A 111091-nucleotide genomic window follows, 5' to 3' on the forward strand; every position below is an offset into this window, starting at 1 on the left:
ACCCATTTATCCCAACTCATCCGGTCCCGTTGGCAGCAGGTGTCATGGAGGAAGGGGAGGGGATCAATTTGGCGGGAGGGGCAAATCAGTTTCACACCAGTGTCAAAGCACAGCATGAACATCCAATGGTGTCCGCGGACTGCAAATCCCGCTGGAGGCCTGCATGAACCTGATTTACATCCCACTATCAGGATGCAAAGTAAAAACTGACCAGAATCGTTCCCCCCACGCCTGATTTACTGTGATGCCAGCGGGAAAACACATTGGCCTAGAACACGGCACAACAAGCGAGACGTGCAGAAGTCAGGACTCACCTTTAGGGCCTTGTTCAGGTTGCAGACATCCGAGGAGATGATGCTGGAGCCCTACAGCTACTGGACTGGGCCCTGGAGGAACACATGCATCACATGCTGGGTGGATTTTCATGGACACAAAGCAACTCACGGAAAGTGGGAGGGCTCTGTTGATGCTTCAGAACATCACTGTCTTGGCTGTGGGCTGCTATGGATGCTCATCAAGGTTGTGGGGGGAGAAAGAAAGGTCTACCTGCAAGTGGAAGAGGAAAATGTACCTGTGAGGGAGGGGAGGGGTTAGGTTGGGAGGGAGGGAGGTGCTCAGGGGGGGCGGAGGGAGGGAGATGCCCAGGGGGCGGAGGGAGGCAGGGTGGAGGAGGGAGTAAGTGGGGAGGATGCTCAGGTGAATGTGCAAGGAAGGGTTCTGTGGAGTCAATGACTGCCTCCTGGGAGTGAACTCAGCGTGGGCCTGGTAGGAGGGAACGGTAAGTGTGAGAGGGGTCAGAGGGAGCCAGTAAGGTGGGAAGGTGAGGGTGCATAGGTAGCGGTAGAAAGGTGGCAAGGGTGGTTGGTAGAGACTCGGAGCCAGACACGGACTCTGGGAGTGGGAAGGTGGTGGCCAGGGAGGTCAATGTGGATGGGGGTGGGATTCTCAGAAAGGCAGGGAAAGCGCATGTTCACCTGGACATCCTGGAAAGACAAGGGTTCGGGCTGTAGGTGACAGTGGAGGTGGAAGGTGATGCCAGGGGTGTCGACAGAGATGGAGGAAAGGTCATGGATGATTGGGGGAGGGGAAGAATGGGGGACCTGATCCAAAACTTCACTACGACAATGGGTGTCGAAATTGGAAGTGAGTGGAGCCTTGTTAGACAGGCACGGATACTGCACGTGACTGCGATCAGTGAGTGGGCACAGATGCACGTCAGCTCAGATGAACAACTGAAAGAGAACCACCTGTTATCAGAATTTCTTAACTTTTCTAGGCCTACCACTACTTCTAGGTGCTGCCCTGACAGCAGGGGTGGAGACGGCCTGTGCTATGTTCTCCCTGTTGTCTCTGATGACTTCGGCGTGCATCCACTGGAGAACCAAGACCTTGAAGGCCCCAGCTTGCTTTGGCTGTCCTCCTGTGGGCCAGATGCTCCCTCTGTAGTGACAGGAGATGAGGTTGAGGGGGTCACAGGCAAAGAGGACTCAGAGGGAGTGAACAGTCTTAGATACCTTAGCAGATGACCCAGAGGTGTCCAGCTGCTGCTCCTCTTCACTTTGGGTGCCCAAGGGCCTTGGTCTGACTCCTGAGGGGAAGGAGCACCTGGAGGGACATTGAGGTGCCCCATTTACTTCTCGCGTTGCCACCGCAGGAACATACCCATGGCTAACATGATTGAGTGCAGGTCTGCGTGCATCTCCGTGTTCTGCTGGACCAGAATCTTCATGGCATCTGCCATCCTTCCCAGGAAGACATCAATATGTGCACATGGGCACCACTTCATCAGCGAGCAAGCACTCCGCCGACTCACATGCCACTCTGTTGAGGGCTTCCAACAGCTCTGTCTGATGTTCTCCTGCCTTCTGCTGAATCTCCATGATGAGTTGGAAGGCTGAATCCAGAGGCTCGTCGTCTGACTTGGACCTCACAGGTGCCTCTACCTCAGCAGTCCTCCGAGTACCAGGGAGCTTGCATAAAACTGCCTCCTCCAGCTGCGGGCACATGTCCACTCAGTAACCACCAGGTTGTGGACCCGAGCCTGCTCGAGATCTAGGTCCCATCGCGCTGGTGGAGAGTGTGGTTAAATGCTGACAGATCTTCCAGGCTGCTTATTTCCAGCTCTTCAATGGAGGAGGTGTCCTCTTTGCTGGGGGCAAGGACCTGGTTGGAGCTGAGGGACTGGCTGGCCAAGGGCTGTCACTTGGCAGAGCTTCTGTGAACCAAAGTAGAGATAATTAGGGCATGGCAGCAGAGTCAAAAACAGGAGAGAGCACTCACAGTTGCCTTGAGAGAGGGATGATGTGGTGCAGGTTCTCACCGTTGCCGCAGGCACGGCTCACATCCTCACCAGTCAGAGCGATGGCACACCCCTCAGAGTGAGGGACCTAATGTGGGCCACACCACCCCTAGTCTGGGACCTCTCCCTGCTGTTGTGAGCCAGTTTCTCCTGCATGAAAACAAATGGAGAGTGTGTGAGCAGGATACATGACACTGTGTGGAATGTTTGTGTGGTGAGCGGAGCCATGGATGGGATGAGGATGCAAGCTCCAGAGTATATGAGCCTGATGGAGGTGTGAGGGTGTGTGTGAGAGTTAGTGGCGTTCACTGTGGATGTGTGATGGGTTTGGGAGTGAGAGAGTTGAGAGTGATGAAGTGATTGACTTATCCTGGTGGAATGGATGAGATCATTCATTCTCTTCCTACACTGGATGGCTGACCTCCTCTGTGCTCTGATGGCACTGACTGCTGCTGCCACCGCCTCCCAGGCCAGATTGGTGACTCTGATGGACCTCCTGCAGCCAGAGCAGGATTGGAGGACATTGCAGCAGCCTTCCACTGCGTCCAGCAGGCGACCCGGAGAGGCATCACTAAGTGTGGGGGCTGCCATCTTCTTTGCTTTCGGAGCCATCTGTCGCCTGAAACAGTCCTGGTCTGTAGACGTGAAGTAGGCTGTGCTCAGCTGCGCTTTAAATATGGCGCTCAGAGTGAGGAAGTGCTGTGGTCACGGCGTAGTGGGAAAATCTGAGCCCATCCACCAGTGATCTGGAGTGTTTCCCGTGAATGCATTATTGAGATGGGACGTGCCGGAAAGGAGAACGACGTGACGCAAAAACACACCATTGCAGCCGGCAGGTAAAACAACTTTTTCACATCCTCTACTACACAGTGCAAATCTGGGACGATTTTGCCCTCTGTTTCTTGTTATTTACCTGATCCTCTAACCACATTTATATATCGCCCCCAACACCATGAGCTCCAAATGCTCACACCAAGTTCTTCCTTCTTATTTTGCCTCTTGATTTTTTTATTTTTGAGATGCTTTTTGTGCCTTCTACTGTGAAGGCATATACAAAATACTTGTTCAAAGTCTCTGCCATTTCCTTGTTACCCATTATTAATTCCCCAGTCTCATCCTTTAATGGAACCAGTGATTACTTTGGCTCTTATCCTTTTTATACACTTGTAGAAGCTTTTACTTAAATTTTTCCCCTTTTTAAGGATTATCTTTTGCCAGTTTCTAAAAACTTCCCAATCCTCTGGCCTACCATTAATCTTCACAGTGTACGCCTTTCCTTTCAATTTGATGCCATCCTTAACTTCCTTCATTAACCATGGATGTTGCATCCCTCTCAGAGTCTTTCTTTCTCGATGGAATATATTTTTGTTGAGTTATGAAATACCTCCTTAAAATGTCTGCCACTACTTCTCTACCATCTTACCTTTTAACCTATTTTCCCAGTCCACTTCAGCTAACACTTGCAATTGTTACAGTTCCTTGTACTTCCCCATTCCCAACAAGTTTGGGCACATGGACCCTGATGTTAATGGGAGCTAGCGAACAGCTGAAAATGGTCAAGGAGCCTGAGAAGGGAAGGCCTACCAATCTTAGCTGGTGGGAGGGAGCAGGAGGCTGCAGTCAGGAACCCTTGGCAATTGGACTGTTCCCAATCAAAAAGAATAGCAGGGTGGTGATTATGTCACCAATCAGGAAGGGAAAGTCAGTGAACAGGATGATTGGGTGGTGTGGGGGGTGGTGGTGCAGCAGCAGAAACCTGCTGCTCTTTCCTAGGTTCAGGAATTTAAAAAGGTATGGGTGGAAATGGCTGAGAAAGTGAGCAGCAGGAGCGTGTTACTGCAACTAGGGTACAGTGCCCCAAGAGGTTCAAGAAATTCAAGCAAGATAGATAAGTGGCATAACATATTCAGGTGCTAAGTCCCACTCTCTGTGCTGGATTTTCCCTGTGGCTCTGAACCTCACCATTAGGCTCAAATGGGGGTTAGAAGCCTGCACTGAGTGGGAAACAGTAAGTCATTGTGCTTTTCCCCAGAGCAGCCAACTAGCAGACAGGGTGGGTAGGTGGGTGAGGGGGCTCACCCTCCAATCAAGGGTGGTGGGTGAGCAAGCTGGAGGCCAATTACTCTCCAGGCTTGAAAGCACCAACAGGATGCAACGGAAGATAAGTGAGGGAGAAGGTATTTCAAAATGGTAAATGGCCCTGGCCAGTGGTGCTATTTTTATGTCCAATTGCCTGCCCTCCTGGTCGGACCTAAACGTCAGTTCCTTTGCTCGCCTGGAAACCCACCTGTGCTAAACCCAGAAGTGGCCAGTCAGGTTCCTGACCCAATGCCACTTTTCTGAGGTTCTCAGTATTCCCCTGGACAACACTGCTGAGACCAACACCTTGCAGCTACACTCATTCCCCTCTCAACGCATTGCCTTGCATGCCCATCTGAGCAGCTAAACATTATGCATACCTCACACCCATGTCTCACTTGTCCATCCATCCTCTCCACACAATTCATTTCTCACACTCACAGCTCTATTTTCAACCTTTACAGAGGAAAACATAGAACTCCAGAGAGTCTCTTCATAAATAAGATCCCAAAATCCCAGAATGATCCTAGTCATTCTTCTCAAACTCCAATGCACAAAACATCCTTTGGGTGCCAGAGACATCACACAACATACCAACAAACTGTAAAGGATTAGGATAGCTCAGTTGAACAAAAACTTGTATTTATATAGTGAGTTTAGCACAGCAAAATGTTCCAAGGCGCTGAATGAGATGCTTGAGATGCAGTGGTTGATCTTACTGATAACTTTTGAATGAATACAGTCAATTGGCATACTGACATCCTTTGCCACCATATTTTTCCAAGTACCAGTATCATGGAAACTTACAGCACAGAACATGACCATTCAGCCTGCTGGCTCTTTAAAAGGGCACTTGTGCTTAGATCCACCTGAACCCCTGTTTTTTATTTGTCTATAATCCTGTAAGTTCTTTATCCTCAAGTGCCTACCCAACTCCCTTTTAAAATTATTTATGGAATCAGTTTCCATAGCCTTTTTGAGCCTCTCAAGATCACAACAACATTCAAAATGAAGAAAGTTCTCATTGCTTCTCTAGCCTATTGTCAATGATTTTATCAATGATTTTAAATATATGCCTTCTGATTATTGATCCACTTGCCAGAGGAATAGGTTTTCTCCATCTACCCTATCGAAACCTTATCATTGTGAAAACCTCTATGAGGCCACCTCTTAACCTTCTCTACTCCAAGAAGAACAATCCTAACTTTTCCAACCTCTCCTCATAACTTAAGTCCCTCATCCCTGGTAAGATCCTGGCAAACCATCTCTATACCACTTCTAAGGTGTTTACATCTTTCCTAAAGTGTGGTGCCCATAATTATTCACAATAATCTAACTGAAGTTCTAATATGGTCTGTATTTTTGTATTCTATGCTTCTTTTTACCAATCCAAATAACCAATATGGCTTTTAGCCATATGCTTATCAACTTGCTCTGTACCTTTAAGGATGTGTGAAGATAGACACTCAGGTCCTTCTGCTCATGTACACTTTTCAAAGCCACACCACTTATAGTATACTGCCTTTCTATATAAAGCCTACTCCACACTTCTCTACATTGAACTTCATCTATTATGCTTCTATATTTCTGCTCATTTAATCAGCCCATCAAGATCATCCTGAATTCTACAACTCTTCCCCATCTACCATACTGCCAAGTTTGCAAACTATAATAATTCTCCCTAAACAGAGTCCAGACTGTTTATAAAAATTAGAGAGAGAAGTGGATCCAACCTAATCCTTAGAGAATACCAATGCAAACCACCTCCCAGTCCAAAAACTACCAATCCACCACTCCCCTCTGCATCTTGTCACTGAGCTAATAGCATATTGATACCACTACTTTCTAATTAATCAATGGGGCTTCCATCTTCTTAACAAATCTGTATAGCACTTTGTTGAATGCCTTCCAAAGGTCGATAATATACATCTACTCCACCACCTGGATCAACCTTCACTGTTACCTTAAGGAACTCAAACAACTTGCCTTTAACAAATCCATGCTGGCTGTTCTTGATAAACCCATGCTTTTCCAGATGAAAGTTTATTTGTCCCTGTTGATGTTAATACTTGCACCAAATCTTGCACTGTGACGCACAATAAAATCATAGATTAAGATATATTAATAATTCACTTTGTTCATGCTGATAGTGGCTCTATTTTAAATTAAAATAAAACAATGGTTTTACGAATAACATTTATTTTTAAAATTGGGGTAAGTCTAGTAACAAAATGTTTTATTCCTCAGTGGGTTGAAACTGATTTGCCGATGAAAGTCACACCTTTATATCTTGCATTACACCAAGAGAACGGCACCTTAGTTTTAACACAAACTGGTATTGCTCATAACTTACAATTAAATATTCACTCTATGTTTCAAGACATACAAATGTCCTTAGACTTTTCCAGAAAAAAAACACTATATGCAAATTATATTCTGCTAACTACATTGATTAAAAAAAAAATTTTTAAGATGGCAAAAACAGTTAGGTGGCAACTCACACTGATGCAACATGTGGTTAACAAAATAGGACACAAGTTCAACTGAGTCTCCTCCTTCCTATGTCACCAAGCTCTTAATTTCATTTGTGATGCAACAGGATGCACTGGAGTAGAAATCAGGTGCTTCATGAATAGGTGTACAAATATTTCCTGGGCTGTTTATGTCTGCCACTAACATAAACTTCAAAGCAGATGATTTTCTTCTGGAGTTTAGCTGCTGCAAGGTCCGAGGGGGCAAATAGGGAGGAAAATAGAGTTTACGATCCTTGGAGGGGGAAGAAAAACATGTTTTCTGTAACTATTGAACAGCAATAGAGTATTTGATGCCAATTATTTAATGTACTTTTCCATAAACTTCTTGTGGAATTCTGAGCGAAGTGTATCATTCACAAATCTTTTATCCCTCTTTGATTCATCTATTCCTTTAGCACAGTTCTTGAACACCACATCATCATCCCACCTAAAAGAGAAACAAAATTAAATGATGGCACTAATATCCTAGGTACAAAAACATCTGAATTTTTTTTTGTCATTCGTCACCCTTGTAATTTTCATGGGATGATGTGAGCAAAGTTTAAACTTATGCCCTCCCAAATCGGCACATCCTAGTCCCAGTCAGGAGCACAATTTACTAGATTGTTCCATGTTCAGTTATGCAATGCTGTTAGTATCATTAGACAGATCTCATAATGACTGTTTTAAGAAAGACTTATTACTTCCCAGCCTTAATAGCATGCATTGTCTTTCAAGCATAGAAGTAGGAAAATCAGGCTCAAAACTTGAACTAACTACGCACGACCCAACATGGTGCCTCCATATACAGGACATCAGTATGCCTAAATCTTTAAGACTGCTTAAAGTGCTACTGCAGCAAAACACTAACATTCTTCAGTATCAGGACAGGAACATAAAATCTACATAACCAGCTTCCAGCAGCTTCAAAGGCATCCTCTGAGCTACATGTACACTGCAGGGGCAGGAAGGAATCTAACTTTCCCTGAGGGTTCTTCCCCACCAGAAAATAAGACTACATATATTTACGATGCTATTTCATACTTGTTAGCAAGGTATAAATTTAAATTTTGCCCTGAAATTAAAAAAATTGTTGTGTAGGTTACAACTCTCTGATAGTTGAGAGGAATGCCAGAACTAGCAAATTTACCTTTGATGGAAGGAGATTCACGAACGTACGAATTAGAAGGAGTAGGCCACTTGGACCTTCGAGCCTGTGCCGCTATTCAATAAGGTCATGGCTGATCTGATCGTAACCTCAATTCCACATTCCAGCCTATCCCCAATAACCTTTCACCCCCTTGCTTATCAAGAATCTACCTACCTCTGCTTTAAAAATATTCAAAGACTCTGTTTCCGCTGCCTTTTGAGGAAGAGTGCTCTAAAGACTCTCAACCTTCGGAGAAAAAAATTTCTCATCTCTGTCCTAAATGGGCGACCCCTTATTTTTAAACAGTGGCCCTGAGTACTAGATACGCCCACAAGAGGAAACATCCTCTGCACATTCACCCACAGGATCTTATATGTTTCAATCAAGTTGCCTCTTACTCTTCTAAACTCCTGCAGATACAAGCCTAGCCTGTCCAACCTTTCCTCATAAGGCAACCCACCCAATCCAGGTATTAGTCTAGCAAACCTTCTCTGAACTGCTTCCAACGCATTTACATCCTTCCTTAAGTAAGGGGACCTATACTGTATACAGTACTCCAGATGTGGTCTCACCAATGCCCTGTACAACTGAAGCATAACCTCCCTACTTTTATATTCAATTCCCCTCGCAATAAATGATAATCTATTAACTTTACTAATTACTTGCTGTACCTGCATTCTAACCTTTTGCAATTCATGTACTAGGAACTCTAAATGCTTCTGCATCTCAGAGCTCTGCAATCTCTCACCATTTAGATAATGTTTCTTTTTTATTTTTCCTGCCAAAATGGACAATTTCACATTTTCCCACATTACACTCCATTTGCCAGGCCTTTGCCCACTCACTTAACCTATCGATATCCTTGTGACCTCTTCACATCTCACTAACCTACCTATCTTAGTGTCATCAGCAAATTTAGCAACCATACCTTTGGTTACTTCATCAAGTCATTTATATAAATCCTAAAAAGTTGAGGCCCCAACACTAATCTCTGTAACATACTACTCATTACATCTTGCCAACCAGAAAGGCCCATCTATGCTATTTTCCAATCAAATGGAATCACCCCTGAATCGAGGGGATTTCGGAAAATTAAAACCAACACATTAACTATCTCACTAGCCACTTCTTTTATGAACCTAGGATGGAGTCCATCAGGACCCAGGGACTTATCAGTCCGCAGCTCCAACAATTTTCTCAGTACCACATCCCTGGTGATTGTAATTTTCCAGAGTTCCTCCCTCCCTTCCATTTCCTGATTTACAACCATTTCTGGGGTGTGACCTGCATCCTCTATAGTGAAGACCGATGCAAAATAACAGTTCAATTCATCTGCCATTCCCTTATTAATTCCCCATACTTACTTTCTATAGGATCTTCTATAGAACACTCACTTTGTTAACTCTTCTCTTTAAAATATTGACAGAAACTCTTACTATCTGTCTTTATATTTCTAGCTAGCTTTCTCTTGTACTCTAAATTTTCCTTCCTTATCAATTTTTTGGTCATTCTTTGCTGTTTTTGCTCACACAAATCCATAGGTTCAGAGAGTTCTAACATCCTAGTCAAATAAATTCTAATTCCTAGTGGGGGTAAATGGCAAAACGAAAGCCTGAATGTTTCGTGCTGTTTGCAATGGGGAAATAAAAATTAAGGGAGCAGCCCTGAATTAAGTATCGAGTACAAAGCAGATTAGGAGAGACTGTGTGACTGTATAGCTATGCATGGCGCACAATGCTAAAAAAAACACTGTCACATGGTGATTTTCCCATCTGAGACTCAGTGTTTAAACAAATACCTTCGTCGCAAAACACTTTACAGCCAATGAAGTATTTTTGAAGTGTATTGTAAGGAAATGCAGCAAAGTTTTGCATAGCAAACTCCCACAAACAGCAATGAGATGAATGACCAATTAAACTGATTTAGTCATGTTGGTTGAGGAATAAATGTTAGCCAGGGCACCGGGTGATCCCCATGCTCTGCAAGGAATAGTGGTACAAGATCTTTCAGGTCCAGCTGAGAGGGCACATGGAGTCTCAGTTTAATGTCTCACCTGACAGATGGTGCCTCAGGCAGTTTAGCACTTCCTCAATACTGAATCTGTCAGCTTCAATTGTGTATTGAAGCCTCGAGAGCTTGAACCTATGACCTTGAAATTCAGGCAAGAGTGCTATCATTGAGCCAATGAACACAAATTAATTTGCCATACCCTTTAGTTTTATTCTAAGTGTAGAAAGGCTCACTTCTTCAATGTCATTTTCATACAGGGAAATCTATAATGAAGACTGATGACATTCATCTCATCCATCTAGATGAAATAAGGTACATCTCCAGACTACACTACATTCAACACGGGTGAGAAAGTGGATTTGAGGCAGATAATCCATGAGCCATGTTCATAATGAATGGCAGAGCAGACTCAAGGGACATATGGTCTACTCCTGCTCCTATTTCTTACATTCTTCAAGTTGCCCAGCATTCAAGACATTTTATTCCACAAGATTTTAGTTTTGTGCAAACAATTTATTCACTGGAAATTATGCTCAAGTTGCTTAAGAACCCATTTTGATGATTTACCATATTTTATTACAGCAGGGAAACAAAAAAAGATATGCCATTGACAATATTATAAAATGTAGCTACTGATTACTGCATAGAACATCTTCAGTATTAGGACAGTGGGTATTACAAATGTATTTCCAACTCCATCCCTACAGAAAAAGTCACCATACTGGCTACTCAAACAGTCATGTGTATTCTTCTGTTAATAGAATATTCTAAATGGTTGTCTTTCACTTTACCTTCGTTTCACTTTGAAGTTTGACTGTCCGATGAGGTTCAAGAGAGGATTGCCACTCAGAATATTTTCCATTCTAATTCTTTCTTCTTCAGCTTTCTGTTCACGCTCCTATGGAAGTTATAAATTCAATTATGTACAACATGCCAGCTGTAAACTTGTGATTCCTGAATATGTTTATTTTCTAACAGGTCTGATATGAGGTTTTGGCAAAAGCACTTTTCCCCCCAAATTTGAGGAATGTTACAAGTCAGACTTTATTAAGGCCTCTCAAATTCCCAAAAACATATTATAGAAGTTTTCCAGTTCACAATAGTTAAGATTCATACCAGTTGTCCTCGATGGCTCTCATTTCTGCTGTCACTCCTATGCTAAATTTACAATACTGCCAGGAAAGCAGAGGAACATAGGAACAAGAGTAGGTCATTTAGCTCTTCAAGTCTGTTTTTCCATTCAAGGGAATTGTGACTGATCTGCTGCCTACCTCCATAAACTGCTTTTCCCCATACCCCTTAATACCTTGGCCAACAAAAATCTATTAATCTCAATTTTAAAATTAACTGATCTAGTATCAATTGTTATACGTGGAAGAGAATTCCAAATTTCAACACCCTTTGCGTGAAGAAGTATTTCCTCACTTCACTTGTGAAAAGTCTGCCTCTAATTTTTTGTCTATGTCCCCAATCCTAGACTCCCTAACTGGCAGCAATTATTATTTTTTTAAAAAAATTCATTCATGGGGTGTGGGCTTCGCTGGCTCAGCCAGCATTTATTGCCCATCTCTAGTTGCCCTTGAGAAGGTGGTGGTGAGCTGCCTTCTTGAATCGCTGCAGTCCACGTGGTGTGGGTACACCTACAGTGCTGTTAGGGAGGGAGTTCCAGGATTTCGACCCAGTGACAGTGAAGGAACGGTGACATATTTCCAAATCAGGATGGTGAGTGACCTGGAGCAGAAATTCTCGGTGGAGGTGTTCCCATCTATCTGCTGCCCTTGTCCTTCTAGATGGTAATGGTCGTGGGTTTGGAAGGTGCTGTCAAAGAAGCCTTGGTGAATTCCTGCAGTGCATCTTGTAGATGGTAAACACTGCTGCTACTGTGCGTCAGTGGTGGAGGGAGTGGATGTGGTGCCAAGCAAGCGGACTGCTTTGCCCTGTATGATGTCAAGCTTCTTGAGTGTTGTGGGAGCTGCACTCATCCAGGCAAGTGGGGAGTATTCCATCACACTCCTGACTTGTGCCTTATTGATGGTGGACAGGCTTTGGGGAGTCAAGAGGTGGGTCTCCCGAGCAAATTACAGGAACTTCATTTTTAAAAACTCCATACAAAATGTAATTGGTGCTTCGACTTATACACAATTTTTTTTTTAAATACAGCAGCCTATTTTCACTATAATTCAAATCTACAGAATATAACCATTTTCTCCACATGGCCAATAATTCTTTTGGCACAAGGGAAAGAGTGGGAAATTTATGTAAGATATAATTTTTCAAAAATGCAATTAGAAAAGTTAGAATCAAAGTTGATTTCTGTATTTCTTTTAACTGCAGCTACCTGAAAACATCCCATTCTCAAGTCAATCGTGTCTTAGAAAAACAAGAAAGAACAACTTACTTTCCTGATAAAAGATTCTTAGTTTTTTTTAAAATAGCCAATCATTTTTAAACTTTAGGTTTATAGACAGCTAGCTGGTTAACTATGAAACAGACTTGATATATTGAGATATGAAACTTGGGAAGATCAAAGACATTGCTTTTAACCTCTATCACAACCTCTGTACCCTTGCCACTAATTGCATCCCCTTCATGACTTGGGCTGAACCACAATGTTCACAACTATAGCATCCTATTCGACATTGCAAGCTCCTGTCTCTATATACACTCTATCACAAAGTCCAACTAATTCCATTTCGATAGCATTGCTCATCTCTTCATTCTTGATTCAGTTGTTGCTGAAACCCTCATCCATGACCAGGGACTAGGAACTGTGGAGAAGCAGTGTGTTGCGTGACCGAGTACATAAATCACTAAAAGCCAATGCACAGATGCAAAAGGTAATCAGAAAGGCTAATGGAATGTAGGCTTTCATCTCAAGGGGGCTGAAATACAAAGGGGTGGATGTTATTCTTCAATTATACAGAAACTTAGTCATACGCCATCTGAAGCACTGCATCTCAGCAAGAATATATTAGCCTTGGAGGGGGACACAAGTGCAGATTCACCAGCATGATATCAAGTGTTAAAGCATTAAATTGTGAAGGCAGGTTGCATAAACGTAGTTTGCATTCCAATGAGTTAAGATGGTTGAGGGGTGATCTAATTGAGATGCTTAAAACAATGGTGACTCAACAGACTTGATACAGAGAAGGGAGGGAGGATCCACAACCAAGGACGTAATCTTAAAATTACAGCTACAAATTTTGAGACTGAAATCAGGAAGCACTACCGCCCCCCGCGACCACCCCCCCCCCCAAGCCAACAAAGGGTAGTATAAATCTATAACTTGCTCTCCCGAAGGGTCTGGATGCTGGGTCAATTTAAAATTTCAAGACTGAGATCAATAGATTTTTGCTAGCTAAGAGTATCAATGGATATAGGTCAAAGGCTGGTAAATGGAGTTGAGATACTGATCAGTCTTGATGCTTTAAGAGCAGAACGAAGTTGAGGAGCTGAATAGCTGACTCCCATTCCCATGAGAGCATAAATAGGCTATTTACCCATTCAAGCCTGTTCACCATTCAATGAGATCATGGCTGATCAGTAACCTAAGTTCATATGCCTGTCTTTGCCCCATATCTTTTAAGCCTTTGGATAACAAAAATCTCAGACTTAAAATTAACAACTGGCCTAACATATGCGCTGAATATGGAAGAGAGTCCAAGCTTCTACCATTCTGTGCACGTATAAGTTTTCCAAGCTTCATTCCAGGAAAATCTGGCTCTAATTTTAACCCACGTCCCCCTATCCTAGACTCCCCAACCAACAAAATTAGTTAAAAGCAAAATACTACAGATGCTGGAAATCTGAAACAAAAACAAAAATAGCTGGAAAAACTCAGCAGGTCTGACAGCATCTGTGGAGAGGAATACAGTTAACGTTTCGAGTCCGTATGACTCTTCATTAGAACTGAGGAAATATAGCCTGTACATCTACCTCAGGAGTTTCCCTCACTATCTCAAAAACATTGATAAATCACTCCTACAACTTCTAAATTCCAGATTGTGTAATCTCTCCTCGAAATTTTCCCCTTGGAGTCCAGGCATCATTCTAGCAAATCTTCAATGCACTTCCTCCTTAAGGCGTGGAGCTCAGAACTGCACACAGTGCTCCAGGTGCTATCTAATTTAAGTTTAGTATAGCTGCAGCATAATATCTACCCCCTTGTATTATGGGCCAAATATTCTGGTCTCCGGCTTGCAGTCTGGATTTATGACTGAAGATGCGCATTGGGACCCTGTAGAAGTCCTGCTGTGCGGACCTACATGGGAATTTCCCAGGAAGTTCAAACTTCCGATAGGCAACACCCCTGCTCCGAGGACCCTCTGCAAATATCTCCAACTATGAACCAGAGTCGAGAGTTTGGACAGTCCCACTGGGATTTACCTGGGTAGTTACCCAGGAAATGTTAGACAGATTAAAACATGGTCTGACATCTGAGTAACTCAATAACTGACCCCCAATCACCCCTTCTAACCCCCCAACTACCCACGACTCGACTAGCCTGACTAACACCCTGACCCACTCCCCACCTCCTAAATCGCCGACTGCCTGGCTAACCTCACCCCCACCAACCGCCCGGCTAACCACACCCCACCGACCACCCGGCTAACTTCACCCCACTAACCAACTCCAGCAGCCAGCTGGCTAATCCCATCCCTTCCCCCTCCCTCACCAACCAACCAGCTAACATCCGTCTGGCCCCTACCCTGCACCAACCACCCAGCTAACCCCACTGCAAACCAACCACCCAACCCATCCATCCACCCTATCCCTTCGCCCAACCCAACCAGCCATTCACTCACTCATCCATTCGTTCATCCATTCAGTAAAGTTCAGATTAGGCATTTAAATTTACCATATGGTAGCCGTAAAAAGGGTGCATGTCCCGTCTTTCCCCTACTCTACTCTGTTCCAATGGAGCTCCCCGAATGATGCTGTGCTCCGCATTTCTTCAACAGCCGGGCTTGGGACGTCCCAGAAGAAATGTGTAGCAGTGTCAAGTCGGGGGAATTTTTGAGCGTAGTGGCAATCCGATTGTTGCTGTTGCTTGGAAGATCCGAGCCCCAAGTCTTCTAGATATAAAGCTCTATCAACCTTTTAAAATATTTTCTGTACCTGCCTGTGACATTTAATGATCCATGTGCATGGACTCCCAAATCTCTTTGGACCTAAACTGTTTCTTGCTTTTCATCATTTGGGAGGTACACTGATCGATCCTTTTTAGGTCCAAACTGGATGATCTGAAATCTATTTGCCACTGTTTTGCCCATTCACTTAATCTTTCAATCTCTTTACAATTTTATGCTTCCATCTATACTACTTATCTTTGTGTCATTGGTAAGCTTGGATATGTGGCTCTCTATCCTGTCTTCTAAGTCGTTAATAAATATGGTGAATAGTTGAGGCCTCAAACAGATGTGGGACACAACTAGTCAATCGATTAGAGTACCTACTGGTAACCTATGGGGCTACTTGGAGCAGCCATCCCCACTCTGTCTCCTGCCCTTAAGCCAATTTCCTAACCATGTCAATAATTTATCTTCAATCCTATGAGCTTCAACTTGAGCTAACAGACTCCTGCATTATTATCCAATCTAAAGAAATAGTTCCTTAATCAAGAGAACTTTGCAAAATTATAGTTAGGGCATCTCCAATGTTCTCAACTATTTCCTTTAAAATCTGAGGATGGGTACCATCTGGTCTGAGGGGGGTGTGTCATTTTTAATGCCATTATTTTCTTCATTACAGTTATTTACTGTTACATTAATATTAATGAGGCCTTAACCCTTATTTAAGGTGTTTGTTTGGAATGTCCTGCATGGTAACTTCTTCCTCTATTGTAAATTCTGATGCCAGGTCTGATTCAACATGTCGTCATTTCCTTATTATCACTGACTGCCCATATTGATCCTGCCCACCCTCTTTTCCACAATATATCTAATTTGTGTGTTATATCCCTTGTAAGCTTCTATCCTCTTCCTCTATTATAAATATTGGCATTAAGTAATTATTCAATGTCAGCCATCTCCTTATTTTCATTTATATTATCAGTTATCAGTTCTGAGGGGGCCCTGGCCACCCTTTTTTCCCCCTAATATATTTGTAAAAGAAATTACAATTTTCCTTTTATACTTTCTTTTTGTAGTTCTTAATCTGTTTTGTCATCTTTTGTTGTTTATTTCTAATACTCCTGCAGATTATCACTGGCAGATAATTGGGCAAATCTGTTAATGAATAAAATGACAGATTATCAGTGGCTGGTGTTTAAAAAATCAAATTTAACATGATGCGGAACCGTTTATATTCCTAAGGAGCAAGAGCTCTCCTTGCTTTTTTTGATTTTTTTGTATGCATTTTCTTTTATTTTTTGTGGTGTTCTTTTGTCACCCATTGCTGGTTTTTTTTGGCAAGGCGAGCTCTTTCTCCTTAGGAGTATAAACTGGTCCCGCATCATGTTAAATTTAACTTTTAAACACCTGCCACTGATGATGTCATTTTATTCATTAACATATTTGCTCAACTTTATCTACCACTAATAATCAGTCATCTTGCCAGATAACAGATTCGCCCAGTTTATTGTAGGCTGTCTGTCTCAACCCATTGAGGTCAGCCTTACCTTAATCTAGTACCTTAGAAGCCCTGTTCCTTTGTCACGTCCAGATTCAACTATTATAATGCTCTGATCAGCCTCCTAGTCTCTATCCTCAAAAAACTCAGCTCATCCTAAATGCAGTTCTCTGCTAACAAAACAATCCTGTCCTTGCTAGATTACAATGGTTCCTTGCCCTAAAACTTTAAATTCTCATCCTTTCCTAAATTACTTAATAGCCTGCCCCTCCCTATCTCTAACATCCTCCAGTGCAACACCCTCGTTCAGCCTTTGCTCTTCAACCCCCCAATTTTGACCTCTTCAGCAGACACCTCCATAGTACCCTCCAATCTGCCACCACAATGTTAAAGGCTTCCACAGCTGCCTAAGCCCCATGTCATTGAATTCATTCTCTAAACACTGCCATCGCTCTACCTTTCTCTCCCTTTTTAAGGCCCTCCCTAAAACTCAATGACTACTTTTTATTATGAAGTGGCATGGGATATTTTCTATGTTAAGGGTACTACATAAATAGAAGTTTTGTTATTGATAATATGGTTAAATACTCCACAAATTAAAGAAAATCAACAAAACTTTAGAAAACAAAACAAAACTTGTATTTATATAGCGCTTTTCATGACCACCAGATGTCTCAAACCACTTTACAGCCAATTAAGTATTTTCAGCGAGTGGTCGCTGTTGTAATATAGGAAACACAACAGCCAATTTGTGCTCAAACTTCTACAAACAGCAATGTTATAATGACCAAATAATCTGTTTTTGTGGTGATATTCGAGGGGTAAATATTGGCTAGCGCACCAGGAATAACTCCCCTACTGTTCTTCTAAATAGTGAAATTGAAACCTTTTACATCCAACCGAACAGGTAGATGGGGCAAAAACAGAAAATGCTGGAAAAACTCAGCAGGTCTAACAGCATCTGTGGAGGGAAAGACAGAGTTAACGTTTCGAGTCTGTTTGACTCTTCTTCAGAGGTAGATGGGGCCTTGGTTTAACGTCCCATCTGAGAGACAGCATCTCTGACAGCGCAGTGCTCCCTCAGTAATGTACTGGAGTGTTGGCCTTCATTGTGGTGCTCAAGCCCTGGAGTGGGACTTGAACCTGGAACCTTGTGATTTACAGCGAGCGTGCCACCGACTGACGCTAAAAATATCACACTGGCAGTAATACAAGGAACAGAGTATTTTAACTCTAGAAGGAAGAGAGTTTGAGCCCAAGTGCAGCAGGTACACAAATATTTCTTTAAACAATTCTTATCTGAGTCACTAGAGGGACTGCAACTCATTATTGAGTCAGGTTATGACTTCTGCTGGTCAATCATAAAACAGCATGATTGGTAGCAGCAACAACAGAGAATACTGCAGTCTACACACTACAGACTACTTAGTTGAAAAATATAGAGGCCAGCAGTCCTTCAGAGAAAAAGTAATTTAAGAAATTAAATGGCACTTTCAATTATTTTATTACAGATGCTAACGCACAACTCCAGCATTAGGTATGAAGATTGGCCACATTCCTGGGCAAGCAAATGTATACAATTGCTAATTTTTTATCATTTAAAATTAAACAGTCATCTGTTCAATTGCATTGGTGCACATCAGCCAGCTAGCTCCCACTCTTTGCAATTCTTTCCCAAACCATTCCACCCATCTACCTCCACCCCGTCCTTGAAATCTACATCTATGTCCGTGGCTTTAGTCACTCTTCATAATCATCTCCATTGGTTCAACTGTTTTTTCACCATGCTTTTTGAGCACCTTGAGACATTTGTTTACATTAAAAGGTGCTATATAAATACACATTGTGGCACTGTTCAAAAACAACAACAAAAAAATGCCAGCAGTACTAGCAGGCCCTGTACCAAGTAGCTAGTTTGCCCTTAACCATTTAAATTAAGTGCCCTCATTCTGCAAGTTCCAACAATTCATAGTTGGCCTCTGAACTGTAGAAGAATACAATGCAGGAACGCATCTCCTGGCCAGTTAAGAAATTAAAACAATAAGTGCCTGTGGAGAAAACCACAACTCAGCCTGCTCCATCCTCATGACTAAAGGATGAAATGCAGTAGCAGGAAGCAATACCGGCAACCAAAGCAGAAAAGGATGTATAAAAATGTGTTGGGAATAAGAGACCTGAAAAGAACATTCATGTTTTCCAAGATAAATGTTACTGAAGTAGTACAGTAAATTGATTTAATCCATGTCCCTGAAATCTGCCAACAACAGAACAACTGTTCATGATCTTAAGTCTCTGCGCATCATATATTTAAAAAATCCTATTGGCCTAGGTTTAAAACTCCTAAGACATGTCTGACTAAACTCCTAAATGCCGTTTATATATTCACTGCAACCAAGTGCATGTCAAACAGCCAACTCCTTTTTGAAAAGGCAGTTCCAAATCACAAGACAGGAAATACTATGTAAAAAGCCACAGTTTACCAAATATAGGCTACAACATACAAATACAAGTTCTGAAATCAAGCATTTACTAAACACCAAGATCAACCAGGCAGTACTGAATTATAAACATTTCCAAATTTTATAAACTCTTATTTCACGGCTACAGTAATCATGATTTTCAGCAGGGTAAATATTCACTTTACTTCCTCAGAACTTATACAAGTTTAGCCAGTCCCACCCAAAAGATTAAAGGATATAAAAGCAATTAAACTTTCCTCCCCTCAGGTCCTCTATCAGAGGAGTAGAATCCTCAATGGTCACAATCAGTGTCATTCTCAAGTTAAAAATAACCTCCCTCCAGAGTGAGCATTATTTGTGATTGGAGAGGACAGTGTGCAGTCTAGCAAACAGGGTGAGCATTGATGGGTCTGATCCTTTTCATATGTTTGTATAACCAATTGTATCAGTCTTCCTTCTTCCCCCCACCCCCCAAACAACTACGAGTACCTAACAAATGGACAAAACTGTAATTCCTCTGAATGTATCTCAAGTTATTTTTTCAGCCAACATAATAATTGAGCCACTGATGACTGAATTTATTCAATGTGTCTATCACTTATGTGTACAAACTCATGCCAAACTTCCCTTTTCACTTCCTAATTCCAGCATATGTATAAATCAAGCAACTAGGACGACACATATTGTTTACAGTAAAGAAACGTACTGGACATACAGGGGCACTGATTAGAATAGTCTGCATTGTCACTGTTTAAGATATTTCCAAACTCTGCATGGTATATGTTCTACAGGTCAGGTCACCAAATTTTGGAAAGGAAGAGGGCACAGATGAGCAAAATATCAGTAATATATTATGAGGAAATGTTAGAGTTTGGGCTTGTGAAGAAATTTCAAAATGGTCTGAATAAAGTCTTCAAATTTGCAATTGTTCATGATGGCAAAGATTTCAAGAGTCAAAGGACAAGTTAAAAATTAAGATAGAAGGGAAAGCAGGTCTTTTTTTTTAAGCAGGCTAACAAAGTAACTTGCCAAAGAAAGTCTTTGAAGTAGGTGGTTTAAAGAGGACTAACAAAAAAGGATGACTCAATGGGTCAAAAATTCCTTTTCCTACACTTGAAAATTCTTACGTTCATAAAATACAGGCATTAATTAAAAAAAGTGCCCAAACTGCAGCCTCTGACCCTGAACAACCTGGCACACTAAAAGGTTACATTTATTTGTTGGTTTGTTCCATTTGAATTTTTTTCCAGCAGTACTGTCTCATTGATGAATAAATGCAAAATAAGAGCACTAAAATCACCAGCAATTTCATGCATGTACAAATTAATGAGAACATTGTTTTAAATTTTATGGTACAAATAGACTTGGCCAATGAAGGCTAAAAGCTTGGACAACCTACAAGATAAGTAATCCGTGAAACAAAATAGGCCAGATTTTGCGATGCCAGTAAAGGTTGTACACTCAGCATTCACCTCTAACTGGATGTCGGACAGGCCATGCAACGTCTGGAGTGTGCACTCTGTAGAGTGCAAAATTGTGGTGGGTCAACCAACTCTACTCCCAAGGGTTCGTTACTTCAAACGGCACATATGGAACCAGTGTAGATTTGGCTCAATTGACCACTAATTACAAATTAAATACACTTTAAAATTTTACACCTGTATTTTCTGCATACAGAGTGTCCTTTAAATTTGCAAATGCTTAATGAGGAGGCCCACGCAGGGATTGGAGAGCTGTCGGCCAGCTCTCTAAGGTGAGACTTCCTCCCAAGTGAGGGGCAGAAGTCCCGCCTGCAGCTGCTTAACGCTAATTTGAGCGTGAAATGGCTGTGGGGCACTCTGAGTTGGCAGGGCTATGTTTCCCGTTACTCTTCAGATGGCAGGAAACGAGACGCCGCCATCTGAAAAATTCAGGCTAGCGAAATCAAGGCTGCACCACAGGAAAATTTTATCATGTAAACTCCTGTCCACTAAGATTCTTAATTACTATCAGACTAAATTTATGCAACTTGTACTGGATTTCAACCTAAGAATCTACCACTTGAAACTGAAGATTTTTTGCGCTCTTCTTGTACTGGGATTTCTTGAACATCTGTGAAATGTACTGAATTCAACAGGTTAAATCAAGTATTAGCTAGTACGGCTACATTAAAACAAAACTTTGACTTTAGGATGAGCACAATATTAACTTTTTTAAAAAAATCTGAGGAAAAATAAATAATGAAAATACTTTTAATTTGAAACACAACTATGAACGAGTTAATAAAAAAGTTCTGTCCACGGCAACAAATCTTTGGATAGAAGGGAAAATGTTACTAAAATTGTTTTGGCCTAAAAAGAAACTGTGGTGATGCACAAAAACAGTACATGTTACGACTGATAGTCACAATACAAATAAGAAACATTCTAAACTCTCAAGGGTCGGTTCAGTTAAACTGGGAAACAACCCACAAACTGAAACAGGGTCATAACATACAGATTTGAAACAACATAGTGGAGGATCTTTAGCAGCTCTTTCGCATGAGAAATTTCATGGGAAGTATTCATTTGGATTGTTTCCAGTTATTTTTCCACATCATTTTCCATTTTAAAACACACTCCAAAGAAACTGCTCTGGTACTCTATCTAGCCAAAATTTATACATGCACTAGTATGTCAGTAAATTTCAATAGCTCAATACATTTTTCCCCAAATACTCTGCACCAACATAGTATAAAATCCATGGTCAACTTGAGGTCAACATGTCTTCTTGCAACAAAGGTGAGGAATGCAGACTTGAACAGATATGGCGGACAACTGGTTTAGCCATTCAGCACCAGATCTGATTGGACCACTCTCACGAAAACACGCTTGCCAAACAATGATTTTTAATCCACCAGCTAGAAAACCGAACTAAGACTAAATGTGTGACTTGAGTTCACAAAGATGGCTACCCAATGTGCATCACTGTACACTCCAAAATGCAACCCACTGAGATGGAGCTGGAGCTGAGGATAATGGCCTCAGAAGAATATGAGTGAGCCACATTTCCATTAACAAAGCATCAAGGCAATCACCTGGGTTATTCAACAGGGGGTTGCCAGAATGAACTCATCAAGCTACAATGGGAACACACTAAACCCAATCACTTGAACAGCAGAGCCCTAAGCTGAGGGGATTCCTAGACATGAACTGATTAAGTTACAAAGGGGAACACCCTAGTCACGAACATGTTTGAATAACTGGGGGATGGTCATATGACAGATCCACGCTTTGCCTGTATAAATTTATGCTTTCTCTGCAGTAGGACAATAAGCTGATTTGCTAAACAGAAGACCCGAGTGAGACACTCTGTCCTCCCTCTCTCCCCAACCCACCTCCCAAGCTTCAAACCTTGTTTGCTGACCGTGACCATCTAGGGGTGCCCCTGCTGCAGACAGAGGCTTCTTAGAAGAATTCAACCCAGCATTACTGTCTCCAGAACTGTAAAATCAGCTGCATACATCTTTAAATCAGAAGCATTGGGACCACCAAAGGAAAGTTGCAAGACCACAGAATTTAGCCTGAAACCAACCAAGTCACCAAACTACAGACTTTGGCACGAATGTTACTTTCCACTTATCAGCCGAAGCCCGAATATTGTCCAGGTCTTGTTGCATGCAGGCACAGACCACTTTATTATCTGAGGATTTGCAAATGGAAAAGAACACTGCGCAATAATCAATGAGCATCGTCACTCATGATCTAACAGAATCACAGAATGTCACAGTGCAGAAGAGGCCCTTCGGCCCATCGAGTCTGCACCGACACATGAGAAATACCTGGCCTTCCTACTTAATCCCATTTACCAGCACTTGACCCATAGTCTTGAATATTATGACGCACCAAGTGCTCATCCAGGTGCTTTTTAAAGGATGTGAGGAAACCCGCCTCCACCACCCTCCCAGGCAGCGCATTCCAAACTGTCACCATTCTCTGGGTAAAAAGGTTTTTCATCACATCCCCCCTAAACTTCTTGCCCCTCACCTTGGACTTGTGTCCCCTTGTGACTGACCCTTCAACTAAGGGGAACAGCTGCTCCCTATCCACCTTGTCCATGCCCCTCATAATCTTGTACACCTCGATCAGGTCGCCCCTCAGTCTTCTCTGCTCCAACGAAAACAACCCAAGTCTATCCAACCAACGATAGAGGGAAAGGCATTGATGAAGCAGCTGAGGTCAGTTGGGTCTAGAATACTGCTCTGAGGAACTCCTGCTGCAATGTTCTGGGCTGAGATGATTGGCCTCCAACAACTGCAGCTATATTCCTTTGTGCTTGGGATGACTCCAACCAGTGAAGTTTGCCTCCACTCCTCAATCCTCATTGACTTCACTTTATGCTAGGACTCCTTGGTGCCATACTTAAATCAAATACTGCCTCAATGTCAATAGCCGTCACTCTCACCTCAGCTCTGGAACTTGGCTCATTCGTCCATGTTTGGATCAAGGCTGTGATGAGGTCTGGTGGTGAATGGTTCTGTTGGAACCCAAACCGGGCATCAGTGTGCAGGTTATTGGCAAGTGCCGTGTGATAGCTCTGTCATCAACATCCTTCCATCAGTTTGCCGGTGATTGAGAGTAGGTTGCTGGGATGGTAATTGCCCAGATTGGATTTATCTTGTTTTTTGTGGACAGAACAAACCTGGGCAATTTTCTACATTCTCAGGTAGATACCAGTCTTGTTGCTGTACTGGAACAGCTTGGCTAGAGGCCTGACTAGTTCTGAAGTACAACATTACAGCTGGGCTGTGGTCAGGGCCTACAGACTTTGCTGTATCCAGTGTGCTCAGCCATTTCTTGATAACACATGGATCAAGTCAATTGCTGAAGACTGGCACCTGTGATACTGGGGTCCTCAGTGGATGGATCACCCACTTGGTACTTCTGGCTGGAGAAAACAGCAAGTGCTTTGGCCTCGTCTTTTGCACACATGCATTGGGTTCCACCATCGTTGAGGATGGGAAAGTTCAAGGAGTTCCTTCTTCCGGTCAGTTGTTTAATTGTCAACCATTACTCACAACTGGATGTGACAGGACTACAGAGCTTTGATCGGATCAGTTGGCTATGGAATCGCTTAGTTCTGTGTGTAGCATGCTGTTTCTGCTATTTAGCATACATGCAGTCCTGTGTTCTAGTTTTACCAGATTGCTGCCTTATTTTCATGTAAACCTGGTGCTACTCCTGGCCTGTTACTCTAGTAACCTCTGAAAATTAAGGGAATTATTTGTTCAAGTGCCAGTTCTACAGGAAATTAGAATGAACTCAATTCAATTAAACAAACTTAAACTTCACTGACCTTTCGCCTTTGCTGCAATAATTTGGCACAAGTGCAAAAAAAAAGCCCAGCTGATATCAGCCCATTGTACTGATGAATCAGAACTAGAAAAGTAGCTGAAGACCAACAATAATTTGTTTTTGGGGGGCAGAGGGGGGGTCTGAACTGCCCTCTTTGATTCATTGGCTTTTAATTTCTTGGGTCTCACTTACTTTGATATTACACTGGAATTCACACTGCTTTCAAATGGGAATTTCTGCTCAAACTGACTGCAGAGTTCATTTACAAATGTCAGAACATTAAAACCAGCCTAAAACAAGTACAAATGCTTTGTTGCCAAAAACGTTAATAGCAGCTTCTGCCATTGACTCAAACTCGCAACCTCTCGTCTCTTTTGCTCCTCTCCCTCCTAAATTAATAGGCAGAACGGGGTATGCTCATTAGGTTGCCCATTTCAGCTGCTTTGTCCTTCTGAACATGTGCACAGTTGATGAAGGCTTTCAGATACACCAAAACTGATAATATTTTGCTAAGCATAGTGCAGGTCTCAGTAAGAATTCTTTTTTCCTAAAAAGTACAAAGAAATTTGCCATAAAACTCAAGAAATTTGTTATACTGATGCCAGATGACTACATTTTTTGGTTTAAATCTACACCAGCACATTACGGCATTAAGCGCATTGTACTTATCAATGGCTGGAGCTATGTAAATGAGCAGCAGAGATCAGTGGAGATGGTAGCCCAGAATTTTGCACAAAGCTGGTGTAAATCAATTACCCACAAATTTCCTTGGGGTGGGGTGGTGGAAAACAGCGCAATGCTGCTCTTATACTGTAGTCATATCTAAAAACTTCTATACATTCTGGATGATTAATTTCATTTGTGGGACCACACAGAACCTTTGATGAAGGCAGCCTGAAACTTTACCACTGCAACTTATTTTATTACAGCTCCCTCTGGTGGAAATAATAAAGTTTAATACAGTATTTAATAGTGCAAATCTTTGGCGTTTGCATGGTGTACCAACCTCTGACAAATTGTGAAGTGTTAACCACAACTGTGCATATTTCTAACCTTTTATGATGTACACTATGTACATCATAAAACCAAATTTACCTACAACTGAAACATTAAATCACTGCCCGTTCAGCAGGATGTTAAAGAAGCTATAACAAAAACCAGGGATCTTCTGGTATCTGAGCCAACAATCAAAAACAAATTAACTGGTCATTTATATCATAACTACTGGTGAGCTGTTGCTGGGACAGAATAGCTGCCACATTTTCCTCTACCACCTCATGAAAGATAAAATGCAAATTCACCACAATAATACCAGGGCATAAGAGGCTGAATTATATGGATAGGGTACATAAACTGGACATCTATTCCTTTGTGTTCAGAAGGTGAAGTGATCATATTTCAGCCTTTAAAAGGATTTGATATAGTAGGGAAAGAGAAACTATTTTCTCTACGAGGATAATTAACAACAAAGGGGCATAACCTTAAAATTGAATTTAGCAGTGAAATCAGAAAACACTATTGCTACACACAAAAATAGCAGAAATCTGTAAACCATTTCCTCAAAAGGCTGTGGATGGTAGGTCAATTGAGATTTCCAAGACTGTGATAGATTTTTATTACTAGTTGTTTGGTAGTACAGAACTTGAGTAATACTGATAAAAGAGACATGTCTAAGCTTTTCATCTTGCACTCACCAGGACACTCGCAAGAATATCAGTATAAGGGGGAAAATAACAATTTATACTGTATGTGAAGAGAGTGCTGAATCCCAATCCGAATCCCAACATTTACTAGTTCCTCATCTTTTAAAAAAAATCTGCCTTTCCATTCTTCCTGCCAAAGTGGATACTTTCACATATCCCCACATGATAGTCCATCTGCCACCTTCAATCACTTAGCCAGCCTATTTCCCATAGCAGCCTCTGTCATCCTCCTCACCACTTACTTTTTAACTTAGCTTTGTATTGTCAGAAAACTTGGATACATCGCTCTCACTTGCCTCATCCAAGTTATTGATATAGATTGTAAGTAGTTGAGGCCGAAGCAGTGATACTTGTGGCACGCCACTAGTTCTACTCTGCCAACCTGAAGATGACCAAATCGAAAATCAGAACACGCTCAATGGGCTGAATGGCCTACTCCTGTTCCTATAATCATTATGCAATCATTTTGCTTCAAAAAAACAAGTAAATAAATGTGCGAAATGCTGCAAAACTACGTAAATGTTTCTTAAGAGTTTACTAAAGTGTTATATTAAAAAAAATCTGGGAGCAAAAGGTTCAGCAAAGAACAAGAGTATTGCTGTAGTAAACATATGCAGCATAGCAAAGCTAGAAGGGTGAAGGGAAATTCTGTAGAGGTTCTCCCACTTTACAGATTATCACAACATCAATCACGTATGTTAACATTCCTGTGAATAAAACTTAGACATCACTGATAACTTCCTTTGCTTCACTGACAACACAGCAGCCCAATTTCCAAAGTTTAAGTTAACCACTCAAGCATAATTTGCATAGAAGACTTGCAATAAATTCTTAGTACACAATACTGATAGTCTCTGGCATTTACCACTACATTAGTACACTCAAAAACAAAATCTTAGGTTTTGAAAGTAGCAAATTATTCACAAACCCTTCATGATAACCATGAATTAATAGCATAACGGCCTGGATTTTGAGGTGGTAATAACGGCAAAGCTGTCAACATTTATGGTCATTTACTTCACTGAAATTGAAGTCTACAGATGTGCAGGATAACATGAAAATCTGGAAGTTGCTGTCAGAGATTATATGCTTCTCCAGAGGATGCTCTGTTGAGACACCCACACCCCCCAGACTGCAAAGGGATTCATGAAAACAACCACTTTTACAAAGCCTTGGAAAAATCTACACCTTCTTGTGCCTGGGTTTTTATTGGTATTCTAACTTCATAATTACTACTAAAATGCCCTCGCTGGCCCTGAAAAGATTTTATATTTGTGGAGTGTCATCCTTTTTAAACAGAAATATCTCTATCTTTCTTTGAAACAAATGTTTATTTTAGTTTTTATCTTAGTCTAATCAATCATTTAGTTTCCTATTTGAAAATTTAAATTGAAGTGCATATTAAGTTATTTTTACTTCCTGGTTTGCTTAGTGGTAATACTTCAATGTGATTGAACCTGCTTGCTGACATCATTGCTGCTGCACACCAAGACATTCCCTCGACTTGGTGCCAGATTTAAACTGTTGTCAGGAAAGGAGAAAATCATGTCACAGAGATCGCTAGATCTTTGTGGGCGGCTTTCTTCGAAGTCAGTGGCCAATGACCTTACTTCACTGCTGACTGCAAAATCTGGCTCAACGTTGAGTATATTAAATCATTTCTGTATTGGTTTTACACAATTAAGTATTTTGAGAAGCCAAGGTTGGAGATCAAGAGTTCTGCAATCTAATGAAAAGTTAGCTGGAGCCTGATCATGCTATGCAAGATCTTTATTTAATCTTTTCCAGATGTTATACAGTGTACTGTTCATTGTTCAGATCCTCCATGAGTTAATGAAGGAGTACTGATGAAACGAACCAAATAAATGAACAACAGGAAATGCCTCTTTGAATCTAGGAGGCATAGAGAAACCCTGTTTTAGCGGTTCCCCTAAAATGTTATCAAAGGACGCTGATATGTTTCTATAGGATTCTTAATAGGAAATGCTGTACGTGGAAAGTATCCATTTTATACCCTAAATAGTTAATGGCCTTAATTTTCAGCTCGGCAGGTGGGCGCTATTGGCAGGCCCGGAAGCAGTTGGGAAACCGACTGCCGACTGTGATTTCGCACTGGCTGGCCAATTAACAGCCAGCCAGCATGAAATGCACACTGAAAAGCTCAGCACTGCTGGGGTGGAGGTGGGAAGAGGGCGGGTGATGATGTTTCCGCGGGCGAGTGCTGAGAGAAAGTTCCCCGAAGGCCGAGAGCTGTCTCAGGGAGCTGCAGGTCTGAAAACCATGGAATAAAGTTTTGAAAATCAGGAAAAAAAGTCCAAGCATCACAATCGGGCACCTGAACATATAGATGATAAAAATGCCATCCACAGATTTTTCTTTTCTTTTATTTAATAACGGAAACCTCATCCCGCCATTGGGTGAGGTTTGATAAAAAATGCAAAGTCCACCTGGCCGATTCGCCTGTCCTCCAACTGTAAGGTTGGACGGGCCATGAAAAATTGGAGACAATTGTGCCATTAATGGGCTTAACTGCCCTCTTAATTGTCGGCGGGCGCGCTTCTGACATTTGTGTGCTCCCCCCGAGCAAAATATCACGTGGGATGATGTCGGGATGCTCGCCTGACATCTTCGCGCACAATTTTACAGCCGATCGGGTTGGGCACACACCTGCCTGCGGGACGTTAAATTCTGCCCTACGTTATAAAAACGATAAAGTTGTATTCAGCTGATCCCATTGATTTTTTAGTGACAGAAATACAAACTTGTTTAAAAGATTTACAAACATAAATCTAACCTATCTAGTACATTAGGTTAAATTTACTGAATTAACATCAGGTACAGATTCCTATAGGGTCATATATATTCTTGTAAAATAAAGCAAGCTGTGTGAACATGAGTAGATTTCACAAATATAAGCTTTAATTCAACCTATAGCTAGCTGGTATAATGTTATAGAAGGAAAACAGAAAATGCTGGGAAAACTCAGCAGGTCTGACAGCATCTTTGGAAAGAAAAACAGAGTTAACATTTCGAGTCTGCGTGACCCTTCTTCAGCAGTATTTTGCTTTTATCTTGGCATTATGTTATACTTGTCCAAGTTGTACTTTGCAGACATATGTTAATTCGTTTTTGTGGGTGTTGCTGGCTCGGCCAGCATTTATTACCCATCCCCAATTGCCCTTGTTCAGAGGGCATTTAAGAGTTAACCACATTGCTGTGGGTCTGGAGTCACATGTAGGCCAGACCAGGTGAGGATGGCAGATTTCCTTCCCTAATGGACACTGGTGAACCAGATGGGTTTTTATGGCAATCGGCAATGGGTTCATGGTCATCATTAGTCTTTTAAGACCAGATTTTTATTGGATTCAAATTCCACCAACTGCCATGGTGGGATTTGAACCCCAATTCCCAGAGCATTACCCCTAGGTTTCCGGATTACCGGTCCAGTGACAATACCACTATGCCACCACCTCCCCTTGCTATTATTAGGAGATCTACAGGATAATATGCCTTGAGTAGAAGGGAAGTGTTAGGTTAGAAAGCTCAAAAGACAACTTTTGTAGCATTTCAACCATAAAAACACCCTCAGCGTCATACCTGTGAGACAAATCACTATAATAGATGAAGCCTAACGAGACTGACAATATTTATAGATTTAAGTACATGTCCGACCAGAGCTTCTGGTTGTGGGGTTACTGAATATATGAATCTAGATAAGAAGTGCTATGTACAGAAATTTCAGCAAGTAACTGCATTTCGGAATTAACTGCGGGGAACGCAAAGGCAGGATTACAATAAAGACACTAAGCGTGGTGAATAAGTTTGGTGAGCTACAAGCACAAATAGCCAAGAGGGAATATATTGTAGTGGCAACAATGGAAACGTGGCTTTAAAATGGTGAGAACTAGTTGCTTGATATACAAGGATATAAATTGTTCGAAAAAGATGAAGAAAAAAAGGAGATGGGGTGGCAGTACTGAATAGGGAAGACATTGTCGTTTTTGAAAGACGGAATAAGAAGGGATACCCTTCAGGGAGCAAGGACAGAATTCATTTAGAGTTTAGAGGCAAAATTTTAGAGGAAAAATCACACCACTGGGGGTATTTTATAAGCCTCCACATAGTAAGAGATAGAGGATCAAATCTGCAAGGAAATCACAATGTGCAAGAACTTTAGAATGGTGATATTGGGGGACTCTAACATTATACCAATCAATATTTGGATAATATTGGGTAATTAAGGAACATACGAACTAGGAGGAGTAGGCCACTCGGCCTTTCAAGTCTGCTCTGCCATTCAATAGGATCATGGCTGGTCTGACTGTAACTTCCCATCTACACCCGATAACCTCTCACCCTCTTGTTAATCAAGAATCTATCCAGCTCTGCCTTAACAACATTCAATGACCCTGCTTCCACTGCCTCTTGAGGAAGAGAGTTCCAAAGACTCATGACCCTCACAGAAAAATTTTTCCTCATTTCTGTCTTAAATGAGAAACCCCTTTTTTTTAAACCATGACCCCTAGTTCTAGATTCTCCCACAAGAGTAAACATCCTCTCCACATCCACTCTGCCAAGACCCCTCAGGATCTTAAAGGTTTTGATCAAGACAATTCTTGCTCTTCTAAACTTCAGTGGATACAAGCCTAACCTGTCCAACCTTTCCTCATAAGACAACCCACCCATTCCTGGTATTAGCGTAGGAAAGCTTCTCTGAACTGCTTCTAACACATTTGCATCTTTCCTTAAATAAGGAGAGCAATACGGTATACAGTACTCCAGATGTGGTCTCACCGGTGCCCTGCATAACTGAACCATAACCTCTCTACTTTTGCATTCAATTCATTAGCTTTCCTAATTACTTGCTATACCAGCATACTAGCCTTTTGTGATTCATGCACTAGGACACCCAGATCCCTCAATCTCAGGGCTCTGCAATCTCTCGCTATTTGGATAAAATGCTTCTTTTTTCTTTCTACCAAAATGGACAATTTCACATCTGCCCACATTATATTTCAATTGCCAGGTCTTTGCCCACTCACTTAACCTAGGTCACTTTGTAGCCCCTTACGTACTCTTCACAACTTACCTTCCTACCTATCTTTGTGCCTTCAGCAAATTTAGCAACCATACCATCTGTCCCTTCATTCAAGTTATTTATATAAATTGTAAAAAGTTGAGGCCCCAGCACTGATCCTTGTGGCACATCACTGGTTACATCCCGCCAAGAAAAAGACCCATTTATGGCTACCCTCTGTTTCCTGTTAGCTAGCCAACCTCCTATCCATGCCAATATGCTACCCCTACACCATGAGCTTTTATTTTCCACAATAACATTTGATGTGGTACCTTATCAGATGCCTTCTGGAAATCTAAGTATAGTACATCCATCAGTACCCCATTATCCACAGCACGTAACTCCTTCAAAGAACTCCACTAGATTGGTTAAATATGATTTCCCTTTCACAAAACCTTTCTGACTCTGCCTGATGACCTTGAGCTTATCCAAGTGCCCTGCTATAACATCTTTAATAATAGCTTCTAACATTTTCTCTATGGCAGATGTTAGGCTAGCTGGCCTGTAGTTTCCTGCTTTCTGTCTCCCTCCCTTTTTGGTTAAAGGAGTCACATTTGCTATTTTCCAATCTAATGGAGCCTTCCCCAAATCTAGGGAATCTTGGAAAACTAAAACCAACGCATCAACTATTTCACTAGCCACTTCTTTTAAGACCTTAGGTTGAAGTCCATCAGGAACCAGGGATTTGTAGGCCCGCAGCTCCAACAATTTGCTCAATGCCACTTCTCTGGTGATTGTAATTTTCCTGAGTTCCTCTCTTCCTTCCATTTCCTGATTTACAGCTATGTCTGGGAAGTTATCTGTATTCTCTATAGCGAAATCCGATGTAAAATACCTGTTCCAATTCATCTGCCATCTCCTTATTTTCCATTATTAATTCTCCAGACTCACTTTCCATAGGATCAACGCTCACTTTGTTAACTCTTTCCTTTTTCAAATATCTATAGAAACTCTTACTACCCGTCTTTATGTTTCCAGCTAGCTTTCCCTTGTACTCTAATTTTTCCCTCCTTATTAATCTTTTTGTCATTCTTCGCTGTTCTTTATATTCTGTCCAATTTTCTGACCTGCCACCCATGTTTGCACAATTATATGCTTTTTCTTTAAGTTCAATACTGTCTTTAACTCTTTTGATAAGCACGGATGGTGGGCTTTCTCCTTGGAAGTTTTCTTTAACATTGAAATGTATTTATTCTGAAACATCCCATTAAAAGTCTGCCACTGCATATCTGTGGACCTATCCCTTAACCTCATTTGCCAGTTCACTCTGGCTAGCTCTGCTTTCATGCCCTCATAATTGCCCTTACTTAATTTTAAAACACTAGTCTTGGGCACTAGTCTTCTCTCTCTCAAACTGAATGGAAAATTCAATATTATGATTGCTGCTACCTAGGGGTGCCTTCACTATGAGGTTATCAGTTAATCCCACCTCATTACACAGTACCAAGTCTAGTATAGATTGCTCTCTGGTTGGCTCCAGAACGTGCTGTTCCCTAAAACATTCTATGAGCTCCTCATCTAGGCTACCTTTGCCCATCTGATTTTTCCAGTCTGTCTATAGATTAAAACCCATGATTATCGCTTTACCTTTCTGACAAGCTCCCATTATCTCTTTCCTTTATACTCTAGGACAGAGGGCCTGTATACCACTCTCACAAGTGATTTTTTGCCTTTATGGTTTCTCATCTCAACCCAAACTGCTTCTACATACTGGCTTCCTGAGCTTAGGTCATCCCTCTCCAATACGTTAATACCATCCTTACTTATCAGAGCCATCCCTCAACCTTTTCCTAGCTTCCTGTCCTTCCTAAATGTCATATACCCTTCAACATTCAGGTCTCAGTCTATGTCATCCTGCAGCTATATTTCTGGAATGGCCATCAGATAGTACTTATTTATTTCTATTTGCGCTATCAGTTCATCTGTTTTGTTTCGAGTGCTAGATGCATTTAGATACAGAGCCTTTAATTTTGCCCTTTTATTATCTTTGTAAAACTGTAATGGAACAATGGGTGATCTTTAGGGAAGAGATGCTTCAGGTACAATTCAACATAGGCAAAAGGTAGGGGAACCAAACACAGGGTTCCTTGGTTGAATCCCAGGTTCGAATCCCGCCACGGCAGATGGTGGAATTTGAATTCAATAAAAATCTGGAATTAAAAGTCTAATGATGACAGTTGTTGATTGTTGTAAAGACCCATCTGGTTCACTAATGTCCTATAGGGAAGGAAATCTACCATCCTTACCTGGTCTGGCCTACATGTGACTCCAGATCCACAGCAATGTGGTTGACTCTTAACTGTCCTCTGAAATAGACAACGTCAAACTCAGCCCTGTCAACCCTGCAAAGTCCTTCTTACGAACTGGGGGCTAGTGCCAAAATTGGGAAAGCTGTCCCACAGACTAGTCAAGCATCAGCCTGACATAGTCACGGAATCATACCTTACAGATAATATCCCAGACACCACCATCACCGGCCCTGGGTGAGTCCTGTCCCACCAGCAGGACAGACCCAGCAGAGGTGGCAGCACAGTGGTATACAGTCCTTAACATCAACTCTGGACCCCATGAAGTCACAAACATGGGCAAGGAAACCTCCTGCTGATTACCATGTACTGCCCTCCCTCAGTTGATGAATCAGTGCTCCTCCATGTTGAACACCAGTTGGAGGAAGCACCAAGGGTGGCAAGGGCACAGAATGTATTCTGGGTGGGGGACTTCAATTACCGTCACCAAGAGTAGCTCGGTAGCACCACTACTGACCGAGCTGGCTGAGTCCTAAAGGACATGCTGCTAGACTGGGTCTGCGGCAGTTGGTGAGGGAACCAATAAGAGGGGAAACATACTTGACCTCATCCTCACCAGCCTGCCTGGCAGAGATGGATCTGTCCATGACAGTATCAAAAGGAGTCACCACCGCACAGTCGTTGTGGAGGCGAAGTCCCGCCTTCACATTGAGGATACCCTACATAGTGTTGTGTGGCACTACCACTGTGCTAAATAGGATAGATTTTGAACAGATCTAGCAACTCAAGACTTGGTATCCATGAGGCGCTATGGGCCATAAGCAGCAGCAGAATTGTACTCGAACACAATCTGTAACCTCATGGCTCAGCATATTCCCCACTCTATCATTCCCATCATGCCAGGGGATCAACCCTGGTTCAATGAAGAGTGCAGGGGGTCATGCAAGGAGCAGCACCAGGCATACCTAAAAATGAGGCTTCAACCTGGTGAAGTTTTAACACAGGACTACTTGCGTGCAAAGAAGCAAGTGATAGACAGAGCTAAGCGATCCCACAGCCAACGGATCAGATCTAAGCTCTACAGTCCTGCCACATCCACTCCTGAATGGTGGTGGACAATTAAACAGCTCACTGGAGGAGGAGGCTCCACAAATGTCCCCATCCTCAATGATGGGGGAGCCCAGCACATCAGTGCAAAAGATAAGGCTGAAGCATTTGCTACAACCTTCAGCCAGAAGTGCCGAGTGGATGATACATCTCAGCCTCCTCTGGAGGTCCCCGGCATTACAGATGCCAGTCTTCAGTCAATTCAATTCACTTCACATGATATCAAGAAACAGCTGAAGGCACTGGATTCTGCAAAGGCTATGGGCCTTGACAATGTTCCGGTAATAGTACTGAAGACTTGCGCTCCAGAACTTGCCGCGCCGCTAGTCAAGCTGTTCCAGTACAGCTACAACACAGGCATCTACCCGGCTATGTTGAAAATTGCCTAGGTATGTCCTGTACACAAAATGCAGGACAAATCCAACCTGGCCAATTACTGCCCTATCAGTCTACTCTCAATTATCAGTAAAGTAATGGAAGGGGTCATCAACAGTGCTATCAAGTGGCACTTTCTGAGCAATAACCTGCTCACTGACGTCCAGTTTGGGTTCATCAGGGCCTCTCAGTTCCTGACCTCATTACAGCCTTGGTTCAAAAATGGACAAAAGAGCTGAACTCCAGTGGTTGAGGTGAGAGTGGCTACCCATGACATCAAGGCCGCATTTGACCGAGTGTGGCATCAACGAACCCTAGCAAAACTGGCGTCAATGGGAATCAGGGAGAGAACTCTCTGCTGGTTGGATTCATACCTAGCATAAAGGAAGATGGTTGTGGCTGTTGGAGGTCAGTCATCTCAGCTCCGGAGCATCACTGCAGGAGTTCCACAGTGTAGTGTCCTCAGCACAACCATCTTCAGCTGCTTCATTAATGACCTTCCTTCTATCATAAGGTCAGAAGTGGGGATGTTTGCTGATGATTGCACAATGTTCAGCACCATTCGCGACTCCTCAGATACTGAGGCAGTCTGTGTCCAAACGCTGTAAGTTGTGGACAACATCCAGGCTTGGGCTGACAAGTGGCAAGTTACATTCACATCACACAATGACCATCTCCAACAAGAAAGAATCTAACCATCGCCCCTTGATATTCAATGGCATTACCATCCCAATCTCCCAATATCAACATCCTGGGGGTTACCATTGACCAAAAATTGAACTGGACTAGCCATATAAATACTGTGGCTACAAGAGGTCAGATGCTAGGAATCCTGCGACAAGTATCTCATTTCCTGACTCCCCAAAGCCTGCCTACCATCTACAAGGCACAAGTCAGAAGTGTGATGGAATTTTCCCCACTTACCTGGATTACTGCAGCTCCCACAACACTTAAGAAGCTTAACATCATCCAAGACAAAGCAGCCCACTTGATTGGCACCACATCCACAAACATTCACTCCCTCACCACCAACGCACAGTAGCAGCAGTGTCTACCATCTACAAGATGCACTGCAGGAATTCACCAAGGCTCCTTAGACAGCACCTTCCAAACCCACGACCACTACTATCTGGAAGGGGAAGGGCAACAGGTAGATGGGACCACCACCGTCCTGATTTGGAAATATATCACCGTTCCTTCACTGTCGCTGGGTCAAAATCCCAGAACTCCCTTCCTAACAGCACTGTGGGTGTACCTATACCACATGGACTGCAGCAATTCAAGAAGGCAGCTCACCACCACTTTCACAAGGGCAACTAGGGGTGGGCAATAAATGTGGCCCTGTCAGCGAAGCCCACACCCCATGAATGAATTTTTTAAAAAAGTGACAGCCTTATTCAAGAAAGACCACAAGGACAGAGCTAGCAGCTACAGGCCAGTTAAGAAACAATAATCAGGAGAAAAAAAGCAGGTACTTAAAGAAGTTGAAGTTAATTAAGGATAGCCAGCACGACTTGTAAAAGGCAGATCATGCTTGACTGATCTAATTGGCTATTTTGATGAAGTAACAGACAAGGGAATGCGGTGGCGATGTTGTCTACGTGGATTTTAAGGTATTTGACAAAAATACCATATAACAGGCTGATTACAAAAATGAGTCATGGAATAGGAATCCAATAGTGTCCAACTTGATTTTAAAAAATTGGTTTAAGGGCAGGTAACAATGAGTTGTGGTAAATGGCTGTTCTTCAGACTGGAGCATGGTAGAATAATTTTCCCATGGATCAGTACTAGGACCACTGCTTTTTTTGCTATATATAAATTTGCCAATGATACCAAACTTGGAGGAGTAGCAAACAATCAAGATGATACAAACTGCTGTAACATGACAGATAGGCTAGGAGAATAGGCAGGCATGTGGCAGATGGAATTTAATATAAATTGTGAGGTGATGCATTTCAGCAAAAGAGATAGGGAGAGACAATGTAAACTTGATGGTACAATTGTAAAGAGTTTGCAGGAACAGGGCACCTAGGGGTGCATGTGCATTGATCTTTGAAGGTGGCAGGACATATTGAATGTGTGGTTAGAAAAGCAAACAGGATCTTGGGCTTCATAAATAAAGGCACTGTTTACAGAAGCAGGGGAGATATGCTCAAACATTATAAAGCACTGGTTAGGCCCCAACTAGAGTATTGCACCACACTTTAGGAAGGGTGTCAGGATCCTTGAGAGGGTGCAGAAGAGATTTACTGGAATGGTTCCAGGGGTGGGGAATTTTAGTTACAATGTTAGGTTAGAAAAGCTGAGGTTGTTCTCCTTGGAACAAAGGAGATTGAGGGGAGATTTGATATAAGTGGACAAGATTTATGACTGGTTTAGATAAGGTAGACAAGGAAAACCTGCTCAGTTTAGTTGATAGGACAACGATTAGGGCACACAGATTTAAGGCTTTGGCCAAGAGATCCAGGGGGATGTGAGGAGGAACTTGTTTTACATAGTGAATGGCAATGGCCTGGAACTCGCTGCTCATGAGAGTGATGGAAGTGGATGCAATCAATGATTTCAAAAGGAAGTTGGATTTGTATTTGAAGGAAATAAACCTGTGGGGTTAAGGGGATAGAGCAGGTGAATGGGACTGACTGGATTGCTCCACAGAGAGCTAGCCAGGACTCAATGGGCCAAAAGGCCTTGTTCTGTACCTTAAACAAAACGCAGGTTTCATACATTTGCAGTTTTTCTCAGCTACAGCAATTTTAAACAAACAAAAAAAAATGAGGTGGTTTTGCGAGATGAAAACTTTAAATAAACATCCATTTTAAAAGGCCACAAATCAAATTACTTGTAGGGGTAAACAAAACATTTGCAGTTAGGGTTAAGGGAAAATTCAAAACATTATGAAGAGGATCTATATGGAACTTACCTTCCGTGCTTGCTCTTCAGCACGTTCTTTTTTAATTTTCTCGAGCTCAGCTAAAAGAGCAGCAGTATCATCATCATCATCATCTTCACTACTACTGTCTCTATCAGAATCTTCCTCCTCTTCTTCCTAAAAGTCAATAGAAATTAGAAATTACAACTAAGTATAAGCTTAAGAAATCAACAAGTATCCAGCATGTTCTATATTGACTACCTCCAAAGAACTTATACAGTAACTGAAAAGACTTCCTCTAGTTTCACTGAGATTTAGAGATAACAAAATATTCAGAACTTGTCTGAAATGGACCAGGTCTTAGCTTTTCAATTTCTGTAACATATTTTTAGATTTTGTAAGTTGACATCTTGCCTGTGCACACAAAAGTAATTGAACAACAGAATCTAGGCCTCCACAAATGTCATACTAAATAAGACATTAAACAGTACATGAAAGAAGCTTAGGTTTGAGTATCCGGGGCATCACGAGGTGGTAGAGGAGAGCCAATATCCTATACTTCTGTGGCATGGAATTTTAGTGCACTCATGTGCTGCATAACTGGGCCATCCAGTGACTGAAATCATCATTGCAGAAATATCATGAAATTTCAACCTCTCATTATATTAATAGGGAAAATATGAAATTAAACTAACCACCAACACATTCTAAAAAGAAACAAATTGAAGTTATTTTACTCAACTACAGCTCAAACATCTGCCCCCCAAAAAATTTAAAATTAGTTTATAAAATCCCAATTCAAATTAGGAAAATTTGGCACACTTTAAAGAAGAGTGCTAAATGTATTCATTAGTAGAAATCTTGGTTGGCGGTTAGCATATGTAGTTGTAACAGCATACTGACCATGTGCTACTTGGTAACAAATATAAAGGCTCTTATATGCAAGTCAAATCTTACCTCAGTAGAATTCTCCTGGGAAAACAATTCATTAGTAATTGGGTAACTGGTGTCATTTAAGTTACTGAAATATATTAACTTTGCAGCCACCTGTAAATTTTTTGAGGATGCGACACTTAAATTTACACTGCTGAAAAATCACCAGTGCAAATCCAGCTTTTTCATATTACGTTCAATGTAGAAAAATAAAATTCCAGAACAGGCACATCTACAGCTTTAAAGTAATGATTCATTCTGTATGAAGCTGTGAGAGGGACAAAAGGAAAAGCCTTAACAATATCTTTGTTCAAGTATTAACTGAAAAATACACACCAATTCAATTTAATAACACAAACCAACAGGTGATTAGTCTGCTAGCTGCAGCTTCCAATATCTTGGAAAAACAAAGAAACAAAATATTTTGCTTATAAGACTCAGTTCCCAGCATCTCCACTGCTTTTACTGAAATTGCAGGAAAGGAAAGACAAAACAAAAAACATTTTAGGCGACACACCAATGGCAGATCTTCAACAAGACATGGCTTACAAGTCAGTGTGGAGAATCCCAAACCCCAACTCAAATACTGAACTTGGGGATATTTGTATAAAGGGAGTAACCACCTGTATAATTGTCAGCTAGACAATTAATCATAGAATTAAGAGGCCATTTAGCTCACCATGCCTGTGTCCACCCTTGGTACAGTCATCCAAGTAGCTCCATTTCCCTGATTTTCCCCCTTAGACCCACTTCCCTATGTTTTTCTATTTCAAGTGTTTATCCAATTCCCTTCTGATGCTATTACAGAATCTGTTTCCACAATCCTTTGAGGTAGTGCATACCAGATCCTAGCAACTCGCAACATAATTTTTTTTTTTCACATGCTTATTTCTCTGGTCCTTTTGCAATTATTTCAACCCGTGTTCTCTGATTGCTGATCCCTTTGCATAGAAAACAGTTTCTCCTTATTTACTCTATCAAAACTCTTTTGAACACCTCTATCAAATCTCCCATTAATCTCTCTGTTCTAAGCAGTATTTTAGAATCCATTCCACATCCCTGATATCATTCCAGTAAATCTTCTCTACACCAATTTAAAGCATTGATATCCTTCTAAAATATGGTGCCTGGAATTGGCCACACTACTCCAGCTGGGACCTAACCAGTGCCTCGCTTTTGTACTCTATGCCTCTATTTATAAAGTCAAGAATCCCTTCAAGGATATGTGTACACACACCCTCAGATCTCCCTGTTCCTGCAACCCTTTAAAATTGAACCAGTTAGTTTATATTGCATCTTCCCATTCTTCATACTAAAATGGATCACTTCACGTGCTAAGTTTCACCTGCCATTTGTCTGCTCATTTTGCCAGTCCATGTTCTCCTGAAATCTGCCACTGTGCTCCTCACTGGCTGCAAACCTGTCACCTGCAAACTTAGAAATTATGCCCTGTATACCAAAGTCCAGGTCATTAACGGATGGTTAAAAAAAGAGCAGTCCGAATACCAACCTCTGGGAGCACTATTGTATACTTCTCTCCAGTCGAGAAAAGCAATACTCTCTGCTTTCTACCCCTTAGCTAATTTCGTACCCATGCAGCCCCTCCCACTTTCATCCAGTGGCCTTCAATTTTGCTTGTGTTTTATCATGCGGTACTTATCAAATGCCTTTTGAAATTTCATTTACACAACATCAACTACAGTGCCCTCATCCACTCTCACTATTACTTCATCAAAACACAAAGTTAATCAAACACAATTTGCTTAATAATTTTATGCTGGCTTTCGTTTATTAATCCACATTTTTCCAGGTTCCAATTAATTCTGCCCCAGGTTATTGTCTCAAAGTTTTCCCACCACTGATGCTTGCCTGACTCGCCTGTACAGGTACAGTGTCAAATATGGCTATATTAAAACTGGAGGTGAACAAAAAAAAACCCAGAAATTTTTAAGCTTCCATGCATGAATTTTAATTATTAGACAAGTAACATAAATTAGCAAGATTGCACTCTCCCCTCCCCCAACAGGCCCAGGAATTGTGACTCTCACCCTGCTCATTTCCACACCTGAGGTGCATCAGAGAGGTTGCATCTCTTTTGAGAGGCCAGCCACCTTGTAGTAAGATTTTCAAGAGCAATCTAAGAGTGCAATTAAGGAAAAGACCACGAAAATAATCGATATTCTTTAAGTAAACCAAGTGGTAAAATCATAACCTACATCCGTCAGTGGATCATCAGCATCAAGGTTTGCTGCAGGTATCTGATCCAGCCGTGGTCTCTTTGAAGATGATGTAGTATGTTCTGCAAGAATAGCCAAAAAAAGTTAGAGGTTTTCAAAGAAAAATTAGACTATGATAAGTAGATACCTGTTTTGTCTTTCAACAGTCAGTCTTAACTCAATAGTGCATAGTTGGAGTAGAAGTAGGCCACCTGAGGTGGCTCCATCATTCAATAAGATCATGGCTGATTTTCTATCTCAACTACACTTTCCCACATTACCCCATATCCCTGGATTCTCTTAGTATCCAAAAATCTATCAACCTCTGACTTGAATATATTTAACGACTGAGCATCCATAGCTCTCTGGGGTAGAGAATTCTAAAGAGTTCACAACCCTCGTCTCAGTCTGAAATGATCAACCCTTATTCTGAGACAGTGGCCCATAGATCTAGACTTCCCAGCCAGGGTAAACATCCTCCCAGCATCTACACCATCAAAACCCTTAAGGATTTTATAGCTTTCAATGAAATCGCCTCTCGTCCTTCTAAACTTTATAGGACACAGGCCTAGTCTACTTTTCTACTCTTTTTATAGGAACTAGTCAAGTGAACCTTTGCTGTACTTTCTAAGCCAGTATATCCTTTCTTGGGTAAGGAGACCAAAATTGTACACAGTACTGCTGGTGGGGTTTCATCAATGCCCTATATAATTGCATTAAGACATTTGTAGTCTTAATCAACCCCTTTGTAATGAAAGCTAACATACCATTTGCTTTCCCAACTGTTTGCTGTATTTGCATGGTAACTTTCTGCAATTTACAAGCAAGGACACCCAGATCCTTCTGGATACTATCATTCCCAATCTCTCACCATTTAAAAAATATTCTGTTTTTCTATATTTTCTACCAGAGTGGACAAGTTCATATTTCTTCACTAATATTCCATTTGTCACTTTCATGTGCACTCAACTTTGTGTCCTCCTCACAGCTTACTTTCCCACCTAGCATTGTACAGTCAGCAAACTTGGATACATTACACTCGGTTTCCTCATCTAAGTCACTGATACAGATTCTAAATAGCCGAGGTCTGAGTACTAATCCTCGAGGTACCCCACTATTTACAGCTTGCAAACCGGAAAATGACCTGCTTATTCCTCCTCTGTTTTCTATCTTTAATTAATTCTCAATCCATGGTAATATTTTACCCCAATTTCATGAGCCCTAACATTATGTAATAACCTCCTGTATAGCAAGTATTGAATACTTTTTGAAAATCCAAATACAATACATTCATTGGTTTCCCACTTACCTGCTCCACTAGTTAGAACCTCAAAAAACTCTTAACAGATTTGTCAACAATTTCTCTTTCATAAATTTGTGCTGATTCTGCCTAATGAAATTATAATTTTCAAAGTGCCCAGTTATCACACCTCTAATAACAGATTCTAACATTTTTCCTAGTACTGATTCAAACGAACTAGCATATAGTTCCTTGTTTTCTCTCTCCCTCCTTTCTTGAATGGTGGGATTACATTGTGTACCTTCCAAACCATGGGGATCATTCTAGATAGTGCAAGCACTATCTGTAGCCACCGCTTTTAAAACCTTAGTGCATAAGCCATCAGATCCAGGGGATTTGTCAGCTTTTAGTCCCATTAATTTTTCCAATACTATTTTTTCCACTAATACTACTTTCTTTAAGTTACTTATTTCCACTGGACCCTTAGTTCCCCACAACATCTGAAATATTTTGTCTGTCTTCTGCCATGAAGTCAAATGCAAAGAATTTGCTTAATGTCTCTCATTTCTCATTATAAGTTTTTATGTCTCTGCCTCTAAGAGGGTCAAGTTTACTTTCATTAATCTATTCTTTTTTTTAAACTATTTATTTGATTGTCTCTAGCCAGTTTATTCTCATGTCCTACTTTCTCTTGATCACTTTTTCGATCATTCTTTGCCCTCCCAATATTCAGGTTTACTGCTCTTTTTGGCAACATTATAAATCTTTGACTTTAATCTAATAGTTACTTTAACTTTTCTTGGCCCATGGTGTTTTTATTCCCTAACAAAATGTATATTAATTGCAAATTATGAATTAATTCTTTAAATGTTTGCCATCCCTCAACTATCAAGCATATCTTTAATCTAATCCCCCAATCTACTTTAGCCAACTTGCCCCTTATACCTACATAACTCATTTTGTTCAGACTGAAAATCCTGATATCATATTTAAACTAAATCACTCTGAACATAGAAACATACATAAATATGAAGCCCAATGTAAAATTCTGTCATACTATGATCATTCTTCCCTGGAGGTTCCTTTCAAGGTTACTTAACCCCACTTCGTTGCACAATACAAGATTTAAAATAGTCTGTTCCCTAGTTGGCTCCTTGACATACTGATCCAGAAAACCATCTTGAATACATTCCAGATAGCACTCTCAGATCCAAGAATGGAGGATATGGGTATAATCCCACTACACAGTCTTGAGCATATAATCTAGGCAGACATTTCAGTTCAGTGCCAAGGGAGTACTGCATTGATAGTGGTGCCACCTTTTGGTTAAGACATTATGAGATTTAAAAGATCCATGGAGCTATATGAAGAGTGGGGGGGCTTGGCACAAAATTTATCATTCAACGAACATCAAAAACAAGATTAGCCAGAAATTATCATGCTGCTGTTTGTGGGACCTGTACTTTGCTAAATTACAATGGCGACTTATGAGGGGATCTATATTTTTTAATTTAATTTGTATATTTTGAGGCAGACTCAACTTCAAAATAGAAACTGAACCGGGAATGAAAGTGAAAGGGGAGCAGAAAAGACAAACACAGAAATGAAACTGAACTTCCTAATCTCTAAGGAAGTCAGGAGCAAGCTGAGTTTGCAAAAGCAAATCTAAATCTTTGTGAAAAATATAACAGTTCACAGATCAGTCCAAGCTGTGCAGCAGCCGTTGTTGAGTCCACTGGAGCAGAACAAACAAGCTGAAGACTCAGAGAGGAGGCCAGATCCAGGAGCTGAGAATAAGCAAAGAGAATAAGTTGCTGCAGCTGTTTCTGCTACTTGAAGGTAACATTGGATCTACACCATTCAGAACAAGTTGAGCAGGTTTTGCAGACTTGCGCCTTTTGAGGTGAAAGGTTTGCTGTGCACTGCTGTTGGCGGGGATCAGATTAGCTCCTAGGAGGGTGAGCTGAAATTCCTCGTGAGGAAGACAGTGCTTGAAGGGCTTTGTGATCACTACAAGCTGAGTGGACTGCTGAGCCAATTCATAAGAACTGCCTAGTTGTATTTGCCATTCACTGTGCAATTTATAGTTTATATTTACCCACAATTTGCCTGTTAATTCATGTTGAACTCATGTTAATTCTGGATGTTAGAGTATAGGATAGGTAGTACTTAGTGTTTGCTTTGTTGACGCTTGTATGGTAAAATAAAATCTTCTGTTTTAAACTGTGAAATCTTGTGCCTTCGTTCCTTTAGTGAATAACTGGGGTTTCGTATTTCTTCTATTAAAAAAAGCTTTATTCGTCTCTACCAAGATCATACAGTATTGGTCTCCTTATTTAAGGAAGGATGTAAATGCTTTGGAAGCAGTTCAGGGAAAAGTTTTACTAGGCTAATACCTGGAATGGGCAGGTTGCCTTATGAAGAAAGGTTAAACTGGCTAAGCTTGTATCTGCTGGAGTTTAGAAGAGTAAGAGGCAGCTTGATTGAAACATCTGAGGACCTAAAGGGTCTTGACAAGGTGGATGTGAAGAGGATGTTTCCTGTTGTGGGGGAATCTAGAACTAGTGGTCACTGTTTAAAAATAAGGGGTCGCCCATTTAAAACAGAGATGAGGAGAACATTTTTCTCTCAGAGGGTCGTGACCTCTTCCTCAAAAGGCAGTGGAAGCAGTGTCTTTGAATATTTTTAAGGCAGAGGTAGATAGATTCTTGATAAGCAAGGGGTGAAAGGTTATGGGGTAGTCAGGAATGCAGAGTTGAGGTTGCAATCAGTGCAGCCATGATCTTATTGAATGGCAGAGCAGGCTCGAAGGGCCAAGTGGCCTGCTCCTAATTCGTATATTTATATATGTATGTATAACCGACCACACTTCAAGAGTACTTCATTGGTATAAAGCACTTTGGGGAATCCCATGGTCATGGAGAATGCTATATAAATATTGAATCATAGAATGGTTATAGCACAGGAGGAGGCCAATTGGCCCATCGTGTCCAAGCTGGCACTCTGCAAGAGCAACTCAGTCTCACTCCCTCTCCTTCCCCCACTAGCTCTGCAAATTTCCTCTCTTCAGATAATTATGCAAATCTCTTTTGAAAACCAAGATTGAATCTGCCTCCATCATACTGTCAGACAGCACATTCCTAAGAACTTGCTACGTAAAATGTATACTTTTTTTTCCAACCTATTGGGCTCTTGCTTGCATTATCTTCCTGCTGCAGAAAAAGGAAAAATGCTTCAACAATACAGCATTGTCAGCTGACATCACCACTGCTTCCTCTGAGGCAAGGTAACCTACAGCAATTTTGTCAAACACAAGGGATGTATGTTCATCTCTTTCAACTGCCTATTAAGCATAACCTGATCATAACTGGCCAGACCTTGCACTCGGCATGTTAGCCCACTTGCCTTTCTGCATTGCATTTAGGGAATGATTAATATCTAGGCCAGGGGCTCTCAAGCCATGGGTCGCGATCCCCAACTGGGTTGCAGAATAAGAAATTGGGGTCACGAGTTCAGTGACAGCAATGGTGGCCGTGGAGCTCAGACTGAGTTTTGGCAACTGCAAGGTCCCTTTAAATGTTCACTTCTCTCTTGGTGGGCATGGTTTAATTGTCTCTTCACTTGAGGCCCAATTGCTGCTACAAGCACAGCCTATAAAAAGGTAGGATTTCACTAGTGCAAACACAGCAGTTTTAAACCCCACCCACTCAACAACTCTCCCCACCACCACCCACACTCAGCAAATCTCTAATCCCATCCCCTCCCCAATTTTCACTCTGGAGTCGCACAATGTCTGAGGCATTGGGGAACAAGTTTGGGAAGCACTGACCTATACAATATAGATGAAAATGTACCCTGAAATATTAGGTTTGGTCCCTTGCTGTCATACAAAGCTAGGAACACTTTCTTGATTAAATAATAGACTAGGACTGAGTTATACATTCTCAAAAATATCCCAAAGATGGTAAGATAAAATGCTTGGGGTGATTTTCTCATCACCCATGTGACAGTAATCAGTCCCTGCTCATTATGTTTACATAACTGTACAAAAGGCTGTATATTGATTGTTGGGTCTTGTTTTGCACAATAGCAAATTTATATTATAAACAATTTTATATAGCAGAGTGGTTCAATATTGATCCTCCTGTAAAGTGCCTTTTAGTTGTTTATTTTGAATAAAATCTAGGATGGAAAATTTAAAAAAAAGCTCTTTGCCATGAAGGGAATGGTGGCCAAAAATCTACACTCCATCAATCCAACATTTGATTCTCAAACATATGGCACAATCATATCACTCTTGCTGCAAGGCTTTCTATGTAACAGCCTGGCAGATAAATAAAATACATTTAATACATAGATCCAACAGTTGTAGAGCACAGAAAAGTAGCCCTAGATGTTAATCTGAACATTTGTTTCGGTTAACAGGGAGTTCACATTTTAGACAGGTTTTTATTTAAAATGACAATGAAAAAATTCTGTACCTTGTATCACAAAAAGTAAAATATAGATATCAGTAACTCTAGGCTTGTGACAAATTGCCAAGATCATACGAACATACATGTATACATGAAACAGAGTAGAAGGCCACTTGGCCCCTCAAGCCTGTTCCACCATTCAATAAGATAATGGCTGATCTGACTGTCACCTCCCGCCTACCCCCAATAAACTTTCACCCTCTTTTTAATCAATAATCTATCTAGCTCTGCCTTAGAATATTCAAAGACCCTGCTTCCACTGCCTTTTGATGAAGAGAGATCCTAAGGCTCACAGCCTTCATAGAAAAACATTTCTCCTCATCTCTGTCTTAAATGAGCGACCACTTATTTTTAAACCATGACCCCTGTTCTAAATTCTCCCACAAGAGAAAACCATCCTCTCCACATCCCAAATAGTTAAACGCTCTTATGCTTCTAGTTCAAAATTATTCATTTCTGGAGTTCTATAGCCCCAATAGTCCTAGGGACACAATTTCGCTAAGCAGAAAAGTTAATTGCAACTTATTAAGCTTTAAAGTCAAGGAAAACTGATTTTACACTATTACAGTTAACCATAAATTGTAGAAGTTTGTTTCTTTTATTCAGAAAAAGTTTTAATTTCAACACAACACCCCAGTTTTGGAAAGGAACTTTGTATACCTCTGGGCGGTCGGTCTCTATTCTTTTCACGTACTACTACTCGCTCTCTCTCCTCCAGTTCCCTACGGAAGTCACGGCTACGCAGCTCTTCAGGGACATCCTGGGTTGGTTGCCTGTAAGCAAATTGTACAAACTCCTTTATAATTTGCAGTATTTTTCGTTGATATTTCCATATCAAGCTCAAAGCTAGTTTAAAAATTATATTTAGGGCAGCAGTGTTATAAATACTGCTGTGCCAGAGCAGTTCAATCTCAGAATATGTCAATCTCAATGAACCAGAGGTCTGTCATGAAATAACTGGACTGGCACACCACATAATGATCAGTTCAAATTGGAATTGGCAAAGGTTCATGGAGAGGTCAATGACATGCTAATAGATGTAATGCACTTCCCAGTGGCTGGTTCAAAAAGGAGCTGGAAAAGGCCTAAAGGCAAACATAAACATCTTGGCAGTCACAAGTGGTGTTCGACATACTTATACCAGAAAGGGGATTGAGGAGGAAAAAATGCAAACGTGAAAATGGGATTTGTTAAACAATTACATTAATCATGACATTCCATTTATATCACATATATAACATTCGTTCATACATGTGTGATGGATATAGAATATCAAGGCTAGTGACATTGCAAAGATGATGGGATTTGTTAAACAATCAACTGCAATAAGCATGATTTTCCTAATCATGGTGAGTAAAAGTCTAACTGCCATGTTTCTCCACGCTCTAGAAATAGAATAGGCCATCCAGCTCCTGAAGCTCATGCCACCATTTAATTTGATCATGGATGATTTGTACCACAACTCCATTTACCTGCTTTTGTTACAAATCCCTTGGTAAACTTACCTAATAAAAATCTCTCTTGAAATCTCCAATTGTCCTAGCATCCAGAGTTGGAGTGGTTCAGATTTTGACTACCCTTTGTGTGAAAAATGAATTACCGATTTTGTTCCTGAATGGCCATCACAAATTTTATGATTATGTCCCTTTGTTTTAGGTTCCATTCCCCATCACGCCAAAGGAAGCAAATTCTCCATTTTTATTCTATCAAATCTTTTTACAATTTTAAGAACCTTGATCAGATTACCCCTTAATCTTCAAAGCTAAAGAGAATTCAGGCCAAATTTCTTGACGATGTGTATGGAAAACACTGTCCTTCAAAAGTAGACAGCAGTCTGGAGCGACTAAGAATAGTTGCTCTTTTATATTACCTCCCACCTCCAAAACAGGAGGTGGTCATTCAAATGAAAAAGCATACTTTTGAGAGTTTCATAGGTTACTGCAATGGTACCTAAAATATGGTGTATAAGCCATTTCCAACCTGAATCTGGCCCATGAAGCTGAGACAAATCATTATATTTACACATTTCTTATTGAGTGCTCTGCCCCAACTGACTTGCATGCATCTTGAAAAGACCATTATTTGTACTACTGTTTCATTGATGGACAAATCCTTCATCAAAATGCCTAGATCTTTAACAGACAATCGTTCTGGTTGATGACTTTTCATCAGAACTGGAAAAAGTTAGAGATATAACCTGTTTAAGGCAGGTACAGAAGCAGGGAAAGGGAGTGATGAGAGGAAAGAACAAAAGGCAACATCTGTGATAGGGTGGAAGGCAGGAGAAGTTAAACAACTAAAGGGATGATGGCACAAGGCAAAAGGAGATGGTAATTGGACAAGTAAAGGGATTTTAAAAAATGGGTCTAGAGTATACATGGCAACAGCAGAACCATCTCTAACAGCTTGCATCCAAAAAAATGAAAACATAATACAGTATAAGAAATAGAAGCAGGAGTAGGCCATTCAGCCCTTTGAGCCTGCTCCACTAAGATCGTGGATGGTCAATTACTCAATTCCATCTTCCTGCACTATATAAATGATGTCAGAGGTTATCTGAAATTGTTGAATACAATGCCAAGCCCAGAAAGATGCTAAGTGCCTATGGAAAGACAACGTGCTACCCTTGGAGCTTATGTTGAGCTTCATTGGAAGAGTGTAGGCAGCCAAAGACAAAGGATTAGAGTGGGACTGAGGCGGAGAATTAAAACAACCGACGACTGATAACTCAGGGTCACACTTGCTGAATGAACAGAGGTGTTCTGCAAAGCAGTCGTCCAGCCTGCATTTGGTCTCCCCAATACAAAGGAGACCATATCATGAGCAGCAAATACAGTGTCATGAATTTAAGAAAAAAAATACAAGTAAACTGCTGTTTCACCAAGAAGGAGCATCTGGGGGCCTGAACAGTGGGAAGGGAGAATGCAAAAGAGGTGTTGAATCTCCTACACTTGCATGGAAGATGCCATTCAAAGGGAAGGAGTGGAATGCCACAGGGCAGCGTGTTGGGGCCTCAACTATTTACAATGTATATCAATGACTTCGATGAAAGGACCAAATGTATAGTTGCTAAATTTGCTGATGATATAAAGATATGTAGGAGAGTAAGTTGTGAAGTGACATAAGGAATCTGCAAAGGGATAAATATAGATTAAGTGAGTGGGCAAAACTTTGGCAAATGGAGTATAAATGTGGGAAAATGTGAACTTGTCCACTTTAGCAGGAAGAATAGAAAAGCAGCACATTATCTAAATAGAGAGAAATTACAGAACTCGGAAGTACAGCGGGATCTGGGTGTCCTGGTACATGAATCACAAGTTAGTATGCAAGCACAGTACATGATTAGGAGGACAAATGGAATGTTGTTGTTTATTGCAAGGGAAATGGAGTATAAAAGTAGGGATATTTTGTTGTATAGGGCATTGGTGAGACCATATATGGAGTACTGTGTACAGTTTTGATCTCCTTATTTAAGAAAGAATATAAATGCGTTAAAAGAAGTTCAGAGAAGGTTCAATTGTCTGATACCTGGGATGGGGGGTGGGTTATCTTATGAGGAAAGGTTGGACCTGTACGCATTGGAGTGTAGAAGAATGACAGGCTGTCTTATTGAATTGTATAAGATCCTGAGCTGACCTGACAGCGGTGGATGCTGAAAGGATGTTTCCTCTTGTGGAAGAGATTAGAAATGGGGGACACAGTTTAAGGATAAAGGATATCCCATTTAAGATGGAGGTGAGGAGAAAATTTCTGCTCTGAGGGTCATGAGTCTTTGGAACTCTCTTTCCCAGAGAGCAGTGGAGGCAAGGTCATTGAATATTTTGAAGGCAGAGGTAGATAGGTTCTCGACTAACATGGGTGTCAAGGGGTATCAGGAGTACATGGGAAAGTGGAGTTGAGGCCACAATCAGATCAGTCATGATCTTATTGCCTGGTGGAGCAGGCTCAAGGGGCCAAATGGCCTAATCCTGCTCCTAATTCGTATGTATTTGCAGCTGACTGGGTAGAAACTCAAGAAAAAAAAATTTTGAAAATGGGCGCAATTTATGCCAGGATTCATGATTGCACCCAAAGTGGATATTCTACCCCACCGAATGTGGTTACTTTCAGTCCCATGATTCAAGTATTATGCATAAAAGGTGCCCCTCCACTGTTCTTTAGAGGTTACAGCACTCAAATTGCATTGTCCTGAAATGCTTCTGAAAGACTACGAGCTCGGTGCTGTAGACCAAGCCAAAATGAAGGACAGTTCTGGATTGCCTTCAACTGCAAGTTTTACTTAAATTTATAACTAAGCCCAATTTCCTTCAGAGTCTGGATCTCACAGAATCCAGAGCTCTGAGGGGCAGCTCTGATCAACTGGACATTTAGATTAAGAAAAGGAGGTGGTGTAATTTGCTGGCAGGCAAATGGAAAATAATGAAGTAAACGAAGAAGGTCATATATTGATAATGGATGGTTTACATGCTAAACTTCTTGTGCTTCTTGTGGAACACTTGAATCCTTATTGCCCCGAATGCATAGTCTGAATTATGTATGGTACGTTGGCCCAGATCTTTCAGTCCCGAAGTGTTGAGACATTCACTGCTATTATGGCCGCAACTACATCAAAAGTTCCGGGAAGCTGATTTATGCCTGAAACCTGAACTTCCAGTTTGTCAGAAATGACTCCATGGGAGACCTAACTGATGACTGCTTGCCAAGTACTTATACAGATTTTTACCCTGATTTATTTAGAGCTGTTCCTAGCAGACGTAAAATGCCTGCTTAGGAATGTAGACCTTTAAATCAATGTCTAAGCACTCCAGCACACCTGTCACCCACCCCTCACCCAGCTATGCTCACCGGAGCAGAGCTGGGGGTGCAGGGGGTGGGTGAACAATGCTGGGTGGGTGAACAATGCTGGGTGGGTGAACAATGCTGGGTGGGTGGGGGGGCGGGGCACCTAAAAATAAACTGACAGATACATTTAAAAACACTGAAAGTTACTGAACCGAAGGCAGACCTCAAGGGGCATGTCTTCAGTTCGAGACATGAAAGGGGGAGTGCATTAATGCAATTGCACCGCACCACTAGGACTCATTAGTCAACTCACCGATGGTTCCACATTGCAGCCAGGATAGGAAGCTCTTAAGACTCCAGTGCAAAAAAGTAGTCACAGTTTCAAAGATGGTCATGGTGCGTGCTCCCGCTGTTAATTTGCAATATTTAGGGGATGTGGTGGCATAGTGATATTGTCACTGGACCAGTATTCTAGAGACCCAGAGTAATGCTCTGGGGACCCGGGTTCAAATCCCACCACAACAGATGGTCGAATTTGAATTCAATAAAAATCTGGAATTAAAAGTCACGATGACTGTGAACCCATTGCTGATTGTTGTAAAAACTCATCTGGTTCAATAATGTCCTTTAGGGAAGGAAATCTGCCGTCTTTACCTGCTCTGGCCTACACATGACTCCAGCCCCACAGTAATGTGGTTGACTCTTAAAATGCCCTCTGAACAAGGGTATTAGGGATGGGCAATAAATGTTGGCCTAGCCATCAATGCCCACATCCCATGAATGAATTAAAAAAAAACTTTCCAATATAGTTCAGGACCCATGAGTCCAACATGTGTTAAAATTACCCTACCCCCAAAACAGAAGCCGGAGTTTTACAAATATCCACTGAAAGTAGCAGTTCACTCACTTTGCTGCTGGTAGACAATTGGAAAACAATGACAGAGATAAAACTAAGGTAGTCATATATTGATGATGATGGTTTTCATGCTGAAATTAATGTACTTCTTGTGGAACTCTTGAATCCTTATTTCCCTGAACACTTAGTCTATCTAAATTACTCTGAGATTTTCACTGAAACCTAAACTTACAGTTCATCATGCAGATGGCTGCTTGCCAAGTACTTTATTCACCAAATTATGCTATCTCCATGCTGACTGCCTTGACAGAAATAAATCGTCTGAATTTTGGGTGCAATTTGGTAGAGCAAAGGGCCCACCTTTCATGATATTCTACCTTGTAGTTTAGATTTGTATTATTTAATCACAACAGTTACACAAGAATCTCTTAAAAATGATCACCTTCATCTGCATTCTAGTTGCTTTGTTTCAAGTAATTTTCAATACAATTTACTACTTTATGTGCCTGTATTAGGCCAGGCCCAGACTCATTCTTTTGAGACTGAAAGCCCGAGTTTTCCCAGCCATTTTCCATGCTATTAATACCAAGGATCCAACTCACGATTCTAATCTGAATTGCTTGACGTTTTGACAGCCATTGGTGAATACAGCACTCAAGATGTGGCCCGACCAAAACACTGCAGAGTTTGGGCATGATTTCCTTGACCATTTTGGCTATATATTCAGTATTATATCTGCTTTGCTGATTGTTGCTCTACAGTAGTTGCACTTGTCAAGTGGCATGCAGCAGAAGCCCTTATTTTTCTTCACTTCATTGATAACTTTATCGGTAGCATTCATGGAGCAGTCACATTACCTGTTTTATGAATGTGCATCACTTAATTTCTTTTGTCACTGTTGCATCTACCCACGAGATATTTTACCAACTTATTTTTTTCTTTTTGATTCAAATGTAGCTTATGAAGTTCCTTGGTATGCACACAAGAGGCCCATAAAGATAAACTTGAATACTCCTCAGTGAGAGCAGAAACAATATGCTGTCATTGAATAAATTTGAAGAACTAATTATTAGAGATTCATGCATTTTAAATTGTTGTTTGCCTTTCTTTCCCATCTCCCACCAAACTCACTGTGGTCATACAACAATCTAGACAATATATCAAAACAGGTGATCCTGCACTCAGATTTCTGGCCAAAAGGCTCACTGGAGTAATCCAGAGTGATCTGGGTTGCTCCAGCTCTGTTTCTCTCTCCACAAATGCTGCTGGACCAGCTGAGTTTTTCCAGCATTTTGTTTTTATTTGACCAGAGTGATGTGCTTTTCAATTGTATTCCTGTAAGGAAACGTTGACTATTTACCTGCTGTTCACTTGTTCCTCTGTCAAGCGCCTCAAACATTTGAGGAAAGATTATTTTCCTGCTAAGAAAACAAACCTCAGGCACATAACACACATTACCACTTCAACTCCACAGTATTATACCAAGATTGTCTCCATCGATACAAAAACAGAAAATGCTGGAAAAATTCAGCAGGTCTAGCAGCATCTGCTAGACCTGAGTTTTTTCAGCATTTTCTGTTTTTGTTCAGATTTCCAGCATCCACAGTATTTTGCTTTTGTCTCTGTTGATTAATTTTCTACTCAATTTAAATAAAAAAGCTAACACTTTAACACAAATGAAAAAAAGCACTTCACTCAAACTGTCCACTTCCCCACACCCTAAAGAATAAATATATGATCTAACCTGTATTTGATTTTAGTATGTGAAGGAAGGTCCCGACTTGAATACTGCTTGGAAAGTTGACTGAGATCTCCTTCACCTTTTCCTTTTCCTCCTCTAGCTGGTTCAAAAGTTGGTCGGGCAGCAGTAGTCATATTTTAAGTATTCTGCATAAAAGATCATCAGGAAAACAGTTACTTGAAAAGGAAAAAGGGTGGTTGCTGTGTATATCCACGTTCAAGAAGCAGGACAAACAGTATTTATACTTTGAAAAAGTACAGAAATGTTTCCAGACAAATCGGAACTTTCTGTTCAAATACAGTTATAAGAAAATCAAACTGTTACAACGGTCTACAATACAGCACAACTGTCAAAGTACCTACATAAAATATCTTACTCCTTACATAAGAAAATTTAGTGTTTGCTTACATGAATTTCTCATTTGTTTGACCTCTACACAGAACCATATATTTAACAGGGCAAAGCAACTTTGGGTTGCCCCCCTTCCTTTGAAATGTCACGTTACACAGTGTCATCATGGTCAGAAGTGCTTCCCTGCCTCTATTTCCTGTCATCAAGGGCAGTCCTGACCATTTACAATGCAAATATTGAAGGAAGCCAAACTGTTCTATTTTCCATCTTACAATAATATACACAAAGTGGAAAAGTGTCCAGGTATGGGAATATTGACAGTAAAGACGTGAGGTTTATCCAGAGCCTACATGGGGGCAAATAGTGAGTGCCAGACTAGAAGATAGGCAATCAGATATGTTTCAAGAGAAGTATATGGCAAGGCTGTTTCTATCGCCAAACTTATTCAATCTGTACACAGAGCAAATATTCAGAGAATTAGGATGTACTTCCAGGCAGTGGTGGATTTACAGGCAGTGGGGCCTTGTATTCAGATTTATTTTTGCCTAGATATTACGCTTTCTTAGTGATGGTTAAGGGGTAACTATTTTATCTCATTTCTCTGTGTGTGACTATGCTGTGCGCAAACTGGCTACCAAGTTTCCTACATTACAATAGTGACTAAACTTCAACAAATGTATTACTGTAAAATACTTCAGAACAACCCAAGGTTGTGAAACTTCTTTATTTGACATTCAAATGTCAACTTAAATAAGGGTTAATGACAATTGACAAGGCACAGCAGTTAACCATGCTCATTGTATACCATGTTTTTGAGATTGAAGGAAAATTCACTTATGAAGAGTCAGAAAAAGACATTTTGTCTTTTTCGAAACACACAAATGAATGGATGGAACTCAAAGAGAACCAAAGCCAACAGCTAAACGTTGTCAATAAAGGTTACACCAGAGCTATGAATTTGAGTTACAAAGGGAAGTACAGAGAACTTTGGCTCCAAATCCAAGTATTTACCATTTATGCATCTTGTAAAAACATGCATATTTGTCAATATTTCTTGCTGAAGCAGTCTGACGTGACACCGCCTAAAATTTCCTAGCATTTAAATTCTAAACAAATGCTCACTTGCATTTCATAAATTAGCTGGCAACAAAAAACATTGATATTACTTACCAATGTAAAATCGGAACTATCATTGCATTTACGGGGGCCCTGAATTTCCAAAGGGTTTTCCCCAATCTCCTACTGGAACTTCAGTGGGAGTGCTCCAGCAAACCAACCTTCCAGCTGTTTATCCCATTTCTCAAAGTTCTGCTAGCCTCCTACTAAAGTTAAAATATCAGGACAATACCCATGGAAATTCAAGCCCTGCGAACTTACATGCAGGCTCAGTTTATTCCAGTTAAAATTTGTGGTACAGCAGACAGTGTGATGCAAATATTTTCAGTGCTATTTTTATGTTTTGATCAAGAATAATCAGATGAGGCTGATATGCTTGCTCCATATTTCATGGCTGTCTCACCATGAGCAGTGTCTTAACTTTAGAAAAATACCCTCTGGGTGTCATAACACTGGTAAGGCCATATTTATTGTCCAACCTCCCAACTGCTCTGAAAAGACGGGGGTGGTGTGCTTTCTTCAACTGCTGCAGTACTTTAGTAATGATACTCCCACAATTAGGTTAGGTAGGGAATTCTAGGATTTTGGATCAATAGCCTTTTTTTAAAAGAAGGCGGGAGTAATAATAGCAGATTTTAAGGAGAGGAGAACATTACCAAAGAGGGAACCACGTACAGTCAGTATCAGCTGGCATGAGTGTCAGGAAGGTAAATATGGTGCTCAAATGTTTCTTTACCTAGTCTTTACCCCACTTGAATTATCACTTCGGAAAATTTAATTACTCAAATCCCACCCTTCATTCGTCTCTTCCCTTCTCCCATTCAACCAAACTGCAGAACTAATAATTGGGCTGAATCCAGGACGAGTTTATTTGCTGGTCAATCTCACTTGAATCCTTCAAAGCATTGTCGTTTAAGCAATAAAAATAAGCTCAAGTTCAACAAGTTGAAGAATTTAATTCAAATTTTATCCCATAAATATGCTGAACCAATTACATGCATCAAAGTCTCAACATCTATCTGTACAAATGTTGGCATGAGGATTGGTTATTTTTCCAGTTTATCCAATTACCAAGCAAAAAGGAAATCCAGGGAATAGCTGACTCCAAATTAACTGAAAGGAAGTGGGGTTATTAAAGATGATAACCTAATTTTATCCTTCTGCTGCTAACTAATGTGCTGTGCATTTCCAGAAATTGTGGGTTGCATTTCAGATTTCCATCATTTTCACATCGGAGTAAAAAGAGAAACAATTTATGTTGCAAGATTACTAGCGTTTTTGTTAACATTAACATTTGAGAATTTAATTCACTTCTGTAAAAAAAGGTACAGCCCTGTATAAACTACTCCAAAATATAAATTAACCTTTTACTACTTACAAAATCCCTCTTTAAAATGTTAGCACACTATTATTCGAGTTGCTGCTGTCACTTTTGCAGGCAATCACCAAATATTCGGCAGAACTACTCCTGGAACTCTCTGCCCACGAGGGTGGTGTCAAAATGAAGTTGGATGGGCACTGGATGGAAATAAACTTGCAGGTTTACAGGGATATAACAGGAGAATGGGACTAGCTGGATTGTTCCTCGGAGAGCTGGCATAGACTTGATGGGCTGAATGGCCTTCTTCCAGAAATGACTTTGACTTTATGATTTTGAAGGAATGGCCACAAATATCAGGTGGAATGGTATATGACTTGGAGGGAAAATTACATGTGATGAATGTTCCTATGACATTGCTACTCCCACCCTAACCCCAGGAGTCGAGCTTGTGGAAATGGAAACTTCTCAGTAAGTTTAAAAAGTTGCTGTAGTGCATTCTGGATAGGCTGCATAAACCTGGTTTATATTCCCTTGCTTTTAGAAGGTTGAGTAATCTAAAATGATAAAGGGATTTTAAAAAAATTTATTCATGGGATCACTGGCTGGACCAGCATTTATTTCCCATCCCAAATAAGGTGGTGGTGAGCTGCTTTCTTGAACCACTGCAGTCCCTGTGGTGTAGGTTTTCATTACTTTTAGGCTTTTTAGCAGCTTCATACAATCCAGTGGCTTGCTAGACCATTTCATAGGGCGTTTAAGAGTCAACTACATTGCTGTGGATCTAGAGTCAAATGTAAGCCAGACCAGATAAGGGCAGATTTCCTTCCCTAAAGGACAGTAAGGAAATTTGATCGTTTCTCTGCATCTACCCTATTTCCTCTAACAAGGGAGTCCATAACAAGGAGGCACAAGCTTAAAATTAAAGCTTGCCATTTACAAGTCAGATCAGGAAGCACTTTTCATCCCACAAAGGTTAATGAAAATCTGGAACACTCTCCCCAAAAGGTTGTGATTCGGGGTTAACTGAAAATTTCGAGACAGATGATAGATATTTGTTTCCTAAAGTTATTGATGGATATGAAGCAAAACCAGGTAAATGAAACTGAGGTAGAGATCAGCTACAATCTAATTAAATGCGGTTGGATGGCCTAATCCTGCTCTTATATAATACATAATGCAGCCACAATAAGTCAATAGTGGAGGGGGTCAATCGAGAGTCCATTAATAGCTGCCAGAATCTACTTGATAGGTGTGCTTAAGTATTTTATTACACATCTGACTTCAGTCTTGTAGACAAGCTTCTAGGGGTCAAGAGGTGACCTATTCATCGCAAAGTACCTAATGTCTTCCTTGGCCTTGCATCCATGGTGTTAATATGACGGGTCCAGTTATGCTTTTGTTTATGGTGATCCCAGAGATGTTAATGGTGGGGGAATTCAGCAGTGGTGGCGCTATTGATGACTGTAGAGGGGTTGTAGAGATTAAGGGTTAAGCAAGGTGAAGAGAGATCCCAAGTATTACTGGCCCTGCAATCTTCATTTGTGTGATGTCAAAAAGAAATACACGATGAAATTTATGGGCTGAGCATAGGTTTCCAATTACCACTAATATCATCAGTCATAATGCAATTCCGTAAATTATTTGTGCATAAGCAGCATCCTGTTTCCCCAAGACAAGGAATCCAAATCACAATTTTATAACACACTTTTTTCAGGCTGACAACAAATTTGGGTGAAACTTAAGTTTTTGCTTGGCCCTCTGCTTAAAACTTTTTCATGCCACATTAGCTTGCCTAGCTTCAAAGTAATCTTCCAAGCGGCTTTTCTTTCCACAAGGCAAGCAAATAAATTCCAAGCATTACTTATGACAACACTGCATGAAAATACTCATTGGACTATAATTTTTTTCCCCCATTCATTCACAGGATATGGGCATCATTGGCAAGGCCAGCATCCACTACCCATCCCTAATTACCCCTGTGAAGGCAGTGGTGAGCCACCTTCTTGAACTGCTGCAGTACATACAGTGTAGGTACACCCACTGTGCTATTAGGGAGTGAATTCCAGTTCTTGACTTAGCAATAAAGCAACAGCAATACACTTCCAAGTCAGGATTGTGTGAGATTTGTAGAGGAACTTGTAGCTAGTGGTATTCCAAGCACTTGCTGCCCTTGTCATTCTAGGTGATGAGGTCAGAGGTGCTGTTGAAGAAGCCTTGGCAAGTTCCTGCAGTGCATCTTCAGCACTACAGCTGAGATGCGGTCAGTGTCTACAGCCTTTGACACATCCAGTGCACTCAGCCTTTTCTTGATTTCACATGGAGTAAGTTAAATTAGGACCAGCACGTCATCTTCCAATTAGAGGCTTTACAGCCTCCTGGACTCAACATTTGAGTTTAAACAACTTCAGGCCACGAACTCTGTCCTAAATTTTGTATCTAATCTCCTAGTGCCAGTCTGTATCTCGTTCTCATGTTTTGCCCTCAGACAGCACTGATCTTTATTCTGCTATTAACACCTAATCTGGACAAATGCTTTGTTCCTTTACTACTACCATTCCCAAGCTCTTTGCCTTTTGTTCCATGACATCTTTGTAATTTAATCTCCAACTAACCTTCCCCCTTTTTGCTCCATCTGCCCACCAACCTCCCCCCACCCACCTCTGACTTTTTCAACCGCATAAAACCGAAGAAGAGTCATGTTGGACTTGAAATGTCAGGCGGAATTTTTGAATCTAAATGCAGTGGAGGGCGGATTCCATGGTGCATTTTCTACTGGCGGCGTAGCGGGAAATTGCATCCGATTTCGCACTAGTTTGCTCATTAATTATGCATAGGTGAGTTTCTCTCCAAATCATGTGGCAGGTCGAGAAGTGATTTGTCCGCCCCACTGTCACCTATGGGCTTGAAGGTCCAGGCACCATATTTAAAACACCAAGCGCACTCTCTCCAGCCCAGCTTTCAGGAGAGGACCTGTGGAAATGGCTGCTGCAAAGAAGAAAGGCACTCCTAGGTTTTGCAACGCCTCACTGACAGCAACATAGGGATAATCTTTACCCCAGGGATGACCCCAGGAAGCCCATTAGCCTCGCCTCACCAGCCTGGGGGGCCATTGCAAAGGCAGTGAGTGCATCGGGTCACCACGCTCGAAACACAATCCAGTAAAGGAAGAGGATGAATGATCACATCCACTCCACCAGAGTAAGTCAACCTGCTCCTAACTCTCTTTATGGCATCATGCACACAAAGGGATACAATGCTCAGGGATCTCACACAATATCAGCGTGAGACACATCACCACTGATTGTCTCACGGGCACTTAAGCATCACCAACATCTCATCTATCGTGCTGCATAAACTCCATCCTCGCCCCTTACTGGGAAGGGCTCAGCACACACAGTAGGCATACATGCTTCCCTGCCTCTCCTCCACCTCTTCTCATCACATTCCACCTACTTGCCTTCGTCCAGGCCAAGCTTGCGCACAAGAGGGAGAGATCCTAGTCCAGAGGAGGGACAGCCAATAAAGCAGGCCTGAATAAATTCGAGCAGGATGCCACCAAGTTGGCAAGGGAGGACAGGGACCACTCCTATTGGGAAGGCGAGATCCGCTTCTCCCAGCAAGCCAGTACGGATGAGGCCATGAGTTCATCACATCCTGACATTCTCAGCAAATGACATGCAATATTGTATTCAGTCTGGTCATGAACTAAATCTATCTGCTTTCTCTTTCAGGCACCAGCAGGTCCAGACACACTAACAGAGTCAACATAAGCCCCAACCCATCTCAGGCTAGGAAGCTGAGGATCCATTCAAGGAAGACCCGCCACTGCATTCACCTGCACCCTCCACCAGCTCAGAAAGGCACATCTCGGTGAGTCCTAGTTGCAGAGTCGGCTCAGATCACAATCTGGGGAACACCTCACAGACATGCTTCCACAGCAGTTGGAGGCAGAGTAAGCCCAGGTCTCTGGCACTCAGAGGACTGCAAGAGAACAGGCATCCGCTGAGTCCAAGTTTGATGATGAGCCTCTGGAAGCAACCACGTCAAACACGCTGGAGATGCAATGACCCGGCAGTGAAAAATCAGGTAGAGTTGCAAGAGGCAATCAGCAGACGAGCAAAGGATAGAGGGGTCTGCCCTTGTTCTGTCTGATGTGACTCCGACATGCATGCGCCTCAAGGACTCCATAGGAAGGGTGGTGACCACCCTGGAGACCTTGGTCCAGCGGATCCTGCCGGATTCACGCTCAGACCTGCTCTCCATCACTATAGACACTGGTGGGTTCCATCAGTGGCTAGGCAAGTGCGGGGTGGAGCGGCACCTTGGCTTCCCTCCAGGTGCCTCTTCTCCTCGGAGTCAGGCAGGGGCTTTTGGGCTCCCACAGGTACATGGATACCCCAGGGGCATCCACCCAGGTGACTCCGACAGTATCCAGCCAATCCCAACCCATTCTACCTATGACCTCATCACCTCCAGCTGTACAGGCTGAGGAGGATGCACCTGCCCCACAGCAAGACACCCAAAGCAGGCCGGAGCCCTCCACCCCCCGATCCTCTAGAGGACTGCCGCCAAAGTCAAAGACAACAGGGCGTACCAATCAGCAGGCTGCCTCCACCTCTGCTATGGATGTGGGGATGCACCTAGACATAGCAGTAGGGTTAGAAAAATTAAGAAGCTTTGATTTAACTTCTGGGTCATGGGTGTGCAATCATTGTAAATATCATGCACCTTTGTAAATATATTCGCTGCTCGTGAGAATGGTGTCTTCATTTGAAAGCCCTCTTATTGCAAGGGTGATCCATGCTGCCACTCAGTGTTTGCCTCCCTTTGTAGCCTCACATTCAGTTGATAGGCAGCTGACTCGTGATACTTATTCTACCCTTGCGTCATGTCAGGGAGAAGTGTAAAACTCTTTACTGAAGCACATACAAAATGCACTAGCAACCATACTCTTCAGAAGACAGAATGAAGTTAGGTATCCTCACTAGGCAGGGAGGGGTAGCTGTAATTGTCTCTCCAATGGAGAAGGCTGCTTCACTGGTAATGCCAAAACACAAGACCTGCAGCCATGATGCTCTGTCCAACCACGTGCGCATCTCAGTGTCTGCAAAAACCTTCCCAGAAAGATGGCCACCACTGCATCAAGGCTTTTTACAGTGCCTGCACTGTTGTGACAACAATCACTTCCCTGAGCGCGCCACTGAAGGGTTCACTACTAACCTTTCCAATGAACAGGGCCTAGTGAATCATGAGGTTTGAAGGTGCAAGACCGAATGCTGAAATTGCTCTTGATGTCACTGGCTGTGAAGGCCTTCCAGTCCACAGGCATGACAGTAAGGGATGGAAGCAATGTGGATGTGTGCTATTGCCTGTACCTTACCCCTCCTGGAATCTTACGGCTATCAGCGTGTCACGGGCACATCTTCCACATGGTGCTTCTTCAAGGGCACCCTCACCTCCCTCTTCAGGTTCCTGCTCATCCTGCTCGTCATTGTCCAAGGATCTCTCAGCCTTCTTCATGTCTCCCTCTGGCAATGGATGCCCCATTGAAGAGCCAGGTTGTGAAGGGTGCAATAGATCACAATGATGTGGGACAGCCACTCTAGAGAGCACTCCAAGCTTCAGAAGTGCATCTTCAGGATGCCAACGTTTGCTCAATGATGGGTCATGTTGCCCTATGCGCCTCATTGTATCTCTCCTCAGAGCGACTCAGAGGATGACACATGTGATCAGGTACCCCTTATCCCCAAGCAGCCATCTCTTAATTTGCTGAGGCCCTTTGAATATGTGAGGCACCTAGGAGTGACTGAGGATGTACGAGTCATAGCAACTCCCAGGGTACCTGGCACAAGTGTGCATAATGTGCTTGATGATCGCACACCAGTTGAATGTTTGGGGGTGGAACCCTTTCCTGTTAACGAACATTGGGGGCTGTTGCCATGGAGCTCTCAATGGCACATGCATGCAATCGATTGCACCCTGCACTCTAGGGAAGCCCGAAATCTCTGCAAACCCTGAAATCTAGCTGCCTGGCTAGCTTCATCAAGCATGAAGTTGACATAATGATCAGCTTTACTGTAGAGAGGAACTGTGACCTCCTTGATACATTTATGTGCTGAAGGCTGAGAGATGCCGCATGGGTCCCCTATGGATCCCTGGTATGAACTGCATGCAAAAGAAATTGAGTGCAGTGGTGACCTTCAGGGCCACTGGTAGGGGATGTCCTCCCAGTCCACAGGGGGTTAGATCCTCCTGCAGAATATGGCAGATATTGTCCACCAGCTCTCTTGACAAGGGCAGACGGGCACAGCATTGTCTGTCGCTCATCTCCAGATAGGAGAGTCTTCTGCTGTAGACCTGTGGTCGTGCGAGTCAACTCCTTGGGATGGCTCTAACCTCCTCATCCTGTGGTTGTTGCTGAGGCTCCCCTAGACCATGGACCTCAGGCCAGGCCTCCTCTCGAAGCTGGGCTAGGCGGCGCCAGGCCCTTCTCCTCCCCCTCAGTCAGATTACAGCCATCAATATGGAAGCACTGACCACTGGTTCCACTTCAATCCTCATTCCCCAAAGAGAAGGATAGATGCAAGAAATTAATGAACACAGGGCAGATACAGTGGACCTCCCACTTGCACACAGAAAGACAATATCATGCCCCAGAGCTGCATCTGCGTTCATCGCTTTTCGCTGATACTGCCCTGCAGCTGAGGCATACACTTACATATCTAGGTGCCCATGATGCCAACCCTGACACTTTACATCTCAATCCCACAGATCTTAAGAGCGCTTTGGAGACATCATGAAATGTGTGGCCTTACCAAAGGAACTCCTGCAATCTATTATCATGTATGCTAATCAACCTTGACTTGCACTTCAACAATTACTAGATGCCCTTTGGCCTATGATCCATGGCAATTGGATGAAGCACATTAGTGGTTTTAATTGAAGATCTGGCACATATGCAGCAGCTATGCTTCCTAGACGCTTGCCCTCATTAAGGTCCTCACATACCTCTCTGTTGAAGTTCAAATGGAGCGACTGCATTGTGAAGCCAGTGACTCCTGCTCTCTCTCTTTAAAGTGCTAAAAAAGGCAATGGCACCAATGGAGCCTTCTCAAGGAGACCTTCAATTTTTCTCTCATCTCTGACTCCATTTCAATGTTTTAAGTGCAAACAGGTTGGGGCAGCCCCATGAAGTGGGGCCAAGTGCAGCCCTGGGCTCCTCCCACAATGACTCCGACCCCACCCGTCCAGAGTCTTTTCCAGCTTTGATTTCTGACTGCGCCATAACTTCCAATTGCTAAGATGGTGGTGCTCAGATTCTACTATGAGATCCGCTTCCACTCTCCCTCTGTGACCGTTACTGTCCCTCCAATCTTCCTAGAATCCCCTGCTGTACAGGTAGAGATGGCCTCCTGTTATTCTCCAGCCTCCCCCAATAATCCTGGATCCCAGAGTCATTGTGGTGAATATTCCAACCATAGAACCATAGAAAAGTTACTGCACAGGAGGCCATTCGGCCCATCTTGTCCATGCCAGCCCAAGGACACGCAGGTGCCCTTTCTAATCCCACCTTCCTGCACCCAGCCCATAGCCCTGCAGCTTACAGCACTTTAGGTGCAGATCCAGGTACTTTTTAAAAGAGTTTAAAGTTTCTGCCTCTACCAACAACTTGGGCAGCGAACTCCAGACACCCACTACCCTCTGCGTAAAAAAGTTCTTCCTCATGTCCCCCCTACACCTTCTGCCACTGATCTTGAATCCATGTCCCCTGATTCTAGAATTCTCCATCAAGGGAAACAATTTTATCCTGTCCACTCTATCTATTCCCTTCATAATTTTGTACATCTCAATCAAGTCACCTCTCAGCCTTCTTTGTTCTAAGGAAAATAACCCCAACCTATCCAATCTCTCCTCGTAGCTACACTTTTCTAACCCTGGCAACATTCTTGTAAACCTCCTCTGCACTCTCTCCAGAGCTATTACATCCTTCCTGTAATGTGGTGGCCAGAACTGCACAAAATACTCCAGTTGTGGCCTCACCAGTGTTTTATACAATTCCAACATTATAACCTTACTTTTATATTCTATACCTCTGCCAACGAAGGACAGCATTCCATATGCCTTCTTTACAACCTTGTCTACTTGAACTGCTGCCTTCAGGGACCTGTGTACTTGTACACCAAGATCTCTCACTTCATCTACCCGTCTTAGTATATTTCCATTTATTTTGTAATCCTTGTAACTGTTTGACCTCCCTAAATGTATGACCTCACACTTCTCTATGTTAAAATCCATCTGCCACTTTACCGCCCACTCCACCAACCCATCTATATCGTTTTGGAGATTATGGCTATCCTCTACACTATCCACTACTCAGCCAATCTTAGTGTCATCTGTAAATTTCCCAATCGTGCCCTCCATGTTAACATATAACACAAACAGCAAGGGTCGCAACACCGAGCCCTGTGGAACACCACTTGAGACAACTTTCCATTTGCAAGGGCATCCATGGAACAAAGCCAACCTTTTATCCAGTTTGCCACATTACCCTGAATCCCATGGGCTTTTACTTTCCTGACCAATCTGCCACCTGAACCCATTACTGTAGATATCCCAATGCCCACTGTGGACCTCGCCCCTCCCCATCTCAAGGCTGTGTACACGGTCATGTACAGTGGAGACATGCCGCGCCCCCCCCCCACCCCCCCCCCCCCCCCCCACCCAACCACCTCAGGAATGTTTTGAATACCTACACCTCTGTATTGTTTTCCACCCTTTACAGGCTGCAGTTGTCTCCCCTGGCACTCACCATTCCATCTGCAGCCCAGTACCAAGACAGACAAGACCACAGACAGTGACATTAAGACCATGAAAATGCCCTGCATGCCAAGCTGTGCCTTATCCCAATTGAGCACACAGCCCTTGCCCCTCTCTGAAGCAGGACTATGACGTGTGCTGTACATAGCCCTGTAGCATGGCCCGCAAAGCCCCAGGACTGACTTCACTCTTGCACTCTGACTGCTTGGCCCCAGGCCAGGGATTATGACTGTCTTTCTCTTAGCCTGCTCATTCTTTCTTGATTGCTGACACCAGTGTCCCTCCCACCCCCACTCTTCCACGAGTCTCTGTGCAATCCATCCCTCATGTGCAATCCTTTCCCGTCCCCCACCTCCAAGAGTCTTCGCGCAAGCTTTACCCCCTTTTGTCAAATGAACACAACCCCTCCTTGTATTCTGAAGTCTGCATGCTTTCCCTCCAATTTCTGTAGTTATATACTCATTCCACCCCCTACTGTGTCTGCATTCCAGTCTTTCATGTTGGGCTTCAGCTTCCCAATCCTCAGTCTCCCCTCTGCCTGCCATTGCACCCTCCCCAAACTCACCTTTGTCCATTGTCCCGTGTCTCTTTTCTCCTCTCTCTCTTCCCCACCCCCCCCCACAACCAACCAACAACCGGACACAATGTTGGTCTCTGACTGGGTTGCTGACCTGCCTGAGCCCCCAGATAACACACTCCCAGACAACAGAGGAAGCCAGTGAGGATAACAAACCTACACTCCCACCAGGGTAGCGTCTCACTGGCTTTGGTAAGAACCCGGAGATGCGATGCTGCAGGTAGGCTTCGAGTGTTTCACTTCACTCCTGACTTCGAGGTGAGTGCAGGCTGTCAGCTGCACGCCACTTCTGCCCAAACGTTTTTCAGACCGGTCTAATTTCTCACTGACATAGCGCTAGATTGGGAGGTGCTACGTGATTCTGGCGAGTAGCGTTTTTAATGAGCATTCATGAGATGGTAATGCATGCAGATTGGGTTCCCACCATCCGCCTGCCATAAACGTAGTGAGGGGAAGATTCCAAACTGTTTTCCTGCCAACAGGTTTCTGATTTTTGGCCTCTCTCCAAATTTTCTGGCCTCACCCACCACAAAACCCACCACAGGCTGGAGGGGAAAATTCCACCCATTAACTCTGTTTCTCTCTCCACCAATGCTGCCAGACCTGCTGAGTTTTTCTAGCACTTTTTGTTTTTATTATGGCTGAAGACTGCAAAATGTGCAAACTAACTTTGGCTGAATTTAACTGAAATAGGAAAAATGTACATAGAAAAATGTGTAAAATAACTCAGGAACACATTTTGTTACAATACCAACACCTTAGGGATCAGCAAACTTAAATATAAAATGAAAAGAAAGGATCCGCCCCTAGAATTACCATCATTAGTCTTAGTCAGAGATTTCTAAAAAGTAACATGGACACAATTATTTGAAGTCATTACATTAGATGTTCAAGTGAAAATCCACATCATTTTAAATAACCTTTGTCAAAACAGAACAGCAAATGTAAAAGTAGCTCAGATGTTTCATACACATTAGGAAAGAACTTTTTCCCCATTTCCTCAAGATGTCCTAGACAGCTTCCAAGCCAATTCTGAAGTACAGCTGCTTATAATATAGGAAAACACTACGAACAATCTGCATACTGCAAGTTCCCATAAATAACAAACAAAATAAAGAACCAGGCAATCTATTCTGGTAGTGCTGCGGAAATCAGAGTTCTACAGCATGGAAAGAGGCCCTTCAGCCTATCGTGTCCTCACCAGTCATCAAACCCTTATCTACTCTAATCCCATTTTCCAGCACTTGGCTTGTAGCCTTGTATGCTATGGCATTTCAAGTGTTCATCTAAATACTTCTTGAATCTTGTGAGGGTTCCTGCCCCTACCACCCTTTCAGGCAGTGAGTTCCAAATACCCTCCACCAGCTATGAAAAAGATTTTCCTCAAATCCCTTCTAAACCTCCTGCCCCTTACCTTGAATCTATGCCCCCTGGTTATTGACCCCTCCACTAAGGGGAAAAGTTTCTTCCTATCTACCCTATCTATGCCCCTCAAAATTTTGTACACCTCAGTCAGGTCCCCCCTCAGCCTTCTCTGCTCTAAGGAAAACAACCCCAGCCTATTTAGCTTCACTTCATAGCTGAAACGCTCCATCCCAGGCAACATCCTGGTGAATCTCCTGTGCACCCTCTCCAATGCAATCATATCATTCCTATAGTGCGGCGACCAGAATTGCACACAGAACTCCAGTTGTAGTCTAACTAGCGTTTTATACAGCTCCATCATAACCTCCCTGCTCTTGTATTCAATGCCTCGACTAATAAAGGCAAGTATCCCATATGCCTTCTTAATCACCTTATCTCCCTGTCCTGCTGCCTTCAAGGATCTATGGACATGTTCACCAAGGCCACCCTGATCCTCTGTACTTCTTAGGGTCCCACCATACATTACGTATCCCCTTGCTGTGTTATTCCTCCCAAAATGCATCATCTCACAACACTTCTCAGGATTAAATTCCATTTGCCACTGTTCTGCCCGTCTGACCAGACCGTCTATATCGTCCTGTAGTCTAAGGCTTTCCTCTTCACTATTAACCACGCCACCAATTTTCATGTCATCTGCGAAATTACTGATCATACCTCCTACATTCACGTCTAGATCATTAACGCACACTACAAACAGCAAGGGACCCAGCGGTACACAACTGGACACAGGCTTCCAGTCACAAAAACAAACTTTGGCCATCACCCTCTACCACTAAGCCAATTTTGGATCCAATTTACAAAACTGCCCTGGATCCCATGGGCTCTTACCTTCTTGACCATTCTCCCAAAAACCTTACTGAAGTCCATGTAGACTACATCAACTGCACTACCCTCATCTACACACCTAGTTGCCTCCTTGAAAAATTCAATCAAATTGGTTAGACATGATCTCCCCTGACAAAGCTATGCTGACTATCTTTGGTTAATCCTCAATTTTCCAAGTGGAGATTAATTCTGTCCCTCAGGACTTTTCCAAAAGTTTCCCTACCACTGATGCTAGAGTCACTGGCCTATAGTTCCCTGGTTTATCCCTACAACCCTTCCTGAATAATGATACTACATTAGCTGTCCTCCAGTCCTCTGGCACCTCTCCTGTGGTCAGAAATGATTTGAAAATTAGTGTCAGAGCCCCTGCAATCTCCTCCCTTGCCTCCCACAGCAGCCTGGGATACATCTTATTTGGGCCTGGGGATTTATCCACTTTTAAGCCTGCTAAAACCGCTAATAACTCCTCCCTCTCAATGTTAATTTGTTCAAGTATATCACAGTCCCCCTCCCTCGTCCTCTATAGTGAATGCAAAGTACTCATTTAAAACCTCACCTACGTCTTCCAGCTCCTCACACAGATTGCCACTTTGGTCCCTTATGAGCCCTACTCTTTCCCTGGTTATCCTAGAATGCTGGAAAGGACACCAGGAGAACATAATGCTCCTCTTTGAATGGAGCCATTCATTTTTTTCCCCCATCAGTTGAACTACTCACCTGAGGGTGTGCCCTTCTGACAATGCAACAGGCACTCATGTCCTAGAGAGGGAGTTCAAAGCCCAAACTTTTGATTCAAGGGGGAGAATGCTATTACACCAGGATGTCACTGGCTTATCCTTTCACTGAATCATATTACACTTTCAGTCCAACATGTCTGTGCCAGCTCTTTGAAAGGCTATCTATCCAATGCGTCCTTGATCTTTCCTCAGAACACTTATTTTCCTTTTCAAGTATTTATCCAGTTCCCTTTTGAAAGTTACTCTTGAATCCCTTTCAGACAATGTTTCCAGATCACAACAGTTCACCTTAACAAACATCGTTTCTGATTTCACAGAGGCCGACTTCTATCCCAAGAAAGTCCCTGAGAAATGTATTTTTTCCCCATTTCTGTGTCTCCCCCACATGAACCAACCCTGACCCCTGGTCGCGTTCTATAACCCCCCCTGCTCTGCCTCGGGTCCTATTAACGCTGCCCCTACAGGCATTCCCGAATAAATTTAAACCATGAACACCGATCGGACTTGCCGCTAACCCCGGGTGGAGGAAGATGTTATTGTGGACACCTGGAGTTAACTATAAGATTCAAAACAGGTGCCGGGGGAAGCGCAGAAGATGCACTCGCCCCCCGCGGCCTCGCGCCCTGCCCGTTACCTGGGAACCCAACCGCCGCGCGTTCCAAGCCGGATTCCAGCCACCGCTCGCGAGCGACGGCACTTCACTATCCCACAATGCACCAAACTATGGTGGCCCAACTGGAAAATGAAGCGAGCGCGTTTTCGATTTAATTCGCCAGTGTGCGCCATTTGAGAGACACGGAGGTCTTTGTCCTTAATTGTCACGGGCATTTGAACTTGCAGGAGATTGTCCGCTTCGGAAATACTAGTCCACACCAGCTGTGAATATTATAGGATAGTCAAATTAAACTAAAAAAAAGGTGGCAAACTGAGCACCAATAAAAACAAAACGACACTTTCCCATGTAAATTAAGGTGTCATTGGTGCCCACAAGACACTCTATACCCTGTTGTGTGTACCAACAAACACCACATGCTCCCATCCCAGGACCACCTGGGCATAGACAGGTCTGTGGAAAAGATCTGAAGGGCTCCTCTCCTCCCCCATTCCACCCATGCTCCCCTCTTTCAAATTGCTGTTTTAGCACATGAGCAGGCCCACAAGAAGATCCAACGATTAACCCATCCTCCTCCACGCCGTGGAGTGAACTTTCTTTAACCCTCAGTGTCACCTCCTTCACCTCATTGTTTACTGAGATAATCAGCAGCACTTCACAACTGTTCAGCCCCAGGATAGCAAGACTATCTATTTCAGTGATGTGAAACATGCAGTTAATATCTTTTCCTTTGTCTCCCTGATTTAGGTTGTTCCTTGCTGTTGAATCTCAGTTCTTCCATATGCTGTTAGCATGACATTGCTCGGTTTCAGAACACCTTTTTTTTGGATAACCATCTTTTTCCAAATTTTCAGGAAAGATCTTTTGGTATAGTCTGAGCTGGATGATGTTGCTTTGCATTCCAGTATCAATCTTCACTTTCAGATTTATCGTTTTTGGATTTTCTGTCACCCTCTTCCTGATCTGAATGGTTATGTGAATTTTTTTTCTCTGGGAGGTTCTACATCCAGTTATTTCATGCAGTTGTATGGTTCCTATGTCTATGCTATTCTCAGACTCACCATCATCTTCGAGGGTATGGATGTTGTGATTTCTTTTCCTGTCCATTCACCCCGTTGCTCTAGCTCTGGTACTTCATCTACCACCCCTCTCTTTGTTCTGCACACCTTTGCCCAATGATTGGCCATTCCACAAACTCTGCAGATTGATCCATATGTGGGAAATTTCCTTCTGTTTGTGAATTCTTGTGTTTGTCCACAGCTCCTGCGTGCCTTTCTCTCTATTTGGTGTACTGTTCTGGTTGCTGCTGCACTGCATTAATCCTGCTGCCTTTCTCTTGACTTAACTGAAGGCTAGCAGTTTGCGCAGTCAGTGTCTTCATCTGTCTGCTCATGGCTTCATGTGGTCTGGCAATGTCTACAGCCTGTGATATTGTGAGCTTGTCCTTCCCAATTAGTGCTTTCTTTACACACGGGTGTGTAGAACCCCAAATTAGTTGATCTATCAGCCTTTCATCTAGGTTGTTAAACTTACATTTTCCAGTTGCATTTTTTAATCTTACAAAGTTGTCAATAGTCTCACCTATGTCCAGGGTCTTGAAATTCATACTGGTAGATCTGATATTTAGATTTTAGCTAGAGATGGGTGCTGAATTTTTCAAAAAATTTTGTTTGGGTTTTTGCTGTGCTCTTCTGTAAGCTCTCATCTGTTAACTTTAAGCCCATGGGCGGAACTGTCCCAGATTTGCACTAAGTACAGTGGCTGGCAGGTAACAATATTTTACCTGCTGGCCGCAATGGCAGGTTTTCATGCCGTATCATCCCAAACCCACCACATTAGTTATGTATTCCCAGGAAACACCCCATTTCGATAGTGGGTGGGCTCTCATTCACCCGCCATGCCATCACCTCACTGCTTCATCACTCCAGGCGCCATATTTAAAGTCCAGCCGCATGCACACATCTCAGTGCTTCCAGCCCGCGACTACTGCAGGGAAGATGTCCACAAAAGGCAAAAAAGACTGCAGCCCCCAGGTTTAGTGGCACATCACTGGAACACCTTTTGATAGCTGTGGAGGCCTGTCGGGATATTCTGTACCCCAGCTCTGGCCACAGGATGGGCAGTGGTGTGACCAACCAGGCTTGGAAGGCAGTGGTAATGGTGACCAGTGCCAATGCTGCACAGAAGAGGTTGGCCATCCAATGCAGACAGAAATCTCATCTGTGCAGCCAGGGAATAGCAACCATCTCATCACTCTAAACTCACACACTCAAGCCCACCACACATTCACTGGCATCTCACTCACTGCCAGCTCAAGGGACATCACCACCCATTCTCACACACATACCCTCACATGCCCATCTGGCCTCATCTCCTCTGGAGACTGCCTCCTCAGCACTCACCATCTTGAGGCCACTTGCACAGATCAACATGTGTCCCCACACAGACCCTGGGTTACCCTAGTCCTACAGCTTCTTCCCTTGCCTGATGCCACTTCTCCCCCTTTGCCAAGCAAGCGCTAGCCCTGCAGCCATTGAAAAGCCACCCACATATGGCTGATCTGGTAGGTAGAGACCTGCCGTGAGCCCCCCTAAAAGTGACATGGTGCTGCCTGTGAAGCCTGGTGCTGATGGCTGAGAGTGCTGACTGAAGCAAGGTAGGCAAATAAACCTTGAGGTCCCGAGCAAAGTGCAACTTGCCAGGTGCATATTGCTTATGTGCATTTGTGAAACACGTCAGTGTGTTTTCCTGTCGGCGTGTTTTCCTGCCAACGTGGGCGGACGATCCAGTGGAGGAAGGACAATTCCGGTGGGCTGGCCTAATAATGATATGCAGATTTATTACAATGAGGTTCTTGACGTCAGATGACAGGAAACGTGGCCCACCATCGGCAGGTTAAGCAGACGATCACAAACTTGTTTCACGCTGTCGTGAAACCGATGGTACTATATTGTCCGCTCATGCCACCGAACACACCCGACACTGGCGGGCATGGAAAATTCCAGCCTATATCTCCTACCCACAGAAGGATATAGCTGACCCTCTCTTCATTGCTAGTGCCTTTCAGGAAACTGGATGTCAATCTGTGCTTTTGTTTAAACTTTGCAAATGCCTCTACGACATCATCAGCTTCCCAATTCATTATGGCCTGTAGCTGTGCATTTCTGTGCGAATCGACATTTCATTTTTCACTTTCACACAATTTACTCAGATTTTCTTCTGGCACTAATGTGGGATAATTTTCCAAATAAGCACTAAATTAATCTAAAATGTGTTAGGTTTACTCACAGACATCCACTGCCACCATGCTATGTGTTCTTATTGTGTTTTGGTTTCCAGATGTTGGTGATAATCACACTTTAAGCTTGGAAAGATGAGAGCTCTTTATGTTTAATATTTGCCATGCTGCTTTATACAAAACAAGGACCGGTTTGAAATGGTTCTTTTACACATCACATGACTCTCTAGTGCAGCAATGAAAAGTGGCCCCTGGAACACTTACACATAACAATTAGTTCCTAGCTCTTCACAGATATATATAGACAATACAGTATATAACAGTTCCCTGATTACTTTCTTAAATCTTAAGTTGACTCACTCAGTTGTATTCCGTGAAAAATGATTCCAACCCAAGGCTGCTCCGAGCTTGGCCCCGGCACCCCCACTCCAGACTCTGAGCCCAAGCTACCCCTCCCCCAAAACCCTCTGGCCTCTGAGCCCATCCCTCCATCATACCCCTTCAGCCTCCAAGCCCAACACCCCCATCCCAACCCTGCTCCAGCTTCCGCGCCATTCCCTCCCCCATCCTGCTCTGGCCTCTGAGCCTGGCTCCCAGCTCCTGCCCTTGGCCCCCTCTACTCCACCATTCCAGCCTCCAAATCTAGTCCCCACAAAACTACCCCCCGCCCATGTCTGTCATAATGCAGTTCACAACACAGAAAGCAATTTTAAGTCCGTTTTGCCACACATCTTATGAATACATAAGATTTTATGCGGTATGATGACCAAACACCATAATCCGTCCACCTATTCCATTCAACACGAACTTGATCCTTGAATGGCTTGTTGAGGCACACATCCAAAGGTTGAACTTTTGGCATTAGACCCTGGTATAATTGCAATTTGGGTACTATTTCTTCACAGGCGCCCCTTGATCGCATTGGTTATATGGGATCTGAACATGTCCCACACTAATAAGCTGCCTTCTTTGCGTAGGCCACTGAGATATCTTTTCCACACAGTACCAAGTGATAACTTCACTCCATCCTCATCCATCCAACTGCAGGGAGTTGGAACACTTGCTCTTCCTGATCTATATTAATGACCTAGAACTTGGTGTACAGAGCAGAATTTCAAAATGTGTGGATGATACAAAACTTGGTAGCATTGTGAACTATGAAGAGGATTGTATAGAACTTCATAACGACACGGACAAATTGGTGGAATGGGCAGTCAGGTGACAGATGAAGTTCAATGCAGGGAAATGTGAAGCAATTCATTTTGGTAGTAAGAACATGGAGAGACAATATAAGATAAAGAGTACAACTCTAAAGGGAGTGCTGAAGCAGAAGGACCTAGTGTATATGTGCATAAGTCATTGGAGGTGGCAGGACAGTTGAGAGAGAAATTAATAAAGCATACAGTATCCTAGGGCACAAGAGAGGTTATGTTAAATTTGTGTAACACACTAGATCAGCCTCAGCTGGAGTGTTGTGTCCAGTTCTGACTGCACTTTAGGAAGGATGTGAAGACATTGGAGAGAGTGCAGAAAAGATTCACAAGAATGGTTCCAGGGATGAGGAACTTCAGATAGATAGATTGGAGAAGTTAGTACTATTTTCCTTGGAGAAGAGAAGGCTGAGAGGAGATTTGATAGAGGTATTCAAAATCATGAGGGGTCTAGACAGAGTAGTTAGGGAGAAACTGTTCTCACACGTGATATGATCAAGAATGAGAGGGCACAGATTTAAACTAATTTGCAAAACAAGCAAAAATGGTATGAGAAAAAAATATTTCTCATGCAGCGAGTGGTTAAGGTTTGGAATGCACTGCCTGAGAGTGTGGTGGAGGCAGGTTCAATCGAAGAATTCAAAAGGGAATTAGACCATCATCTGAAAAGGCAGAATGTGCAGAATTACGGGGAGCAGTTGGGAGAATGGCCCTAAGTTAATTGCTCATCCAGAGAGGCAGTACAGACACAAAGGGCTAAATGGCCTCTTTCTGCGCTGTAACAATTCCGTGATTCACAATTAGAGCATTAAAAGGATTTATAGTTTTTCCTTATCTCTTTCCCCCGAACTAAAGTTCATTTCTTCATTGATATCATATTTTGCTGTTATACTCAAGCGCTATGCAACCCAAAGCATAGCAAATCGACGCTGGCTGATGCTAAAGATGCTACATATGATTCAGTCATCTAGGCCCACATTCTGAAATTTTTATCCTATTCCCCTCCATCCCTCAAGCTCCTTCTCTTCCATTAAGGTCTTGTGTAAAAACCCCTTTTTTAACCAAGTTATGATCACCCCTTTGTCTAATCATTTATTTTTGTCTGATTATCCCTTTGTGATGTGCATCGGGACATTTCTATGGTAAAGGCACTATATAAATCTATATAAAAGCAAGTTGTTATTGGTGTTAATGGCTGCATCCATATAACTCTGAGAGCTCCAATAGACAGAAGTGTGCCTTACATGAATTCTAAGAGGTACAACTCTATTAGCTTTCAGATAGATGTGGTCAACTAATTATATAAGTGAATACCAGCTCACACAATGCTTTGACCCTTCACCATTCCAGAATTCCATCACTCTTCAAGGATATGCAAGGATCCAAGGATCAGCTGGTGGGAAACCATGGCTATTCCTTGTTGTTGTGGCTGCTAATTCTCCTGAAATCACCACCTCCATTAGAGAAGCAGAGGTACAATGATGCTCATCCACCCCACAGAGTCACTACAAATTCCGTTTGTACCACAACCACAGGGAATTCAGAGGAGACACAGTGAGAAACATATAGCTCTTCACTGTAAGCAAGGCCAAGCCTGACATGTGGAAATGCACATTTGGAGGAAGAAGTTTGACTACCTGCCAAAATAAGAGCAAAGTCAGTGGTTTACCTGCTCCACCAATCAGCGCGTGCCAGTATGAAGCCGGAACCTAGTTCAGATTGAGGCCTCATTACTGTGCTGCCAGTGAGCTGTGGTTGGAAAAGCGGAATCCTGCTGAAGCTCACTGACTCCAGTTGTCCAATATTTTACAGTCCAGAGGCCTATCTGGTCAGCAGGAAATTTAATCAGGAGGGGAACCACTCCTTCTCCTCCTGGCCTCAAAAAAATAATTTTTCACTTGCCTTTTTGAGGATCTTCCTCCTCATGAACTGGCAGATGCACCACCTATTTGTAATTGAATTTTGTAATTGGAGCTCTACAACCAGCTGTAAGAACTGATTTGATACTTAAACAAGAAATAAAATATAACTTAAATCAACCTTGTTCCATTTCAATAAAAGTAACAACAATATCTATTCTTGCGCTATTTATGGGTTGAGCTTTAAATTGGAATAAGGAACTATAACTAGACAAAATAAGCCCAGAGGTTTACCGAGTTGGGCCTACGCAGGAGCCCTTTAGTAGGTGGGAGCCAATTCCCATCCCCATTCCCGCTTCTGGCAGTTTTCACTGGTGCAGTATAAGGGTGCTGGTAGTCCGCTCGCACTCAACACTTCTGCCCTTGCCGCATCCATTGCAGGGGTCGGCAGCTTAACCCTCCTGCTGCAATTTTGGTGGAGGCAAAGCCTTTCGGTAAGAATACTCTGAAGAGGAGACACAATCCACAGGGGAACTCCTGTCCCAAGTGGGGAACCAAAAAAAAGCCATCTCCTCCTGGAATTCTTTCATTGACAAGTTTTGAAATATCGAAAAACTTGTTCTTTCAATTTCAATTGTTAGATGCTGTATTGTAAGTTAGATATGATTTCACTACAGTGATTGATTATAGGGCTCTGTCCTACAAAGGTAAGCTCAGCGTTACATTGATCAGCACTGTATAAGTGTTGAACTGCATAGAGTACTTTCTCCATCTGTAAAAGTGCATTCAAAACTTAAGAAAACACTGGGACCTTGAGTGTAAAACATGAATCTGCTGGGCCATTTGAAATTAATGCTGACCCATTTTCACTTTTCCAAGGGTCTTAACATGCAATGTGGGGGCCACAAGTTTATGGTGGAGGCATAAACACTTCTGAAGGCCTCATTTAAGGTGTGTAACCCTTGTTTAGAGCTCTTCAAACTAACAATTTAAACACTGAAGCCTAACTTCAAACATTGAGGTTGGTGACAGACCACATGGGAGGGAGGGGTGTGTGAAAAAAGAAGAAAGATCTGTGTGGCCCCCCTGGATTCTTCCTTGCTTCAAGCAGCCAAGTGGGTGACAGGACAGACTGTCTCGCTTGCTGGTAGAAGTGTATATTGTGAAGGAAGGAAGAATTTTTAAAAAGGGTGCAGTAACTTTCTACATAGGATCAATAGAGACAGGGCAGTGGCCGCAATGTGTGGCCAGAGCCAGGGTACCTGGGCAACAGGTGACAAAGCCACCCGAGGAAGCAGCAGAAAGTAGGGGGAGGAGTTACTACCCTGAGCAAAGGGTGTACTGCAACCCAATAAGCTTCCCTGAGATGTCTGAAAGACAGCGCAGGCGAAGACTGCGAGTTACATGTTGCCACGCCCTGCTTTTTAAAAATTTGTTCATGGGATGTGGGTGTCACTGGCTAGGCCAGCATTTATTGTACATTGCCAACTGCCTTTGTTCAGAGGGCATTTAAGAGTCAACCACATTGTAGACCAGATCAGGTAAGGACAGCAGATTTCCTTCCTTAAAGGACATTAGTGAACCAGATGGGTTTTTATGACAACCAGCAATAGTTTCAGACTTTTAATTGCAGATTTTTATTGGATTCAAATCCCACCATCTGCCGTGGTGGTATTTGAACCTGGGTCCCCCAGTTCTGGGTACCCCTGGGTTTCTGGATTACTAGTCTAGTGACAATAACACTACGCCACTGCCTCCCCCTGCTTGTTGCAGTCCAGGTCATCATGGTCCTCAATTTCTATCCAGCCAGCTCCTTTCAGGACTCTGCTGCAGACCTCCGTGGCTTCTCTCAAGCAGTCACCCACCAGTGCACCACCTCCATCACTGACGCACTTTTCACTTAAGTGTGAGAACATATCACCTTCCCCACAAATGTGGTATCACAGACACAGAGGGCAACAGGGCTCACCTTCATAGCCAGCTTCCCAAAAGTTCAAGGCGGTAGACTGTACCCAAGTCGGTATTAGGGCACCAATGCAACACCGGAGACATTCAGGAGTGTAAAACTTTCCATTCCATCAATGTGCAGTGGTCAGTGACGACAATAAGGCCTTCCTGCATGTAGGTGTACATTCCCCCAGCAGCTGCTGTGACTCATTCATTCTGAGGCAGTCATGTCTGCCACAGCTTTTCTATCCTGAACCCCAGGCCTGTGGCTGGAGACTGGGAAACAAAGGATATCCATTAAGGAGGTGACCGTTCATCCCCTTGAAGTAACTGGGGACCGGGCCCCAACATTGCTACAATATCTGCAAAAGCACAGAGCTTTAACTAAAGAGCTTGGCAAGAGTTCAATGAATCTGCTAAAATAAGCGGATTGCTAAACAGAATGATTACAGAAATTTGATGAGAGTGGAAATTCAATCGAAGTAATTTAAACCAAAGAGCATCAGTAAATAAATAAATACAGAAATAATCACAATTAATTAGAACTAAGAAAATAAAATTAAAGTTAACTAAGTTGATGATTTTAACATTAAAAAAGAAAGACTTGTTTTAGAGCCTTTCATGACCATTGAACATCCCAAAGCATTTTTCAGCCACTGAAGTACTTTTTAAGTGTAGCCACTGTTGTAATTTTGCAGCTAGTTTGCAAAAATCAATCTCTGACAAACAGCAACATGATGATGTACAGATAATCTGTTTTTATAATGTTGATTGAGGGATAAACATTGACTAGGCTACCAAGGGTAACTCCCCAGCTCTTCTTTGAAAGAGTACTATGGAATATTTTACATCCATTTGAGAGAGCAGACAGGACCTTGGTTTAACATCTGATCCAAAAGAAAACACCCCCAACATTGTCTCAGTAATGCACTGGACAGTCAACCTTGATTTTTGCACTCAAGTCTTGAGCCTACAGTCTTCTGACTCAGAGGTGAGAGTGCTACCAATTAAGCTACTAAGGGAGTTGAGTTGCTTTGAGTGAATACTTCATATAAATAAATAACGAAACAAATGTGATATATATATATATATAACATCATATTGATTATATGTAGCATTTATATATATATAAATTTATTTAAACATATATATATGAAAAAAGTAGATACACTTTTAAGAAAAAATGATGGGCTAGCTGAGACCTGTTGCCTGCAATTCCTATACCATGTGGGAACTCCAGGATGCTTTGTGTGTCCTGGAGAAAGATATATGAAGGAAGTGCCGCCTGCTGCTCAAACTTAAGCTCAGAGTGTTATATATTTTATAACTCGGATCAACACAGAGATGACACTAGTTTCTATGTGTGTAAGGTTTTATTCACAGTGGTTTAAAATGTCTACTCCATGCTTCCAGCTCTGGCTTCCAGCTCTTTCTATAGTTTGTTTACTTTTCTCTGAGTCCACACCCAGGATTAACCAATCGAGTGCAGCAAATATCAATAGTAAACAGACTCACATAATCAAACACAGAACAACTTAACCATCACCTACTAAATCACTTCCCTCTTGTAAAACCGAAGACCTTATTTTAAATTAAACCATCCTAAACATATGTACGCCAAGTAATTTCTTACAGTTCAGCATGTCCGTTTTCTTTAAGTACAGAAATAGTGTTTGAGAAGTTCTCCAATAACTACTCTGAGATCTATGAATTTGAGGTTGTGGTTCTGCATGATCAACTTGGTGAGGCAGATGATCAACATCACAGTCCCTCATTGAAAAAGGAAATGTATCCTCATAATCACTGTCCACGAAATTTTCTGGTCTGCTCACCATCAAGTTCCTCATGTTCCACTTTGTGATCTCATCCAACAGATAAACGTTGGTATCAAGCAACTACTTGACCTGCTTTGGTCCAAATAGAGATGATGCAAGTTTGTGGTCACAATTTGGCTGTTTGAAGCAAACCCGATTTCCAACTTCAAATTGTGGTTTCTTTGTGCCTGTTCGTTTCTCGAAGTACACTTCACCTTTACCTTGTCATTTTGCAATTTCTTCTGTTTTCACTCTGGCATTCTCATTGAATGGCAGTGATTGCTTAAGATTTGGCATGCAAAAGTCTTTCTGGTCAGAAAGTGTGGGGTTGATCAATATGTGTGAAAGAGGATGTGAATGGTTTGTTCAAATGTCTTCCCTCCAACATATTAGCTTTCAGACAGTCCTTTACCACCCTGTTGAATCGTTCGACATTACCGTTCAATTGTAGGTTGTATCATGATGTTAGATGGTGATGAATTCTGTAGCTTGCTAGGAATTCCATGAACTGATTGGAAACAAACTGTAGTCCATTGTCTGTAGTGACAGTCTCTGGCAAACTTCATTTTGTAAGCAACTAGACCAGAATGCCAAATTGGTGGTTATGGAATTTGTTGTAGCAATTTCTGGCCATTTGCTCCATAGATCATAAACAATAAGCAAAATTTTCTGATTCCTTGGAGCTACTTATACTCCTATAGAAATATCAACTTGGAGTCGTTGCCGTGGTTTTGCTGGCCATGGAGTTGGTAGAGGTGCATGACTTGGTTTAAGAGATTTTTCACATTGCAAGGCATGCAGTTACTAACGAATTCTTCTATACAGCGATCTGTTGCTGGCTACCAGGCTGCTTCATCGAATCATTGTTTCATTTTATGGCAAAATCCAACACTTGCCTTGGTTTTGAATCGGCAGTCGCAGTTCGGGAACTTCAGTTCCTGGCGGACCTTCTGCGCATGCATGGTCCTTTCCCGCAGTTCTTCTTTTATGTTCTTTAGGCCGGGAACTGGCCCTGCTTGCCTGTGCAGAAGGAAAAGAAGAAAAGAAGGGAAATGGCATGAAACGGCAAGTCGGGTGACCTGAACCAGGGCGCCATTCAAGAGGTGTCCCAGGGAGCAGGACGTTGGGAGGGAGAGAGGGAGAAGGTCCCAAACCAAGAAGAAGATCCCAAACTAGGGAGTGGGACAGAAGGAGGTCCCAGAAGAAGGTCCCAGGCAGGGATAAAGACAGGGATCAGAAAGAGGTCCCAGAAGACAGTCCCAGGTAAGGGACAAGGAAACAGATCCTGTTAAGTAAAGTTGAAAGAAAGGAGCGGAGAAATAGGCTCCTGATTAAAGAGAGAGCTGCGAGGAACAGGCTTGAAGCAAAGCAGGCTTGAGAGAAGCCCTGAAGAACTGTGAGGCAGCTGGGTCATGTGCTGTGGGCCATAGCAGCAAAGATACCGATTTGGAGCAGTGGTGTTCTCCTTGGCATGGCTGAAGACCTGAAAATGTGCTTGGAAGGTGAAGTGTAAGTGTACTCGAAGATCCAGAGGAAAGGAGATTGAAATCCTTGAGGTGGATCCTTGTTTAAGCTGCCTGAGTGGGAGTGACTTTTGGAGAGAATTCCAAGGAGATTTCTTCAAATGTGGAGATTGGAAACCCTTGGTAGAAAGACAGAGGGTGGAACTGCCCAGATTTGCACTAAGTGCATTAACAGGCAGGAGAAACGATGTTTTACCCGCCAGCCACCATGGCGGCTTTTCACGCCGTATTGTCCTAATCCCAGCTCATTAATCATGCATTTCTGGAAAACACGCTATTTTGATAGCAGGCGGGCTCCAATTCGCCAGCTACACCGTCACCTTGCCGTTTCATCATGCTGGGTGCCACGTTTAAAGTGCAGCTGCACGCGCGCACCTCTCAGTGCTCCCAGCCCAAGACTGCTGCAAAGAAAACATGGTCCCAAAAGGCAAGAAGACTGCAGCACCACCACACATCCCCCCCACCCTGCGCCGATTTAGTGTCATGTCCCTCGAGCGCCTTTTGGACGCTGTGGAGGCTCGCTGTGATGTCCTCTACCCCAGCTCTGGCTGCAGGAGGGGCAGCAACATTACCACTCCAGCTTGATAGGCAATGGCAGTGTTGATCAGTGCCAATGCTGCACAGAAGAGGTTGGCCATGCAATGCAGATAGAGGATGAGTGATCAGCCATGGTATGGCAACCATCTCATCACTCTAAACTCACACACTCAAGCCCATCACACATTCACTGTCATCTCACCCATTGCCAGCTCAAGGGACATCACCACTCACTCTCTCACCCACACCCTCACATCTCCATCTGGCCTGATCTCCTCTGGAGATTGCCTCCTCAGCCCTCACCATCTGGAGGCCACTTGCACAGATCAACTTGTGCCCCCATGCACACTCTGGGATACCCCCTTCCCCAGTGCAGCCCTTGCCCTGCAGCCATTGAGAAGCCACCCTCGCCTTATGACTGGTTTGGTAGGTAGAGACCGGCCCCAGAGCCCCCATAAAAGTGATGTGGTGCTGCCTGCGAAGCCTGGCGCTGATGACTGTGAGTGTTGCCCGAAACAAGGTAGGCAAACAAACCTCAAAGTCCCGAGCGAAGTGCAACTTGCCAGGTGCATGTCGCTTATGTACAGTTGTGAAACACATCGGCGTGTTTTCTGCTGACATAGGCGGATGATTCAATGTTGGGGGATGATTCTGGCGGGTTGGCCTTATAACGATATGCAGACGCATATGTTGGTTCCCAGCATCTGACGATGGGAAATGCGGCCTGCCATTGATGGGCAGAGCAGACGATTGCAAACTGGTTTCATGACGTCGTGAAACTGATTTTTAGCCTTCTCGTCGTATTGCCCACTCACACTGCTAAACACGCCCGACACCAGCAGGCACGGAAAATTCTGTTCAGAACTTCAGTGAGACCGATTGGCTCACGGTGTGACAAGCAGCCAGGTGGGTTGTTCAGAAGAGCATAGAATCTGCTTCGGTCGCAACTGTCATTTACTTTGGAGTGTGGTGTGTCTGACCACAGTTCGCCAGTTGGTTCACATGTACTGCATACTTACCCTGAATATTAGGGTAAATATAAATATGGTAAATTGTTTTATCTTTCTGAATTTGTATGTGTCTTGTAAAGAATGTATTTTTATTTTTCTTGGACTGTGGCTTTATAAACTACCATGGTTGCAGCTGAAAGACATGTTCACTGGAATAGGATGAGGAATAACTACAGTGTTGCTATCCTGAAACATAGGGTGCCACAAGAGAACAGGATGGTGCTGGAAAGGGGTTCTGGACTGAGGGGAACTGTCTGACGACAGCATTTTAATTGGCTTCTGACCAGGTGACCAGGGTTTTTGTGTGGTAACAGTGCAGGCAGAACAGCCTCTAGCATGAAAAGAGGGAAGACCTGAAGCCTATCTCTCTTGTGTTTATAAGATTCCAGCAATTCTGCCATAATAGCTAGCTGGCTATCCCTCACATCTCTGTAACCTGCTTTTTCTGAAAACCCCTGTCAAGAGGAAAAGGGAAAATAAATCACGAGTAGAGACATTGTAAAGCAAATTTTTCAACCAGTGAACCACAGACTGAAAGTGCTGGGAGACCACCAACAACAAACTGCAAGGAATTTGGAAGACATCAATCAAAATCAATACACTTAATCCTGTATTCCGGATTGGTGCTATTGAACTGTTTTATCTCACCCTTAGAATCCATGTTTTGTGTGACTTATGTGTGTGTGTGTGTGTGTGTGTGTGTGGGTGTTTGTGTATAAGGGTTTAAGAAATTATTGAGTTAGAAGTTAGTTCATATCTATTTCTTTTGCCACTAGTTAAAAACAACTTGTTCAATAAATAGTTATTTATTTATTAAGTTTACAAACTTGGTGCTCGTATTCTGTCAACCTAAATTAAATAGTTAGGTAGAATTGGGGCAATCTGGTGGTTTGGTCAAACTTTTCACATTTGTTGAGGCTCAGGGAACCGTCGGGCTTGATATTACAGTGCACTATCCCCAGTAAGTTGTGACAGTCTGTAAAGATATTGCTGGGGTGAAGGAATAGTGGTAAACCAAAAAGTAGAGACAAGGCAAGAAAGACAGGTTTTAATATAGGAAATGATAAACAGACTTTGATAAGAAGGGACAGAGAGTACAATTCTAAGATGCTACAAAAATAATAAAAAGACAAAACTAAAGGCTCTGTATCAAAACACATGTAGTATTCGAAACAAAACAGATGAACTGATAGTGCAAATAGAAATAAATAAGTATGATTTGATAGCCATTCTAGAGACATGGCTACAGGATTATATAGATTGGGACCTGAATATTGAAAGTTTCATGACATTTAGGAAGGACAGGAAGTCAGGAAAAGGTGGAGGGTGGCTCTGTTAATTAATGATGGTATTAGCATATTAGAGAGGGATGACCTAAGTTCACGAAACCAGGATGTAGAAGCTTTTAGGTTGAGGTGAGGAATAATAAAGGCAAGAAGTCACTTGTGGGAGTGGTGTACAGAACTCCTAATCGCAGCTACACAGTAGGACAGAGTATAAATGAAGAGATAATGGGAGCTTCACAGAAAGGTACAGCAATAATCAAGGGGGTTTTTAATCTACATATAGACTGGAAAAATTAGATGGGCAAAGGTAGCATAGATGAAGAGTTCATGGAATGTTTTCAGGATAATTTATTAAAACAGCCAACCAGAGAGCAGGCTACACTAGACCTGGTATTGAGCAATGAGATTGGATTAATTGATAAAGGCACCCCTAGGTAGCAGCTAGCATAATATGATTGAATTTTACATTCAGTTTGAGGGAGAAATGAGTACGTCCAGACTAGTAGTTTAAACTTAAATAAGGGTAATTATGAGGGCATGAAAGCAGAGCTAAAGTGAGCTGGCAAATGAGGTTAAGGGATATGTCAACAGAAGTTCAGTGGCAGACATTTAAAGGGATATTTCAGAATGCACAGCATTTGTACAGCCCAATGAGAAAGAAAAATTCCAAGGAGAGGGCCCACCATCTGTGGTTAACTAAAAAAAGTTAAAAACATCATCAAACTTAAAGAAAAAGCATACAATTACGCAAAGATGGGTGGCAGGTCAGAAGATTGGAAAAAGTGTAAAGAACAGCAAAGAATGACAAAAAGATTAATAAAGAGCGAAAAATTAGAATATGAAAGAAAGCTAGTTAGTAATATAAAGACGAATAATAAGAGTTTCTATAGATATTTAAATAAGAAAAGAGTTAACAAAGTGAGCGTTGGTCCTAAAGAGAGTGCATCTGGGGAATTGATAATGGAAAGTAGGGAGATGACGGATCAATTAAACAGGTATTTTGCTTCAGTCTTCACTGCAGAGAACACAAATAACATCCCGGAAATAGTTGTAAATCAGGAAATGGAAGGGAGGGAGGAACTCGGGAAAATTACAATCACCAGGAAGTGGTATTGAGCAAATTGTTGGGGCTGCAGGCTAACAAATCCCCAAGTCCAGATAGACTTCATCCCAACATCTTGAAAGAAGTGGCCAGTGAGTTGGTTGATGCGCTGGTTTTAATTTTCCAAAATTCCCTAGATTCAGGGAAGATTCCATTAGATTGGAGAATAGCAAATATAATTCCTTTATTCAAAAAGGGAGGGAGACATAAAGAAGGAAACTATAGGCCAGTTAGCCTAGCACCTGTCATATGGAAAATGTTAGAAGATATTATTAAAGATATTATAGCAGGGTATTTAGAAAAATTCAAGACAATCAGGCAGAGTCAACATGGTTTTGTAAAAGGGAAATCATGTTTAACCAATTTATTGGAGTTCTTTGAAGGAGTCACATGTGCGTGGATAAAGGGGAACCGGTAGATGTACTGTACTTAGATTTCCAGAAGGCATTTGATAAAGGGCACATCAAAGGTTATTGCAGAAGATAAAAGCTCATGGTAGGGGGTAACATATTGGCATGGATTGAAGATTGGCTAGTTAACAGAAAGCAGAGAGTTGGCATAAATGGGTCTTTTTATGGTTGGCAGGATGTGACGAGTGGTATGCCACAGGGATTAGTGCTAAGGCCGCAATTATTTACAATTTATATAAATGACTTGGATGAGATTGAGGGGGGACGTGATTGAGGTGTATAAAATTATGAGGGGCATAGATAGGGTAGACAGGAAGGAACTTTTCCTCTCGGTGGAGGGATCAATAACCAGGGGGCATAAATTTAAGGTAAGGGGCAGAAGGTTTAGAGGGGATGTGAGGAAGAATCTTTTCACCCAGAGGGTAGTGGGAATCTGGAACTCACTGCCTGAAAGGGATGGTAGAGGCAGAAACCCTCATAACATTTAAGAAGTATTTGGATGTGCACTTGTGATGCCATGGCATACAAGGCAATGGGCCTAGTGTTGGAAAACGGGATTAAAATAGTTAGGTACTCGTTTGACTGGCGCAGACTGGATGGGCCGAAGAGCCTTTTTCTTTGCTGTAGACCTCTATCACTCTATAAGGGACCAAAGGAATGGTTGTCAAATTTGCTGATGACACAAAGATAGGTAGGAAAGTAAATTGTGAAGAGCATGTAAGGAGACTACAAAGTGACATAGATAGATTAAGCAAGTGGGCAAAGATCTGTCAAATGGAGTATAATGTGGGCAAATGTGCAATAGTCCATTTTGGCAGGAAGAATAAAAAGAAAGCTTATTCTCTAAATGGTGAGAGATTGCGGCGCTCTGAGATTCAGAGGGATCTGGGTGTCCTAGTGCATGAATCACAAACGGTTAGTATGCAGGTACAGCAGGTAATTAGGAAAGCTAACAGAGTGTTATCATTTATTGTGAAGGGAATTGAATACAAAAGTAGGGAAGTTATGCTTCAGCTATACAGGACACTTCTGAGACCACATCTGGAGTACTGTATACAGTACTGGCCTCCTTATTTAAAGAAGAATGTAAATACGTTAGAAGCAGTTCAAAGAAGGTTTACTAGACTAATACCAGGAATTGGTGAGTTGTCTTATAAGGAAAGGCTGGGCAGGTTAGGCTTATATCCACTGTAATTTAGAAGAGTACGAGGTGACTTAATTGAAACCTTTAAGATCCTGAGGGGTCTTGACAGTGTGGATGTGAAGAGGATGTTTTCTCTTGTGGGAGAATCTAGAACTAGAGATCACTGTTTAAAAATAATGGTTCACTCATTTAAGACAGAGATTAGGAGAATTTATTTCTTTGATGGTCGTGAATCTTTGGAACTCTCTTCCTCAAAACGTGGTGGAAGCAGTGTATATGAATATTTTTAATGCAGAGGTAGATAGATTCTTGATTAACAAGGAGATGAAAGGTTTTCAGGGGGTAGGCAGGATTGTGGGTTGAGATTACATTCAAATTAGCCATGATCTTATTGAATGGTAGAGCAGGCTCGTGGGGCCGAGTGGCCTCCTCCTGCTCCTAATTCGCATGTTCGTATGTATGTTCGTATGTATAGTGAATATTTTAATCAATTTCTTGTCTTTGTACTGAGATCCTTCCAACCTTTTTGTCTGGTGTAATATACTTCTTTTTTCTTGTCTAGATAAATATTTTATTCTTTGTGTTAAAAGTTCATCAGCTGACTCCTGTGAATTTGTTCAGTAACTTTCCTCCACAGTTTCTAAAAAAAATCTATCAAGCCAGGTTTCAATTTGGGATTTGGCTTGTCCTGTATTAACATCAACTGGGATCGTAACAATTTTAAAAACAACCGGATGTCCTTCATGGGCAAGATGCAATACACATTGCTGTAGCACTTTTGGAATAAGCGCTCAAGTTCCGGTTAGAATTCAGGTGTCATCAAACAATGTGAGTCCATTGTGTTCCCTGTAATATGGGACCAATTCTTCCTCTGTTTCACAAGACCACTCAGTTTTTAGGTAGTGGCTTACTTTCTGCAGTAGGCTGTCTGTTGTCAATTCTGCCTTTAGCTTCTCTCATAAGAATGACAATCACGTGCAAAATCATTGTGACCACATAGTCTTTAATGTCGCAAGTTGCTTTGCTATTGCTAACACTATCTGCAATGGTAATACGGCCAAGTATGTCAGCTACTCAAATACGTGAACCTGTGAAATACTCAATCTTGCTGTTGGGCTGATGAAGGCAATCTGACCATCCGTATATGCGTAGAGGTCCATGACCAGATCCTGACATAACTAACAATGTAGTCAGTTCTTGGTGACTGGTGTGGAAAGTGGACTTTCTACTGTAGAGATACATGTACCAATGCACAGGCGCTGCCTGTGTTGGGGGGTAGGAGGGTGAGCGGGGAACTTTGTGCATGCGCATGGGTGCGCGCAGGAATAGTTCCCTGAGGCACAGAGCTGCCTCAGGGAGATGAAGATTTTAAAAATTAAAAATAAAGAACTTTAAAATGTTACAAAACGTCCCCTCATGTGACTCTGTCAAATCAGCAGGGACATGTTATTAACAAAATGTTAAAATTTTAATCTAATTTTTAATAGCTGTTGGGAACCTTGTCCTGTCTGTGGATGAGATTTCCTAAAAAATTCAAAGGCTGCTTGGCCTTTTCGCCTGCCTGCCAATCGTAAGGTTGCAAGAGCAGTGAAAAATTTAATTCAATTATTACTTTAATGGCCTTAATAGGCTTTTCAATTGTCAGTGGGGGCGCTGCCGACTTCCGTGTGTGCCCGCCGACCGAAATATCGTGCAGGTGCAAGATAACATCGGGGTGCTCACCCGATGTCATTTTATGCTAGTTCGGGTTGGGCACACGTCCGCCCGACGCACTAAAAATTCTGGACATGACCCACACTTAGGAGTCAGTCTAGTGTTGGACAGAGCTGTATGCACAAACAAGCAGGGAGACAGCTCCTAGCTTGAATCCTTTACTATATATATATAAAACATTTATATACACATAGTTCTTGTGCTTAATAAGTACATACTGTTAACCTACTTAAGACTACAAAGACTTCATTAATACCTACCAAATGACATCCAACACCCTACAATATGGTGGCAGTGAATGGAAAAACCCAAAATCTCATAAAAATGTGGAGAAAAACTGAAATCTTGCAAGACCAAAGAAAAATTTGAAGTAGTATTCTGGCCTGAAGAAAAGCTCGGGAAGCAGATACGCAGAAGAAAATTGCCAGGGAAAAGCTCCAAAGAAAGGCTTGGAAGCTGTAGGCAGAAATTTAAAATTCCTCACAGCAGCAGAAGATACCATAGAATCTCTTGGAAGTCCAGCTTCAATTCCCAGAGGGCAGAGTCAGCAGACCTAACAGGGATGAGTTAAACTTTCAAATTCCAGGATCCAGCAAGTCCTGAGAAATTTCTAAATAATTCAGCGACCAGAAATTGCTGGTTAAAAACTCTATCCGATAAGCCAGATTCTCAAGTCTGCGCCTGTCTATGCTCACTCCAAAAAGTTAATAAGTTACTTAATTCAGAAGAATTGCGACAAAAGAATCCGCTTTAAGGACCAGCAAAGGCCAGGATTTGATGCTTTTGTGACCATAAAGCATAGAGCTGAAAAGAAGCAAGCCTATTCAAGCAGCCATTGTTTGAAATTATTTCAAGGCTGAGTCCTGGCGCCATTGCAGTGGGAGCCTGTCAATACCGGCAAGCGTGGGTAACCCCTTCGTCTTCAAACAAACAGTGGCACCATCTTGGATTTCAGCAACTTCTTAAAGCTGAACCTACACTTTAAAATTTTTTAACCATTGATCAAAAATCCAACTTATCAGATCAGTTTGGACTCATCCAAGGGCCAAACCCAATGGAAAAATGGGTGCCCTGGAGAAGAGAGTTTTTAAACTACCTGAGTACATTAGTTCAAAGTAGAATGTGAGGAAAAAGTCCAGATTAACACTTTTTTACATTGGTTTCGTGAACTTGCTAATGAAGTAATCCTGACACAGTGCATTGATGAACTCTCAACCAGCTCCGATGAAATATTAAGAACCTTTGATGAATAATATAATCTTCAAGTTGTGGAGTGCATAGTGCTTAAAAAGAGGCAGAGAAAACTCCCAGCAAAGCACCAAAAGGAAAAAGACAATACTCCATTAAACACACAAGGGTGCCAGAGAAGCAGAGAACTTTCCAGAAGTCTCAAAAATATATCTTCTTGGAAATGCTGACACAGTACCTGAACTGTAATAACAGGTGACAGTGAGGAGCGAACAGCTGGTTGTGAATGAAGGAAAGCTATCTGATGAAACCCAAAATAAACAAACCCTACAAAAGGAAAATGAAATAAGGTTGGAAAATGTTCGTATCAGAACTGAATTGGAAGAATCAAAACTTAAGATTTAAACTGAGTATATACTCTTGGAAATGCACGAGACACTAAAGTCATCAATGAGCCAAACTGTTCAAGATTTGAATAAACACATTTTTGAGGTTTCACAGAGGTAGAATACAGAGAATACAGAGCTGAAGGAAATGGTTGGACATTTGGAAGAAAACTTGGAAAAACATTATATTTCCAAGGAGATCCATGAAGAGACAAAAATCAAGAACTTAGAGTGGCAAAGGAAAGTAGAATTTCCCACAAAAGAGTGTGAGGAATCTGAAAAACAATTAGCAAAAGCACAATAACAGAATGTGAGTTTGCATATTGGCATAGAGGAATTATACTCTGCCAAGGAAAGCTGATCAATGCAGAGAATCAACTTTCACATACGAAAGATGCATTTGATAAGGATAAACAAGAGCTACTGAGAACACTGGAATGTAGCTCACAGGAATTAGAACATTTGAAAGAGGAATGATAAACTTGTAGAAACAAATTCAGTAAAAATGGATCTTCAATTAGAGCTTGATGAACTTAAAGCATCAGAAGCCTCCAGTAAACGTCACACAAAATGCTGGGAATAGGGGAAGGAATTGCTGATGAATCACAGCAGTTGTTGGAAAGCAGAATTAACAACAAAAACTGATGAACTTTCTAAACTTTGGTGTAATCCAAACAACATGAAGGATGAGATGCACAGTATGGAAGAGCAAATCCAGACTTTAAAAGCAGAAGAGGTGAATTCTATGGAACAGATTGAAGATCTAACAAATGAATTGAAAGAGTCTAAGGAGCAGTCCAGAAACCATGGAAGAAAGATCCTGAAAAGAGCTGATTGCCCAGGCGAAGTTGTTAAACTTAAATCAGAGTTCGCAGATAGCTTTGAAACAAAAACAACTCAACTTAGCAGAGTTGTTGCTGCACTGAATGAAAAGATTCATAAGCTCGAAAAACAACTGGAAAAGAAGAAAGTAATCAAAAGTTTGGCTAAAATTGTGAAACAAGTGGGAATGAAGATTCCATTGTTGAAACATAAACTTTCATATGCGTTGCAGTGAGCTGCACAATGAAAGAAGAGGGAAAAACGCTATGGGGATGAGCCCAGCATTTATCCACCCTGGAAAAAAATAGGATAAATCAACAACTACCTATCACCACAATTGCCGAATTGACAAAGTGTGGTTCAATACCAAGGAATGTAAAAGTGGGATGAAAAAATACCCAGGTGTCAGAACAGCCGCGAAAACAACAGAGTTGGCCTGCAATGACAGAGCCTACTAGTATTGCCAACCAGATATGGATAGGTTATAAGGCCTTCAGACTGCCTGAACCTATGAACTCTTGAACTCTATGAGACTTGAAGGGGATTGATGGGGTAGTAATAATGATGTAAATACATGGGGTAAACTTGAATAACTTGAAATACATTGGATAAAGACTTGGGGGAGTTGTACATACAGGTTAATATGGAACTGAGTGCAGTACAATCCACACAGTGATGTAAGAGAACATGTGACCTGCATCTTGAAGTCAGTCTAGTGTTGGACAGATCCATGTGCCCAAGCAAGCAGGGTGACAGCTCCCAGCTTGAACCTTTACTGTATATATAGTTAATAAATACATACAGTTAATCTACTTAAGAATGCAAAGGTTTCATTAAGACCTACCGAGTGGTATCCAACACATTACTGTAGACACATAGTCTAAGTTCAACATTTTTGTGTTGTGCAAGGACTAGATTTGATGTCCACGCTGATGAGTCAATTCGCTCATTGATACCATCTGCTTTTGGTCGTTTCAGCTCCTGTGACACTTTGGTATGAATTGCAAACAGCAATCATCTCAAATTATGCAAAACTGATGCAACTGATGTGTCAATGCGGGGAGCATGGCAGTACCCCTTGATCTCCCCAAACCCAGTAAATAAGGAAGGATACCAGCATGTATAGCCTGCGTCTTCAATCATGTTATTATGTGCTCCAGTGGGGTCTTGAAATTTGAAACCTATCGAAAAGTTTTACCTCCAAAAGGCTTCTGCCTTTAGCTACATAGACCATGAACCTGTCTAGGAGGACGTTTTGGTAATGCATTGGGACTGTGATCTTTCCCAAAACTGCAATAATTGTGTTGTCATAATCTTGAAGAATGTTTATTACAGGAGTGAGAGAATGTTGCGAAAAATACGGATGGTAAAGCTTGTTGCTCAAAGTAGACACTTCCATACCAACAACAGAGAAGCATTAGAATAAAAAGTAATTAAGAAATAGGAGGGATCAGAATGGGATATGTAGGAAATGCGAGGCAGACTAGGAGAGGTTTACAGTGACTTTGTGTAAATGTGTGGAACATGGTAAAATAAGCTAAAGGCACAAGTATCCATATGGAATTATAATATAGTGAAATAATAGAGACCAGGTTCAATCAAGTGGAATAATGGGCACTTAATATGGCTCAAAATATTTGGGAAAGATAGGGAACGATAAAAGAAGGAGCTGGCTATAGTGATCAGAAATATTGTTACAACACTAGAAGGGAATGCTGTACTTGCGAGTTCAAAAACAGAATCAAGTTGGTTAGAATTAAAAAACAATGGAGAAGCTACTAGGCTACTGGGTGTATGTTATGGGCCACTAAATAGTGGGAAAGTGATAGAAGAGCAAATTGCATGAAATGCAAGAACTTAAGAGTGGTGATAATGGGGGACTTCAATTATCTTAAAATAAAATGGGAAAATAAGAGTGTAAAGGGCAAAGAGGGGAAGGAATTCCTGAAATGCGCACAAGAGGACATTCTTGATCAATTTGTTTCCAAGCCAACGAGGAAGGAAGCAGAAATAAAAACAGAAAATGCCGGAAATGCTCACTATGGATATTACAGGTCTGTGACCTTTCATCAGAACCGTTTGATGAAAGGTCACAGACATGAAACGTTAACTGTTTCTCCCTCCACAGATGCTGCCAAACCTACTGAGTAGAATTTTACGGGCCCCTGGTGCCACTTTGTAGGTGGGTGGTTGGGGGCTGGTGGGGGGGTGAGGAGCCCGTACAATTCACCCGGTGGCCTTCCTGCCACCCTCATGTCTGCTCTGACCTGTACAAGAGTTTATATGGTGTGCACGAAGCCTAAGGCAGCCCACCACCCTTGCCCCAATTGAGGCCCTTAAATGGCCAACCACTTAAGGGCTGCTTTTTGCCCAGCCTCTGTTTTGAGACTAGCAGGAGGAGATCAGTGACAGGGGAAGCCCAGCAGGTCACCCTGCATGGGTCTCAGGAATGAAAGGAGATGGTCCTTCTTCAAGGGCCTCCTTCCATAAGAGTCATGCGCCACCCCCCACCTTCCCAATTGCCTGCTTCCCATGGGTGCTCCCTCCACCTCAGGCTTTTCCATCAAGACCCCCACCCCTTCTCTAAACACCCTTCAGGCTTCATCTCCCCTCCCTGCCATGAGATTCCCACGTTTATTGGGTCTTGGACCCCGGGACTTAGAATCTGGGGACTGCTTGTAGTCCCAGCCCTGGTCCCTACTGCCACTGATGGTGCTGGGCCAATCTGATTGGCCGGCAGCTCTCTGAAGCGGGACCTCCGCCCGAGTGAGGGGCAGAAATCCCATCTCCAGCAACTTAACGCTGTGGGGCTGCTCTGATCGGCGGGAATGCATCCCCTTCTGACTCTTTGGATGGCAGGGCAGGAAACCCCACCATCTGAAAAATCCTGCCCAATGAGTTTTTCCAGCATTCCCTGTTCTTATTCCAGATCTCCAGTGCATGTACTGCTTTTCTTTTGTCTGGAAGGACGCAGTGCTGGATCTAGTTCTGGGGAATGAAGTGGGTTGAAAAGAGCATGTTTCAGTGAAGGAGCACTTGGAAAACAGTGATCACAATATCATCAGATTTAGAGCAATTATGGAAAGGAACAAGGAAAAATCAACCATGAAAATGGAAGAGGACTAACTTCAATGAGATGTAAAAGCATCTGTCCCTGGTAGATTGGGATTGAGGATTGCAGGTAAAACAGTAAATGAGCAAGTTAAGAACTTCAAAGAAAAGAGAGTTTGGCTACAGACTAGACACATTCCCAGAAAGGGAATGTTCCCACTATTGCTAAACAAATAAAAAAGGCTTATAATAAATGGGTTTATAATTCAGGAAAAAAACAAGTTGAATATAAAAAGTAAGGGAAGAACTGGGAAAAAAATAAGAAGGGTAAAGACAGTTTATGAGAATGGATTAGCAGGTAATATAAAATGGAACACAAAAGTCTTTTAAAAACATATAATTAGTAAAAGGTTAGTCAATGAAAGTGTGGGGCTGATTCAAGACAACAAAAGAAATCTTGTAGAAACAGGGAACATGGTTGAGGTGTTGGAGGGAATGGACACAGTTAATCTTCAGCAAAGAAGATGATATTACCAATGCCACAGAAAATGAAAAGATAGTCGAGAAATTGGATAGGACAAAAGTAGAATAGTGGCAGTACTTAAAGGGTTGGCAGCACTCAAAGTAGAAAAGTCAACTAATGTATCCTAAGTTGTTGAAGGAGGTCTGGTTGGACATTGCAGAAGCTCTACCCACAACTTTCCAATCTTCCTTAGAAATGAGGGTGGTGACAGAGGGCTGGAGGATTACAAATGTTACATTTTGATATATAAAGGGGAGAGGGCTAAACCCAGTAAAGAGAGGCCAGACAATCTAATATTGGTTGTGACAGAGTTTTTAAAGAGTCTAATCCACACCAAAATTAATTGGTATGTGGAAAAAAAAATGGATTTCTTAAAGGCAAAAGTCATATTTGATTAACTTCAGTCAGTTTTATAACAAGAGAATAATAAAGGAATTATTTTCCTGTTAGGAAGGAACTACAGGGCTATTAAGTTAATGGTGCACACTACATGATTAATAAAAATAGAAATGCTAAAAACACACTTAAAGAGAAAATAATAGGTTAACATTTTTGGTGTAAACCTCTTCCTAGCAAAGAAAACGCAAATGATTTATTGCGGTGCACTGCAGAAAAGCTCAGTGCCAGGATTAGCATTGAACTAATAATTGAGCTTCCTTATTAATCCTGTGTAGATTATCCTAAACTGAAGTAAATATAAAACACAACTTCAAAAAATTGCTTCGAGAGGTATTGATAAAGCATTATCCCCAGTAAACCAGTTACATACTCATGGTATAATACAACTAATACTATTATGACATTGTCCACAAGGTGGCAGGGTAGTTAATAAATACATCAGCATTTGCTGGCTCTTCAAGATTGGCTCGGTTGGCTGACTGCAGTGATTAATTTAATGATATTTTTGAAGTCAAACAACTCGCTTTTTTACAGCGCCTTTAACATAATAAAATACCTCAAGGTGCTTTGCAGGATCATAATTGGTTCAGCGTCAATTTTTGTCTAAAGAAGGAGATATGAGAAGAAGTGACCAAAATTTTGATCTAAAGCAGTGCTTCCCAATTTTTTACTGGTGTGATCCCATTTTAACTCCATTTGATGTGACCCCAGAATTGTTGGCCCTGCATTCGGTTTTTTAGTTGAGGAGGTGGGGGAGGTGCACGGTGCCAAAATAAGACAAACAGCAGGATAATAACATTCAGTGCTGTATCACAGTGCCAAAATAAAACAAAATGGTAGGATAATAACTTCCAGCATTGTATCAAAATGTCAAAATAAACAAAACAGCGGGGTAATAAGCTTCACTGCTGTGTCAATGTACAAAAATACAAACACGTTTACTATCTTCTTGTTTTTCATTTGCAAAGGAGTCAGATGGCTCACTGCTGGAGGTGGCAGCTCTGCTAAAAAAATTCCCCATGATATGACCTGTAAGTAATTATCAAATAGTTCTTGGCCTATTCAACTGCAGATTAGAGAAGCGCAATACCAATGAGAAGTTTGCGAGTGTTATGCATGCTGAGGCTACTTCCTGGACCCATTTTCTCATCACAACCCTCCAATTGCAGCATGTCGTCCATCTCCCGTTCCTCCAATCGGAATTCCTGTTGAGGCTGCTTGTGGGGAACTTACTCACTCTACTCCTGTGATCTTGCAAATCCCATGACGACCGAGGCACATTGGCCATGAATCACTATCTTCCCCAACAAGTGCACTGATGTCACCCAGGATGAATAGCCTCTTGCCATTTGGAATATACCTCAGAACGTCACTGACGCAATTGTAGGCATGTTCTTTGTCTGAGATCCTGGCATATAGAGTTGGTGCATAAGCACATATGATGCTAACTGTGCCTCCATCAGTTGACAGCTTCATGGGAGATGAGGTGCTCTGAGGTTGCTACTGATGACTCAATTGACCATGTCAGCTGATTGCTCACCGCAAAGTCCACACCATTCTCACAGTGATCTTTAGCGCTCTTTTCATGCCAGTAGAAGGTGTAATTAGCCTCATGAATAGAGCCTGGAGTCTGTGTTGGCTAATCTTGTTCCTGTAGAGCGGCAATGTTGACACCGAGCATGTGCATCCCATGGCCAATCAAGGCCATCTTGCATACACTTGCTGTGGAATGTGGGTCGTGTTCATGCCAGGGCACACTGTCCTGACATTCCAGTTTCCAAGCCGAAAGGTTACCTTTCTTTGCTTGCTGCATGGCCTAGGCATGATTTTAGGAGGTGCAGACTTACTTTACATCTGTACCCGCCTCTCGACTTCGTTGGCTGGTATCCAGAGGGAAGACAAAAGCTTAAACATATGGGGCCTAGTCAGCCACTGGAGCTGCTGGAAGATTTAACTTGAGGGAAATCCCAGCCGCCAAATGGGACTCCTTCAGGTTTTGTGCTGGGTTTACTCCCTTAGCCATTAACTCTTGGGGCTGGATTTAATGGCCCCCAGAGGGCGGGTGGGGGTACATAAAATATGAGGGGTGACAGACCTACCACTTTCCAGCCCAGCTCAAAGCTGTCCCACGTAATACGATAGGTGGACAGAAGCCGAAGTCAGCAGCCCACCGGCCATTTTTAAATAAATAATTAACAGTCAAGTAAGCTTGTTACCAAACTAATTGACCTATATATTACACTGGCCAGGCCTTAATACAGTTGGTATGGGCAGGTGACTTTTTAAATGCGTGTTTAAAAGTCGGGAAGGAAGTGGGGGATGCCCTTTGGGGGGTGCTTTGTGTGCATCAGGGGCACTCCCCCCAAGATGTTACCCGCCAATTTGTTCCTCCCCGACTGGCCTCCAAAACCTGCGCTCCCCCTCTCACCCCTCCAGGTTGCCCGATCCCTTCCTACTGTAAAATGCCAGAACATATATCACTATAGACACCATTGCTCTTAGTATGGGCCCGCTTGCAGTCCCAACACTCCCTACTACAGAGTTCCAGCGCTACTGGGGCTGCTAGAATCAGATTGGCCAGCAGCTCTTAAGGGTGGGACTTCATCCCACTAAGGGGCCTAAGGCATGGAAGTCCCACTCTCTGCCCAGTTAGCCCGCTGGCAGCATGTTATAGCTGTGGCCTGGGCGGGCATTTTTTTTTTAGGTACGTTAGCTGCCTGTTGACTCTTACATCGGTGGGTTGGGGTGGGAGGGTGGCGGTGGAGGTAGGGAGTAGGGTTGGGGTATGAGCTGTCCATCCCCCTGTGAAGTCCAGCCCTTGGTGTTGTTGTAACATTGAAAAGCACCGACTGGCAGAACCCACAGACGTAGATGTGATCTTGTCCTCCAGGTGTGTCACTCATTCCCTGGTGACCAGCCTCCCAGCTCCAGGGCCCATTGGTGAAACTCAGCCTAGCCACTAGTCACCATTGATAGAGTCCTCACCTCAGCAATTTAAATTAAATTAAAGATTCTCTTTAGTCCACCACCTCAGCAATTTAATCTCCTCAGTAAAACACACACCACAGTACAAAAGTACCTCAATAAGCCCTCGATCAATCACAGGCATCAATCCTCAGAAAACACTCACCACAGCACCTAATCTCACAAAAATAACTCCCCGCAATAGCAAAATCTCACCCATTATGACACTAATGTGCCCCTCACTCAGTGTGAAACACCTGACAGGAAAACATGTGACCTGTGGTTAACCAGTGAGATGCTTCCCACCCACACATGATGTCAGGGCAGGCCCAGCTGTACCAACAGTGCTGGGAGAGCAGCTCCCCAGGTCTTTTTCTTATTCATTCATGGCATGTGGGTGTCACTGGCTAGGCCAGCACTTATTACCCATCCCTAACTGTCCTTGCCCTTGTTCAGAGGGCATTTAAGAGTCAACCACATTGCTGTGGGTCTGGAGTCACATGTAGGACATTAGTAAACCAGATGGACTTTTATAGCAATCAACAATTGTTTCATGGTCATCATTAGACTTTTAATTCAAATCACCCCATCTGCCGTGGCAGGATTCGTATCCGGGTCCCCAGAGCATTACCCTGGGTCTCTAGATTACCAGTCCAGTGACAATACCACTACGCCATCGCCTCCCTGGTTTGCTGAAGTGCTGGAGGGAAGGGCCCCCACTCCACCTCCTAACAGAAGTTTGCAGGGCCAAATCAACGCTCCACTGCCCGTGGCTTCCAACCAGCCCTGCACTCAGGCCTCGCACATTGCCAGGATCCAATTCCCCCACCGCCCCCCAAGGAAAGACCCCACTTAAAAAGCAGCTGCTAATTAACCTACCTGATTTGATGGCCTGGAGAGGTAGGGCTACAGCAATCTCCCAAGCCACCATAGGCGATCCCGACTTGTTAATGCTGAGCATGGCAACACATTGTTGCAGCCGTCCAGCATGGCTCTTCAGCTGTCCACCATCTTGTCAGATACAGAGTATAACACACAGAACAAATTGAATGAATTGCATGTCCAAAATTAACTTGGAAGGTACAAATATTGAATTAGGAACAAGGACTAACTAAAATTAACGTAAGAAAAATAACAGCAATTAAGGAAATAATGGCACTAAAGAGTGACAAATCCCCAGGACCAGATGATTTCCATCCCAGGGATTTTTAGGTTGTAGATGAGAATAATGCAGATGCCATAACTATAATCTTCTAAAGTTCTCCCAATTCATGAACTGTATCTTTAGATTGGAAACCTGTGCACATCACTCTGCCATTTAAGAAAGGTGAGAGAGGGAACTCAGAAAATTATAGAACAGTTCGCCCAATGTCTGTTGTTGGGAAATTATTAGAATCTATAATTAAAGGATAAGGTGAAGAGCTTGTTGAAAATTTTCAGCTGATCATTGAACACCATCATGGATTTGTGATATGTAGGTCCTGCCAGTCAAATCTGATTGAGATTTTTGAAGAGATGCCTTAAGTAATGGACTGGAGAATGGTTATGGATCCTATTCACATGGACTTCCAGAAGACATTTGATGAAATCGCTCATAAGTTAGCTAAAGTTGAAACCCATGGAATTGAAGGAAAATTATTGACCTGGTCAGGAAAGTGGTTGCGCGGCAGAAGATAGAGAGTGGGGATAATGAGCAGGTAATCAAATTGGCAGAAGATGAACTAGTGCAGCTGGAATTTCATTCCGAGATCAGGAACCTGATGCCTGGAATATTTCTGGTCCGATCCTACACCGCACCAGCTTCAGAGACGAAATGCGATTTTTAAACCGTCAGCCACTAATTGGCCTGGACCCAAGTTTGTCCATCCAATTAGGGGCACCAGGTGGAGGCAGGAGCTAAGCATGGAAGGATAATTTAAAAAGCAAACGGCAGCCATGACTGGGCTTCCTGTTGTCTTTGGAAATGGAGGGAGAGCAGAAGGCCAGTGGTGATTTGGGCAGCTGTCCCCAGGCTGCACCATGTTTTCCAGTTACCTCCCTTGAGGCCCTGATCAAGGATGTAATGGACAGGAGAACTATACTGTTCCTTCAATCTGAAAGAAGAGTTCCAGGTGTGACTAGAGGTAGCCACGGATGCCAGCAGCTTCATGTTCCTCTCAAGAGTTCAAACGCTCTCCCCTCACAAAATTGAGCCTCTCAGCTCCAGCGAAGGCAACTTTGTGCCTCTTTATGAACAACTGAGTTTAAATCTCCCCTCTTACATAATTTTTTCACACTGCAGTCATGAACACTAATAGCTAGCTGCTGTGTTCATGACAGCTATGGTCAAACATGTCCCAGAGTCTCTGGGTTCCCTATACTTGCCACTTGAAAATTGTTGCTCCCCACACTCCTATAGCAAGCCCTACAATGAGTTCAACAAGCAATTAATGGGAGGTGTGGAGTTACAAATCCCCCCTCTCCTCCCTTCCCTTTGAAATTCTAATCTCGTCACCGTGTTGGGAAGCATTAACACCTCTCAAGTGCACAATTTTCTGCCAACCCCACTGCCCCAGAACACACAAATTTGCCTCCAGGGGTAATTGAAAATTCAGCACACCATGTCCTGCAAGTATCAGTTTTGGGGTCACAACTATTCACTACTTATTAACAACTTAGTTGATATATAGAAGTCACACATTCAAATTTGTTGATGACACAAGGATAGGTGGCATTGTAAACCGTGTAGATGGAAGCATAAAACTACAAAGAGATATTGATAAATTAAGTGAATGGGTAAAACTGTGGCAAATGCATTTCAATTAAAACAAATGTGAGATCATCTACTTTCGACCTAAAAAGTATAGAACAGGATACTTTTTAAATGGGGAAAAGCTAGAAACCGTGAAGCTCCAAAGTGACTTTGGGTCCATATACTTTGGTGATTAAAATGTGATGCACAGATACAGAAGATAATCAAAAAGCTAATGGAATGATAGCCTTTACAGGTGGGATTTTCCAGTTTTCAGACTAAGTGCAGTGGTGGGCGGGATAGCCAACATGTTTCCCATTGGTCTGCAGGGTGGGTTTGCTTGAAGCCTCATTAAATATGCATCAGCAAGCTGCTCGTTGAATCACGTGGCGGGGTGGACACTGATTCGTCCACCTGCTGTTACCTCATCGGTTCAAAGTTCCTCCCCACTGAACCGATAACTGTGGATGTCCCTATGCCTCATGTGGACCTTACCTGTCCCCATCTCGAGGCCATATACAACATGACTTACAGGGACCCCCTCTCCCCATGAGAGCTGCGAGTACCTCCCACTGTATTTATTACTAGCTCCCCATTTACAGGCCGTATTTGCCTTCCCTGACCGTGACTGTGCCATGTGCAGTCCAGTGCCGAACCTCCCACCTCCAGGATCACCGTGTATGAAGAACTGACAATGCCCTGCACACCATACTGTGCATAGCCCCCATTGCAGACAGGCCTCGCCCCCCTTCCAGGATTGGGCACAAGCCTGGCGTGCCATGTGTAGCCTGTAGCATGGAGCGTGTTGTCCCAGGACTGGTGTCAATTTCTAACCCCGACCATCTGCCAACAGCCCCTGAAGTACATGGCTGATAGATATTTATTCCCCCGCATCCTTCAGACCACCCCTTCAGCAGTCATGAGTCTTTGCGAACCCCTTCCCTCTCATGCAATACTAATCCCCACCCACCCCTCTCATTGGTCTGCGTGCACTCCTTCCATGTTGGCCTCCAGCTCCCCTGCCCCCAGTCATTCCTGTGCCTGCCATCCCATCCCACCCTCCCTTGTTCCTCCAAACCCATATCCACCTTCCCTCTAGCCGGTATGACTTTGCCTATTGCTTTCGCACCCCTCCTCTCCCAGCCCAGTCTCACCTGAGACACCGCAGTCCTGTGCGCGAACCCCAACAGCTTCTCATCTGAGACATCCCAGTCCTGCCTGTGAACCCTGACAGCCTCTCACCTGAGATAGCAGCTTGGCCAGTGCTCAGGATCGGAGCAGTGGCGAGAGATGGCAGCAGCACCGTTGCAGGAAGGCTTTGAATGAAGTAAAGGTATGCAGGTTGTGAATCAGATCGGTCTAATTGCCCACTGGCATGACACTTAATTTGGAGAGATTCCAGTGAGTTGTGGTTTTAATGAGTATTCATGACATGGTAACACATGCAAATGGGGCTCCTGTCATGGATCAGCGGGAAAGTCGATCCACCATTTGGCCCCCATGAAGGCCCTGAGGGGAAAATTCAAAACTGTTTTCCCGCCAGCAGGAATCTGACTTTTGGCCTCGAGCCCAATTTTGTACTTTTGTCCGCCATGATTCCCGCCTTGGTTGGGATCGGAAAATTTTGCACTAAATCTCGAGGAGAAAATACAAGGAGGGCAGAAGTTGTGCTTCAGCAATAAAAAGCTCTGTTTAGACCACATGTGAAATACTGTGAGCACTTCTGGGCAATTGATCTTAGGAGCATATATTGGCTTTGGAGTGAGTGCAGCATAGGTTTACCAGAATGATACCTGAATTTCAAGGGAAGGAAAGATGAGACAGACTCAGTTTGTATTCCCTTGAATTTAGAAGGTTAAAGGATGATCTGGTCAAAATTTGCAAGATATTGCAAATGTGACTTAAGAAAAAGCTTTTTCACACAACGAGTGATTCGGGTCTGGAATGCATTGCTTGGAATTGTGACGGAGGTAGATTCAATCAAGGCGTTCAAGAGGGCATTAGATGATTATTTGAATAGAAACAATGTGCAGGGGCACGGGGAAAAGGTAGGGCAATGGCACTAGGTCATAATACTCATTTGGAGAGCAGGTGCAGACATGATGAGCCGAATGGCCTCCTTCTGTGCTGTTAAAATTCTGTGATTCTGTGATATTAGTGGGAACTGATGGGGTAGATAGAAACTATTTCTGCTGAATGTGGAGTCCAGGACTATTGGGCATAGAGCAAAGATGACAGCCAGACTTTTCAGGAGTTAAATTGGGAAACGCTCTTACACACAAAGGGTGGTAGTTTGGAACTCTCTTCCACAAATGAGAATTGATGCTGGGTGCTAAATTTTAAATCTGACATGGACAGATTTTTGTTAACTAAAGTTATTAAGGGATTCAGGGCAGAGGCGGGTTTATGGAGTTAAGTACAGATCAGCCATGATCTTGAGGGGCTAAACGGCCTCCGCTTATTCCTATGTTTCTATCCCTGTGACATTCAGCCCATCAAATCTCTTTTGAAGAGCACTCCATTTAGTCCCAATCCCTCGCTCTATCTCTATTTTACTATGGCCAGAATTTTACGCCTCGAGGGTGGGCACGTGCCCAACCCGAACAGACGTGAAATAGCGCAAGATGACATTGGGTGGGCATCCCGACGTCATCCCGCACGCGAGCAATCTTCCGGTCAGCAGGCGCACATGGGCGGAGTCACATCAGCCAACAATTAAAGGGCCACTTAAGGCCATTAGAAAAGGTAATTGATCCCGACTGTGTCTATGCGATTTCACGCTTGTCACATGGGCAAAATGGGTAGGCCGGCAGCCCACTTTTAAAGAAACCTCATCCAAGGGTGGGATGAAAAGGGTCAGCAGCATTGCCATTGTGAGTAGTGAGGAGTTTAGGAGATAGTTTGCTGTTGGTCTCATCTCAGTTCTGAGCTACATTCTTAGCATTTCTAGGCTTCATTTCAGGACTCGTTGATGTCTCCAAAGCACCTGGAGGATTTTGACCACGTGGACCCTTCCAGGCACCAGGTAGCCTTCTGTAACACTGGTAATGGGGATTGTGGTCTCCGCTGGAGGCACCTCCTCTGAAGAGGAAGAGAGGGGCAGAAGGGAGAGGAGGCCAGGTGTCCCAATGCAGCTTCCAGGCAAGGGACCTGTGGGAGGACAGGCGCAGGCACAAGGGGCACAGGGCCAGCAGGTAGTCCAAGGTGGAAGGGGCCACAGAAGATGCCACTTTCCTGCTGCCAGGGTTTACAGGCAGTGATGCAGCTACCTCAATATGTCCAAGGTGCAATGCTGAAGAAGGCTCTGCCTATCCAGGGAGACTGTGTAAGCATCATGGGAGCTCCCAGAGTACCTTGCACAGACTTACAGAATCTGCATCTTGTGGTTGCACACTATCTGGACGTTCATCGAGTGGAATCCTCCCCTGTTGACAAAGGCACATTTGTTAGATGATTGGGCCTGAGATCAGCTCCAACTGTGTGGGTGACACCCCATGTCAGCGGCGCTGAAGATCACAGTGGCCTGCAACTTCTATGCCTCTGGCTCTTTCCAGGGGTCAGTGGGAGATCTTTGTGGAGTGTCCCAATCAGCTGTCCACAGTTGCATCAAGCTGGTGACTGATGCTCTGTTCAGGCGGGTAATGACATTCATTCATTTCCGTACGGACGAGGCCAGCCAGGCTGAGCGAGCCAAAGGGTTTGCGGCGATTGCTGGGTTTCCCTGCATCAAGGGTGCAATTGATTGCACACATGTGGCCATCAAGGTGCCAGAGGGTCAGCCGGGTGCCTTTGTCAACAGGAAAGGATTCCACTCCATGAACGTGCAGATAGTGTGTGATCACAGGATGCAGATTCTACAAGTCTGTGCAAGGTACTCTGGGAGCCCCCATGACGCTTACATCTCCCAGGTGCCGAGGCTGTTCACTGCTCCAGCTCAGCTGAATGGATGGCTGCTGGGTGACAAGGGCTATCCCTTGAAAATGTGGCTTATGATGCCTCTCTGCCACCCAAGAACAGAGGCAGAGCAGCGTTATAATAGGAGACATGCCTCCACAAGGGCGGGGATAGAAAGGACCTTAGGTCTTCTGAAGATGCACTTCCGATGCTTGGACCATTCAGGGGGAGCACTACAATACCCTCCAAAGTGGATATCACTGACTGTGGTTGCATGCTGCGCTCTCCACAATCTGGCACTGGCAAGGAGGGACTCACTGGAGGAAGAGGATCTTGAGACTGCTGCACAGGCCTCAGAGGATGAATCCCATGGTGGATCAGGAGATGAGCACGGTGAGGAGCTTGGCGAGGACATGGAGGCAGACCTCTGGATCCTTCAGGGAGGCAGGGACACCAGGGATGCCTTGATCCAACACTCCTTCAGCTCGGCTACCAAAGATCTGCTTCCACCTCATGCCAGGGCTGCCGCCTCCATCCCAGATGTCTGAAATGACCCTTTCATTTAAACCCAAAGTCCACTCAGTGCCTGTGCAATAAAGTTTAGAGCCACTCATGTCCAGCATGAGGTACTGGTGTGCCCTGCACCTAGAAAACAAGTGAAGCATACTCAGGCCTTTAAGACAAAAGAAAAATTTATATCATGTTGGCACTCACAACAAACGAACATAATAATATCTGGTATTTATGGTCACACCAGTAAACATATTAACAAAACATGGCAGAACAGAAAACCACCCGTGAACTGTCCCTCTTGTGCTCATGGTGTCTTCAACTTACGTTTGCAAGTGCTGCGTCTTGGTGCCCCCCACCCCCCAACCACCCTCCCCTACCCCCTTGCTGGCACCGGTATTGGAGACAGCCTGCTGACTCTGCTGTCTTGTTGGCCTTGATGACCTTGGTGGTCGTTCTCTGTCCAGTGGAGCCTGTGCTGGCCCCACCTGGGAGGGAGCAGCCAGTGCCACAGCTGGCATCTCCCCAGTTATTGCAGCCTCATCAGATGCCACGGTCACTGGCAGAGGGGCGGAGGAGCTGCTGCCATCATCCAGAGTATCCTGAGAGGAGCCCGCAAAGATGACAAGCAGCTCGTGCACCAACGTGAGGTTACTCTGGACCACCCTGTTCGTCACTGAGGGACAGGCACCTAGCTGGGATAGACTTCCTAGTCAAAGGAAGGACAGAAACCTGGAAAAGGTCCTGTTGAGTGAAGTTAAGAGTGAGGGGCAGAGAAAGGCTCCAAGCTTCAAGCTTAAAGAGATAAAGGTTTGGAAAAAGTCAAAAAGTCAAAAGAGACAACTGAAGGTCGGTAACTCTTTGCTATGGGCATATGAAGCAGTGGTGTACTGTTGAAAGCTGAGTCAGTGAGAGAGAATGCGTGGAAGAAAGCTTGAGTGAATGTGGTGACCCAGGAGAGAACACATCGGAAGGAGAGTTCGAAATCCTGAAGGTGAACCTTTGCAGAAGGCGTCTGAAAGAAAGCGTCGGTTTGGGAGAAGATTCCAAAGCGAGTTCTTGGAAAATGGAGATTGGAAACCCTCGTGTGAAAGACGGAGTTCAGTGAGACTGATTGGCCCATGGTGTGACAAGCATCTGGGGGGAGCTGAGGAGAGATCCATAGCATCTGGTTGAGGTGGCATCTGTCACTTGGTTTCAGAGTGTGGTTTGCCTGAACACAGGTCACCAAATGGTTTGCACAGACTGTGTACTTATACGAACATTAGAGTATAAGATAGCTTTTGTAACTTGTGTTATCCTTATGAATCTGTATATATCTGTAAAGGTATAGATGTGGGTGAAGGAGTATTGTAATATAGTTCATCTTTTCTTGTTTAATAAATGTTTTATGCTTTTGTTAAAAGTTCATCAGCTGACTCCTGTGATTCTGTTCAGTAGCCCCTCTCCACGTATCTAAACAAACAAATAAAAGTTAGGATCTATCAAGCTGGGTTCCAGTCTGGGATCAGGCTTGTCAAGGGGTAACCTCAGCTGGGGATCATAACAACAGAATCACAGAAAACATTCCTGGATGCATATGCATCACCGATAACATCAGAATGATGGGCAAAACCAAAGAAGGACATGATCAAAATCCTCACTCACTGATGGCCATGAGGGGCTTGTCTTCAACAGCAGGCATGAGTCAGATCAATTTCTTTGGTTCTATCTATTCGGGCAAAGTCAAAGATGTCAGACACATGTCTACCCGACAAGTCAAAGGCAGCCTATGGAAATGCCTTGGGTTTTTCAACTTCTTGGCACCATACATTTCGAGCTTTTCCAACAAAGCTTCATCATTGAGAGAGCTACTGAAGAAAGACGTACTGTAGAGGACCACCAACATATGTTCGAGTCTCTCAAACAATCATTGTGAGCAGATAGCTGCATGTACAATACTATGACCCAAGGAAGAAGACAAGCCTTGCAGAAAGTACTAGGAACTTCTTTGGTAAGGAGTTTGCTGTAGAAACTGATCACAAACCACTGAAGATGACCTGGTGCAAACCACTGACATGTATACCACCTCGACTACAATGACTCCTCGTAAAAGTACAGGGATACAACCCAGGCATCTGCTACAAAGCTGGCAGCAAAATGGTCACCATGGACGCGCTGAGCAGATTGCTGAATCTGAACAAAAATGCAGACGTTTCACTGGATCTACAATTAGACAGCATGGACATTGAGGTAGAAGCTGTGCTCAAACTCGATCTGTTGTATTTTGGTCAGCACAAGCGCGACCAACTTCAATCAGGAACAGCCAATGGCCTGCAGCTGAAGGCCCTGTGGAAAGCTATCATAGAAGGATGGCCTGACACAATAAAAGAGGTGCCAGCCAACCTCAGAGATGTTTTGGCCGTACAGGGATGAACTCTGTATCGAGAGGCATAATTTTCAAAGGGAATCAAGTACTCTTGCCTGAAGCAGTCCGAAAGTTGTATTGTCACACCTCACTAAGGACATATGGGCATAGAGTGGATGAGATGACTGGCATGTGATATTGTCTATTGGCCAGGGATTAACGGCGACATCGAGAAGTTAGTGAGGATGTGCAAGGCATGCCAGAGCCACCAGCCACAGCAATGTAAAGACCCTCTACACCCTCACAAGGTTCTGTCAGTTCCTTGGTCCAAAATCGCCATCGATCTACTTACTGTAAATGGAGACGACTTTATCCTAGTCACGGATTACTTCTCCAAATTTCCAATTGTCAGGCAGGCAAGGAACATGTCAAGAGGCAGACACATTGGATGCAATATTCAGTCTGTTCAGTGCGCTTGATGAAATCATTTTGGCAATGGGCCACAGTATATGCTCAGACCTTTCAGGGACATGTGTGCCAAATGGGTTGTGAACCATGTGATGTCCTCACAATACTACCCCTGATCTAATGCCCTCGTTGAGCGGATGGTCCACACTGTCAAATCACTTTTCCTGAAGTTTAAGACAACAAAACAAGATTCTTGTGTCTCCATGTTACACCTCCACATCTCTGGATATGGATTTACCATCGCCAGCAGAGATCATGTTTGGAAGGCAAACGAAAACAATCTTGCCAAGCCACCACCTACCCAAATTCTTCGAGATGCAGGACACACTCCTTGAAAAGTAAGAGAGGATGAAGATGATGCATGACCGGCATGCAGGCACAGAACTACCTTAGCTACATGTAGGATGAAAGGTCAGGGTCCACACCCCACAATTGGAGCATGGTTACCCGCAGAGGTGTCCAAAGCTGTTCACAATATATCAATGGTTTGGATGTGGGAACCAAATCTAATATTTCCAAGTTCGTGGATGACACAAAGCTAGGTGGGAATGTACATTTTATAACTCCCCCCACCCCGGAGGGTTCTCCCGCGGCGGGACCGGTGAGCTATTGAAATCTCCATTCACATCAGCAGGACCGGAAGATCCCACCGGTGTGAAGGGCTAGAAAATTCCGGCCAAATTCTATTTTGTCCCAAATCTATTGATCTGCACAGCCAAAGGTTTTGCTTAACTCAATTTGTGGTGCCTGACTGCACCAACAAATTTAGCAGTCCCTCCCAGTTTAACATCATTGGCAAATTTAACACATTTGCATTGAACTTATGTGAGTGTTATGTTTCTAGAAACCAAAGATTTGCCAACTTTCTTGGCTAAATGCTTCTCCCAAGTTTTGATTCAATGGGATGAAAACCACAAGGATTCATTCTACAATGGGTGGGAAGTCTGCCTCACCAGACCATTGGCCAGGCAGTGAAGTTGAAGTTTTATTGGTGTTTGAAGGCAAATTTCCAAAATTCACATAAAATTGTTGTAAGTGTATGTCACATTTACTTGGGGTTTTTGTTTATTTTTTAATGCTCAAGCAATTAGAATTGGAGAATTAGGCCTTGTAGTAAGTCTGTTTGAATAAACAGGAACAGATGGAGATAAGTGAAAACATTAACTATGTAAGTAAAAATCATTTTCTTGATGTGTGTGTCAGTGTACCCTATTTGGTAGCATTGAAATACATAGTTTCAATGGCTTCCTATGGTGATATGGAGCATATTTCGAGCTGAGGCAATGTTTATACTACTAAATAAATATTAATAGCCTAATTTATGAATCAGAATGCATATCACTAAGCCTCAATCAATGGCTCTACACAGAACAAACATTCTGCATCTAGATTTCAATAATTTTGTCCACTACCTCATTGGATGAGTCAAAGTAAGTATGACATTGTTAGAATATTCATTAATCTGACAGATTCCTCCTATACTCAGAATAAAAGTAATGAAAGAAGAGCATGTCTTGTTCCTCTGATGTTGTCAGGTTGTAGGATCAAGTCCCTTAACCTGGTTTGAGCTTACAACGATGCACCAGTGCAATATTTCAGCCTGATTTTAATTCTGTGCAAGAGTTAAAGGGTTTTGAATGGGTTAAAATTGGGTCCAGTGTGCCCTTGTTGCATTCCTTAGCTGAAAAGTGGATGGGAATGAAAGGTCTTATTCAGGCACTATTAATTTGAATTGTGTCCAAGTGTCTTGGCCAATATTCCTCCCTCAGTCAATTGCACTCAGCATTCAGGCAAGTTATCAGCTATTTTTCCTAGGAGGAGGTGAAATTGCAGCCAGGCTTGTACAGTAGCAATCTGAGTGTAAATGATCACTTCCATGAGAACTGCATATTGAAGTTTCTCCCAGTATAAAGCCAGCACTCCCTAGAACCTGTTGCAGAGACTATGGGCAGAATTTTCCCCCCGTTGGGGGGGAAGTTGATGGGGTGGTGCGTGCAGGCGTGCTTCTGATCGGCGCCCCCGATTGGAGGCACGTTGTCATTTAGCCTGGGCGGGCCAATTAAGTTATGTGCTTCCTGTGCGAGCGGCGGGGAACCCCTAAAATCGAGAGTGCGCTCTTTCGCGCACGCGCACGAGAAAGCGCGCTCATCTCCCTGAGGCTAAGTGCTGCCTCAGTGAGATCGCCTCTACTTTCAACAATATTAAAAATAGAAAAAAAAAAATTCCCTTACATGTCCCCTCATGTGACAATGTCCGATGAGTTGGGACATGTTCATAATTTCCATAACAACTTTATTAAAATTTTTAAAACCCTACATGAAACCTCATCCTGCTGGTGGATGAGATTTCATGTGTTATCTATTTGCCGCCGGGGCTCCTGGCCTGCCCGCCAACCTTAAGGTTGGACGGGCAGGTCCTTTAATTGTTTAATTGACCCTGTCAATGGCCTCAATTGGCCATTGACAGGTCGGCGGGCCCGCAGCTGATTTTGCTGCGCCCCCGCCTTCCTGAAAATTTAAATGGGGCAGGGTGACGTTGGGAGTTCTGCCCGATGTTGTCCCTTGTCATTTTACGCGTCGGCGAGTGGGCCCAGTCCCCCGACAGTAAAATCCTGCCCTATATGTCCGTCGCATGGCACCAGCACCCCCCCACTTTGACTGGAAATAAAGGGACCTCCCTTTGATCAGGCAACCTTTGGTGGAGTCAGTACAAGGTTCTGGGTGGCCACATCCTGACACTTATGGCAAAGTGCTTCAAATTAATTTTATTCCCAGAATATTCCAGGGGCAGAAATGTTTGCTCGGAGGGCGGGCGTGCACCCGACCCACTCGAGCGTGAAATGACGCACGTTGACGTCGGCCAAGTGTGCAGACATCAACGCGCAGTTGTGCGATATTTTGGTCGGTGGGTGCGCGCCGGAGCCAGCGGCGTGCCAGCCGACAATTAAAAGGTCTATTAAAGCTATTAAGTTATCAATTAAATTAAATTTTTTTGCTGCCCGTCCAACCTAATGGTTGACGGGCAGGTGAAAAGGCCAAGCAGCCTTTGCATTTTTTTGGAAACCTCATCCATAAGCTGATGAGGTTTCCAAAAGCAAATAAAAATAAAATAAAAGCTTTAATTTTTCATTAATAACATACCCCTGTTCATGCGACAGAGTCACATGTTTCGTTACATTTTTATATATTTTTTTCATATCTCTTCATGTCCCTGAGGC

At 42.9% G+C, this 111091-nt stretch overlaps 1 protein-coding gene across 2 annotated transcripts; it reads right to left on the minus strand.

The window, feature by feature from the left end:
- Window positions 1-6560: 6560 nt before the first annotated feature.
- Window positions 6561-73228, minus strand: cwc15 (CWC15 spliceosome associated protein). Of its 2 annotated transcripts, none has more exons than XM_078545792.1 (7): window positions 73086-73228; window positions 54019-54161; window positions 47297-47409; window positions 40922-41004; window positions 37824-37949; window positions 10843-10949; window positions 6561-7339 (listed from the first exon to the last, which is right to left on the minus strand). In XM_078545792.1, the coding sequence occupies exons 2-7, from the start codon at window positions 54147-54149 to the stop codon at window positions 7210-7212; spliced, it is 690 nt and encodes a 229-aa protein (XP_078401918.1). In that variant the 5' UTR covers window positions 54150-54161; window positions 73086-73228; the 3' UTR covers window positions 6561-7209. The 2 variants fall into 2 exon arrangements, with proteins under 2 accessions (XP_078401918.1, XP_078401917.1); XM_078545791.1 differs by lacking the exon at window positions 73086-73228 and adding an exon at window positions 69819-69966.
- Window positions 73229-111091: the final 37863 nt, after the last annotated feature.

This window comes from Cetorhinus maximus, chromosome 7, assembly GCF_964194155.1.
Source record: "Cetorhinus maximus chromosome 7, sCetMax3.hap1.1, whole genome shotgun sequence".
Lineage (NCBI taxonomy): Eukaryota > Metazoa > Chordata > Chondrichthyes > Lamniformes > Cetorhinidae > Cetorhinus > Cetorhinus maximus.

Excerpts from the sequence above, each read along its gene's own strand:
- cwc15 (XM_078545792.1), bottom strand. The coding sequence starts at position 54,149 with ATGACTACTGCTGCCCGACCAACTTTTGAACCAGCTAGAGGAGGAAAA. Across the intron at positions 37,950-40,921 it reads CTGATGATCCACTGACGGAT|GAAGAAGAGGAGGAAGATTC; the intron begins GTAGGTTATGAT and ends ATTGACTTTTAG. Across the intron at positions 7,340-10,842 it reads AACTTCAAAGTGAAACGAAG|GTGGGATGATGATGTGGTGT; the intron begins GTAAAGTGAAAG and ends TTTCTCTTTTAG.